The sequence below is a fragment of the Mauremys reevesii genome, linkage group 14 (genome assembly GCF_016161935.1).
Source record: "Mauremys reevesii isolate NIE-2019 linkage group 14, ASM1616193v1, whole genome shotgun sequence".
NCBI classification, from domain to species: domain Eukaryota; kingdom Metazoa; phylum Chordata; order Testudines; family Geoemydidae; genus Mauremys; species Mauremys reevesii.
In genome coordinates this window covers 29884567-30027612 of record NC_052636.1, presented here as the reverse complement: position 1 = coordinate 30027612, position 143046 = coordinate 29884567, and the positions used below count along the sequence as shown (strand labels likewise).

Sequence of the window (143046 nt, the reverse complement as noted above, 5' to 3'; positions counted from 1 at the left end):
GCCACGGGCCCCCTGGACTCCCTGCGCCCACAGCTGGTGCCACGGACCCCCTGGGCCTCCCTCCCCAAGATTCAATGAGGGGTATTTATGGTATAAGTCATGGCCGGGTCATGGGCAATGAGCTTTTGGTTTTTGCCCGTGATCTGTCCATGACATTTACTAAAAATACCTGCGATTAAATCTTTGCCTTCCTCATTATCGATCAAATAAATCGAAACGCCTCCACCTGCAAGTGGATTTAGCCCAGGACCCTCAGAGTCAGCAGCTGTTACGCCCCCACTGAGCTCTCTGGTCAGGTGTCCTAGCGCTGGAAGCCTCCTGTTTAGATCCTAAAATAGCGTTTTTGCACCAATGGGGCTGAAATTTTGGACCGGACATTGTAGCTCCACTGTTATTTTACTGAATTACTTCAAAACAGCAAGTCAAGAAAGTCTCCTAAGTGCCAGGCTCTCTGCCATGGAAACAGCTGCCCCTGCTCTGCAGGAGTCTGTGCGTTCCACCCAGCAACGTACACACCTGCTCCACACTGAAGGGGGGTCAGACAGTGACAGGGTTGGTAACACAAATACTTCATACTATTAACTACAGATACCTTCCTTTCTTTAACCCAGGATGTGCCAGTCAACTGGTAACCATGGCGTTATCTTCACCTTCAAATACCTCTCAGTACATTTTCAGCGAGCCCTCCACCCCCTGCCCTCCCTGCAGCCAGCCCCTGTCTCCAGCCAGCCCCGCACGCCCCGGCTCCAGCCAGCCCCTGTCTGCAGCCACCCTGCACCCCCTGCTCTGCCTGCAGCCAGCCCTGCACCCCCTGCCCTGCCAGCCAGCCCGTCTGCAGCCCCCCCGCACCCCATGCCCTGCCTCCAGCCCGCCCCGCACCCCATTCCCTGCCTGCAGCCCTGCACCCTCTGCCTTGCCCGCACCAGCCACGTCCTCCCTGCCCTGCCTGCAGCCAGCTCCACACCCCCTGCCCTGCCTGCAGCCAGCTCCACACCCCCTGCCCTGCATGCAGCCAGCCCCACACCCCCTGCCCACAGCCAGCCCCTGCCACACCCCCTGCCCTGTCTCCAGCCAACTCCTGCTGCACCCCCCTGCCTGAAGCCAGCCAGTCCCGCACTCCTCTGTGTCCAGCCCTGCCAACACCTGATGCACCCCCCTGCGTCCCTGCCTGCAGCCAGCCTGCCCCACACACCCCTGTCTCCAGCCAGCCCCGCACCCCTTGCCCTGCCTGCAGCCAGACCTTACCTCCAATCAGCCCCTGCCCTGCCTCCAGCCAGCCCCATGTCCACTGGTGCCCTGCAGTTCCCAAGGCAGTAACCCTGCACACCTGCTTCAATGAGGGGGGCAGGGAGCAGCTGGGACCCCACATGTGCACACCCTAGGGTGACCAGACAGAGAGTGTGGAAAATCAGGACAGAGGGTGAGGGGTAATAGGATCCTAGATAAGAAAAAGACCCCAAAATTGGGACATCTGGTCACCCTAGCACACCCCCAGGACTCCTGGGTTCCATTGCTGGGTTTCCTATTGGTTCCACTGCTGGTTGTTTTCCTTTTCCGGTGGGACTTTGGGCAAGTTGCTCCCCCCTCTAGGGCTCCGTCCCCAGCAGGCAAATGGGGATTTAATACCTTCCCGCTATTGGAAAGTGCTGGGAGAATCCCCCAGCCAAAGCTGCTCTGACAGCGCTAAGCAGCATCTGACCATTCAAGGTCAGAGCGCACTGCCCAGGAGGAGGAGAGTCTGGCTCTGGGGTTTCACTTCAGCCCAGTCTAGAGGGAGGGGCCCAGCCATGGGGTTTGGCTCAAGAAGACCAAGTCTCCAATTCGTTAAGGGCGTTTTGAATTCCAATCCTGAGCTCCAAAGTGCTTGGTGTCAGTTGCACATTTTAGAACGATACTCTCCACTCCCTTTTCCAAATCATCATTCATACTGTTTACCCACCTCCACTAGGCCTGTGACCCTGCCAAAGAAGGAAAGAGGATTGGTTTGGAATGATTTGTTTTTGACAAATCCATGCTCCCTCGTCCTAAGAATCAAATTATCCTGTAGGTGCTGCTGACAAACTGAGTGTTTAAGAATGTATTGCAGTATCTCTCCAGCTATGGAAGTGAGGCTGGCTAGTCTGTAAGGCCCAGGGGTCTCTTTGTTCCCCTTTGAAAGATAGGTCCTGTCTTGTTCATGGATGGGAAGATGTTCTTTTTCAGGGATCTCAGATGAGAACTGGGGCACAACACCTGATTTGTTAAGGCCACAAAAATGGAGGCAGGAACCTCTTCTCTCCTGCTGGCAAAGAACCCCAGGTACCTAAAAGGCAGTGACTCACACCCCTGAATGGGCTTTAGAAAAGGCAGTGGTTAAAAAGTTTGGCCCCGACCATTTCTTGTTTCCACATACTAGACATTTTAGCAAACTTTAGAATTCCTTGTTGCTAAACACCGTGAAACTCCCCTTTCTCCTTCACAGAGGGCTTTATCACCCCTTATCTCACTCAGCCTCACAACTGCCCAGAGCTCGAGAACTGTCCCTGTTCCCATTGGGCAGATGGGGAGGAGCCTGAGGTATAGAGAAGGGAAGTGACCTATCACCAGATGGATCAGACTGAACAGGTTTCAAACCTCCAGGAGGCTCTTACCTTCTAAACAGGGACGGCTGTTTTCTAGTAAAATCACTAAAAGGGAAGGAGAAAACTCGAAAGAGGTTCCTCCTGGCGCTCACGTCCGTGAACCCGAATACTCTCTCAGTCCTCAGAGAGAGACCTGGAGAAGGAGACTTGCTGAAGCAAAGCCACAGGGGTCTCTGAGGTTTCCCTGGCCCCTCGCCCCTGTCCTGCCTGGCTGATGTCAGCATCTCTCTGTGAGGTCACCACCTCCCCACCACCTTGGACCAATAGTCTGAGGTCCTGCAAAAGGCCTTTGTGATGTCACTGCCACACCCCTCCCTTGCTGGGCTAATGTCCTGCCTCTGGCCAGGCACTTTGCAGGTTTGAGCTACTCCCTGTGGATCACCCCACTCAAGGAGCGTTCGTTCTAGGCAGCAAGCCGGCTAGACAGGAAAACATCAGCCGCTGCTCCCAATGCTGCACTCAGATTTTCAGAAATTAGTCGACTTTATGCCCAGATGAGACCATTAGAGCATCTAATCTGACCCCCTGCATATCACAGGCCTCCTGTAGGACACAATAGCTACTTTGGGGGCAAACACATTCCAGAAAGGCATCTAGTCTTCATTAAATGACATCAGGAGATGGAGAATCCATCATTTTCCTTGGTAGCTTGTTCCTGTGGTGAATCATCCTCGCTGTTGAATATTTGTGCCTTAGATGTAATATGAATTTGTCTCTTTTCACTTTCCGGCCATTGGGTCTTGTTAGGCCTTTTTCTGCTCGATTAAAGAGCCCTTTAATATCCAATCCTTTCTCTCCATTAAGGCACTTCAACACTTCAATGAAGTCACCTTTCAATTTTCTATTGATCAGCTAAACAGGTTGAGCTCTTTCAATAGCTCCCTAGAAGGCATTTTTCTCCAGCCCTAAGAACATTTGGTGGCTCTTTGCTGCCCCAGCTCCAATTTCACAACATCTTTTTCAAACGAGGACACCAAAACTGGAGGCTATTCCAGTATCAGTCTCACTGATGCCGTGTCACCTCCTGTAACATTATTGACATAATCTGTAACTGTATAGATCACCGTTGCGACCGCTGTTCTATTTGCAGCCAATATTGTAGAAAGGTTGTCGCATAAAGGGTCTATGGAGAGGTTCTGATTGGCTCATTATAATTATACTATTTCTAGATGTGTATCATTTTTATAGTTGACATTATGAATTCCTGCCCATTTCCCCACTGGCTGGAGCATGGCTAGAGTGTGTCTGTGGTTAATGATGTTGCTGTAGATTGTTCGTTTCCTGCCTTGGCAATTCAGACAGTCCCTTTTCCCAACATAGCTCCAGCACATCATTAGATCCAATAACAGGGGCAGCTTTTCTCTGGGGCACTGAGATTTTTTGGGGAGTTGGTAGCTCCTTTCTTTCCTCCCCTGGAGTAAACTCAGCTATTTATTCCATGGTACATGTTTTATGGAATAACAACAGCAGCTTGAAGAAAGAGGAGAGTGAATATCTCACTGCCAGGGCTGAAGGTGGCCACGTCCCCTCTGTTTGACCGTTGCCATTGCAGGAGAGACGGTGTCAATACAATCGAATGCCCTGGCTCAGACTAGTGACACAGGGAGGTTTTGCTGTTCATGGATCCATGCAAAGGAAATTGTCTCTGTGTGAAACTGAGGAGGGACATGAAACGCCCACAGGGGGGCGCAATGCCCTAAGCTAAGGCAGGAGGGGGAAGGAATGGGGCTGAGCAATGACTGAAGTGGACTCACCTGGGATTGAAATGACATTTGTTTGTGTCGGGCAGTGAGAAATGTGACATTAATTCAGATGCGGGGTTGAGGCTTCTTTAGCTCCTTGTAGAACTTGAGCTTGATTTCCCAGAAGGGAGAAAGGGAAAGTCTGGGGCTGCCTTGAGTCCCTGGCTGGGGTCTCCTGGGCAGTGGAAAACATCCCTTGTTTGGCCCTGCCAAGGGGATCGTGGAGGCTGAGACGCCCCTCGGCTTGGATCAAAGGGGGAGTTGGATGGAATTTATCACACAACCCTCCCTGCTCCCCAGAGCCCCACGGGGAGAAGCTAGAGAAGGGGGAGTCATTCCTCCCCTGCGCTCCCAGAAGAGCTGCTAGCAGGGCCGCCCAGAGGCGGGGGCAAGTGGGGCAATTTGCCCCAAGCCCTGGGTCTTGCAGGGGCCCCCACAAGCAGGAGCGTCGCTGGGGGGAGCAGGGGGGGCTGCCGCTCCCCCACTGAGCACATTCCCCCAAAGTGGCGCCTTAGTAGGAATTTGGAATAAGGTGGAAAGATCTGGATTTCTCCCCCCCTGCAGAGTGCAGCACTGTTGATTGGCCACCGGGGCCTGATTGAGCTGCTCCCATTGGGCCTCCAGCAGCCAGACCCCCCCTTGCACACACACACACACACACACCCGCTGCCTCAGCACGCTGCGGGGGATGGGCTGTGTGCTGGCACGTGTTTAACTTTGGCTCCAGAGGCAGCCAGCAGCTCGAGCTGCCGGGTGGTAAGAGGAGTCCTGGGGGGGCAGTCAGGGAGCAAGGGGAGGGTTGGATGGTTTGGGGGGGGACACTTTCTGGGGGCTGGGGCAGTCAGGGAGCAGGGGGGGTTTAGATGGGAGGAAGTCTGGGCTTCTGTCCAACAGCAAAACACAAGCCTAGAAAAGCAGCCGTCAGCGGGAAGTGCTATCAGCTGGCCCGGGCAGCCTGCCTGGCCCCCAGCCGCTTGCCTGAGCTGTATTGTTAATGCATTTTATTTGGAAGATGCAGCCTGAGTGATTTAAAGGCCCCAAACGCGGCTGAAAGAGCTGGGACAGTTGCAAGCTTTCTCTGCTGGGCTTTTCATCGGGGTCACACAATGCAAACCTGCTTGAGGCTCCGCACAGGAGAGATTTCTTGAGGCCGTCCATGCAGCTCACAGCTTAAGCTCTTCTAAGCTTGCAGCCGTGGCACAAAAGGATTTGGGAGCAGTTAACAATTCTGTGTGGTTAAGAGATTTTCATTTCCTGGGCCCTGCTACCCAATGCCACAGGGGAGACTGAGTGAGTAGCCCGGCTTGTCCTCTGCAATCCCTTCCCTGCGTCTTTCCCTTGTGTTTGCAAGGGTCTCATTAACATGCTGCAACCGAACGCACCTTCCCTCCACAGACACAGCCTCCGGGCTTCTCCTCCTTCCTCACTTTCTCCTTCTCTCCCTCTCTGTGGTTTTTCTCCATGCCCTGTTCCTGGTCTGTGCTCCCTCTCCACCCCATGCACTGTATTGAGCACGTCTCTGCCTCTCTTGTTCATGGGCCCTGTGCTGGGATGGCAGAGGCAGGGCTATTGTTGTGTTCTCTGCTGGGTCTGTTTGGATCAGACTCTAAAATCAAATGCTCCCTTTGCTAGCAGGATCCCTCCGCCTGCTCGCAAGGGCTTCTGGCTACACACTAAAGCCAGGTGCTAGGGCAGAAGCAGCTGCCCATGTACCCTCAATGGCAGGAGCTGTGCGTGGTCCCTGCCCCGCCCCCCCCACTTTGGATTACGGGGTGTGTCTTGGTGTATATTGGGGGTCCTGTCAGGGAGCGGGGAGTGGTTGGATAGGTGTGGGAGTCCTGGCAGTCTGTCTGGGGGCAGGGGTGTGGATAAGGGTCGGGGCAGTCAGGGGACAGGTAGGGTTCTAGGGGGCAGTTAGGGACTGGGGTCCCAGGAGGGGGCAGTCAGGGGACAAGGAGTGGGGGGGTGTTGGGGATTCTGAAGGGGGCAGGAAGTGGGATGGAGCGGATGTAATTAGTAATTTGATATGTTGGGTGGTGCCTTTTTTTATGTGTTCGCTTCCCCTCATGTTAGAACCTGGCTATGCCGCTGCCCACGGGAATCCAGTATTCTGCCCTAGAACCAACCCATGCAACAAACCTCGATGCCAACTCTGCCCACATATCTACACCAGCAACACCATCACAGGACCTAACCAGATCAGCCACACCATCACTGGTTCATTCACCTGCACGTCCACCAATGTAATATATGCCATCATATGCCAGCAATGCCCCTCTGCTATGTACATCGGCCAAACTGGACAGTCTCTAAGGAAAAGGATAAATGGACACAAATCAGACATTAGGAATGGCAATATACAAAAACCTGAAGGAGAACACTTCAACCTCCCTGGACACACACTAGCAGATTTTAAGGTGGCCATCCTCCAGCAAAAAAACTTTAGGACCAGACTTCAAAGAGAAACTGCTGAGCTCCAGTTCATCTGCAAATTTAACACCATCAGTTTAGGACTAAACAAAGACTGTGAATGGCTTGCCAATTACAGAACCAGTTTCTCCTCCCTTGGTTTTCACACCTCAGCTGCTGGAACAGGGCCTCATCCTCCCTGATTGAACTAACCTCGTTATCTCTAGCTTGCTTCTTGCTTGCCTATATAAACCTGCCCCTGGAAATTTCCACTGCTTGCATCTGAAGAAGTGGGTATTCACCCACGAAAGCTCATGCTGCAAAACGTCTGTTAGTCTATAAGGTGCCACAGGATTCTTTGCAGTATTCTACAGTATTGCAACTTTTTTGTCTGGAAGGGGCCCCCAAAATTGCTTTGCCCCAGGCCCCCTGAATCCTGTGGGCGGCCCTGGAATAATGTCGAGTTTTTGCTCAGAGGGGAGGAGGGCAGAGGGGAGGGATCCTGGAAGCAGGGCATTTGGACAGTGTGGGGAGGGGAGCCCAGCAGTGGGGGTGGGGGGCAGAGGTCTGGGGGAGGTCAGGGAAGGATCCCAGCATTGTGGGAAGTGGGCAGCATGGAGAGCCCAGGCCTGGCATGGGCTCTGGGCAGAGTGACTCTGTCCTTCTACACTCCCCCCCGGCAGGCTAGGCAGGACTGGGAGAATTACGTGTTTGCTACTAAATGTCAATTTCTGTGTAAACACAGGACCCAATGGCAAAATATTTCCATTGATAATCATCAAACCTGACAGATGGGCAGAGTGAGAAAAATGCTGCTTGAGAACGTGTCCTGTTCTAATCCGATACGGGTCCCTTCCGCCTTGGGCACCCAAGGGTGGGTGTTTCATTTCCCTGCCTATTTTCACACAGAGACACAATTTCCTTTGCATGGATCCATGAACAGCAAAACCTCCCTGTGTCTCTTGTCTGAGCCAGGGCATTTGATTCCACTGACACCTTCTCTCCTGCAATGTCAATGGTTGGACAGAGTGTGGCCAGTCTCTGTGTGTCTCTGCTGTTCGTGCTGGGGAGCCCGGCCGGCCTTAGGGGTGGGGCCCCCGGCAGCCGCCCAGGGCTCCAGGGGGTCAAAGGGCACCGTGTGGCCGTGCAAAGGTGCTCACTGCTCTCCCCTGCCCCAATGCTCCTCCGTGGCCCCACAGAGGCTGGGGGGAGCGAGGAGCAACACTATGTGCTCCCTGCGTCCTGGTCACTTTCCCCACCTGAGCTGGGCTGTGAGGGGAGCATCAGAAGCTGCTGCTCTCTGCCCTCCCCTGACGCAGCCCGGCTGAGGAAAGTGACCTGGACGCAGGGAGCTCGGATGATGTCCCTTCTCGCCCCCCCCCCGCCCTACCACCCCGCAGCCCCTAGGGGTGCCCGGAGGAGTAATGTCCCAGGGAGGAGCAGGGAGCAGCAATGCCAGCTGCTCCATGCACACAGGTCAGTGTCCCCATGTGGGTGCAGGAGGGGGCGCAGGGGTTAGGGGTGAAGGGGGGGCAGGAGGGGGCAGTGGCTGGTGGCACTGGTGGGGGTGCTGGGGTTAGGGGTGAAGGGGGTGCAGGAGAGGGGCAGTGGCTGGTGGCACAGGAGGGGAGCAGTAGTTGGTGAAGGGGGTGCAGGAGAGGGGCAGTGGCTGGTGGCACAGGAGGGGCGCAGGGGTTAGGGGTGAAGGGAGTGCAGGAGAGGGCAGTGGCTGGTGGCATAGGAGGGGCGCAGGGGTTAGGGGTGAAGGGGCTGCAGGAGAGGGGCAGTGGCTGGTGGCACAGGAGGGTGCAGGGGTTAGGGTGAAGGGGTGCAGGAGAGGGGCAGTGGCTGGTGGCACAGGAGGGGCGCAGGGGTTAGGGGTGAAGGGGCTGCAGGAGAGGGGCAGTGGCTGGTGGCACAGGAGGGGCACAGGGGTTAGGGGTGAAGGGGGCAGTAGACGGGCAGTGGCTGGTGGCACAGGAAGGGGTGCAGGGGTTGGGCTGAAGGGGCTGCAGGAGAGGGGCAGTGGCTGGGGGCACAGGAGGCGCAGGGGTTAGGATGAAGGGGTGCAGGAGAGGGGCAATGGCTGGTGGCACAGGAAGGGGCACAGGGGTTGGGGTGAAGGGGGCAGGAGAGGGGCAGTGTCTGGTGGCACAGGACGGGGTGCAGGGGTTGGGCTGAAGGGGTGCAGGAGAGTGGCAGTGGCTGGTGGCACAGGAGGGGCGCAGGGTTAGGGTGAAGGGGTGCAGGAGAGGGGCAATGGCTGGTGGCACAGGAGGGAGCAGGAGTTGGGGTGAAGGGGTGCAGGAGAGGGGCAGTGGCTGGGGCGCAGGAGGGGCGCAGGGGTTAGGGGTGAAGGGGTGCAGGAGACGGGCAGTGGCTGGTGGCACAGGAAGGGGAGCAGGGGTTAGGGGTGAAGGGGTGCAGGAGAGGGGCAGTGGCTGGTGGCACAGGAGGAGCAGGAGTTGGGGTGAAGGGGTGCAGGAGAGGGGCAGTGGCTGGGGCGCAGGAGGGGCGCAGGGGTTAGGGGTGAAGGGGTGCAGGAGAGGGGCAGTGGCTGGTGGCACAGGAAGGGGTGCAGGGTTAGGGGTGAAGGGGGTGCAGGAGAGGGGCAGTGGCGGGGCACAGGAGGGTGCAGGGGTTAGGGTGAAGGGGTGCCGGAGAGGGGCAGTGGCGGGGGCACAGGAGGGTGCAGGGGTTAGGGGTGAAGGGGTGCAGGAGAGGGGCAGTGGCAGGGGGCACAGGAGGGGGTGCAGGGGTTAGGGTGAAGGGGTGCAGAAGGGGGCAGTGGCTGGGGCACAGAGGGCGCCGGGGTTAGGTGTGACGGGGGTGCAGGAGAGGGGCAGTGGCTGGTGGCACAGGAGGGGGCGCAGGGGTTGGGGGTGACGGGGTGCAGGAGAGGGCAATGGCGTGTGGCACAGGAGGGGTGCAGGGGTTAGGGGTGAAGGGGTGCAGGAGAGGGGCAGTGGCTGGTGGCACAGGAGGGTGCAGTGGTTGGGGTGAAGGGGGCTGGAGAGGGGCAGTGTCTGGTGGCACAGGACGGGGTGCAGGGGTTGGGCTGAAGGGGTGCAGGAGAGTGGCAGTGGCTGGTGGCACAGGAGGGGCGCAGGGGTTAGGGTGAAGGGGTGCAGGATAGGGGCAAGGGGTGGTGGCACAGGAGGGGAGCAGGAGTTGGGGTGAAGGGGTGCAGGAGAGGGGCAGGGGCTGGGGGCGCAGGCGGGGGCGCAGGGGTTAGGGGTGAAGGGGTGCAGGAGAGGGGCAGTGGCTGGTGGCACAGGAAGGGTGCAGGGGTTAGGGGTGAAGGGGTGCAGGAGAGGGGCAGTGGCGGGGGCACAGGAGGGGTGCAGGGGTTAGGGTGAAGGGGTGCAGGAGAGGGGCAGTGGCAGGGGCACAGGAGGTGCAGGGGTTAGGGGTGAAGGGGGTGCAGGAGAGGGGCAGTGGCTGGGGCACAGGAGGGGTGCAGGGGTTAGGGGTGAAGGGGTGCAGGAGAGGGGCAGTGGCGGGGGCACAGGAGGGGGTGCAGGGGTTAGGGTGAAGGGGTGCAGAAGGGGCAGTGGCTGGGGGCACAGCAGAGGCGCAGGGGTTAGGAGTGAAGGGGTGCAGGAGAGGGGCAGTGGCTGGTGGCACAGGAGGCGCTGGGGTTTGGGGTGAAGGGGGGCAGGAGAGGGGCAGTGGCTGGTGGCACAGGAGGGGGTGCAGCGGTTAGGGGTGCAGGGGTGCAGGAGAGGGCAGTGGCTGGTGGCACAGGACGGGGCGCAGGGGTTGGGGTGAAGGGGGCTGGAGAGGGGCAGTGTCTGGTGGCACAGGACGGGGTGCAGGGGTTGGGCTGAAGGGGGTGCAGGAGAGTGGCAGTGGCTGGTGGCACAGGAGGGGGCGCAGGGGTTAGGGGTGAAGGGGGTGCAGGAGAGGGGCAGTGGCTGGTGGCACAGGAGGGGAGCAGGAGTTGGGGTGAAGGGGTGCAGGGAGGGGCAGTGGCTGGGGCGCAGGAGGGGCGCAGGGGTTAGGGGTGAAGGGGTGCAGGAGAGGGGCAGTGGCTGGTGGCACAGGAAGGGGTGCAGGGGTTAGGAGTGAAGGGGGTGCAGGAGAGGGGCAGTGGCTGGTGGCGCAGGAGGGGGTGCAGCGGTTGGGGTGAAGTGGGCGCAGGAGAGGGGCAGTGGCTGGTGGCACAGGAGGGGGTGCAGGGTTAGGGGTGAAGGGGGTGCAGGAGAGGGGCAGTGGCTGGGGGCACAGGAGGGGGCGCAGGGGTTAGGGGTGAAGGGGGTGCAGGAGAGGGGCAGTGGCTGGTGGTACAGGAGGGGGGCCAGTGGTTGGGGGGACGGGGGTGCTGGAGAGGGGCAGTGGCTGGTGGCACAGGAGGGGCGCAGGGGTTGGGGTGAAGGGATGCAGCTGCGGGGCAGTGGCGGGGGGAACAGGAGGGGCTGCAGTGGTTAGGGGGTGCAGGAGAGAGGCAGTGGCAGGGGCACAGGAGGGGGTGCAGGGGTTAGGGGTGAAGGGCGCAGGAAGGGGTGCAGGGGTTAGGAGAGCAGGAGAGGCGCAATGGCTGGTGGCACAGGAGGCGCAGGGGTTAATGGTGAAGGGGCGCAGGAGGGGGTGCAGGGGTTAGGGGAGCAGGAGAGGGGCAGTGGCGGGGGGCAGAGGAGGGGAGTGAAGGAGTTAAGGGCAAAGGGGACACAGCATAGGGGTTAGGGCACAGGAGGGGGCAGAGTTAGGGGTGGGGGAGGTGCAAGGGTCGGGAGTGCAGGAGCTGGGGGTAAAGGGGGAGGGGGATCGTCCAGGGGCGATGGGGAAGGGCCAAAGTACAAGTTTTGCCCAGGGCACCATTTCCCCTAACGCTGCTCCTTGGTAACATGTCTTGCTGGGGGGCGGGAGGGGAGAGAAGAGGCGTTTTCTCTCTGTTTCTTTCCTCTCCGTTTTCTGCTCCTTCCTTCAATTCCAGAAACCTCCCTTGTGTGTCAGACGGTGCAGTGACGCCCTCCCCACCCCAGGCCTCTTGATCCTTTGGAGCAGGAAGATCCCTGGAGCTGAGGATGGATCCAGGGGTGAGTAGCCGGCAGGAAGGAGTCGTAGCAGCTCTTCTGGGAGCGCAGGGGAGGAACGACTCCCCCTTCTCTAGCTTCTCCCCGTGGGGCTCTGGGGAGCAGGGAGGGTTGTGTGATAAATTCCATCCAACTCCCCCTTTGATCCAAGCCGAGGGGCGTCTCAGCCTCCACGATGCCCTTGGCAGGGCCAAACAAGGGATGTTTTCCACTGCCCAGGAGACCCAGCCAGGGACTGATGTGCTGGAGATATGTTGGGAAAAGGGTCCGTCTGAATTGCCAAGGCAGGAAACGATCCATCTACTGCAACGTCATTAACCACAAACACACTCTAGCCATGCTCCAGCCAGTGGGGAAATGGGCAGGAGCTCTGGCTGCTCAGCCATGGCCACACGTACAGAGCTGCACAGCAGTGAGTGTGCTGGGGAAGCTGGTTCGAGTGAACAATTGGAAATGACCCTTCAGTGAGAACAGAACCAGAGTGTAGAAAGGCCCCTGTGTTAAGTGGTTGTGGCTGAGGCCTTAGGGAGCTGGGTTAGAAGCCACAGGGTGTTTCTGTGGAGGTTTGATTCTTGCCAGCTAGGCAAGGCTGGTGTGTGGTGTCTCCATGGCTGCACTTTCAGTGATGCAGGTTTCTCTATCCCATTGTTCCAGGGGCATCCTACTAGATTGCCAGATGCTTTTCAACTGCAGTGTGGAGACTGTGTGTGTGTGTTGGGGAAGAGTGAGTGTGTTGAGGTAGGTAGGAGCAGATCATTATTATCCCTACTTGAAAGAGGGAGAAGCTAAGGCTGAGAAAGGAGAATTGACTTGTCTTAGGTCACACAGCCAGTCAATGGCTGAGTTGGGAATAGGACCCAAGAGCCCTGATTTTCAAACTAACCATCGGATCTTGAATTTCAGACATGGAATGACCTGAATAAAGTGCTCTCAGATGAGCTCCAGACCAACAACAGTGACAGTAATTATTCAGAAAGTATTTGAGGAGAACTGCAATGTTAGAGAGAAACATGAGCTGCTCAGAGACCATTAATGTAGAGAAGCAGCAAAATTCATCAAACACAGAACTGGTTCTGACTTATTTCCTTGGTCTTAAAAGAGAACAACAAGGATCTGAGTTTCCTCCCTATCAATAACCCCCTGCTCAGCCAATCAGGGTAAAGACTGAGGGCGGGAGGCTGAGGGTTCTCACCAGAGAGCCCAAAGGATGGCCCAGGTCACTGGTGGGGATCTCTGCCCGAGCACTATTTCAGCCCCACATTTTTGGGTGGACCTCCCACAGTGGGAATTGCAGAGCACTCCCATGCAACACACACACACACACACCCTCTCCTGGTGTTGGGAGGGGAACAAGAGAAAGGACAAAAGAAGCAAGAGACGAAGAGAAAGGAGAGAGGGATGGATGGAGGAAAAGGTGAAACACAAAGGACAAACCCCAATGTCCCGTGACTCTAAGGGCCAAAATCCTAGGTGCGTAAAAAAATTCTGCCTCCTTAAGCTCGTGTTTTCCATGCCTAGAATTCAACTCTCACCAGATGGATCAGACTGAACAGGTTTCAAACCTCCAGGAGGCTCTTACCTTCTAAACAGGGACGGCTGTTTTCTAGTAAAATCACTAAAAGGGAAGGAGAAAACTCGAAAGAGGTTCCTCCTGGCGCTCACGTCCGTGAACCCGAATACTCTCTCAGTCCTCAAAGAGAGACCTGGAGAAGGAGACTTGCTGCAGCAAAGCCACAGGGGTCTCTGAGGTTTCCCTGGCCCCTCGCCCCGGTCCTGCCAGGCTGATGTCAGCATCTCTCTGTGAGGTCACCACCTCCCCACCACCTTGGACCAATAGTCTGAGGTCCTGCAAAAGGCCTTTGTGATGTCACTGCCACACCCCTCCCTTGCTGTGCCAATGTCCTGCCCCTGGCCAGGCACTTTGGAGGTTTGAGCTACTCCCTGGGGATCACCCCACTCGAGGAGCGTTCGTTCTAGGCAGCAAGCCGGCTAGACAGGGAAACATCAGACGCTGCTCCCAATGCTACACTCAGTTTTTCAGAAATTAGCTGACTTTATGGCCAGAAGAGACCATTAGAGCATCTAATCTGACCCCCTGCATATCACAGGCCTCCTGTAGGACACAAGAGCTACTTTTGGGGCAAACACATTCCAGAAAGGCATCTAGTCTTCATTAAATGACATCAGGAGATGGAGAATCCACCACTTTCCTTGGTAGCTTGTTCCTGTGATGAATCATCCTCGCTGTTGAATATTTGTGCCTTAGTTGTAATATGAATTTGTCTCTTTTCACCTTCCAGCCATTGGGTCTTGTTATGCCTTTCTCTGCTAGATTAAAGAACCCTTTAATACCCAATCTTTTCTCTCCATTAAGGCACTTCAACACTTCAATGAAGTCACCTTTCAATCTTCTTTTGATCAGCTAAACAGGTTGAGCTCTTTCAATAGCTCACTAGAAGGCATTTTTCTCCAGCTCTCAGGACATTTGGTGGGTCTTTGCTGCCCCAGCTCCAGTTTCACATCTTTTTCAATTGAGGTCACCAAAACTGGAGGCAGTATTCCACTATCAGGCTCGCTGATGCCGTGTCACCTCCTGTGACGTTATTGACATAATCTGTAACTGTACAGATCACCGTTGCGACCACTGTTCTATATTTGCAGCCAATATTGTAGAAAGATTGTCATGTAAGGGGTCTATGGAGAGGTTCTGATTGGCTGATTATAATGATGCCATCTCTAGATGTGTATCATTTTTGTAGTTGATGTTATAAGTATTGGCTCTGTTCTGTCATTATTTCAAACTTGTGCTCTGCTTCTGGGGAACACCCCAGATAAGTTGGTGTCAGTTCTGCCTAGCCTGCTTGATGGCCCATTAAGGACCATCAGCTCTACAATCGACCCACTGAGAGAAGGCAGATACGCCTTGTGACTCAGCAAGGTCTGCAGGGACCTGCCTATGGAGAGAACGCTAAGGTTTTTCTATGCCACGTTCTGGATAGAGTGTCCTTGGGACAAAGAAAGCAAAGACCACATGGCAAGAGACTATAAAAGGCTGATGCCTCATCTCCATCTTGTCTTCAATCCTGCTTCATGTCTCTGGAGGGACTTTGCTACAAACTGAAGCTCTAGACAAAGGACTGAATGACCCATCCCAGCTGTGGATTGACTCCAGAGACTTGATTTGAACCTGCAGTTTATTCCATCACTGTTAGAAGCCTGAACCAATAACTTTCCCATTACTGTATGTGAAGGGTTAAAATCCATGTGCATTTTATATAACAACCTGGTCTATGGATTGTGGCAGCTCTTTTCCAGACCCGAAGTCCAGACTATGGTCTAGCCCACTATGACTCTTTTGATGGTTTAAATTACACTCACGGGGACTGATGATAGAGTTACTGAAAGTTTGGGAGTTAGGAGCTGGTAGGTCAGTGGTCCAGTCCCCTCACAGATGACCTCCTCCCTCTGGGACAGGGGCAGGTCTGAGCTCTCATACCAAATGCTCATTGTGGCTGCCAGAGTTTGTGGGCAGCTCGTTTAGTTTATTCTGAGGGTTGAGTCCTGCTTTGTGCACCGTGTGTGAGAATGAAAATCCTAAACCGCCCTTTGAAATAACAAAAGCAGCAGGACGTGTTATTGTCCCTGCCCCAAAGCAGACAGACCGATGGAGAAATGCCATTGAGACTAGGGTAATACTCCACTGCCGTTCTGACATTTTTACTTGCTACACTCCCTTCCAGCCCTGTGGGGTCTCAGAGCCCAGTACTGAGCCTGAGCCGAGATGTCTACACTGCAAATTTACCACCCCACAGCCCAAGCCCCGGGAGCCTGAGCTGGTATGGGGCAGCCCTGGGTGTTTCATTGCAGTGTGGACATAAGCCTATTGTGTTTCATTTCTTAGGTTCTGCTGCCATCGTGTGGCCATTTCCTTCCCCTCCTTTCTGTCCAAAGCGCAAAACCCGGTTCCTCCAGAGGGAGAAGGACATCTTCCTTCTTTCCTTCCTCAACAGCCCCTTCCCTGGAGAGCCCTTTGCTGGGGTCTGGGTGGGGAACAGCCGTTTCTGAGGATTAATTTCATATTAATGGTGTTGATCTATAGATTTTACAGCCAGACTAGATCACTAGGTACCTCTGCTCTGACCTGATTCAGAACAGAGTCCAGAGAATTTTACCCAGTGACTCCTACATCCACCCCAAGATCTTCTGGCTGAACAAGGAGGGTTCATTCAGAAAGTCATCGTGTTTGGGTGTAAAAGTGTGAAATGATGGGGAAATTGGCCCCTCTTTCAAGTTTAAATGTTGTCACTTCTACACCTAGACCGGGGTGGCCAACCTGAGCCTGAGAAGGAGCCAGAATTTCCCAATGTAACTGCCAAACGTGCATCTTTGTATGCAACTACTGAGTCAATTGTGAACCTTCCCATCATTGTCCTTTGCTCTTAATCCTTAATCCATCATGGGCCCATTTCCCGCCTCTCTTTTCATACAGAAGCACAATTTTCTTTGCACAGACACAGGAACAGCAAGATCTTTCTCTGTCCCTTGTGCAAAGCAGGGGGCCAAATTCCATGGAAACAATGGACAAGCAGGGGGCTCTGGGCACATCCAGCCCTGGCCGTGAGATGTTCTCTCCTCTTTCTTTATGCTGCTGCTGCTATTTCATGGATTGTCTGGGATGGGGAAAAAGCTGAGTTCACTCCAGGTGGAGGGGAAAAGAACCCTGAAAATCTCAGGACCCAACCCTGCTACCGGGATCACTGAGGTGCTGGGAATCTGCCTGGGAAAGGGACTGTGTGAATTGTCAAGGTGGGGAACGAATAATCTACAACTAGATCCACCTCATTAACCACCGACACAGGCTAATCCTGCTGCCGATAGAAGGGAAACTGGGAGCCATTCTTTGCTGTTCAGCCATGGAAACAGTGACCCAATTGCACCGCAGTGAATGTGCTGGGGAAAGCTAGAGTTTACAGGCAGGTGGAAATAGCAGATCCTAGAAACACCTGGAGCTCCACACGCCACTTCTGCCACCAGGGTGAGGTGTTGCTCTGCTCACAGCATCCCCCACTATGACCTTGCAGCAGGGGATTGCCGCACCCCCAACCCAATGCAGGGGAGAGGGCTGAGTGTATCTCTGCACCCTGAGACCAGGGCAGCCACTCTCTCTGCCCCACACATAGAATCTGGCCCTGCTGAAAAGTGACCCCTATGAACAAGTCACCTCCAGGAGAGCAGGATTGGTCCTCAGAGAGGGGAATGGACTTCTCGTGAAGCTTATAGGTCACTGGATGCTCTGGAAACAGGAGGGCTCTGAGTGTAACCCATAGCAAACGCAACCTGCTAGGGGATGTAGCTCAGTGGTTGAGCATATGCTTTGCATGTACGAGGCCCTGGGTTCAATCCCCAGCATCTTCATGATCATTTTTTCACCCTGCTGCTTTGCTCATGCCCAGAGGGGATATGGCCCACCAGTCTCCCTGCACCAGTTTCAGTCCTGCTCAGTGAGGGGCAAGTGACAATTGCATGGAAGGTCTGGGGGTGGGTTCTGCTCCTAAGTCACCTCAGTACATTTAAGATTCCCATCCGCTGTGCTGCTTGGGACAATGGTAGATGAGAAGGGCGAATCCTCCAGCACTGGAGGGAAAGGTCCCATCTGCACAGCCTGAGAGGCAAGGAAACAGAGGGGCAGTCAGTGCTCAGGGAGGACAGGGGTCAATGATTTACTCCCAGCAGGGGACACTGTCTTTTTGAGTATCAGAGGGGTGGCCGTGTTAGTCTGGATCTGTAAAAGGCGACAGAGTCCTGTGGCACCTTCTAGACTAACAGACGTATTGGCGCATGAGCTTTCATGGGTGAATCCCCACTTCGTCAGATGAATGGAGTGGGAATTCTGTGCCTGGCTAGCCAACTACAAAAGCAGTTTCTCCTCCCTTGGTGATCACACCTCAACTGCTAGAAGAGGGTCTCATCCTCCCTGATTGAACTAACCTCCTTATCTCTAGACTGGTTCTTGCCTGCATACTTATACCTGCCCCTGCAAATTTCCACTACATTCATCTGACGAAGTGGGTATCCACCCACGGAAGCTTATGCTCCAATACGTCTGTTAGTCTGTAAGGTGCCACAGGACTCTGTCTTTTTGAGGCGAGTGCTGCTGGCTTGAGATGGTGCTGACGATGGATAGAAAAAAGGCTGGAGTCAATGGCAGATGGGACCACAGAAGGGGAAGGGGAATGGCAGCCCCACAGAAGGTCCTCGGTGCTCAGATGCCCCCAGTTATTGCACCCTGGCCTGTCCTAGAGAGAGAAAAGACACCGAGGGACCCAGACCCCCTACAGTGATCCCATGGACAAGAACCAGGTTAGGAGTGGGGTGAAGGTTCCGTCTGGGCAAAGGGGAGCTGAAATCCCTCCGTGTCCTGGAATTTAAGCAATGAAAGTTTCAAACCCTGCATGGGTGTGGGCTGAGGTGCATCAGCAGAAGATTGGGCTGGACAGGGGTGGCAGGTTTGTATAATTTTTGGTGGTGCCCAGAATGGGACCAAGTCCTGCCCCACACACCTGCCTAAGGCTCTGGGAAGGAGTTTGGTTGTGGGAGGGAGAGGGGTTGGGCTCTGGGAGATTTTGGGTGCAGGGTCTGGGCTCAGTCAGGGGGTTGGGGTGAAGGAGGCAGTGTGGGGGGCAGGCTCTTGGAGGGAGTTTGGGTGCAGGTGTGGGGTCTGGGCTGGGGCAGGGGGTTGGGGTTGCAGGAGAAGGTGAGGGGTGCAGCATTTACCTTGGGCATCTCCCGAAAGCAACCCGCAGCCCCTAAGCTGGAGGGCCGGGGGCGTCTCTGCGCACTGCTGCCCACAGACTCCACCCCCGCAGCTCCCATTGCCACAGTTGGCAGAGTTGGCAGTTGGGGCGGGGGCAGCATGTGGAGACCCCCCCACCACCACAGTTGTTCTTCTCACAGCTGGCTGATGGGGGGCAGCAGGGGATCTCCCAAATCTGGGGGAATCTCTCTGTGCCCCACTGTTAGTTCTCCATCCTGTCTCCCCCTAACCACGCACACCACTCCCCTCCTCATTATCAATGTTTTAGAGAGACCCCTCCCTCCCTTTATGGGATACAGACTCTCTGTGACAGAGAGTGACTGGGGCTCCTCTCTGCATGGCCCCAGTGGGGAAGGAAAGAGACTGGGGGAGGGGGAGAAGATGGGCAGAAGGAGTCTAATGGGGCAAAGCCAGAATAGAGGAGATTTTCTTCCTGTTAAAATGTACTGGAGGCTCATCGCTGAAAAGCCGCATCTTGAGTTAAGTTTGAACCAGCAGCCTTTCAATTGCCAGGCAAAGGTGTGAACCACAGAGACTGATAACTGCCTGCTTCCCAAATGTGTTTAAAAAACATCTTCAGGGGTGCAACTGGTTAGTGCAGAGGGGCCATCTGTTGGGGTTTCGAGTTCAAGCTTTCTCTCAAGCCCTTGTTTCTCTTACCTGTGTAGTTTGTTTTGCCTAATTCATACACAAAGTGCTATACTAGAAAAAGGAGAGTAAGTTCTAAAATGTAGAGGTGGGTGAATACTTTAGAAACATCCCCCCTGTGCTGCCATTAGTTCCAGCAGATTGTTCACTGGAAGGGCAAATTGATTTCTTTGCTGCTGAGAAAGAGGCCAGGACAGGTCTGTGGGCACCAGATCTCTCTGCTTCTTCCAGCTCCTTCCCTGCTCCAGTCACTGCTGTAGGAGGGTCCTATATGCACTGAGCCTAAACATTTTCCTGGGCCTTCTTAGCATAGTTGGCAGCATGTCAGTCTCATACTCAGTAGGTCCTGAGTTCACACCTCAGAAAAGACAATGGTTTTCTGCTCCCTGCTTCAGATTTTGCAGACTAGACTTATTTCTTGTCTGGGCCCAATCTTTGCACCTGGTATAGTCCTTGTTCCAGCTCAGGTGGTAGCTAGGGGATTTCTCATGACTGCAGCCATCTTTCTTCTGTTCCACCCCCTTAAACAGCTTTGGTACAAGGCAGGAATCTTTTGTCTCTCTCCTGGGGAAAAGCCCCAGGTTTAAGATGGATTCCTGTACCAGGTGACATGGCCACATGCCCTGTGAGACCCCAAGCCTTCATTGTTCCTGGCCTGACTCACAGATGGTGCAGGACAGAGCCATCTCCAGTCAATTGTCCTGGTTAATGGGAGCCATCAAGAGTCCAAACCACTATTAATGGCCCACACTTTGCATCATTACAACAGGACCTCAGAGTTATAGTTCATATTTCTAGCTTCAGATACAGGAATGATCGGTTCATACAAATAGGCTGAACACACACAGTAGATAATAAGCTTTGTAATGATACTGCACAAGAGACCTTTTGCATGAAGCATGTTCCAGTTACATTATATTCACACCTATTAGCATATTTTCATAAAATCATCAACATCACAGCAGGGAAAGGGTTTTACTGTGGCACCTGGGAGCAGTTGAGTTTCATGTCCAGGCTGTGCTATGAGTTCCTCCAGGTTTCCCATAAGCACACAGGGCCCTTAGCGGGTACTCTCAATACAGGAATGGCCCAGATACAATGAAGTGATGGGAATTGCATTTTCCTTTTTAATTTTTGAATTTCCAATGACATTTCTGTTTGTGATTTCGTTTTGCTTCGTATAACTGTGTTTTCTCAGGGACTTGATATTTACCAGGCTAACTAACAGCTAATAACGGGAGACTTCCAAGCAGGGCGTGGGCGAGCGGAAAAGAACTGTAAGAGATGCTGGTTTTCAACCTTGTGTTAGATAAGAATAGAATGCAGATTGTAGCAGAAATTGCTGAGAGAAGTAAGCTATCAGAAAGGAATATGTACAAACAAAATGCAGTTGTTGCTCCTCAGTGTATGTCGCAAAAGGTATAAATGCTTGCCTTAATTGCTTATCTAACCGAGACCTACCTCGGGAGGGGAAACTCTGCCTGTCTGTACTCTCCCGAATAACTGCAGTTGCTCGAAATAAACGGCATAATATAACAACATTTAACATCCCTGTGGTGGGAAGAACATCTCAACAGCCCAACGCTGTGGCATTTAATTTAAAAAAGGGGAACTATACAAAAATGAGGGGGTTAGTTAAACAGAAATTAAAAGGTACAGTGACTGAAGTGAAATTCCTGTAAGCTGCATGGACACTTTAATGACACCATAATAGAGGCCCAACTTAAATGTATACCCCAATTTAAGAAGCACAGTAAAAGAACTAAAAAAGAGCCACCGGGGCTTAACAACCATGTAAAAGAAGCAGTGAGAGACAAAAAGTCTTCCTTTAAAAAGTGGAAGTCAAATCCTAGAAAGGAGCATAAACATTGCCAAATTGTAGGTGACAAATCTGAGGAATTGTCACAGACTGAAGTGTCACTAGAGCGGGTTTTGGAATTAATTGATAAACTCAATATTAACAAGCACCGGGACCAGATGGGATTCACCCAAGAGTTCTGAAAGAACTCAAATGTGAAGTTGCGGAACTATTAACTATGGTTTGTAACCTGTCCTTTGAATCGGCTTCGGAACCCAATGACTGGAAGTTAGCTAATGTAACGCCAATATTTAAAAAGGGCTCTAGAGGTGATCCCGGCAATTACAGACCAGTAAGTCTAACATCGGTACCGGGCAAATTAGTTAAAACAATAGTAAAGAATAAAATTGTCAGACACATAGAAGAACATAAATTGTTGGGCAAAAGTCAACACGGTTTCCGTAAAGGGAAATCGTGTCTTACTAATCTATTACAGTTCTTTGAGGGGGTCAACAAACATGTGGACAAGGGGGATTCAGTGGACATAGTGTACTTAGATTTCCAGAAAGCCTCACCAAAGGCTCTTACGTAAATTAAGCTGTCATGGGATAAAAGGGAAGGTCCTTTCATGGATTGAGAACTGGTTAAAAGACAGGGAACAAAGGGTAGGAATTAATGGTAAATTCTCAGAATGGAGAGGGGTAACTAGTGGTGTTCCCCAAGGGTCAGTCCTAGGACCAATCCTATTCACCTTATTTATAAACGATCTGGAGAAAGGGGTAAAAAGTGAGGTGGCAAAGTTTGCAGATGATACTAAACTGCTCAAGATAGTTAAGACCAAAGCAGACTGTGAAGAACTTAAAAAAGAGCTCACAAAACCAAGTGATTGGGCAACAAAATGGCAAATGAAATTTAATGTGGATAAATGTAAAGTAATGCATATTGGAAGAAATAACTCCAATTATACATAAAATATGATGGGGACTAATTTAGTTACAACAACTCAGGAAAAAGATCTTGGAGTCATTGTGGATAGTTCTCTGAAGATGCTCACGCAGTGTGTAGAGGCGGTCAAAAAAGCAAACAGGATATTAGGAATCATTAAAAAGAGGATAGAGAATAAGACTATTATTACCCTTATATAACTCCATGGTATGCCCACATCTTGAATACTATGTACAGATGTGGTCGTCTCATCTCAAAAAAGATATACTGGCATTAGAAAAGGTTCAGAGAAGGGCAATTAAAATGATTAGGGGTTTGGAACGGGTCCCATATGAGGAGAGATTAAAGAGGCTAGGGCTTTTCAGCTTGGAAAAGAGGAGACTAAGAGGGAATATGATAGAGGTATATAAAATCATGAGTGATGTGGAGAAAGTAGATAAGGAAAAAGTTATTTATTTATTCCCATAATACAAGAACTAGGGGCCACCAAATGAAATTAATAGGCAGCAGGTTTAAAACAAATAAAAGGAAGTTCTTCTTCACACAGCGCACTGTTAACCTGTGGAACTCCTTACCTGAGGAGGGTGTGAAGCCTAGGACTATAACAGGGTTTAAAAGAAAACTGGATAAATTCATGCAGGTTAAGTCCATTACTGGCTATTAGCCAGGATGGGTAAGAATGGTGTCCCTAGCCTCTGTTTGTCAGAGGATGGAGATGGATGGCAGGAGAGAGATCACTTGATCATTGTCTGTTCGGTTCACTGCATGGCTGCTTCTGCTCTACAACTATCATTGTCTTTTTACACCAAAATCACTAACTTGAGCAGCCAATTCCATGTACAGTCCTAGTGGATGTAAGGCACAGGTAACCCTCTCTCCCCCACCTGGAGGTGATGAAATTCCTGGCTGGAAGGACACATGCTCCTACAAGTCAAAAGGAAAGGAGCTGATAGAAAAGATCACAGGACTGACCCCAAAGAAGGGTGAACTGCAAAAGTCAGAAGCAGGCAACTCATCTGGCAGAGCTGAGAGACCACAGTGAAGATGGTGCAAAGATCACTATATTGGAATTAGCAAATGTGATTTTTTTTAAAACAAATCTTTGGGAAGCCCTAATAAAGGCATTTCTTACAGTTCTCTCCCATTTGGATTTTCTGATATCTAATAGGGAATGACATCTGATTGAAGCTTTTCCCAAATGCAGAGCATGTGTAGGGTCTCTCTCATGTGTGGATTCTCCGATGTCTGACAAAGTCTGAGTGCTCAATGAAACTTTTCCCGCACTCAGCGCACGTGTAGGGCTTCTCCCCTGCGTGGATTCTCTGATGTGTGATAAGGTTTGAGCACTGGCTGAAGCTTTTCCCGCACTCAGAGCACGTGTACGGCGTCTCTCCTGTGTGGATTCTCTGATGTGTGATAAGGTTTGAGCGCAGCCTGAAGCTTTTCCCGCACTCAGAGCACGTATAGGGCATCTCTCCTGTGTGGATTCTCTCATGTGTGATAAGGTTTGAGCGCCGACTGAAGCTTTTCCCGCACTCAGCGCATGTGTAGCGCGTCTCCCCTGTGTGGATTCTCTGATGTGTGATAAGGTGTGCGCGCCAACTGAAGGTTTTCCCGCACTCAGCGCATGTGTAGGGCGTCTCCCCTGTGTGGATTCTCTGATGTGAGCTAAGGTGTGAGCGCCGATTAAAGCTTTTCCCACACTCAGAGCATGTGTAGGGCATCTCCTCTGTGTGGATTCTCTGATGTGTGATAAGGTGTGAGCGCTGACTGAAGCTTTCCCCGCACTCGTGGCATGTGTAGTGTGTCTCTTCCAAGTTGATTCTCTCATGTGTAATAAGGTCTGAGTGGCTACTGAAGTTCTCCTCTGGCCTCTGCTGAGTCTCAGAGGCTTTTACTGTTTCTCGGAGTGCACAACTCCTGGAAACATTCCCTTTGGGTCTTCCTGATAACGTCCCACGTGGTGCTCCTTGCTCAGCATCTTCCTGCTGGGGTTTCTGCTCCTCATTCTCACGCACCATCCTATCACCTGATGGGAGACAGAGAGAATCCAGGCATAGGTCACTCCCTGTGCCTGAGAGAAAGGAAATCTCAGAGACAGGAATTTTAAAAGGGATGAACAAACCAAAATACGTGCAGGAGAGATCAAACCTATCAGGAGCTGATTTACCCCAGAGGCGAGAGGAAGGGATCAGTTTTGGTCTGCATTTCACCAGAACATGCAGGGAAAGTGGGATCAGGTAGGGATCTGCTGACAGTTGTTAGTCAAGATAGGTGGGAAGCCATGAGTGACATCTGCCTAATTATTCCACATCTGCAGGGAACAATCCTGAACTTGGAGAGCTCACAGGGTCTTTGTAGGGCATCCCAAATGTTTCCTGTATTCATGGACAGTTTTTGACTTGCTTTAACCAAGTCCTCACCTCTGCAGGCAGCTCTCGGGAGCACTTCTTTCTCAGAACCCTGGAGGTCCGGAACCCACGGCTCTTCCCCTCGTTCCAGCTGTGAGACCACATCAGGTTTGGAATTTAGAAACCCTACGCCAGGCAAAGAAAACCAGGAAAGTCAGTGGAATTTGTGGGATACTTGTCATGGTTTTAAGCTCAGATCATTTTTAAGCAGTAACATCCCAAGACCAGCTTCCTTGGCTCCAAGTGGCAGGAGAGTTATTATTATTATTAATCATATGCATTACCTTAGTGCCTAAGGACCAACTAACAGTGTGTCTCCGTTGTGCTAGGCACAGTACAAATGCAGAATAGTAGATGGCCCATGCTCTGAAGAATTTACAGTCTAAATAGACAAGACAGACACAGCACGGGGGAAGGGGTAGAACCCTCTGTTAGAATGGCGATATTCAGGCCTGCCTGCAAAGCCTATATTTTAAGAACTTAGGTGTATTTTTATCACTTAGCTAGTTACAGGAGTATGAAAACAAAGAATCAAAATCACAGTCTGTCTGTGAATGGGCCTTCTCTCACTAGGATAGTCTGAGGCCTTGTTCTTAGGCTAAGGCCTTTGGCTAAACAGCAGGGGCAGCCATAAGCTAGGAAGTGAAGGGTTACATCCTCACATCCCAAACCAGTCACACTGAAATAAGGTGCTACTGGGCTGTTAGGAAGTCGATCCTGTCCGGATCTTAAGATGGTTAAAGAAACCTTAATTTGATAGCATTCTGTCTGGCAAGAAATCACTTATCAATGGTTGTGGTTGTGAAACTCTCATTTCTGTATTGCTTTATCTTTATGGCCACCACTTTTACATTGTTAATCAGTCTGGTTCTCTAATTGTTTCTCTCTCCTATATAATTAATGTTGCCAGGTGTAAGTTAATTAGGGTAGTAGTTTATAATTGGTTAGAGCAGGAGTAGGCAACCTATGGCGGCACACGAGTTGATTTTCAGTGGCACTCACACTGCCCAGGTCCTGGCCACCGGTCCAGAAGGCTCTGTATATTAATTTAATTTTAAATGAAGCTTCTTAAACATTTTAAAAACCTTACTGACTTTACATACAATAGTTCAATTATGTATTATAGACTTATAGAAAGAGACTTTCTAAAAACGTTAAAATGTATTATTGGCACATGAAATCTTAAATTAGAGTGAATAAATGAAGACTCAGCACACCACTTCTGAAAGGTGGCCGACGCGTGGGTTAGAGAATTATGTCACAATATGTTAGAATTGGTTAGTTAAATTTCAGCACAATGATTGGTTAAGGTATAGCTGAGAATATTACTCTATAAATGGGGTCAAACTGGAGGGGGGAAGGAAATTGGAATTATAGAATCTCAGGGTTGGAAGGGACCTCAGGAGGTATCTAGTCCCACCCCTGCTCAAAGCAGGGCCAATCCCCAACTAAATCATCCCAGCCAAGGCTTTGTCAAGCCTGATCTTAAAAACCTCTAAGGAAGGAGACTCCACCACCTCCGTGGGGAACCCATCCCAGGGCGTCACCACCCTCCTAGTGAAATAGTGTTTCCTAATATCCAACCTAAACCTCCCGCATTGCAACTTGAAATCATTACTCTTTGTTCTGTCATATGCTACCACTGAGAACAGTCTAGATCCATCCTCTTTGGAACCCCGCTTCAGGCAGTTGAAAGCAGCTTTCAAATCCCCCCTCGTTCTTCTCTTCTGCAGACTAAACAATCCCAGTCCCCTCAGCCTCTCCTCAGAAGTCATGTGCTCCAGCCCCCTAACCATTTTTGTTGCCCCCCGCTGGACGCTTTCCAATTTTTCCACATCCTTCTTAAGAGTGTTGGGCCCAAAACTGGACCCAGTGCTCCAGATGAGGCCCCATGAATGTCGAATGTTGGTGGGGGGGAAGGGGAACAGGGACACAGGCCCGGCTCTGCGGCGTCAGAGCTGGGAAGGGAACAGAGGGTATCGGCGCATAGAGATCAGCCCGACGGGTGTGAAGGACTTTGGAATGTGTCATCTTATCGGTGTAAACACTGCACAGACTGTACCAGCCTGTGACATCAACCAAGTGCCCATCTGTGCCTGGGCAGGGGCCCTGTTCTGGGCGGGAGGATGCAGCAAGGACTCAGGGTCGGTGGCCGGGGTCTCTGTGCACAGAGATGGGGAGGTTATGTGAGGAGGGGGGTAATGAGTGGGAGAGGGAGGTCAAGTGTTAAAATAATAATATTTGGGGAAAAAAATGTATAATAAAGTGAAACTGAACATAAATAAAACTGGAGTGGAGGCTCTACAGCAACAAGGCTTGGGTAGGGATTTGGGGTTAAAGGTCTGGGATCCCCCACAGCTCCAGATCCCCAAACCTCTCCTCCCTCCCACTGACCCACCCACCCCACTTCCTGGGTGCCCTTCCCCCACACTCCCCTCCCCTTCTTCCCATTACTCTCAGCCAGCACCACCTCCCGGCACCTTGAGAGCGTCTTGTATTTTCTCCTCATCTCTCACAGCCTCCTACCTCCCTGCTGCTTCTTAGCTCTAACCCTGCACACACCCGCCCATGTCCTGGCATATCTACTACCCCCGTTCTCCGCCCCTCCCACGGCTCGCTTATCCCTTCACCCATGGGATCCTGAACGGCAACATTACACGCTCTCCTAAAAGAGCTCATCTGACTGTCACACAAGCCATGCATGAGTCACACACCTATTTACTCAATTTAGAATTCTACAGGCAGCATATTTTCCTCTTAAAATGAGGAAAAGGCATGAAAGCTACAGTGATTAATGTAGTTACTAATGTAGCCAATAAGGATACATTCAATGCAATTTTAAAATGTGTGACAGCACCAAAAAGGCACATGACCAAAAATGATACTAGTGGATGGGAGATAAGGCAAAAAAAGGGGGGGCAAGGAAACTTGTCAAAACTTGTATGACGAATAAAGGTATAAAGTTATTACTACTCAGGTTCTTCAGAGACCCCACAGCTTCTAATAACCCAGGGGACAGGACTCCTTACCCAGCGAGGTCACCGTCTCATAGTTCTCCTGCATGACATCCCTGTAGAGGGCTCTCTGAGTGGGGTCCAGCAAAGCCCCCTCTCCCCTGGTGAAATACACAGCCACCTCCTCGAAGGTCACCGGCCCCTGAAAAAGCAAGAGTCCAACACTCAGTACCTGCTGCCCCACTCACAATTCCACTATTCACGGAACAGCAGCACCAGGTAAATGGAAGCTCCGGGAGGCACATGTTAACAGAGTCCCACCTCACCTAGCTTAGAGGCGGCATCAGAGGGTAGAAAGAGAGAACCTTTGTGTCTCCCAGCTGACAGACGCAGGCAGAGTCGTCACATTTATCACATACCTACTAGCCAGAATTTGATATAGGAGATGGGGCTGGCTCTGGACCCTACTAATGGCTCCCTGGTAGGAAACACTCTCCAAATAAAATATAAGGAAGAAAAGGGAAGTCAGTAGTAAAGAATATTAGTTAGAACAGGGGTAGGCAACCTATGGCAGGGGGGCTGAAGGCAGCACGCAAGCTGATTTTCAGTGGCACTCACAATGCCCGGGTCCTGGACACCAGTCCGGGGGGCTCTGCATTTTAATTTAATTTTAAATGAAGTTTCTTAAACATTTTAAAATCCTTATTTACTTTACATACAACAATAGTTTAGTTATATATTATAGATCTTCTAAAAATGTTAAAATGTATTACTGGCCCACTCAAAACCTTAAATTAGAGTGAATAAATGAAGACATCTGAAAGGTTGCTCACCCCTGAGTTAGAAGGTCAGAATTGTAGAAAATTGGTAAGGGAAGCTATCAGAAATCAATGACCAATCAATGAAAATAAGAAGGAAGTTTTGAAAAGTATATTAATCCTAACAATGGTAGCGATAAATTACTAGATGGAAATGGCAGAATTATCAAAAATCATGCAGAAGAGGTAAAAGTGTTCAATAAGTGTTCAATCTCTCCTGGATTTGGAGAAAAACAGATGCTGTACTCGTATCATAAGATGTTGACAACAACACTCCTTCCATTCCAACAAGAACTCACAAGTACATTAAACAGCAGCTATTACAGTTAGACATGTTTAAATAAGCAGGTCCAGATAACTTGTATCCAAGAGTTTTAAAGACCCGGTGGACTATTAATGTTGATTGTAATTAGGACTTGGAACACTGGGGAAATTCCAGAAGACTGGAATTAAGCTAATGCTGTGCCAATACTAAAAAGTGTAAAAGAAATGACCCAGCTAATTACAAGAGTGTCAGTCTGATATCAATACTGAGCAAAATAATGGAGCAGTCGATACTGGATTTCGTTAATACAGAATTAAAGGAAGGTAATATAATTAGTACCTATTAACAAAGATTTAGAGAAAATAGATACTATCAAACTAACTGGATATCCTTATTAGATGAGATCAAAAGTTTGGTTGCAGCTAATATTATTGATGTAATATATCTAGACTTCTGTAAGGCATATGACTTGATTCAGCACAATATTTTGACTAAAAAACTAGAATGATACAAAATAAACACGGCATACATTAAATAGATTAAAAACTGGGATTGTAAATGAGGAACCATGGTCGAGTGGATTTCTTTCTAGCGGGTTCCCACAAGGATTGCTTTTTGCCAGTGTGCTATTTAACATTCTTATCAATGACCTAGAACAGAATATAAAATCATCATGGATAAAGTTTGCAGTTACCACAAAGATTGGGGGTGGTGGTAACTAATGAAGTGCCAGTAGATTCAGGCTCCAGCACTGGGAGTCTGGGAAGTTGTCCCAGCCCTGGGTGGAGGGTTATTTCCTGTTCCACAAAGAGGGGAAGTTCCATTCCCAAATCCCGTGCCTTGAAATTAGGCCCTATCTGACACTACACCCCATATTCAGCATAGTGGTATGGTTATAATATGATTAGGACATAATTATGATGCATTTTGTGCAAGATGCGTCATGTGCTGAATATGATTATCCTATTTGTGTGCATGGATCATGTTTGTATTTGAAGTTATGGATATTGACTCTGTATCTGTATTTCAAATGTGCTTACTCTGGGTAACAACCACATCGAGCCTTTCAGGTACAACAATGAAGAAGCCAGACAGAGCTGATGGCTTATCAACAAAGACAATGGACCGCGGAAGAGCTTAGCCTTCCTGTGATTGTTTCAGCCAGCCTATGAGTCATGGCTACTATGTAAATTAAGTTGTCATGGGATAAAGGGGAAGGTCCTTTCATGGACTGAGAACTGGTTAAAAGACAGGGAACAAAGGGTAGGAATTAATGGTAAATTCTCAGAATGGAGAGGGGTAACTAGTGGTGTTCCCCAAGGGTCAGTCCTAGGACCAATCCTATTAAATTTATTCATAAATGATCTGGAGAAAGGGGTAAACAGTGAGGTGGCAAAGTTTGCAGATGATACTAAACTGCTCAAGATAGTTAAGACCAAAGCAGATTGTGAAGAACTTCAAAAAGATCTCACAAAACTAAGTGATTGGGCAACAAAATGGCAAATGAAATTTAATGTGGATAAATGTAAAGTAATGCACATTGGAAAAAATAACCCCAACTATACATACAATATGATGGGGGCTAATTTAGCTACAATAAGTCAGGAAAAAGATCTTGGAGTCATTGTGGATAGTTCTCTGAAGATGTCCACGCAGTGTGCAGAGGCGATCAAGAAAGCAAACAGGATGTTAGGAATCATTAAAAAGGGGATAGAGAACAAGACGGAGAATATAGTATTGCCCTTATATAAATCCATGGTACGCCCACATCTCGAATACTGTGTACAGATGTGGTCTCCTCACCTCAAAAAAGATATTCTAGCACTAGAAAAGGTTCAGAAAAGGGCAACTAAAATGATAAGGGGTTTGGAGAGGGTCCCATATGAGGAGAGATTAAAGAGGCTAGGACTCTTCAGCTTGGAAAAGAGGAGACTAAGGGGGGATATGATAGAGGTATATAAAATCATGAGTGATGTTGAGAAAGTGGATAAGGAGAAGTTATTTACTTATTCCCATAATACGAGAACTAGGGGTCACCAAATGAAATTAATAGGCAGCAGGTTTAAAACAAATAAAAGGAAGTTCTTCTTCACGCAGCACACAGTCAACTTGTGGAACTCCTTACCTGAGGAGGTTGTGAAGGTGAGGACTATAACAATGTTTAAAAGGGAACTGGACAAATTCATGGTGGCTAAGTCCATAAATGGCTATTAGCCAGGATGGGTAAGAATGGTGTCCCTAGCCTCTGTTCGTCAGAGGATGGAGATGGATGGCAGGAGGAAGATCACTTAATCATTGCCTGTTAGGTTCACTCCCTCTGGGGCACCTGGCATTGGCCACTGTCGGTAGACAGATACTGGGCTAGATGGACCTTTGGTCTGACCTGGTACGGCTGTTCTTATGTTCTTATGACTCAGCAGGACATGCTAGGACATGTGACCAGACCACATGACAACAAACTCCATTTTGGTACTTGTATTTTTCCACAAACTGGACTGGGAACTTAGTTTGGAACAAATGGTTCCCGCCATATGGAAAAGCTACATAAGGTGGGGTGTGACATCATCTCTTGGCCTCATTCCCCGCACGAGAACTCCTGGAAACACCTGAGGAACAAAGACTGAACTGGGGGAACTGCTGGTCCCAGGGTAAAGGGATTTCTAGCTTATGTATGGAAACTTGGGGGACTGCTTGTATCATCAGTCAGGGTGAGAAACTGCTAATTCAAATTCTATCCATCTAGTATGTTAGGCTTAGTTTGAGTTTTTGCTCATCTGCTAAGTAATCGAGTTTGATCTGTTTGCTACCACTTAGAATTGTTGGGATACGTTTGGGTTCAGTAAAACAGCTGGGAAGCTGCTAATGTGCTGACATGCATTGGGGACAAAGGCATAAGCAGGCAGTAATTCTTTGCTTAACAAATAAGTTGCCATATTTTTCCGCTCTCTGTTGCTTGTAAGAATTGACATTGATGCAGCTGCATGAGAAGTGTAGTTGCTGGAATGAATGTCCTTTGTGTGAAAGAAAGTAAAAGAAATGTTACCTCCCCCTCCCCCTTCCTTTCCCAGCTACATAAACAAGCCCTGGCTTATGGCCCTCCCTCCCTACCCGAGAACTGCTCATTGACCCTTCCTCCATACCCTGAGAACTGCTGTAAGGGGAAATTTGTGGCAACACGTTATTGCAAAGAATGGTATTTTCAAGGTAAAAACGCCTCTATGATATGTGTAATACTGTGACAGTGGATAGGGGTGGGTTTGCTAATTGTATGAGTGTCTCTACTACTTAATGAGGGGTTTTGGGGTGTTGTAACGGATGTAGGTGTTTACATACAAACTTAGATAAAAGGCGGGTGATGTAACTAATCCAGTGCTTACTCGATAGTTGGGTCAAGGGGAACAAGTAACGCAATAAAGAAGCCTGTATTCATATCCGCCTCTGGATCAACCGGCTCCTTTTTTGTTCTAACAATAATTACTTCAAATCTACCTTTCTGCCATTAATAAACTTGTTTTATGCTTTATCTTAATCAGTGCATTTTGAGTGACGTGTTTGGGGAAAAGCTGAGCTTGGTTAGCACAGGCTTGTTGTGCACATCTGTCCCATATCGAGGGGAAGGGGAACTATATTAATGAGCTTACATTATAGAGATCCCTGTGCACTATAAGATGGTATAATTCTGAATTTATACTACAGCAGGTGTGCAAGGTTGGGGAGCTGGGAAATTGGCTGTTGTCGTCTATCTGTCCTTGAGCGGCTTAGGTAAAGCACTCAGGTAGCTTAGTGCAGGGGGTCCCCAACCCCCGGACCGGTACCGGGCTGAGGCCTCTTAGGAACCGGGCCGCAGCATATCAAGCGGCGTGTCTCCGGCGGGGCCCCTGAGCCCTGCCCGGCTCAGAGCCGCGTGGTGAGGGGGCGGGGCTGCGAGCTCCGGACTGAGCTCAGCTGCCTCCGCTCGGCCTGGAGCTCCCAGCCCCACCCCCTCAGCACGCGGCTGAGCGGGGCGGGGCTCTGGCCCTGCTGGAGCTCCCAGCCCCGCCCCCTCACCACGCGGCTCTGAGCGGGACGGAGCTCAGGCCCTGCTGCAGCTCCCAGTCCCGCCCCCTCACCAAGCGGCTCTGAGCGGGGACGGAGCTCAGGCCCTGCTGAAGCTCCCAGTCCCGCCCCCTCACCACGCAGCTCTGAGCGGGACGGAGCTCAGGCCCTGCTGAAGCTCCCAGTCCCGCCCCCTCACCACGCGGCTCTGAGCGGGACGGAGCTCAGGCCCTGAAGCTCCCAGTCCCGCCTCACCACGCGGCTCTGAGCGGGACGGAGCTCAGGCCCTGCTGAAGCTCCCAGTCCCGCCCCCTCACCACGCGGCTCTGAGCGGGACGGAGCTCAGGCCCTGCTGAAGCTCCCAGTCCCGCCCCCGCACCACGCAGCTCTGAGGGACGGAGCTCAGGCCCTGCTGAAGCTCCCAGTCCCGCCCCCTCACCACGCAGCTCTGAGCGGGACGGAGCTCAGGCCCTGCTGAAGCTCCCAGTCCCGCCCCCTCACCACGCGGCTCTGAGCGGGACGGAGCTCAGGCCCTGCTGAAGCTCCCAGTCCCGCCCCCTCACCACGCAGCTCTGAGCGGGACGGAGCTCAGGCCCTGCTGAAGCTCCCAGTCCCGCCCCCTCACCACGCAGCTCTGAGCAGGACGGAGCTCAGGTCCCGCCGGCCACACGCTGCAACTGTTCTGCGAGGCGCTGAGGCTCCAGGTGAGGAGGGAGCCGGGGGTAAGAGGCTGGGGCCGGGGGGGGTTGGCTAAGGGGCAGGGAGTCCTGGGGACAGTCAGGGCACAGGGAGGGGGCAGAGGTTGGGGGGGTGGACAGGGAATGGGGGGGTGGATTGTGGGCGTTCTGGGGGTGGATAGGGGTTGGGGCAGACAGGGAGCAGGGTGGGGGCCCAGGGGGGGGGTGGTGGGGGTCTCTGGGGGATGGTGAGGGGACAAGGAGCAGGATGGGTCGGGATTCTGAGGGGCGGGCAGTCGGGGGCAGGAAGTGGGTGGGGTCAGATAGGGGGCAGGGCCAGGCTGTTTGGGAGGCACAGACTGCCCTACCCTAAAGCTCATTCAGCAGTTTGAGGCTTGCAGGAGAGCCAAGCTGTTCGCTTTTCCATTAGGGCCACCGTCCCTTTCACTTCTCAAATGCCAAATTATAGTGTATATGTAATTTCAGTGCCATAGGGAGATTCATGTCATGTAGCTTCATTTAAAATTAGCCACTGGGGGGAGGGATCACATGAGAAGAGCAATATCCTTCCCAACCCTACCAAGGGAGACCCCCCCCCCCTCCACGGCATTCCCTGAGGCTTCAGAGGGGTTAATTCAGTGGTTCTCAAACTTTTGTCCTGGTGACCCTTTCACATAGCAAACCTCTGATGCGACCCCCCCTTTTATAAATTGAAAACTCTTTTTTATATATTTAACACTATTATAAATGCTGGAGGCAAAGCGGGGTTTGAGGTGGAGGCTGACAGCTCACGACCCCCAGTAATAACCTCGTGACCCCCTGAAGGGTCCTGACCTCCAGTTTGAGAACCCCTGGATTAATTTAATTTAATTTTAGCACCCTGTGTCCATTCACATGCATGTGCTATTTTGAGCATTTCATTTTTGACAACATAGGGTTTTCTGCAGTGACAGCAACCAAAACAGAGTAGACTGGACAAAAGCAACACACTTCGGGTGTCACTGTCTCCCATCACCCCCAGATGGGACCGAATAGTTGCAGGAAAACAAGCTCAAGGCTCCCACTAATTCTGCATTATGGTCAGTTGTATAATAATTATTTCATTATATATTACAATAATAATAGAAATAAAAGTACAAAAATAAATATAATGCGCTTGAATCGTCCCAAAACCATCCCACAGGTCCGCGGAAATTTTTTTTTCTACGGAACCGGTCCCTGGTGCCAAAAAGGTTGGGGACTGCTGGCTTAGTGGGATGCATGGCGCCATCTGCTGTCGTGTTGGGTGATAACAGGGCCTGGAGAGGCTGGCTAAATGTCCAGCAAAGCGCTGTGAGAAGGGCCAGCCCGGCTTGAGGGTTAGAGGGCACAGCGGTTCCCAGAAGCCCCCCAGACTGCACCCCGGGGTGACAACCCATCACACCCTAGAGTACACAAGTCTCAGCAGGTTTGTCACATCCTGTCCCCTCCCTTTCTCCACCCGAGATATTTCCTGCCTCCCACCACCTCCAGCAGCTCCCACCCTCCTATGCACATACTGCTCCTCTCCCTCCAAGCAGAACCCACCACCAGCTCCCTGAGAATCCCTTACCTGAGCCAGCTCCATTGCAGCCATTTCCTTCCCTCTGGGAGGATGAAATGATCTGGAGCAAAACATGGACGTTAATCTGTAGCCTGCCAGGACGAGAAGGGCAATATGAGAGAATGCAGAGGGGACTTTTGTCCATTCCACATGCTGATTCCCCCCTGATTTTTCCCTGTTAATGGACACTCTAGGTTCTGCCACACTGTGAAGCACAGAGTGACCTTATCCCAGTACAGGCCTAGCCCCCTCCCACCAGGGTGTAACCCTCTAAGACACGGTGAAACCCTCCCAGTAACATCCTCTGTTATACTTACCAAGTTTGCAGACAATACCAAGCTGGGAGGGGTTGCAAGTGCTTTAGAGGCTAGGCCAGGGAGGGAGAGCTCAGTGGTTTGAGCATCAGCCTGCTAAACCCAAGGCTGTGAGTTCAATCGTTGAGGGGGCCATTTAGGGATTTGGGGCAAAAATATGTCTGGGGATTTGTCCTGCTTTGAGCAGGGGATTGGACTAGATACCTCCTGTGGTCCCTTCCAACCCTCATATTCTATGATTAAAATTCAAAATAATCTGGAGAAAAGGCCTGAAGTAAATACGATGAAATTCAATTAGGACAAATGCAAAGTGCTTCATTTAGGAAGGAACAATCAGGTGCACACGTACAAAATGGGAAATTCCTGCCCAGGAAGGAGCACTGCGGAAAGGGAGCTGGGGGCCATAGTGGATCACAAGCTAAGTATAAGTCAACAGTGCAAAAGGGCAAACATCATTCTGGGATGTATTTGAGGGAGTACTGTAAGCAAGACACAAGTAGTAATTATTCCACTCCACTCTGTGCGGATTAGGCCACAACTGGAGTACCATGTCCATTTGTGGGTGCCACATATGAGGAAAGATGTGGACAAATTGGAGAAAGTCCAGAGAAGAGCAACAGAAACGATTAAAGGTCTAGAAAACATGACCTACGAGGGAAGATTGAAAAACCCGGGTTTGTTTAGTCTGGAGTAGAGGGGACATGATAATAGTTTTCAAGTACATAAAAGGTTGTTACAGGGATGTGGAAAAAACAATTGTTCTTAACCTCTGAGGATAGGACAAGAAGTAATGGCCTTAAATTGCAGCAAGGGCAATTTAGGATGGAGATTAGGAAAAAACTTCCTAACTGTCAGAGTGGTTAAACTCCAGAACAAATAGCATAGGGAAGTTGCGGAATCTCCATCATTGGGGATATTTAAGAGCAGGCTGGACAAACACCTGTCAGGGATTCTCTAGATAATACTGAGTCCTGCCTTGAGTGCAGGGGACTGGCCTAGATGACCTCTCGAGGTCCCTTTCAGTTCTATGATTCTATGAACCAAAGGCCAGTGAAGAGCAGAATCAAAGGAGTCACTCTGGGGATTCTCCCGGTCACTGTCCCCAAGGCAGCTCTCTCAGGTTAACTAAGTTGTTTGATGCTTTAGCCTTTGTAGAGTCTCTCCTGGCAGTGCCCCCTTCATGGGCTGGGCCTAGTTTTAGCTTTTGGGAAGCGTGACCCTGGGGCCGCTGAGACTGGGCCTTCTTGCCTCAGCACATCTTGTTCCTTTCTGTGGCTCCCCAGTGAGTCCCAATGAGTAGATACTCCTCATACAGACTGTGAACATAAGAAGGGCCCACTGCATCAGAGCAATGGTCCATCTAGCTCAGTGGCCAATGCCAGGTGCTTCAGAGGGAAAGAACACAACAGGGAATCATCAAGTGATCCATCCCGTCACCCATTCCCAGCTTCTGGCAAACAGAGGCTAGAGACACCATCCCTGCCCAGCCTGCCTGTGACACTGGCAGATGAGGTGTTAGCTCTTACACAAGCCCTCATGTCTTAATTGAACATGGACAAACACACAGTGGAATCGGTCTGACTCACCTGTGTTAGTACTGTTAAAACAGGTATTAGGATTATAAGAATGTGTTTAGACTTCATTAAATGCTTGTGAGTTGCTGCCTGGGTTAATATCTGACTAGTTGCATTGTGAGCCTCTGTGGCTCTGTAAATCACCACACAGGAGAGAGACTTTACCTATGCGAAGTGCTGATTGGCAACCGAATGCATTACACCCTGCCTGGCAGGAAAGGTCCATCCACACCAGAGACACTATTATGGGACGTTAAAGACGACACAAGACTGTTGTTGTGCTCTTGATTTCCCATTAGCTGAGCTGGCAGCTCAGAGCACATGGCAGGAAGGGGATGAAAAACCCCACACAGAAGGAACTGATTATCTGTGTGCTGCTTGGACTCTGGGGGGCAAAGTTTCTAGGCATAAGCACGAGATCCCCAGCTGCTTAGCCGGGGTTAGTCCTAAAGAATATGCAGAGCTTGCTTATTATAGAAGCTTCTATTACCTTTGAAATCTAAGACTGCAACTTGTCTGCATCTATAGGATTACCTGCTTTAACTTCGTAAACAACTCTCCTTTCCTTTTAAATAAGTCTTAATACAGGTTATTACAGGACTGGCTACAACTGTTGTCTTTGTTGGGAGATCTAAGATTCAATGGACCTACGGAAGTGACTGGTCCTTTGGGACTGGCAGTAACCTGAACATTGCTGTGACTCGTGGGGTAAGGCAGTGGTTCTCAACCAGGGGTCTGGGGCCCCTGGGGGGCCACAAGAAGGTTTCAGGGGGGCCACCAAGCAAGGCTGGCGTTGGACTCGCTGAGGCCCAGGGCAGAAAGCTGAACTCCCAGCACATGGGGCTGAAGTCAGGGCCCTGAGCCCCACCACCCGGGGCTGAAGCCAAAGCCTAAGCCAGGGGTCTCAAACTCAACTGAGCACGAGGGCCACATGAGGACTAGTGCATTGAACCGAGGGCCGCATCACTGACACCCTCCCTTTGCTGCCTCTGGCCCCGCCCCCACTCCACCCCTTCCCTGCCCCAATCCAACCCCTGCCCTAAAGTCCCCACCCCAACGCTGCCCCCAGGGGGTGCAGAAACAGTGCAGGGTGTGGCGGAGGCTCAGGGCAAGGAGTTGAGGTGCAGGTGCTGTGCAGGGAGCTCAGGGCAGGGCATTGGTGGGTGGGTTGCAAGAGGGTGAGGGGTGCGGCAGGGGGCTCAGGGCAGGGAGCTGGGGTGCAGGAGGGGTGTGGGATGCGGCCGGGGGCTCCGGGCTGGGTGCGGGGGTGCCGGCGGGCTGTCGGATGCGGCAGGGGGCTCAGGGCAGGGGGTTGGGGTGCAGGAGGGGTGTGGGATGCGGCAGGGGGCTCAGGGCAGGGAGCTGGAGTGCAGAAGGGGTGTGGGATGCGGCAGGAAGCTCAGGGAAGGGAGCTGGGGTGCAGGAGGGGTGTGGGATGCGGCAGGGGGCTCAGGACAGGGACTTGGGGTGCAGGAGGGTGTGGGATGCGGCAGGGGGCTCAGGACAGGGAATTGGGGTGCAGGAGGGGTGTGGGATGCAGCAGGGGGCTCAGGGCAGGGGTTTGGGGTGCAGGAGGGGTGTGGGATGCGGCAGGGGGCTCAGGGCAGGGAGCTGGGGTGCAGGAGGGGTGTGGGATGTGGTGGGGCTCAGGAAGGAGCTGGGGTGCAGGAGGGTGTGGGATGTGGTGGGGGCTCAGGAAGGGAGCTGGGGTGCAGGAGGGTGTGGGATGCGGCAGGGGGCTCAGGGCAGGAGCTGGGGTGCAGGAGGGTGTGGGATGTGGTGGGGGCTCAGGGCAGGGTGCTGGGGTGCAGGAGGGGTGCCGGATGCGGCAGGGGGCTCAGGGCAGGGGCTGGGGTGCAGGAGGGGTGTGGGATGCGGCGGGGCTCAGGAAGGGAGCTGGGGTGCAGGATGGGTGTGGGATGCGGCAGGGGCTCAGGAAGGGAGCTGGGGTGCAGGATGGGTGTGGGATGCGGCAGGGGCTCAGGAAGGGAGCTGGGGTGCAGGAGGGGTGTGGGATGTGGCAGGGGCTCAGGAAGGAGCTGGGGTGCAGGATGGGTGTGGGATGCGGCAGGAGGCTCAGGGTAGGGAGCTGGGATGCAGGAGGGGTGTGGGATGTGGCAGGGGGCTCAGGGTAGGGAGCTGGGGTGCAGGAGGGGTGTGGGATGTGGTGGGGGCTCAGGGAAGGGAGCTGGGATGCAGGAGAATGTGTTTAGTGTTTAGACTTCATTGAATGCTTGTGAGTTGCTGCCTGGGTTAATATCTGACTAGTTGCATTGTGAGCCTCTGTGGCTCTGTAAATCATCAGACAGGAGAGAGACTTTAGCTAGCTGAAGTGCTGATTGACAACAGAATGCATTACACCCTGCCTGGCAGGAAAGGTCCATCAACATCAGAGAGACTATTATGGGACATTAACGGAGACACAAAACTGTGATGAGGATGTTAGGGAGATTCCCAAACCTGAGCTGGCTTTTGTAGGTGACAAATCTGAGGAACTGTCACAGATTGAAGTGTCACTAGAGGAGGTTTTGGAATTAATTGATAAACTCAACATTAACAAGTCACCAGGACCAGATGGCATTCACCCAAGAGTTCTGAAAGAACTCAAATGTGAAGTTATGAACTATTAACCAAGGTTTGTAACCTGTCCTTTAAATCGGCTTCGGTACCCAATGACTGGAAGTTAGCTAATGTAACGCCAATATTTAAAAAGGGCTCTAGGGGTGATCCTGGCAATTACAGACCGGTAAGTCTAACGTCGGTACCGGGCAAATTAGTTGAAACAATAGTAAAGAATAAAATTGTCAGACACATAGAAAAACATAAACTCTTGAGCAATAGTCAACATGGTTTCTGTAAAGGGAAATCGTGTCTTACTAATCTATTAGAGTTCTTTGAAGAGGTCAACAAACATGTGGACAAGGGGGATCCGGTAGACATAGTGTACTTAGATTCCAGAAAGCCTTTGACAAGGTCCCTCACCAAAGGCTCTTACGTAAATTAAGCTGTCATGGGATAAAAGGGAAGGTCCTTTCATGGATTGAGAACTGGTTAAAGGACAGGGAACAAAGGGTAGGAATTAATGGTAAATTCTCAGAATGGAGAGGGGTAACTAGTGGTGTTCCCCAAGGGTCAGTCCTAGGACCAATCCTATTCAATTTATTCATAAATGATCTGGAGAAAGGGGTAAACAGTGAGGTGGCAAAGTTTGCAGATGACACTAAACTACTCAAGATAGTTAAGACCAAAGCAGATTGTGAAGAACTTCAAAAAGATCTCACAAAACTAAGTGATTGGGCAACAAAATGGCAAATGAAATTTAATGTGGATAAATGTAAAGTAATGCACATTGGAAAAAATAACCCCAACTATACATACAACATGATGGGGGCTAATTTAGCTACAACGAGTCAGGAAAAGATCTTGGAGTTATCGTGGATAGTTCTCTGAAGATGTCCACGCAGTGTGCAGAGGCGGTCAAAAAGCAAACAGGATGTTAGGAATAATTAAAAGGGGATAGAGAATAAGACTGAGAATATATTATTGCCCTTATATAAATCCATGGTACGCCCACATCTCGAATACTGTGTACAGATGTGGTCTCCTCACCTCAAAAAGATATTCTAGCACTAGAAAAGGTTCAGAAAAGAGCAACTAAAATGATTCGGGGTTTAGAGAGGGTCCCATATGAGGAAAGATTAAAGAGGCTAGGACTCTTCAGTTAGGAAAAGAGGAGACTAAGGGGGGACTTGATAGAGGTATATAAAATCATGAGTGATGTTGAGAAAGTGGATAAGGAAAAGTTATTTACTTATTCCCATAATACAAGAACTAGGGGTCACCAAATGAAATTAATAGGCAGCAGGTTTAAAACAAATAAAAGGAAGTTCTTCTTCACGCAGCGCACAGTCAACTTGTGGAACTCCTTACCTGAGGAGGTTGTGAAGGCTAGGACTATAACAATGTTTAAAAGGGGACTGGATAAATTCATGGTGGCTAAGTCCATAAATGGCTATTAGCCAGGATGGGTAAGAATGGTGTCCCTAGCCTCTGTTCATCAGAGGATGGAGATGGATGGCAGGAGAGAGATCACTTGATCATTGCCTGTTAGGTTCACTCCCTCAGGGGCACCTGGCATTGGCCACTGTCGGTAGACAGATACTGGGCTAGATGGACCTTTGGTCTGACCCGGTACGGCCTTTCTTATGTTCTTATGTTCTTATGTTGTTGTGCTCTTGATTTCCCATTAGCTGAGTTTCCAGCTCAGAGCACATGGCAGGAAGGGGATGAAAAGCTCCACACAGAAGGAACTGATTATCTGTATGTTGCTTGGACTCTGGGGGGCAAAGTTTCTAGGCATAAGCAAGAGATCCCCAGCTGCTTAGCCGGGGTTAGTCCTAAAGAATATGCAGAGCTTGCTTATTAGAGAAGCTTCTATTACCTTTGAAATCTAAGACTGCAACTCGTCTGCATCTATAGGATTACCTGCTTTAACTTCGTAAACAACTCTCCTTTCCTTTTAAATAAGTCTTAATACAGGTTGTGACAGGACTGGCTACAAGTGTTTTCTTTGTTGGAAGATCTAAGATTCTGCTGACCTAAGGAAGTGACTGGTCCTTTGGGCCTGGCAGTAACCTGAACATTGCTGTGACTCGTGGGGTAAGGCAGGGTTCTCAACCAGGGGTCTGGGGCCCCCTGGGGGGCCGTGAGCAGCTTTCAGGGGGCTGCCAAGCAAGGCCGGCATTAGACTCGCTGAGGCCCAGGGCAGAAAGCTGAAGTCCCAGCGCATGGGGCTGAAGTCCAGGGCCCTGAGCCCCACCACCAGGGCTGAAGCTAAAGCCTGAGCAATGTAGCTTTGTGGGGGCCCCTGTGGCATGGGGCCCCAGGCAGTTGCCCTGCTTGCTGCCCCCTAACGCCAGCGCTGGCTTTTATATGCAGAAAACCAGTTATTGTGGCCTACATGGGCAGTGGAGTTTTTATAGCATATGTGTGTGTGGGGGGAGGAGGGGCCCTCAGAAAGATATATGGGGTCACCCAAGGGGACTGTCTGGGGTTCCATGTTGATGCTGTTACAGAGCCTGAAGCGTTTACACTGGATACTTGGTTGGTGAAATCTCCATACAGACCTCACACCCAGTTTGGGGTTTGTTCCCTGCTTCTTACCAGTCTGCCTGAGGCTGGTGCTCGTGCTCTCGAGTCACTGAAGACAACGTTACAGAGAGAGGGGCTGTGACTTCCCCATGATCAGTAAACAGGTCTGTGACAGAGCCAGGAACAGCCTTGTTAACCCCAGAGCCCCGTCACCCGCAACTTGGAAAGGCCCCTGAGCACACTGTATTAGGCTGCAGGAAGAGGTGTGCAGGGACTGCAGCTGAGCTGCCCTGCCAAGACGGCCTGTGCATCCGTGGACAAACCACCTCGCAGGGGGGTGTCCCCTGGGTCAGGAGAAGTCAGTGTCCAGCCCTGTGGGGCTGTGCTCCTGGCTCAGACCTCCAGCACTCACTGCTGCCCCTCCCTTCCCAGCTGCACTGTTCAGCCAGCCCCAGGCCTCTGTGAGGTCACCTTCCCCCCGCCCCCTCAAACCTTCAAACTGGGACATGGTGCACCAGTACCAATCAGAGTGCACTAGTGTAAATTTTGTCTACACTAAGGGTTTGCACCAGTGCCTAAAACACCAGGGTGGCAGAGACCTTCAGAAACAGCAGTACGGTGGCACTAGGACCTATTTCTAGCTCGGTCACAGACAGCCTGGGTGACCCTGGACACGTCAATGTTTCTCCTCCCAACTTTAGTCTCTTTACCCAGCTGCCACTCACTGGGGTCTCCTCTCTCTCCAGAGCTGCTCACCACTACAGTCTGTGTGGGTGTCCCCAGAGCTAAGGCAGGTCAGCTCGGGAATAGTCTTACAAGGGGGGCTGGGGAGTCTCTGTCCCTGGAAGTTTTTAAGGACAGGTAGGACAAAGCTCTGTCAGAGATAATCTACAGATATTTGGTCCTGTCTCGGCAGAGAGCTGGACTTGATGACATCTTGAGGTCCTATCTAGCCCTCCATGTCTAGGATGCAATGCAATATATACATATAAAAACCCAACATACAGAATAAAACCCACCACAACATAATGTCAGGCAATTCAGGGGGGAAAAAAACACAACCTACACTCCACAGCATAAAATGACAATACAAAGGAAAAGAAAGTAACACGATGCAAACGACGACATCCTAGGACAAAAGTACACAACAGAAAATAGCTCAACTCAAACCAACACAGCACAGGCACCAAACAAGCTGAGGCAAAACAATGCACCACAAAACTGCTACACAACATGGTGCGATCACAGTTCCAAATGGCACCATGCAAAACAGCTCAGCGTAGAACAGGACACAGCACAAAAGAGAATTATTTCAGTGTAGGCCTGGAAGGGATCTTGAGAGGGCGTCTACTCCAGCCCCCTGTGCTGAGGCAGGACCAAGTATCCCTAGACATTCCCAGACTGGTGCATCTCTAACCTGGCCTTAAAAACCTCCAATGAAGGAAATTCCACAGTCTCCCTTGGAAGCCAATGCAAGGCAAACAGAGACCAAAACAACGCTGCACATACACACGCTGGGCCTGGGGTTAAGGGGAGAGGCAAGAATTCAAACAATCTGTGTTCAGTTCCCAGTTTTGCCCCAAATTCCCCATGCAAACTTGAGCAAATTACTTCAGCTACACTGCAATTAAACAGCCCCTTCGCCTGAGCCCTGTGAGCTTGAGTCACCTGGCATGGGCCAGCTGGGGGTTTTTAGTGGCAGGGTAGAGATACCCTTGGTGTCTGTTCAGCACCTGTCACAATGGGGACCCTGATCTTGGTCAGTGTCTATGCAAAGCCCTGCACAACAGGGGCCTGACCTCAGTCGGGGACTCTGCAACTCCCAGCATTGCAGGATCCCGGATTTTGTTCGGGTTCCCTGCAGCATCTGGCAAATTGTGGGGGCAGGATCTCTGTCAGGGTCTGTGCAGTGCCCAGTACAGTGGTGGGGCGTGATCTGGGTCGGGGTCAGTGCAGTGCCAGATCCAACAGGGACACAGATCTCAGTCGAGGTTTCTGAAATGCCCAGCACAATGGAGGCAGCAGTTTGGGTCACAGTCATGCGCTGCCTGGCACAAGGGGGGGCCATGATCTCGGTCCAGGTCTCAGTTTTACCTGGCACAACAGTAAGGTCTGATCTCACCTGGGGTCTCTTCAGTGGCTGGCAGAACAGGGCCCAGATCTCAGTTGGGGTCTCTGCAGCACAGGCCCACGCTCAGTACGATAAGAGCCTTGATCTCAGTCACACACCTGGAGAGAAAAGTGGGAAGATTTTTGAGCATTTGATATCAGTATTTCAGAACTGAGGAGAAAATGGGGCACAAACTAAATATTTGCCAATATAAGGGACAAGCATCATGTGGGGAGATTTTATATCACCATTCAACCACTCAAGAGGAAAGAGGGGAAATTTGAGGGGATTATACAGCAATATTAAATCAACCACAGAATGGGATGGATTCTTCTTGCCTCACATTCACATGGCCGGCAGGGATCCCTGAGTGATGTGGCTTTCACAAGGAAGAGGAGTGGGGCTGGAGTGAGGTCACTGGCTATGGGGAGGGGCTGGCAGTGGGGTCTGGGAATGTGACTAGTACAGGGGTCAGCAACCTTTCAGAAGTGCTGTGCCAAGTCTTCAATTATTCACTCTAATTTAAGGTTTTGCGTGCCAGAAAAACATTTTAATGTTTTTAGACTGTCTCTTTCTGTAAGTCTATAATATGGAACTAAATTACTGTTGCATGTAAAGTAAATGAGGTTTTTTAAATGTTTAAGAAACTTCATTTAAAATTAAATTAAAATGCAGAGCCTCCCTCGGACGGGTGGCCAGGACCAGGCAGTGTGAGTGCCACTGAAAATCAGCTCGTGTGCCATAGGTTGGCTACCCCTGGACTAGCAGTTGGGGTGAGGGGGGGACTGCTGGGTTGGGCAGGTGGAGGAGGGGGAAGTAGCTGGACTGGGAAACCTGGGGCTGGGCCGTCTCCATGGGGGACACTTGCTCCTCCCTCCCCTTCCTGGCCCTTCCCAGGCCCCGTTGCCAGCAGAGAGTGGCCCCCCCAGCCCAGCCCAGAGGTGTCCCTGTCTCAGGCCCCCCCAGCCTCTGCCCATTCACCCTCTGCCCAGCTCAGGAATCACTCGGAGGAACCGGCCCCCCCCCCCGCCGCCAGGTCCGGGCTGCACCGACATTTCCCGCCCCCAGCCTGGTCTCACCCCCCCAGCCCCACGCAGGGACCCCAGGGTTAATGAAGGGCTCTCCCGCCGCGATCTGCGCATGCCCAGAGCCCCAACGGCACCAACCCTTCTCCGGCCCGGGAGAGGCTCCAACGGCCCCGCGCGAGCCAGGCAGAGCCCCAGCGGCCAACGCTCCTTTCCAGCCCGGCTCCGGCTCCTCTGCCGACGTCACTACCGCTTCCGGGAGAGTCAGGAACTACATCTCCCAGCCTGCCCCGGGGCCGTTTCCGCAGCCCAGGGAAGGGAGGGTTTCAGTAGCTGTTACTGCGCATGCTCCGTGCGAGCCCCGGTGAGGGCGGGAGAACAAAGCTGATGCTGCCGCCTCCGCTTGAGCCGGGGGGGCCGGCCGCGGGGGGTTTCTCCAGCTGGGCCCCGCCCCCCGGGCAGCCCCGGGCTCTGCCCGCCCCAGCCCCGCCCGGAGCCCCCGGGGAGTGAGAGACGCTGGGGGGGCGGGAACGTGACTCTGCCCCGGGGAACCCGGGAGAAGCCTCGGAGCCGCCTCGGCCCCAGCGGAGCCGCAGCAGGATCCGCCCCCCCCCCGCTGGGATGGGGGGGCCCTGCGGGGCGGTGCATTAAATCGCTCCCAATAGCCCTGTGCTGCTCCTGGGCACTGCGCATGCTCAGTAGCAGCTGCTGAAGCCGCTGCCCTTCCCCCGCCCGCATCAGCCGGAACGTTCCGCTTGGAGGGAGCGGAGCGGGGCTGGGGCTGAGCAGGGAATTGATGGGGTGGTCTGGCAGGTGGGGGCGGGGCTGGGGGCTAAAGGGAAGATCCGGGGGGGAAGGTCATGGGGGCGGGACATTTGAACTGTTTTGTGCAGCCAGGAAATTTCCGTTTGTGCCCCGTCCTCTCACCTACAAAGTCTCTCCAGCTTTTCCCCTTGTCTCCCATTATCACACGTGGCTATAAAATCCAGGGAGATTCCCCCCCCCCAATCAGGAGCTCCCTAACCGCCCCTGATTTCCCCCCTGGTCTCTCTCTACTTCTCAAGTGTCAATTTAAAATCTCTCCGATGTGGCAGCTTTCCCGCCCTTTATCTGCAGAGATTTGCCCTTGTTTAGGTGGGAAATTGTTGCCCTGAGTCATTCCCCAGCACATGGCTGCCCCTGGAGTGGGGATGGGAGGAGATGCCCATTCTCTGCCAAGGCGGGGATGGAAAAGCACGTGTCCCCCATGGAGACTGCCCAGACCGGAGCTTCCCAATCCCACCCACTGACCCCAAACTACCAACACAGTTTCCCCCAGCCCTCAGTTGCCAGTCACCTGCCCATCCCCCACTTCGGCCCCCTTCCTTTATCCAGGGACCTTCCAGCTCCCCCCGCCCCTTAAATCAGCTCCTCCCAGGGCTCCCTGCTGTTCATGTGAATGGTGGCAGTGGGGGGGAACCATCACTTTGTGTTTATGTATTGGATAGTCTCATAAAATGCAGTCAAACAGTCTCCCTTTTCCCTCTAGTTATTTAATACCAACATAAAATCCCCGTCAGATCTTGGTATTTTTCTCTCATGTTATCAATTGCTTAGCTTGTGGCTTGTTTTCTCTGCAAATCTCAAAGACTGATATAAAATACTTTAAACATTTGCCCCACTTTTCTTTAGTTGTCTAATTCTAAGTGAATATCCCCTGAGATTTTTTTCCTTGTCTCTCTCATGATAAAATACAAAGAAAATCTCAGATTTACACCTTTCCTCAGATTCTTGAACATGGATATAAAATGTTTGCAAATGTTGCCCGTTTCCGCTCTATTCATTTATCAAATATTGATGTGAAACACTCAGATTTTATCTCCTATCAACAACTGATATAAAATCCCTCTGATTTTCCACTTTCCTCTCTATAATTTGCAAAATGGATCCAAAATCTCTCAGAGTTCCACCCTTTCTTTTTCATTTCTGAACGTTGCTCTCAAAGCTCAGGATTTCCCTCTTTCTATATCATTATCAAATGTCAGTTAAAAATCCTCTCAGGTTTGGGGCTGTTCCCCGTGTTTCTAAATCCCAGCAACTTCTTCCTTCGAGGGAACCTGTTGCCCTGAGTTCTTCTCCATCATGGATGTTGTAGGGAGTTAAATTGCTCAGAGATCATCTTTCCCGTCTCCTTTGTGAATCATTTGTTCCCTCCTTTACCTCTGTTAAAATGTTTGCCGAAGAAAGAGACCAGCCAGATATTTAATACCCATCAAAGCCAGAGGCCTCTCCCTGTTTGGGGGGGTCAGTGGTTCCCAGCTGGTAACGGGAGAGTTGGCTGGACCCTTTTCTTGTCTCCAGCTGGCACGGGATGAGGAGGTCACTCTGAGTGCAGTGTGGGTCCAGAAGTATCATAAACCCCATGACAAATGGTCTCTGTGATGTAGCCACCTCTGGGGTGGCTCCATGGTGACCATTATTTGCTAGTGACAGGCCATGGACATGTCTTACCTCTCTGCTGAAGGGCAGGTGGGGGTCCTAGGAGGGCAGTGGGGGAATCCCAGGAAGCCAGTGAGTTCCTAATTGGGGTCCCTCGCTGGTGGGGGCTCTTGGTGGGATTCCCAGCCTGGCAGTGAAGATCTGGTGGGGGTTCTCTGGCCGGTGGGGCTCTGAGGGGTATCTGGGGTCTCTCTGGCCAGGGATTCTGGGAGTTGGGTCCCAGGAAATATCTGGTGGGACCCTGGCTGGGGGGATCTGGGTTCTGGGTACTGGGGGTGTTGGGGGCCCCTGGATGGAGGCTCTGGGGGCTGCTACTAACCATGTTCCTTCTCTCTGATCAGCTTATGCCAGAATTCTGGCTCCAAGCACTGCCTGGCACTCCCTGGCCAGGCCCAATCACCGTGATAACTTTCTATCCACTTATCAAACACTGTGAGGTGAAATCACAGATTTTGCTTTTCTCCCCTCTTGAAAACTGCAGGAACTTCCAGTTCCATTGGGAAAACTCCTGCCCGATTCCTTGTCCTAGATCTGGAGGGTGAGGGAAGTGGGAAGGAGTGCTACACTATGGCACTATCTTCCACAGCATTCTGGACTCGTGAGCTCTCTCCTGCCGTCCATCACCCCCTTCTGACAAACAGAGGCTAAGGACACCATTCCTTACCCAGCCTGGCTAATAGCTATTAATGGAGTTAACCTCCGTGGATTTATCCAGTTCTCTTTTAAACCCTGTTATATTCCTAGCCCTCACAACCTTCTCAGGCAAGGAATCCCACAGGCTGTGTGCACGTTGTGGGAAGAAATACTTCCTTTTGTTTGTTCTAAACCTGCTTCCTATTCATTTCATTTGGTGATTCCTAGTCCTTGTGTTATGAGCAGTAAATAACACTTCCTTCTTCACTTTCTCCACGCCAGTGATGATTTTATAGACCTCTCTCATATCCCCCCTTTGTCTCTTTTCCAAGCTAAAAAGTCCCTGTCTTTTTAATCTCACCTCATACAGAAGTTATTCCATACCCCTAATCAATTTTTTTTGTTCTTTTCTGAACCTTTTCCAATTCCAATATATCTTCTTTGAGATGGGGAGACCACATCTGCACGCAGTATTCAAGATGTGGGTGTACCATGGATTTATAGAGAGGCAATATGACATTTTCTGTCTTATTATCTATCCCTTTCTTAATGACTCCCAACTTCTTGTTTGCTTTTTGACAGCCACTGCAAGTTGAGTGGATGTTTTCAGAGAACTGTCCACAGTGACTCCAAAATCTCTTGAGTGGAAACATAATTTAGACCCCATAATTTTATGTATAGTTGAGATTGTTTTCCAATGAGCTGCACTATGTGTTATCCTGACATCTAGTACTGCTGAGATCCTGCAATCAGTGATATCCCTGCCCTTCCTGTTCCCTTTCTCCCCTGAACCCCACCAGCCCATAGTTACTGTTCCCAGCTTCCCCAGGACTCTCTCATTGTCTCTGGACCTGTCTGTCAGCAAGAAGCAGTGCCAGGGAGACTTGCCCTCTCTCTAGAGACTTCGATTTCTGGGACATGGATTTACTTTCTATGTGTTCTAGGAGACTCTTTGAAATTGAGTGTCTGTGACATTAACCATAGTGCAATCTGGACTGTTGAACAGCTGTGAGACTCAGTTCCCAAGCTGGGGTGCCTTTTACACTGCTTTACTGTGAGAACAGCCACTCCTGGGCAGGTAACACACAGTCTCCAGCATGTAACTCGCTCCCAGCTACACAGTACTGAGTGCTGCTAGTCAGCGACTCTCGAAATACAGTACCCCACAAGAGAACCCCAGAAAATTCTCTGCTCCCAGACTTCTCCCAGAAATGTGCATCTTGCACTGTCCAGCACACTACTGAACAATGGGAGCTCATATGAAATCTGTCATTTCATCAGTGGAAAATGACATGTGCCAACCTTGTCATTCCAAATGGAGTTTCCAACACACTTGAATCCAAACACACTGGTTAGGTAAAACAATAAAACAAAATTGTTAACTGCCGGAAAAAAATCTTTTCAGTGGCTAAGGGTAATGAGGCATAAAAGTCAGAATTGTTTACAAAAGAAATGCAAAGATAAAACACAAATTAACGTCTAAGTTAACAAGCTACAATGGATTCAAAGCAAATGTTTCTCTCTCCATGTGCTGAGACAGGCTGGCTTTCCTTTCAGCCAGGACTCCCCCGTAACCTGCCCCTGCCTCCCAAGTTCAGTTCTTCAGGATTTGTCATGGGAAGAGGGAAAGGGGCGAGAGAGAGAGTCCCAAGCATTTTCCTCACCTCTTTTTATAATTCAGTCCTTTCTATTAGAAACAACTTCAATTCTCAGCTGAGTCATGGTGACAGGCTGTCTGTTGGAGATATGAGTTTCAGGTCTCCCTCTGATAGAATGTAAATGTCTTCTTCACACCTTCCGCCTGCCAGTGAATTGCTGTTTGCCTTGCTATCTCTGAGGAACTGGTCTGTGGGTGTTCCCCAGAATTGTAACTTTTTGTAATATCCTACAGTAAAATCTCATAACTTTACATACAGTGTTGCTACACATTTTAACAGGAGGATAATATTCAGTAGATTATGTGATTTCAAGTGATACTTCACAAACCATACTGTGTACAAAATTGATCATAATTTTCCAGAAGAGTGAACATAGGATTACAGACTGACACAGGGCCTGTGTGTGTGTGTTCCCAGCAGATATGTGGGTTTTTCAATCCCTCCTAAGCAAAGTGTTCTGCATCTTCAAGGACCTGGTTTACTAAGTGTGACACTGCATGGAATTGTGAGACGCTTCCTATTATTATTACTTTGCAATTTTATCATATTGGTATTAATAATGAATTGTGCTAGATATGCCATGTTAGGTGTCAGGGAAAATGTTATAATTTTCCAAGTATGATCATTTTTTTTGTTTGTATCACCTTTGTATTGTGAGATATAGATACGTAGGGTATATCTGTATTCCAGACTGTGGACTGTGTTTCTGGGTGACACCCTCAGATCTATTGGCATCAGCACTGCCTAGCCTGTCTGATGGCCCGTCCAGGGTCATCAGCTGTACAATGAATCCATGGAAAGGATCAAGGGGATACACCGATTGAGTCAGCAAGACATGCCGGGGAATGCCTGTGTAACGAGAACGCCAAGGATTTTCCAGGCCTGTAACACTCGCTTCCTCCCCTTTGCAGAAATGGAGCCTTAGAGCAGCCCGGATCCAGCATGGGAGCTGAGACTCCACGGGGCCCTGGGAGCTGTAGTTCCTTGGCCAGCTCCCTGCCTTGGAGCAGGGAAGGAACTACATTTCCCAGCATTCCCTTGGCTGCTATCAACAGGAAAGGGAGGGGGGAAGCTGTGAGACTCCATGCGCTGCAGCTTGCTGTGGCTGGGGAGCTGGCTGCTAGAAGGGGGAGGCAGTGTGAATGGGGAACAAGTGTGCCCAAGGAGTAGACGGCTTTGGCCCAGGTAGCACCCTCAGAAGACTTCCCCAGACTGGCTTAGGGATGCTGGTGTGACCTCGCCTGGAAGCCCCCAAGGAAGGAACTGGGTGGACTAAATGGACAGTGTCCACTTCTATCTGAAGCCTGGCAAGGGAGGTATGTGGATCCCACCAGAAGTTAAAATGGTAAGTAAGGGAGGGGAGGCTTTACGAGAGGACCTGGGCTCTCAGAAACAGCACAGGAGGATTTCCACTTCTGAGCCATGAAAATATAAATTGACTTTTTCCTTTCCAGATTTAGCTAATGTTCAGAAAGGGAATCTAGCGCCTGCCTTCCAGATTTGAACACCCTCAAAATTCAGGAGTGCTCAAGCTCAATTTGGGCAGCTGTTACTTCATTTCTCCCAAATCAAATATGCTGATCCACTATCATTTGCTGTTGAAAAAGTAGGATAAAATTGAGCAACAAATGCTGGGGTCTTCCCAGTGCTCACTAGGGCTGGAATTGCTATTTTCAACAGCCATTACCATTTTTTTTAAGTTTTGCTTGTTTAAAAGGAAGACAGTGATATTGCACTGACAAATCCCCCATAGAAACAAAGAATGGAACAAAAGAATAATAAAGGCACCTCAAGTTTTCCTCATTTATGTAGGACAGTCTTATAAGATGGATCCAGACATCTTCCAATCACACAAGCTGAAAATTATTCCACTTTACTGCAGTAACCATGCGGGAACCAGTCCTGTATGTGTTCTGTGCGCATCCAAAATCCCTGCTGAACTCAGAAGTGCCTTGCTTTTGTGACTATCTCACCTGATATGTTCAGCCCTTGTAAGGGAAGCAGGTTCACATTTAGTAATTGGGTGGGAAGCGTCTCAGAAAAAGTTAGGTGCTGTAGGAGGTGTTGCTTATTCACTAGGTAATGTGAGACCTTCCTGTTACACTAGTAAACCAGTGCCGCACAGCAGGCACTTTGTTCCTGGAGTCTAGAATGGGGCCTTTGCGTCTATACACAGCCCATTAAAGACAATGAAAAGCCTCCCACTCACTTCAACAGGCTTTGGCCAGAACTGGTTATACACGGGGTAACCCCACTGTCTTCACAGGGTCCTGGTCTCACAGCGGAGGGGGGGCATGTGAGCTTGTTGCAGAGCTGCTGCTCCGGGACGGGAACCTCCTGGCACCCCAGCCTCCACAATCACTCAGGCTGCACTTTCTGCACGACTAGGTACTGGCTGGGGGGGCGTGGGAATTGGTGGCCTCTGCTGCAGGTGATGGGAATCGCAGGTATTTTAAGCCATGGCCTAGAGGAGGGATTGCCTAACTGCAGAGTCTGCAGCTGCCTAGGGCCAGGGCTGAGGATTTAGAGTCCCTAGTGCTGCCGTTGCAAGGTTCAAGCAATGCCGTGACTGGTGACATGGGGGGGTGGGTACTGGAGACATGGCTAGAGAAGGTCTGAATGAGGAAGGAGATAAATTTGTGGGGAGTTTCCTTGATCACTATGAAAGTTCTGCTCACTGTGGACACTGGTAAACCCACATGGGTGTACAGCTCAATGAGAAAACCTGGGGGCTGAGGGAGCTGTGTATGGCAATGCATATAGTCATGGAGAGGTGTGTGATCAAAATGAAAAATGTCTCTGAGGTTCAGTACTGGGTATGCTATGGCACCAATGGCACAGCCCCACCAGGCCCATACTCGGAGCCCACAGTGACTACATAGGGGCCCACAAATATGTTTGGTACCAGGACCCACAAAAGGTTAATCCGGTCCTGACTGCCTGAGCAGTACTTCAGTCCCACATTTTTGGGTGGACCAACCACAGTGGGAGCTGCAGAGCCCTCCCCCGCAAAACACACCCACCCACCCACCCCCCGGTGTTGGGAGGGGAACAGGAGAAAGGACAAAAGAAGCAAGAGATGAAGCGGAGGGAGGGAGGGATGGATGGAGGAAAAGGTGAAACAAAAAGGACAAACCCCAATGTCTCCAGTGATTCTAAGGGACAAAATCCCAGGTGTGCAATAAAATTATGCCTCCTTAAGCTCGTGTTTTCCATGCCTAGAATTCAACTCCCACCAGATGGATCAGACTGAACAGGTTTCAAACCTCCAGGAGGCTCTTACCTTCTAAACAGGGATGGCTGTTTTCCAGTAAAATCACTGAAAGGGAAGAAGAAAACTCGAAAGAGGTTCCTCCTGCGCTCACGTCCGTGAACCCGAATACTCCCTCAGTCCTAAAAGAGAGACCTGGAGAAGGAGACTTGCTGCAGCAAAGCCACAGGGGTCTCTGAGGTTTCCCTGGCCCCTGTCCTGCCTGGCTAATATCAGCATCTCTCTGTGAGGTCACCATCTCCCCACCACCTTGGACCAATAGTCTGAGATCCTGCAAAAGGCCTTTGTGATCTCACTGCCGCACCACTCCCTGGCTGTGCGGCAGTGACATCACTTTGGAGGTTTGAGCTACTCCCTGTGGATCACCCCACTCAAGGAGCTTTTCTGCAGAGCATCCTCAGATGTCTGAGCACACGAGTGCCATGGCAACGAACTGACACACGTGACACCAAAATGAGATCATTAATATACTAACCTAGAGGAGAAGGACACTGCAGCATTAGTAGGGGAGAACCCCCTACTGAACATGCATTACACCTAGCAGCGTCAGCAGAACATATCGGCTACACAACTAAAGAAAGGGATCTGCACGTGGCTGTAGACCAGTGGCTCCCAACGCGGTGGCCATGAGTGCCATGGCGCCCGCCAGGGCATTTATGTGCACCCACCTACTGCCCAGCAGGGGAGAGAGCTGTGGCCCTGCGCCTAACGGGGACAGAGAACTCAGGCTGCAGGCGCTGGTGCTCTCTGTCCCTGGCAGGCGCGGGGCTGCAGCTTCTCTCCGGCTTCTCCGGGGTTGCAGGCTGCGGGCGCCGGTGCTCTCTGTCCCTGGCAGGCGCGGGGCTGCAGCTTTTCTCCAGCTTCTCCGGGGCTGCAGGCTGCGGGCGCCGGTGCTCTCTGTCCCTGGCAGGTGCGGGGCTGCAGATTTTCTCTGGCTTCTCCGGGGCTGCAGGCTCCAGTGCTCTCTGTCCCTGGCAGGCGCGGGGCTGCAGCTTTTCTCCGGCTTCTCCGGGGCTGCAGGCTGCGGGCGCCGGTGCTCTCTGTCCCTGGCAGGCGCGGGGCTGCAGCTTTTCTCCAGCTTCTCCGGGGCTGCAGGCTGCGGGCACCGGTGCTCTCCGTCCCTGGCAGGCACAGGGCTGCAGCTTCTCTCGGGCTGCGGCCGCCGGTGCTCTCTGTCCCTGGCAGGCGTGGGGCTGCAGCTTCGAAGCTGGAGAGAAGCTGCAGCCCAGCCCCGGCCGGGAACAGAGAACTCTGGGGCTGCAGGCTTCAGTCTATGTTAAAGGAAGGATAATAAATATATTTGGACCAGCAGTTCAACAATGTTTTACTTTTTTAAAAATAAAGAAGATGAAAATTGTTTATATTTATTTTGTAAAATATTTTGTAGATAAAAAGGAGCAAATTGACATGGGAAGGTGAAAGAGTAATTGCTGAATAATTTAGTTAATACCTTTTACATGTAAAATTACTGTTTTTATCTTATGGATTCATATATTATGTAATATTAAATGACTTTTTTTGTATATTTAATGTACAAACAGAAAATAAGCCTTGAAAAATGGTTGGCGCCCGCCACACTCTTCTGAAAACCTGAATGTGCTACTGGCCACAAAAAGGTTGGGAAGCACTGCTGTAGACAGATCAATGCAAAGCTCCACTCACTGCACAGCGGCCAGCAGAAAAGCGAACGTGTTCAGATCCACAAGGAATGGGATGGAGAATAACACGGAACGTTTGTATATAAATCACGGGGGCAGCCTCGAATATCCAGGGACCACCATGGCTACTACAGCACCGCACACGGGATATTTTAAATCTATCCTTGAGAACTGGGGAAGAAATAGGTCTAAAAAGAAATATTTGATAATGAGAGAAAAGCACCCGGTTCTGAAGAGATTTTATACCAAGTAAGTGACAGTAGTTGGACAGTGTGACGGGATTGTATATGGAAGTTCCATAAACAGACAGTAATAATTCCCCCCCACACCCCCACCCTTCACATGGGTAGCAGGGAGCCCTGTGGGGAGGTGCTTTAAGAGGGTACGTGACGGGAGTATGGAGCAGGAGAACTCCCTGGCAGTGGGGAGGAGGCAGCAGCAGGGCGGGCGGGTGACTGGCAGCTGGGGTGTTGCTGGGCAGGGGGGGCACCAGCAGCAGAGGTGGGTGGGTGACTGGCAGCTGGGGCGCTGGGCAGGGGCAGCAGCAGGGCAGGCGGGTGACTGGCAGCTGGGGCGCTGGGCAGTGGGGCAGCAGCAGGGCAGGCGGGTGACTGGCAGCTGGGGGCGCTGGGCAGGGGGCAGGTGACTGGCAGCTGGGGCCTGGGCGGTGGGGCAGCAGCAGCAGGGGCAGGTGACTGGCAGCTGGGGGACGCTGGGCGGGGCAGCAGCAGGGTGGGGTGACTGGCAGCGGGGGCGCTGGGGGGCAGCAGGGCGGGGGTGACTGGCAGCGGGGGCGCTGGGCGGGGGCAGCAGCAGGGGCGCTGGGCAGGGGGCAGCAGCGGGGGCGGGTGACTGGCAGCTGGGGGCGCTGGGCGGTGGGGGCAGCAGCGGGGGCGCTGGGGGCAGCAGCGGGGCGCTGGGGGCAGCAGCGCGGGGCAGCAGCCGGAAGGTGGGGCGGTGGGCGAGGGGGCAGCGGGGGCGCTGGCGCAGCAGGAACAGGCCGGTGGAACCTGGGGCCGGACAGTCTCCGGGGCACTTTCCTCCGGTCCCTTCCCGGCCTCGCTGCGGGCAGAGCCCGGCCCCGCCTCCCCCCCACAGGCCGCTGCGTCTCGGGCCCCGCGAGCTGCTCCCGGGGTCTCGGGCTCTGGCGCGAGGGGGACGCGCCCCGGCCGCGGGCAGGGACCGGCACATGGGAGGGGGCTGGGGGCTCCGGGCGGGGCCGCTGCTCCCCAGCCGGGGCGGGTCTGAGAGGCGCCGGCTGGGGGCGGGGTCTCTGCGAGGGGCGGGCATGAGATGAGGCCTCCCTTACCTGGGCGGCGGAGGGCGGAAGCGCCCCCGGTGCAGGCTGGGAGACGTAGTTCTTGGCTCTCCTGGAAGCGGAAGTGACGTCGGCACAGGAGCCGGAGCCGGGCTGCGCTAGAGCGTTGGGCGCTGGGGCTCTGCCTGGCGCGCGCGGGGCCGTTGGAGCCTCTCCCGGGCCGGAGAAGGGTTGGTGCCGTTGGAGCTCTGGGCATGCGCAGATCGCGGCGGGAGAGCCCTTCATTAACCCCCCCGTGCCCGGCCCGGGCCCTGCCCCGCTGGAGCCGCCCTGGGGCCGCCCCGGGCTCCGCCCGCCCCGCTGCGGAGCTGCAGCCTCCAGGCCCCGGAGCGAGCCCCGGGGGCGGGGCGGGGCGGGGCGGGGCCGGGCGGTGACTCTGCCCCAGTGCCCGGGGGGGACCCGGCATCTCGCCGCGCCGGGATCGGCGCCCGGGGGGGGGGGGGCAGCGCCCGCGGGGGGCTCGGAGCTGCTGCCCCCACAGGAGCCCAGCGCCCCCCGGGCCCGGCCAGGCTCTGCCCTGGGGCCCCGCGGGGGGTGCCGGGGGGAGGGGCCCGGCCCCACTGGGGTCCCTGCGTGGGGCCGGGCGGGGCTGGGGGCGGGTGAGACCGGGCTGGGGCGGGCGGGAACTGTCGGTGCAGCCCGGACATGGCGGGGGGGGGGAGCCGGTGACCCCCGAGGAGCGGGGAGAGAAAGGGGGGGGGGCTGAGAACCCCGCGGAGTTACCGCTGGCCCCGCCCGTGGGGACCCCCCTTCCCTCCCGTCCTGCCCCCTTCCACCACATCCAGCCACGAGCAGCACCCTGGGTGACCCCCCCTCCCCAACCCCCTGAGAAGTGCCCTGTCCCCCCACCCCGATTGTGCCCCATTTTCTCTCCCCTTCGCCAGTGGCCAGTTCAGGTCTCAGGTTTGGGGGGTTTCCCACATTTCCACCTGCAGGGATTTGTCCTTGTGCGGGTGGGAAATGGTTCCCGCGAGTGATTTATGAGCTGGGCAGAGGGTGATGGGCAGAGGCTGGGGGGGCCCTGAGACAGGGACACCTCTGGGCTGGGCTGGGGGGGCCACGCTCTGCTGGCAACGGGGCCTGGGAAGGGCCCGGGAGGGAGGACCAAGGGTTCCCCCCCCCCCACTGCCCAGCCCCACGTTTCCCAGTGCCAGCTACTTCCCCTCCCCCACCCTGCCCAACCCAGCAGCCCCCCCCCCCACTTGCTAGTCACATTCCCAGACCCCACTGCCAGCCCCTCCCCACTGATAGTGACTTTCTGACTCCAGCCCCCTCCTTTCCCCTGTGAAAAGACATCACCCAGGGATCCCTGGCGGCCATGTGAGTGTGAGGCAAGAAGAATCCATCCCATTCTGTTGTTGATTGAATATCCCTGTATAATCCCCTCCAATTTCCCATCTTTTCTCTTGAACTGTTAAATGGTGACACAAAATCTCCCCACGTGATGCTTGTCCCTTATATTGGCAAATATTTAGTTTGTGCCCCATTTTCTCCTCAGTTCTAAAATACTGATATCTAATGCTCAAAAATCTTCCCGCTTTTCTCCCCAGGTGTGTGACTGAGATCAGGGCTCTTATCGTACTGAGCGTGTCCCTGTTCTGCCAGGCAGTGCAGAGACCCCAACTGAGATCTGGGCCCTGTTCTGCCAGGCGCTGAAGAGACCCCAGGTGAGATCAGACCCCACTGTTGTGCGAGGTAAAACTGAGACCTGGACCGAGATCACGGCCCCCCTTGTGCCAGGCAGCAAACGGCTGCGACCCAAACTGCTGCCTCCGTTGTGCTGGGCACTTCAGAGACCTCGACTGAGATCTGTGTCCCTGTTGGGCCTGACACTGCACTGACCCCGACCCAGATCACGCCCCACCACTGTACTGGGCACTGCACAGACCCTGGCAGATCCTGCCCCCACATTTTACCAGTTGCTGCATTCATTCATCATTCATGCCCGTCACCCCAACCGGGGTATGGGCCGCCAACAACAGATCTCCATAGTCTTCTATCCTGGGCCATTCGCTAGAGTTGCTAGCCCCACGCCCAACCCTCCTCCTTTACCCTGACTTGGGACAGGCAGATGGCCCCAAAGGACCTCTCTGGTGGAGTTACCAGTTGCTGCAGGGACCCAAAACAAAATCCAGGATCCTGTAATGCCGGGAGTTGCAGAGTCCCAGACTGAGGTCAGGCCCCTATTGTGCAGGGCTCTGCACAGACACCGAGATCAGGGTCCCCATTGTGATAGGTGCTGAACAGACACCAAGGGTATCTCTACCCTGCCACTAAAAACCCCAGCTGGCCCATGCCAGGTGACTCAGGCTCACAGGGCTCGGGCGAAGGGGCTGTTTAATTGCAGTGTAGATGTCTGGGCTCAGGCTGGGGCCAGGCTGTAGGACCCTGCGAGGTGGGAGGGTGCCAGACCTTGGGCTGCAGCCCCAGCTGGAACATGGACACCACAATTAAACAGCCCCACAGCCTGAGCCGTGTGAGCCTAAGTCAGTGGGCACGGACCAGCCGCCGGTGTCGAACAAGTTTGCATGGAGAATTTGGGGCAAAACTGGGAACTGAACCCAGATTGTTTGAATTCTTGCCTCTCCCCTTAACCCCAAGCCCAGCGTGTGTGTGTGCAGCATTGTTTTGGTCAGTGTTTGCCTTGCATTGGCTTCCAAGGGAGGCTGTGGAATTTCCTTCACTGGAGGGTTTTAAGACCAGGTTAGAGATACACCAGTCTGGGAATGTCTAGGGATAGTTGGTTCTGCCTCAGCACAGGGGGCTGGAGTAGACACCCTCTCAAGATCCCTTCCAGGCCTACACTGAAATAATTCTCTTTTGTGCTGTGTCCTGTTCTACGCTGAGCTGTTTTGCATGGGGCCATTTGGAACTGTGATCGCACCATGCTGTGTAGCAGTTTTATGGTGAATTGTTTTGCCTCAGCTTGTTTGGTGCCTGTGCTGTGTCGGTTTGAGCTATTTTCCATTGTCTGCTTTTGCCCTAGGATGTCGTCGTTTGCATCGTATTGCCTTCTTTTCCTTTGTATTGTCATTCTATGCTGTGGAGTGTAGGTTGTGGTTTTTTTTCCCCCTGAATTGCCTGACGTTATGTTGTGGTGAGTTTTATTCTGTATGTTGCGTTTTTATATGTATATATTGCATCGCATCCTAGACATGTAGGGCTAGATAGGGCCTGAAGATGTCATCAAGTCCAGCTCTCTCTGCCGAGGCAGGTCAAGTATATGTAGATTATCTCTGGCAGAGCGTTGTCCTACCTGTCCTTAAAAACTTCCAGGGACAGAGACTCCCCAGCCTGCCTTGTAAGACTATTCCAGAGCTGACCTGCCTTAGCTCTGGGGACACCCATACAGAGTTTAGTGGTGAGAAGCTCTGGAGAGAGAGGAGACCCCAGTGAGTGGGCAGCTGGGTAAAGAGACTGAAGTTGGGAGGAGAAACATTGACGTGTCCAAGGTCACCCAGGCTGTCCGTGACCTAGAAATAGGTTCTAGTGCCACCGTACTGCTGTTTCTGAAGGTCTCTGCCACACTGATGTTTTAGGCACTGGTGCAAACCCTTAGTGTAGACAGAGTTTACACTAGTGCACTCTGATTGGTACTAGTGCACCATGTCCTAGTTTGAAGGTTTGAGGTGGGGGTGGGGGGGGAAGTGACCTCACAGAGGCCTGGGATTGGCTGAACAGTGCAGCTGGGAAGGGAGGGGCAGCAGTGAGTGCTGGAGGTATGAGCCAGGAGCACAGCCCCACAGGGCTGGACACTGACTTCTCCTGACCCAGGGGACACCCCCCCCAGTGAGGTGGTTTGCCCGTGGATGCACAGGCTGTCTTGGCAGGGCAGCTCAGCTGCAGTCCCTGCACACCTCTTCCTGCAGCCTAATACAGTGTGCTCTGGGGGCCTTCCCAAGCTGCGGGTGACGGGGCTCTGGAGCTAACAGGGTCTGTTCCTGGCTCTGTCACGGACCTGTTCAGTGACCATGGGGAAGTCACAGCCCCTCTCTATGTAACGCTGTCTCCAGTGACTCGAGAGCACGAGCAGCAGCCTCGGGCAGACTGGTAAGAAGCAGGGAACTAACCCCAAATTGGGTGTGAGGTCTGTATGGAGATTTCACCAACCAAGTATCCAGTGTAAACGCTTCAGGCTCTGTAACAGCATTAACATGGAATCACAGACAGTCCCCTTGGGTGATCCCATATATCTTTCTGAGCTCCCCTACACACATGCTATAAAAACTGCACTGCCCACGTGGGCCACAATAACTGGTTTTCTGCATATAAAAGCCAGGGCTGGCCTTAGGGGGCAGCAAGCAGGACAACTGCCTGCGGCCCCATGCCGCAGGGGCCCCCACAAAGCTACATTGCTTAGGCTTCGGTTTCAGCCCGGGTGGTGGGGCTCAGGGCCCTGGACTTCAGCCCCATGCGCTGGGACTTCAGCTTTCTGCCCTGGGCCTCAGCGAGTCTAATGCCGGCCTTGCTTGGCAGCCCCCTGGAAGCTGCTCACGGCCCCCCAGGGGGCCCCAGACTCATGGCTGAGAACCCCTGCCTTACCCCACGAATCACAGCAATGTTCAGGTTACTGCCAGGCCCAAAGGACCAGTGACTTCCTTAGGTCAATTGAATCTTAGATCTTCCAACAGAGACAACACTTGTAGCCAGTCCTGTCATAACCTGTATTAAGACTTATTTAAAAGGAAAGGAGAGTTGTTGATGAAGTTAAAGCAGGTAATCCTATAGATGCAGATGAGTTACAGTCTTAAATTTCAAAGGTAATAGAAGCTTCTATAATAAGCAAGCTCTGCATATTTTTTAGGGCTAACCCCGGCTAATCAGCTGGGGATCTCGTGCTTATGCCTAGAAACTCCTCCCACCCCCCCGAGTCCAAGCAGCATACAGATAATCAGTTCCTTCTGTATGGGGTTTTTTATTCTCTTCCTGCCATGTGCTCTGAGCTGCAGAGTCAGCTACTGGGAAGTCAAGAGCACAACAACGGTCTTTTGTCGTCTTTAACATCCCATAATAGTCTATCTGGTGTTGATGAACCTTTCCTGCCAGGCAGGATGTAATGCATTCGGTTGTCAACCAGCACTTCACCTAGGTAAAGTCTCTCTCCTGTCTGGTGATTTACAGAGCCACAGAGGCTCCCAATGCAACTAGTCAGATATTAACCCAGGCAGAAACTCACAAGCATTCAATAAAGTGTAAACTTATTTTTATAATCCTAATACTAACACAGGTGAGTCAGACTGATTCCAGCGATGCGTTTGTCCCTGTTCCGTGAAGACATGGGGGCTTTTGCAAGAGCTAACACCTCATCTGCCAGTGTCACAGGCAGGCTGAGCAGGGATGGTGTCTCTAGCCTCTGTTTGCCAGAAGCTGGGAATGGGTGACGGGGGGGATCATTTGATGGTTACCTGTTCTGTTCATTCCCTCTGAAGCACCTGGCATTGGCCACTGAGCTAGATGGACCATTGCTCTGATGCAGTGGGCAGCTCTTATGTTCACAGTCTGTATGAGGAGTATCTACTCATTGGGACTCACTGGGGAGCCACAGAAAGGAACAAGATGTGCTGAGGCAAGAAGGCCCAGTCTCAGAGCCCCCGGGGTCATGCTTGCCAAAGGCTAAAACTAGGCCCAGCCCATGAAAGGGGCACTGCCAGGAGAGACTCTACAAAGGCTAAAGCATCAAACAACTTAGTTAACCTGAGAGAGCTGCCTTGGGGACAGTGACAGGGAGAATCCCCCGAGTGACTCCTTTGATTCTGCTCTTCTCTGGCCTTTGGTTCATAGAATCATAGAACTGGAAGGGGCTTTGGAAGGTCATCTAGGCCAGTCCCCTGCACTCAAGGCAGGACTCATTGTTATCTAGACCATCCCTGAGGTGTTTGTCCAGCCTCCTCCTAAAAATCCCCAATGATGGAGATTCCACAACTTCCCTACGCTATTTGTTCTGGAGTTTAACCACTCTGACAGTTAGGAAGTTTTTTCCTAATCTCCATCCTAAATTGCCCTTGCTGCAATTTAAGGCCATTACTTCTTGTCCTGTCCTCAGAGGTTAAGAACAATTTTTTCTTCCACATCCCTGTAACAACCTTTTATGTACTTGAAAACTATTATCATGTCCTCTCTACTCCAGACTAAACAAACCCAATTTTTTCAATCTTCCCTCATAGGTCATGTTTTCTGGACCTTTAATCATTTTTGTTGCTCTTCTCTGGACTTTCTCCAATTTGTCCACATCTTTCCTCATATGTGGCACCCACAAATGGACACAGTACTCCAGTTGTGGCCTAATCCGCACAGAGTGGAGTGGAAGAATTACTACTTGTGTCTTGCTTACAGTACTCCCTCAAATACATCCCAGAATGATGTTTGCCTTTTGCACTGTTGACTTATACTTAGCTTGTGATCTACTATGGCCCCCAGCTCCCTTTCCGCAGTGCTCCTTCCTGGGCAGGAATTTCCCATTTTGTACGTGTGCACCTGATTGTTCCTTCCTAAATGAAGCACTTTGCATTTGTCCTAATTGAATTCCATCCTATTTACTTCAGGCCTTTTCTCCAGATCATTTTGAATTTTAATCATAGAATATCAGGGTTGGAAGGGACCATAGGAGGTATCTAGTCCAATCCCCTGCTCAAAGCAGGACAAATCCCCAGACAGATTTTTGCCCCAAATCCCTAAATGGCCCCCTCAAGGATTGAACTCTCAGCCTTGGGTTTAGCAGGCTAATGCTCAAACCACTGAGCTCTCCCTCCCTGGCCTATCCTCTAAAGCACTTGCAACCCCTCCCAGCTTGGTATTGTCTGCAAACTTGGTAAGTATAACAGAGGATGTTACTGGGAGGGTTTCACCATGTCTCAGAGGGTTACACCCTGGTGGGAGGGGGCTAGGCCTGTACTGGAATAAGGTCACTCTGTGCTTCACAGTGTGGCAGAACCTAGAGTGTCCATTAACAGGGAAAAATCAGGGGGGGAATCAGCATGTGGAATGGACAAAAGCCCCCTCTGCATTCTCTCACATTGCCCTTCTCGTCATGGCAGGCTACAGATTAACGTCCACGTTTTGCTCCAGATCATTTCATCCTCCCAGAGGGAAGGAAATGGCTGCAATGGAGCTGGCTCAGGTAAGGTATCAGGGAGCTGGTGGTGGGTTCTGCTTGGAGGGAGAGGAGCAGTACGTGCATAGGAGGGTAGGAGTTGCTGGAGGTGGTGGGAGGCAGGAAATATCTCGGGTGGAGAAAGGGAAGGGACAGGATGTGACAAACCTGCTGAGACTTGTGTACTCTAGGGTGTGATGGGTTGTCACCCCGGGGTGCAGTCTGGGGGGCTTCTGGGAACTGCTGTGTCCTCTAACCCTCAAGCTGGGCTGGCCCTTTTCACACTGTTTTGCTGGAGATTCAGCCAGCCTCTCCAGGCCCTGTTATCACCCAACACGACAGCAGGAGGCACCATGCAGCCAACTAAGCTACCTGAGTGCTTTACCTGAGCCACTCAAGGACAGATAGACGACGACAGCCAATTTCCCAGCTCCCCAACCTTGCACACCTGCTGTAGTATAAATTCAGAATTATACCATCTTATAGTGCACAGGGATCTGTATCATGTAAGCTCATTAATATAGTTCGCCTTCCCCTCGATCTGGGAAAGATGTGCACAACAAGCCTGTGCTAACCAAGCTCAGCTTTTCCCCAAACATTTCACTCAAAATGCACTGATTAAGATAAAGCATAAAACAAGTTTATTAATGGCAGAAAGGTAGATTTTAAGTAATTATTGTTAGAACAAAAAAGGAGCCGGTTGATCCAGAGGTGGATATGAATACAGGCTTCTTTATTGCGTTACTTGTTCCCCTTGACCCAACTATCAAGTAAGCACTGGATTAGCTACATCACATGCCTTTTATCTAAGTTTGTATGTAAACACCTACATCCGTTACAACACCCCAAAACCCCTTATTAAGTAGTAGAAACGCTCATACAATTAGTATACCCACCCCATCCACTGTCACAGTATCATTGAGGCGTTTTTACTTTGAAAATACCGTTCTTTGCAATAATGTGTTGCCACAAATTTCCCTAAACAGCAGTTCTCAGGGTATGGAGGAAGGGTCAATGAGCAGTTCTCGGGGAGGGAGGAAGGGGCCATAAGCCAGGGCTTGTTTATGTAGCTGGGAAAGGAAGGGAGGGGGAGGTAACATTTCTTTTACTTTCTTTCACACAAAGGACATTCATTCCAGCAACTACATTTCTCATGCAGCTGCATCAATGTCAATTCTTACAAGCAACAGAGAAAGGAAAAATATGGCAACTTAATTGTTAAGCAAAGAATTCCTGCCTGCTTATGCCTTTGTCCCCAATGCATGTCAGCACATTAGCAGCTTCCCAGCTGTTTTACTGAACCCTAACGTATCCCAACAATTCTAAGTGATAGCAAACAGATCAAAGGAGATTATTTAGCAGATAACCAAAAGCTCAAACTAAGCCTAACATACTATCTGGATAGAATTTGAATTAGCAATTTCTCACCCTGACTGATGATACAAGCAGTCCCCCAAGTTTCCATACACAAGCTAAAAATCCCTTTACCCTGGGAGCAGCAGTTCCCCCAGTTCAGTCTTTTTTTCCTCAGGTGTTTCCAGGAGTTCGCTTGTGTGGGGAATGAGGCCAAGAGATGATGTCACACCCCACCTTATGTAGCTTTTCCATATGGCGGGAACCATTTGTTCCAAACTAAGTTCCCAGTCCAGTTTGTGGAAAAATATAGGTACCAAAATGGAGTTTGTTGTCATGTGGTGTAGTCACATGTCCTAGCGTGTCCTGCTGAGTCATAGTAGCCATGACTCATAGGCTGGCTGAAACAATCACAGGAAGGCTAAGCTCTTCCACAGTCCATTGTCTTTGTTGATGAGCCATCAGCTCTGTCTGGCTTCTTCGTTGTTGTACCTGAAAGGCTCGTTGTGGGTGTTACCCAGAGTAAGCACATTTGAAATACAGATACAGAGTCAATATCCATAACTTCAAATACAAACATGATCCATGCACACAAATAGGATAATCATATTCAGCACATGACGCATCTTGCACAAAATGCATCATAATTATGTCCTAATCATATTATAACCATACCACTATGCTGAATATGGGGGTGTAGTGTCAGATAAGGCCTAATTTCAAGGCACGGGATTTGGGAATGGAACTTCCCCTCTTTGTGGAACAGGAAATAACCCTCCAGCCAGGGCTGGGACAACTTCCCAGACTCCCAGTGCTGGAGCCTGAATCTACTGGCACTTCATTAGTTACCACCACCCCCCAATCTTTGTGGTAACTGCAAACTTTATCCGTGATGATTTTATATTCTGTTCTAGGTCATTGATAAGAATGTTAAATAGCACACGGGGAAAAAGCAATCCTTGTGGGAACCCGCTAGAAATAAATCCACTCGACCATGGTTCCCCATTTACAATCCCAGTTTTTAATCTGTTTAATGTATGCTGTGTTTATTTTGTATCATTCTAGTTTTTTAGTCAAAATATTGTGCTGAATCAAGTCATATGCCTTACAGAAGTCTAGATATATTACATCAATAATATTAGCTGCAACCAAACTTTTGATCTCATCTAGTAAGGATATCCAGTTAGTTTGATAGGATCTATTTTCTCTAAACCTTTGTTAATAGGTACTAATTATATTACCTTCCTTTAATTCTTTATTAACGAAATCCAGTATCGACTGCTCCGTTATTTTGCTCAGTATTGATATCAGACTGACACTCTTGTAATTAGCTGGATCATCTCTTTTACACTTTTTAGTATTGGCACAGCATTAGCTTAATTCCAGTCTTCTGGAATTTCCCCAGTGTTCCAAGTCCTAATTACAATCAACATTAATAGTCCACCATGCTCCTCCACCAGGTCTTTAAAAACTCTTGGATACAAGTTATCCGGACCTGCTGATTTAAACATGTCTAACTGTAATAGCTGCTGTTTAATGTCCTTGTGAGTTCTTGTTGGAATGGAAAGAGCGTCATCGTCAACATCTTATGATACGAGTACAGCATCTGTTTTTCTCCAAATCCAGGAGAGAACACTTATTGAACACTTTTACCTCTTCTGCATTATTTTTGATAATTCTGCCATTTCCATCTAGTAATTTATCACTACCATTGTTAGGATTAATATACTTTTCAAACCTTCCTTCTTATTTTAATTGATTGGTCATTGATTTCCCTTACCAATTTTCTACAATTCTGACCTTCTAACTCAGGGGTGAGCAACCTTTCAGAAGTCTTCATTTATTCACTCTAATTTAAGGTTTTGAGTGCGCCAGTAATACATTTTAACATTTTTAGAAGATCTTTCCCTGTCTATAATATATAACTAAACTATTGTTGTATGTAAAGTAAATAAGGCTTTTAAAATGTTTAAGAAACTTCATTTAAAATGAAATTAAAATGCAGAGCCCCCCGGACTGGTGGCCAGGACCCGGGCATTGTGAGTGCCACTGAAAATCAGCTTGCGTGCTGCCTTCAGCACCCGTGCCATAGGTTGCCTACCCCTGTGTGACGTTATTGATATAAACTGGGACCATATAGAACATGGTTTGCAACCAAGGTCCTGTAGTGGCACCAAATCTTAGGTAAAGGGGGCCATCTAAGGTGTCCAAGACCAGGTTATGGGTTGCTGGTTATGATTATGCTGTCTATATGTATGTATCATTTTGTAGTTGAAGTTATAAGTATTGGCTTTATACTGTCTGTATTTTGTATTTGTGCTCTGCTTCTGGGTGACATCCCAGACAAGTTGGTGTTAGCTCTGCCTAGCCTGCTTGATGGCCCATTAAGGACCATCAGCTACACAATGGACCCATGGAGAGAAGGCAGACACGCCTTGTAACTCAGCAAAGTGCAGGGACTTGTCCATATGACTCCAGACTCCATTTTGCTGTAATTTTCCACAGTAAGGACAAAGAGGTTCTTACACCTGGAAAAGCCTATATAAGGCTGATGCCTCATGTCCATCTGGTCTTCAATCCTGCTTCTTACCTCTGGAGGGACTTTGCTACAAGCTGAAGCTCTGCACAAAGAACTAATGACCCATCCCAGCTGGGGATGTACTCCAGAGAATTGATTTGAACCTGCAGTTTATGCCATCACTGCTACAAGCCTGAACTAAGAACTTTGCCATTACTGTATGTAATTGATTCCATCTAACCAATTCTAGCTCTCATCTCTACCTTTTTCCCTTTATGAATAAACCTTTAGATTTTAGATTCTAAAGGATTGGCAACAGCATGATTTGTGAGTAAGATCTGATGTGTATATTGACCTGGGTCTGGGGCTTGATTTTTTGGGATCGAGAGAACCTTTTTATTTTACTGGGGTGTTGGTTTTTATAACCATTCATCCCCAGGACGAGAGGCACTGGTGGCGATACTGGGAGACTGGAGTGTCTAAGGAAATTGCTTGTGTTACTTGTGGTTAGCCAGTGGGGTGAAACCGAAGTCCTTCTTGTCTGTCTGGTTTGGTTTGCCTTAGAGGTGGAAAAACCCCAGGCTTGAGCTGTGACTGCCCTGTTTGAGCAATTGGTCCTGAATTGGCACTCTCAGTTGGGTCCCACCAGAACCGCCTCGTCACAGTGGTGTAGTCGTGCTTGGATCCACAGAACCAGGTCAATTAAGCTTTGGGCCAGAACCCCACGCTATCCAAATTCAAAATTTGGGATTGAGAGTTTGGTTGGTTAAAGATCAGTGACCATGAGAGAGAAAGCATCAGCAAAAGCAATGAAACTGCAAGGCCTGATGGACAGCCTGCAGTTTGAACATGAGCAAAAACTGGCAGAAATTCGAATGGAAGAGAAGCGAGCCTTGGCCCAGCTGGAGAAAGAGGCTGCTGAGAGAAAGCAAGAGGCTGCTGAGAGAGAGAAAGAAGCTGCTGAGAGAGAAGAGAAAGCACGTAAGGAGCTGCTGGCTGCTGAGGAGAAAACTCGACAGATGCAACAAGAAACTGCTGGACCCCAGCTTCAAGTCAAAAAAGCAAGGGAAGAACAGCAGAAATTGTATCCTCTTGAAAGTCCAGTTTGTAACAATGTTGGTATGTTGTATAACTCTGAGCAGTTGTCTGGGCGTAACCAAATGTACCCCAACAATGCCACCTCTTATGTCAATGCTGTTACTGTGTGTTCATTAGAGGGTGGCCCCATAAATTGTGCCAGTGCTATGTATGGGAGTGGTAATGGAAAATTCATAGAGAGTGTAAAAGTCAATGGTAAAAGCTGTTAGAGCAAATTATGGCTTCTAACATCACTCTTGTTAAAGCAGATCTGGTCAAAGAGGAAGATTATTTACCAAATTAGAGTGTGACTGTTGTGATCCTCTATGAGTTTACTGTGCGTGTGCCTTTAGCCAGAATCCACCTTGAGTGGAATGGGGCTCAGCATGAAGTGATAGCTGGCGTCAGGAAGTTATTGCCTAAAGATCTTTTAATTGGGGAAAATGTTAAAGCTTTGTTCAGTCCAGGTAGCCAGTCACAGGAGAGGAATGATCTTAAACCTGTGTCTATTGTGGGCAATGGTTTGCCTGAGGTGGGTTGCTCCAAAGGTTTGTCTGTGCCAGGAAGCAGTGTGTCTGTGAGTGGAGTTTCTGAATGTCTGTCTGATGTCTCAGAAGTGAATCTGAAGTTAGATCAAGAGCAGAAAGATCTCATTGGTGAGGAAAATGTTTCTCAGGAGCAGGTTAAAGTAGATGGTCAGGTTAAAGCCCTAACCAGGGCGGCTCTAGGCACCAGCAAAACAAGCTGGTGTCTAGGGCGGCAAAATATAGGGCGGCAAAAGGCTGGGGCTGGGGCCCCAGCTCATCCTGCCGCTGCGAGCGGAGGAGTGGCCTGTCCCCCGCAGCCGGCGCAGGGCCGCGCTACCGGCTCCGCTTGGGGGAGAGGGATGGCCCCTTACCGGTAGCACGGCCCCGCCTGGCTGCAGAAGACGGGCGCTCCTCCTCCGCTGCAGCTGCGTGGCTCCGGGGGAGGGGTGGGGGGGCTGAGCTCCGCCCCGCTCCGAGCCGCGTGGGGAGGGGGTGGGGCTGTGAGCTCCAGGCTCCAGCTCCCTCCGCTGGCGCGAGCTCCCAGCCCCGCCCCCTCCCCACGTGGCTCGGGGCGGGGCTCAGGCCCCGTTGGAGCTCCCAGCCTCGCCCCCTCCCCACGCGGCTTGGAGCAGGGCGGGGTTCAGGCCCTGCCGGCCACACGCTGCAGCTGCTCGGCGACGCGCTGAGGCTCTGGGTGAGGAGGGAGCTGGGGTAAGAGGCTGGGGACAGTCAGGGCACAGGAGGGGCAGAGGTGGGGGTGGGGGCAGGGAATGGGGAGTTGGATTGTGGGCGTTCGGGGTCTGTCAGGACCCCGGGTGGATAGAGGTTGGGGCAGACGGGGAGCAGGGGTGGGTCCCAGGGTGGTGGTTGGGGTCTTTGGGGACGGTGAGGGACAAGGAGCAGGATGGTCGGGGATTCTGAGGGGGGTAGTCGGGGGGCAGGAAGTGGGTGGGGGTCGGATGGGGGCAGGGCCAGGCCGTTTGGGAGGCACAGCCTTCCCTACCCTACAGCTCATCAGCAGTTTGAGGCTTGCAGAAGAGCCGAGCTGTGAGCTTTTCCATTAGGGCCACTGTCCCTGTCACTTCTCAAATGCCAAATTATAGTCTACTTGTAATTTCAGTGCCATAGGGAGATTCGTGTCAGGGGAGGGTAGCTTCATTTAAAATTAGCCACTGGGGGGAAGGGATCACATGAGAAGAGCAATATCCTTCCCAACCCTACCAACGGAGACCCCCCTCCCCCGCATTCCCTGAGGCTCCAGAGGGGTTAATTCAGTGGTTCTCAAACTTTTGTCCGGGTGACCCCTTTCACATAGCAAACCTCTGAGTGCGACCCCCCCCCTTATAAACTGAAAACACTTTTTTATATATTTAACACTATTATAAATGCTGGAGGCAAAGCGGGGTTTGAGGTGGAGGCTGACAGCTCACGATCCCCAGTAATAACCTCGTGACCCCCTGAGGGGTCCTGACCTCCAGTTTGAGAACCCCTGGATTAATTTAATTTTAGCACCCTGTGTCCATTCACATGCATGTGCTATTTCAGTTTTGACAACATAGGCTCATTCCAGATTCTGGAACAAGCTCAAATGCTCAGTTCGTGGAGTATGTACATAGTTTATACTAAAGACAAATCCACAGTAACAGTCTCCAGTTTGCGAGGGACCCCATGGAGCCAGTCTCTAGGAAACAGATAAATGCATGGAGATTAAGTCCATTAATGGCTATTAGCCAGGATGGGTAAGGAATGGTGTCCTTAGCCTCTGTTTGTCAGAGAGTGGAGATGGATGGCAGGAGCGAGATCACTTGATCATTACCTGATAGGTTCACTCCCTCTGGGGCACTTGGCATTGGCCATTGTCAGTAGTCAGGATACTGGGCAGGATGGCCTTTAGTTTGACCCAGTATGGCTGTTCTTATGTTCTAACCTAAATGAATCCAAAGTTATGGAGCCAGATATGAGTCAAGGAAGCCAGCAGAGTATCAGAAACCTGGAAAAATCTCTGCTTGGATGGGCTCAGGCGTTGGGTCACAAGCTGAGGTGGTTCCAAAGGTTTGGATTTTTTTTTAAGCAGAATTTTTTTATTGTTCCTTTAAACAATCAAACACAGCAAGCAGCAAATATTTGGCCACACACTTCTGAAACCCCAAATCATGTTCAGGTTTTGGCAGATTTATTTCAGCTTTTTCAATTAGAAAAACCACAACAAATTTTGAAAGAAAGCAGACATTGTCTGATTTGTTTCTGCTTTTTAAAAACCCCTAGTTTTCGATCCAAAAAAGTTTTGATGGAAAATATTTGTACAACCTTTTTAATGAGCTTTAGTGCCTTTTAGCACTAGCTGATGCTGAGAACCAGTGATACCTTGTAAAGGTGACTTGAAAAGAAATTCTCAAAACTGGGTTTGTGCTGAGATGCAGAAGGTTTTTAAATGTTTATTTTTCCCGGGGCAAACGAGCGGGGGCGGGAAGTGTGGCAGTTTTCCCCAGGCCCCACAGGGGCCCCCATGTGAATACAGGATTCTAGAGTATTGCAACTTTTTTTTATGGAAGGGGCCCCCAAAATTGCTTCGCCCCAGGCCCCCTGAATCCTCTGGGCGGCCCTGGTTCGTGCTGCTGCAAGCTGAGGAGCAGCCTGTCCTCTGCAGCTGGGCAGGGCCGCGCTACTGGATCCTGCCTAGGGAGTGGGGGTGGCCGCTGACCGCGGGAGAGTGGCGCAAACAAGCTGAGAAGCAGCCCGTCCTCTGCAGCCAGGGCAGGGCCACGCTACCGGCTCCGCCTTGGCAGTGGTGGCTGCCAGTAGCGCGGCCCTTCCCCGGCTGCAGAGACCGCTCCTCCTCGGCTTGTCCTCGCCGCTCTCCCCCAGGCAGCGGCCACCCCCCAGGCAGGAGCCGGTAGTGCGTCCCTGGTCCGGCTGCAGAGGATGGGAGGGACATGATGCCCGGGCGGGCCGCTCCTCCTTGGCTTGTCCCCGCCTCCTCCCCTCTGCGCCGCCTCCTGCCAGGGGACGGGAGAGGGGAGCAGAGCGGCAGCCCGGGCTGAGCTCATGCCAGGGCCAAGGCGAAGACCAAGGATGAGCGGGGCTGGGATCCAGCAGCAGCCCCAACCCCTGGCCCTGGGAGCGGTGGTGACTGGAGCTGAATCCGCCTTGGGCCAGATCTGCAGCAAGGTGAGAGTTGGGCCAGGCAGGAGGGTTTTGTTAAAATTAAATGTTAAAATTACATTAGTAGGAAATGGTTTTGTTTCACTAACTACAAATTCTCTGTTTTCATTTTTTTTTTAATTTTAAACAGTCAAAACAAAACTGCAAAGTGCAAACATATGTAAAAGCAAAAAAAATTCGGCGGGGGGGGGCAGCCAAAAATGTTTTTGCTTGGGGCAGCAAAAACCTAGAGCCGGCCCTGGCCCTAACTGAGGAAGGAGAGGGTAGATCTGTAATGGGTAATGGATTGGTGGCTAGTACAGCTTGTAAAAGTGAACCTGAAATGGGTAACTGTGATTTGCTGGAAGTAGCTCAGTGTAGTGAAAAAAGCAGCAGCTTATCTGTTGGGAGTGGCCATGTGTCTGGTAAGAAAAATCTGGATGAGCCTAGGCAGCCTTGTGAGCTGATGGCTTTGTCTAGTCAGCAGTGTGGGAAGACAGGGATAGTGGAAGATGAGTGGCCCTGTGCCTTACCTGTTTCCTGTGTGGAGAAATGTGACAGTGGAGGGAATGTGCCTGTGTCTGTCAGGGGTATTGACTTGCCTATGGAGGAAGCTGCCCCAGTCTCCAAGCAGTTGTCTGTGAACAGCCCTGTGTGCTGGGACAAGGGAAATGAGATCCCAAGCAGTGTGTCTGGGGAAGGAGAATGTTTCTCCAGCTCTTCTGTGTCTGTGGAGCAGACAGAAGGTGCCTTTCAGCCTGTGATGGTTGAGGGTGGTTCAGTTGTCTCGGAGTTGGTTGTAAATACAGCTAAAGCCCAGGAAGGGAACAGTCCTAAGTTTGTGTCTGCTGGGGAGAATGGCACTGTAACTAGGTTGCATCCAGTTAGTGTCTTAGCAAAATCCCAGAGACCAGACAATTCTGGTGCTTGTAGTTTGCCAGTTGCTAATGTGTGGTTGGAAAAGGGTGCAGCAACTCTGTCTGATCAGGGTGATACCCCAGCCAGGGCACAAGGACAGCATGAAGGTGATTTAATTGTGTTACCTACTGACAATTTGGCGACTTGTAGCAAGAAGGAAAAGATTCCTAAACTTGTTCATGGCCAAGGGAAGGAGATTGCTTCTAACCTGTTATCAAGAAAGTCTATGAGTTTGCCTGAACGGGGATTGTGTAGGAATCTGCCTGTTGGGCCAGAGGTGATTCTGAATGTAAGTAAGACCCAGCAAGACTCTGTGGTTGCTCAGGAAAGTGTTCCTTTAGAGCAAGCCCTAGGTGAAGAGGGTGAGAGCAGAATTTCTGAGAGGGTGAATTGCTGCTTAGAAAGCTCATAGGGAAGGGAATCCTCATGGTAATCTGTGCAAGCAGTTTACTGCAACTGAAGGGTGTGAAAGTGATTTAATCAAGAAGGTTTTAGTTCCTAACAGCCAGAAATGTTCTGTTGTGAATGGATCCACTGACTTTCCTTTTGAGAGATCCAGTGTGGGCAGCTTTGAAAAGGTCTGAGATGGAGGAAAAGCTGTTAAAGTTGAGCAGCCCTATAACCACGTGGCTGTGTGTGGCCAGCGTGTTGGGAAGACAATGGTGTTGGAACAGGAACGTCTCCATGCTGAATCTGTGAGTGAGCAGTCTGTGCTTCAGGGTCTGAGGACAGATTCAGTTACTGGTGTTTCAGAGCAGAACAGTTTTATGACTGAATACTTAAGGATGCAGGGGAGAGCAGCTCTCACCCTCAGACCCTTTGGATTTGTGTCGTATCTCTGTAAGACAGAGTCCAGCCTTGGAATTGGTAGCAGCTAAGAAGTGAAAAGCTGGTGTTTGTGTTGATGCAAATTACCTGGCTGGCAGGGAGAAGAAAGACTTGTTAATAGCTGCTGGCACAGAGAGCCCACCCCATCAGCCAGTGACTTCTGTTAGGAAAAAGCAGATCCAATCCACTGTTGTTCAAACCAAGTTTTACCTTGAGTTTTTAAGGAGATTCAATCATGTTATTGAACATGACTTTGATAAACCATTTCTGTTATACACTGGTACGGCCTGTAGCCCAACACTAGCTGTAGTGAGACAGACCCAAGGATGGGGGGCTCTTGGGATGCAGTCGGTGATGTTTTGTCATCCCTTCCTGCATCAATTTTGCGTTGGGGTGTGACGTTATTGATATAATCTGGGACCATATAGAACATGGTTTGCAACCAAGGTCCTGTAGTGGCACCAAATCTTATATAAAGGGGTCATCTAAGGTGTCTAAGACCAGGTTATGGGTTGCTGGTTATGATTATGCTGTCTATATGTATGTATCATTTTGTAGTTGAAGTTATAAGTATTGGCTTTATACTGTCTGTATTTTGTATTTGTGCTCTGCTTCTGGGTGACATCCCAGACAAGTTGATGTTAGCTCTGCCTAGCCTGCTTGATGGGCCATTAAGGACCATCAGCTACACAATTGACCCATGGAGAGAAGGCAGACACGCCTTGTAACTCAGCAAAGTGCAGGGACTTGTCCATATGACTCCAGACTCCATTTTGCTGTAATTTTCCACAGCAAGGACAAAGAGGTTCTTACACCTGGAAAAGCCTATATAAGGCTGATGCCTCATCTCCATCTTATCTTCAATCCTGCTTCTTACCTCTGGAGGGACTTTGCTACAAGCTGAAGCTCTGCACAAAGGACTGATGACCCATCCCAGCTGGGGATGTACTCCAGAGACTTGATTTGAACCTGCAGTTTATGCCATCACTGCTACAAGCCTGAACTAAGAACTTTGCCATTACTGTATGTAATTGATTCCATCTAACCAATTCTAGCTCTCAACTCTACCTTTTTCCCTTTATGAATAAACCTTTAGATTTTAGATTCTAAAGGATTGGCAACGGCGTGATTTGTGGGTAAGATCTGATGTGTATATTGACCTGGGTCTGGGGCTTAATTCTTTGGGATTGAGATAACCTTTTTATTTTACTGGGGTGTTGGTTTTTATAACCATTCATCCCCAGGACGAGTGCACTGGTGGAGATACTGGAAGACTGGAGTGTCTAAGGAAATTGCTTGTGTGACTTGTGGTTAGCCAGTGGGGTGAAACCGAAGTTCTTCTTGTCTGGCTGGTTTGGTTTGCCTTAGAGGTGGAAAAACCCCAGGCTTGGGCTGTGACTGCCCTGTTTGAGCAATTGGTCCTGAATTGGTACTCTCAGTTGGGTCCCGCCAGAACCGCCTCGTCACACCCTGTTCTAACTAATATTCTTTACTACTGACTTCCCTTTTCTTCCTTATATTTTATTTGGAGAGTGTTTCCTACCAGGGAGCCATTAGTAGGGTCCAGAGCCAGCCCCATCTCCTATATCAAACTCTGGCTAGTAGGTATGTGATAAATGTGACGCCCCTGCCTGCGTCTGTCAGCTGGGAGACACAAAGATTCTCTCTTTCTACCCTCTGATGCTGCCTGGCTGCTCTAAGCTAGGTGAGGTGGGACTCTCTTAACATGTGCCTCCCGGAGCTTCCATTTCCCTGGTGCTGCTGTTCCGTGAATAGTGGGGTTGTGAGTGGGGCAGCAGGTACTGAGTGTTGGACTCTTGCTCTTTCAGGGGCCGTTGACCTTCGAGGAGGTGGCTGTGTATTTCACCAGAGAAGAATGGGCTCTGCTGGACCCCGCTCAGAGAGCCCTCTACAGGGATGTCATGCAGGAGAACTATGAGACAGTGACCTCGCTGGGTAAGCAGTCCTGTCCCCTGGGTTATTAGAAGCTGTGGGGTCTCTGAAGAACCTGAGTAGTAATAACTTTATACCTTTATTCGTCATACAAGTTTTGACAAGATTCCTTCCCCCCCCCCCGCCTTTTTTTGCCTTATCTCCCACCCACTAGTATCATTTTTGGACATGTGCCTTTTGGTGCTGTCACACATTTTAAAATTGCATTGAATGTAATTGGCTACATTAGTAACTATATTAATCACTGTAGCTTTCATGCCTTTTCCTCATTTTAAGAGGAAAATATGCTCCCTGTGGAATTCTAAATTGAGTAAATAGGTGTGTGACTCATGCATGGCTTGTGTGACATTCAGATTAGCTCTTTTATGAGATCATGTTATGTTGCAGTTCAGGATCCCATGGGTGAAGGGATAAGCGAGCCGTGGGAGGGACAGAGACGGGGGATAGTAGATATGCCAGGAAATGGGGCGGGTGTGTGCAGGGTTAGAGCTAAGAAGCAGCAGGGAGGTAGGAGGCTGTGAGAGACGAGGAGAAAATACAAGAAGTTCTCAAGGTGCCGGGAGGTGGTGCTGGCTGAGAGTAATGGGAAGAAGCGGAGGCGTGGTGGGGAAGGCCACCCAGGAAGTGGGCTGGGTGGGTCAGTGGGAGGGAGGAGAGGTTTGGGGATCTAGAGCTGTTGGGGATCCCAGACCTCTAACCCCAAATCCCTACCGAAGCCTTGTTGCTGTAGAGCCTCCATTCCAGTTTTATTTCTGTTCAGTTTCACTTTATTATACATTTTTTTCCCCAATTATTATTTTAACTCTTGACCTCCCTCTCCCTCTCATTATGCCCTCCCCATATAACCTCCCCGTCTCTGTGCACAGAGACCCTGGCCACCGATCCTGAGTCCTTGCTGCATCCTCCCGCCCAGAACAGGGCCCCTACCCAGGCATAAATGGGCACTTCGTTGATGATGTCACAGGGTGGTATAGTCTGTACAATTTTTACACCTATAAGATTACATATTCCGAAGCCCTTCACACCAGTCGGGCTTATCTCTATACGCTGATATAGTCTGTTCCCTTCCCAGCTCTGATGCCGCAGAGCCTGGCCTGTGTCCCTGTTCCCATTCTCCCCCTAACCAACATTCAACATTCATGGGGCCTCATCTGGAGCACTGTGTCCAGTTTTGGGCCCAACACTATAAGAAGGATGTGGAAAAATTGGAAAGCATCCAGCAGGGGGCAACAAAAATGGTTAGGGGGCTGGAGCACATGACTTCTGAGGAGAGGGTGAGGGAAGTGGGATTGTTTAGTCTGCAGAAGAGAAGAATGAGGGGGGATTTGATAGCAGCCTTCAACTACCTGAAGGGGAGTTCCAAAGAGGATGGATCTAGACTGTTCTCAGTGGTAGCAGATGACAGAACAAAGAGTAATGATTTCAAGTTGCAATGGGGGAGTTTTAGGTTGGATATTAGGAAACACTATTTCACTAGGAGAGTGGTGAAGCCCTGGGATGGGTTCCCTAGGGAGGTGGTGGAATCTCCTTCCTTAGAGGTTTTTAAGGTCAGGCTTGACAAAGCCTTGGCTGGGATGATTTAGTTGGGGATTGGTCCTGCTTTGAGCAGGGGTGGGACTAGATGACCTCCTGAGGTCCCTTCCAACCCTGACATTCTATAATTCCAATTTCCTTCCCCCCTCCTGTTTGACCCCATTTATAGAGTAATATTCTCAGCTATACCTGAACCAATCATTGTGCTGAAATTTAACTAACCAATTCTAACATATTGTGACATAATTTTCTAACCCAGGCGTCGGCCACCTTTCAGAAGTGGTGTGCTGAGTCTTCATTTATTCACTCTAATTTAAGATTTCATGTGCCAATAATACATTTTAACATTTTTAGACAGTCTCTTTCTATAAGTCTATAATACATAATTAAACTATTGTATGTAAAGTCAGTAAGGTTTTAAAATGTTTAAGAAGCTTCATTTACAATTAAATTTAAAATGCAGAGCCTTCTGGACCGGTGGCCAGGACCTGGGCAGTGTGAGTGCCACTGAACATCAACTTGTGTGCCGCCATAGGTTGCCTACTCCTGCTCTAACCAATTATAAACCAGTACCCTAATTAACTTACACCTGGCAACATTAATTATACAGGAGAGAGAAACAATTAGAGAACCAGACTGATTAACAATGTAAAAGTGGTTGCCATAAAGATAAAGCAATACAGAAATGAGGTTTCACAACCACAACCATTGATAAGTGATTTCTTGCCAGACAAAGAAACCTTAATTTGATAGCATTCTAACCATCTTAAGCTCCGGACAGGATTGTCTTCCTAACAGCCCAATAGCACCTTAGTTCAGTGTGACTGGTTTGGGATGTGAGGATGTGACCCTTCGCTTCCCAGCTTATGGCTGCCCCTGCTGCTTAGCCAAAGGCCTTAGCCTAAGAACAAGGCCTCAGACTATCCTAGTGAGAGAAGGCCCAGACACAGGCAGACTGTGATTTTGATTCTTTGTTTTCATACTCCTGTAACTAGCTAAGTGATAAAAATACCCCTAAGTTCTTAAAATATAGGCTTTGCAGGCAGGCCTGAATATCGCCATTCTAACAGAGGGTTCTACCCCTTCCCCCATGCTGTGTCTGTCTTGTCTATTTAGACTGTAAATTCTTCAGAGCATGGGCCATCTACTATTCTGCATTTGTACTGTGCCTAGCACAATGGAGACACACTGTTAGTTGGTCCTTAGGCACTCAGGTAATGCATATGATTAATAATAATAATTCTCCTGCCACTTGGAGCCAAGGAAGCTGGTCTTGGGATGTTACTGCTTAAAAATGATCTGAGCTTAAAACCATGGACTATTCTTTGTGACAAGTATCCCACAAATTCCACTGACCTTCCTGGTTTTCTTTGCCTGGCTTAGGGTTTCTAAATTCCAAACCTGATGTGGTCTCACAGCTGGAACGAGGAAGAGCCGTGGGTCCCGGACCTCCAGGGTTCTGAGAAAGAAGTGCTCCCGAGCTGCCTGCAGAGGTGAGGACTTGGTTAAAGCAAGTCAAAAACTGTCCGTGAATACAGGAAACATTTGGGATGCCCTACAAAGACCCTGTGAGCTCTCCAAGTTCAGGATTGTTCCCTGCAGATGTGGAATAATTAGGCAGATGTCACTTATGGCTTCCCACCTATCCTGACTAACAACTGTCAGCAGATCCCTACCTGATCCCACTTTCCCCTGCATGTTCTGGTGAGATGCAGACCAAAACAGATCCCTTCCTCTCTCCTCTGGGGAGAATCAGCTCCTGATAGGTTTGATCTCTCCTGCACATATTTTGGTTTGTTCATCCCTTTTAAAATTCCTGTCTCTGACATTTCCTTTCTCTCAGGCACAGGGAGTGACCTGTGCCTGGAGTCTCTCTGTCTCCCATCAGGTGATAGGATGGTGCGTGAGAATGAGGAGCAGAAACCCCAGCAGGAAGATGCTGAGCAAGGAGAACCATATGAGACATTATCAGGAAGACCCAAAGGGAATGTTTCCAGGAGTTGTGCACTCCGAGAAAAAGTAAAAGCCTCTGAGACTCAGCAGAGGCCAGAGGAGAACTTCAGTAGCCTCTCAGACCTTATTACACATGAGAGAATCAAGTTGGAAGAGACGCACTACACATGTCATGAGTGTGGGGAAAGCTTCAGTCAGCGCTCACACCTTATCACACACCAGAGAATCCACACAGGAGAGAAGCCCTACACATGCGCTGAGTGCGGGAAAAGATTCCGTCAGCGCTCACACCTTATCACACATCAGAGAATGCACACAGGAGAGAAGCCCTACACATGCTCTGAGTGTGGGAAAAGCTTCGCTCACCGCTCTGTCCTTATCACACATCAGAGAATCCACACAGGAGAGATGCCGTACACATGCGCTGAGTGCGGGAAAAGCTTCAATCACCGCTCAAACCTGATCAGACATCAGAGAATCCACCCAGGAGAGACACACTACACATGCCAGGAGTGCGGGGAAAGCTTCAGTCAGCGCTCACACTTTATGACACATCAGAGAAGCCACAAGGGAGAGACGCCCTACACCTGCTCTGAGTGCGGGAAAAGCTTCAGTCTGCGCTCACGCCTTATCAGACATGAGAGAATCCACACAGGAGGGACGCCCTACACCTGCGCTGAGTGCGGGAAAAGCTTCTGTGATCGCTCAAACCTTATCACACATCAGAGAATCCACACAGGAGAGAAGCCCTACACGTGCGCTGAGTGCGGGAAAAGCTTCAGTGTGCGCTCACACCTTATCACACATCAGAGAATCCACACAGGAGAGAAGCCCTACACATGCGCTGAGTGCGGGAAAAGCTTCAATCGGCGCTCAAACCTTATCACACATCAGAGAATCCACACAGGAGAGACGCCCTACACGTGCTCTGAGTGCGGGAAAAGCTTCGCGCACCGCTCCGCCCTTATCACACATCAGAGAATCCACACAGGAGAGACGCCCTACACATGCGCTGAGTGCGGGAAAAGCTTCAGTCTGCGCTCACGCCTTATCAGACATGAGAGAATCCACACAGGGGAGCTGCCCTACACATGCACTGAGTGCGGGAAAAGCTTCAATCATCGCTCAAACCTTATTAAACATCAGAGAATCCACACAGGGGAGCTGCCCTACACGTGCTCTGAGTGCGGGAAAACCTTCAATCATCGCTCAAACCTTATTAAACATCAGAGAATCCACACAGGGGAGCTGCCCTACACATGCGCTGAGTGTGGGAAAAGCTTCGATCAGCGCTCACACCTGATCAGACATCAGAGAATCCACACAGGAGAGAAGCCCTACACGTGCTCTGAGTGCGGGAAAAGCTTCAGTCACTGCTCTGCCCTTATCACACATCAGAGAATCCACACAGGAGAGAAGCCCTACACGTGCACTGAGTGCGGGAAAAGCTTCAGTCAGCACTCACACCTTATCACACATCAGAGAATCCACACATGAGAGTTTCCCCTACACGTGCTCTGAGTGCGGGTAAAGTTTCACTGAGCACTCAGACTTTGTCAGACATCGTAGAATCCACAGTGGAGAGAGACCCTATACTTGCTCTACATTTGGGAAAAGCTTCAATCAGATGTCATTCCCTATTAGATATCAGAAAATCGAAATGGGAGAGAACTGTAAGAAATGCCTTTATTAGGGCTTCCGAAAGATTTGTTTAAAAAAAAAATCACATTTGCTAATTCCAATATAGTGAACTTTGCACCATCTTCACTGTGGTCTCTCAGCTCTGCCAGATGAGTTGCCTGCTTCTGCCTTTTGCAGCTCACCCTTCTTTGGGGTCAGTCCTGTGATCTTTTCTATCAGCTTCTTTCCTTTTGACTTGTAGGAGCGTGTGTCCCTCCAGCCAGGAATTTCATCAGCTCCAGGTGCGGGAGAGAGGGTTGATGCCAACAAGCTACCGTGAGGCAAAAGTTACCTGTGCCTTACATCCACTAGGACTGTACATGGAATTGGGTGCTCAAGTTAGTGATTTTGGTGTAAAAGACAATTATAGTTGTAGAGCAGAAGCAGCCCAGGAGTGAACCTAACAGACAATGATCAAGTGATCTCTCTCCTGCCATCCATCTCCACTCTCTGACAAACAGAGGCTAGGGACACCATTCCTTACCCATCCTGGCTAATAGCCATTAATGGACTTAACCACCATGCATTTATCTGTTTCCTAGAGACTGGCTCCATGGGGGTCCCTCACAAACTGGAGATTGTTACTGTGGGTTTGTCTTTAGTATAGCTTATGTGCAAAAATTGGTCCTGCTAGTGAAGGCAGGGGGCTGAACTTGATGACCTTTCAAGGTCCCTTCCAGTTCTAGGAGATTGGTATATCTCCAATTATTACCTTTATTATTACCTAACTGAGCCTCCTGGAGGTTTGAAACCTGTTCAGTCTGATCCATCTGGTGACAGTTGAATTCTAGGCATGGAAAACACGAGCTTAAAGAGGCAGAATTTTATTGCGTACCTGAGATTTTGTCCCTTAGAATCATTGGGGACGTTAGGGTTGGTCCTTTTTGTTTCACCTCTTCCTCCATCCATCCCTCCCTCTTTTCTCTTTATCTCTTGCTTCCTTTGTTCTTTCTCCTGTTCCTCCCAACATCAGGTTTCTTTCTCCTGCTGATAACAGCTCACGTTAACTGATCACTCGTTATAGTGTGTATGGCAACACCCATTTTTTTCATGTTCTCTGTGTGTATATATATCTTCCTACTGTATTTTTAACTGCATGCGTCCGATTAAGTGGGTTTTAGACCACAAAAGCTTATGCTCAAATAAATGTTTTAGTCTCTAAGGTGCTACAAGTACTCCTTGTTCTTTTGCAGATAAATTAGTGGAGGTTAAGTCCATTAATGGCTATTACCCAGGATGGGTAAGGAATGGTGTCCCTAGCCTCTGTTGGTCAGAGGGTGGAGATGGATGGCAGGAGAGAGATCACTTGATCATTACCTGTTAGGTTCAGTCCCTCTGGAGCACCTGGCATTGGCCACTGTTGGCAGTAGGATATGGGGTTGGATGGACCTTTGGTCTGACCCTGTATGGCCATTCTTATGTTCTTATGAAGGGAGGGGCAGAGCCGTGACAGAGTTTCTGTAGTGTAGTGGTTATCACATTTGCTTAATACGCAATAAGTCCTTGGTTTGAAACCAGGCAGAAAGATGATGGCTTCCTTTTCTCAGCTCCGAGTGGCCTGTCCCTGCTGTTGTAGTAGCAGCAGTGATTTCTATGCTCAAAAGGTCTGTTATACTTCCCCCTCGCTTTTGTCTCCTCTCCCCCTCTGAATGCCTGTGAAGTGGCTTTCCCCTCCCCTCCCGCTCCCTCCTGGAATGCTCCTGGGATGAATGGGCTGGTTGAAGAGCAGAAGATCTCCCAGGTAGACAAGGTGTCTGGGACTCTCATTAGGCAGCACTCACACACCCAGAGCAGGGACACTGCATTGACACTGGCTGAGGTGGAGTGTGACCCACCAGATGCAGCCAAGTCATCTCCAGTCGCAGGCCATGAGGAGCAGGACCTTAAAAGGGGAAGGGGCCCTGTGCTCAGGAGTCACTCACAAGCTTGTACCTCCAGTGAATGCCCTTCGCCCCGACCGCCTGGCCAGTGGTTCGCTGCGTTACATTCCATCGCGCCTCGGGAAGACTTACCTTCATCGCACCGTCCATCGCGGCGCTGGGGGACACTTACCTTAAAGGATCCTGACATCTCGAGTGCTGAGCCAGTCCTGGGAGCGTGAGTATGACACCCTCCCCCATCCCTTCTTTTGAGCTTAGCTGTCAGTATAATCATGGGTGCCAGGAACATTCACAGTCAGGGGCTCTGCTCCACCAATATTTGGAGCTAGGTTTCTCCCCTACTTGGAGTGCCCCCCCAGGGCTGGAGCTTCCCCACCTCCCGCCTGTTTAGAACCGCTTGTTCCTGGAGGGACAACTAGTTCCAAAAGGGCTTTTAAATTTAACAAAAGCTCTAGCAGCTCCCTGCTCTTCCCCCGGCCCCAGCTCACCTCACTCCGCCTCCTCTTCTCAACGCTCCTCCGGCTTCTCCTCCCCCTCCCCAGCTTCTCGCGAATCAGCTGTTCGCGCGGGAAGCCTGGGAGGGCTGAGAAGAAAGCAGAGGCTTCTTGCAGGTGAGTTTGAGCTGGGGCGCGGCTGGAGGGCGGGGGCGCCAGCGGGAGAGGGCTCCAGGAGTCGCGCCGCCCAGCGGGAGGTCGCAGCCGGACCCTGGGAGGGCCGGCTCGGCTCCTGACCCCTGGGTCCAGCTGCGACCTCGCCGGGCAGGGCGGTGCGGCGGGCTCCTGCCCCAGCCCCGCTGCGAGCTCGGCTGGGCGGTGCGGGTCCTGCCCGGCCCGGGTTCCTGCCCGGCAGCGCAGCTCGGGCCAGGCTTCAGCCCCGGGGTCCGGCCCGACGTTGGCCGGGTGGCTCCGGTACCAGCCCTCACCCAGCTGGCCCTCCTCCAGGTAGCACGGTAAGGGAGCAGGCAGGGGATGTTGGATACAGGGCAGGGAGTTGGTGGGTGGATTAGTGTCGGGGCAGTCAGAGGGCAGGAACAGGGGATTGAACGGGGCAAGGGTACCAGGGGCAGCCAGAAAGGAGCAGGGGTTGGATGGGGTGGGGGCAGTCAGGGCAAGGGTTCCAGGGACAGTCAGGGGACAGAGAGAAGGGGTGGTTGGATGGGGTAGGGGTCCCGGGTGCCATCAGGAAAGAGAAGGGGTTGGATGGGGTGGCAAGGGGCAGACAGGGGACAGGTAAGGGGGTGGATAGGGCACAGGTCCCGGAGGATGGGCTGTCAAGGAACATGGGGTTGGATGGGGCAGGACCCCTGGGGCACGACCCCTCCTAGGGTGAAAAGGAGGGAACCAGTTGTTAGTATTTTGGCAGCTCATCCCTGGACTACAGTATAACAGCAGTGCAAGCTGCTGGTGCTGTAGCACCTCAGGAGGGGGAGGGGAGTGGAGGAGGCCGTGCCATGCTTGGCAGCCCTCCCCTCCCCTGCCCCTACCTGGAGGAGACGCATCCCAGGATACATCCCATCTACTGTTCACCCACCTCCACTAGGTCTGGAACCCTGCCAAAGAAGGAAAGAGGATTGGTTTGGGATGATTTGTTCTTGACAAATCCATGCTCCCTTGTCCTAAGAACCAAATTCTCCTGTAGGTGCTTGTTTAAGAATGTATTGCAGTATCTCTCCAGCTGTGGAAGTGAGGCTAGCTAGTCTGCAAGTCCCAAGGGTCTCTTTGTTCCCCTTTCAAAGATAGGTCCTGTCTTGTTCATGGATGGGAAGAAGTTCTTTTTCAGGGATCTCAGACGAGAACTGGGGCACAACACCTGGTTTGTTAAGGCCACAAAAATGGAGGCAGGAACCTCTTCTCTCCTGCTGGCAAAGAACCCCAGGTACCTAAAAGACAGAGACTCACATCCCTGAATGGGCTTTAGAAAAAGCAGTGGTTAAAAAGTTTGGCCCCGACCATTTCTTATTTCCGCAGACTAGACATTTTAGCAAACTTTAGAATTCCTTGGGGCTAAACACCGTGAAACTCCCCTTTCTCCTTCACAGAGGGCTTTAACGCCCCTTATCTCACTCAGGCTCACGACTGCCCAGAGCTCGAGAACTGTCCCTGTTCCCACTGGACAGATGGGGAGGAGCCTGAGGTCCAGAGAAGGGAAATGACCTACCCAAGGGCCTACACCGCAAGGCAGTGGCAGAGCCAGAAAGAGAAGCCACCAGTTCCGACTCCTGACAGACAAAAAAACTCCAGAGGCAGGGATAGATCCCAGGAATCGAGATGGTGGGGAAATTTCATTCAAACCGTTTCTGTCAGAAAATCCCATTCAGACTAAACCAGTTTGTTTCTCGAAATCATAACAAGTGGGATGAAAGTTCTTTGCAAAAAGATTTTGTTGCAAAACAAAAGCATCTCCTGTTTGTCACAGTGTGTTAGATTGTCTCGTCACACACAAAGAGGAGACACTTAGATCTCAAAAATTAGATAAGATGCTTCAGTCTGAGCTAAGTTGTTGCTGCTCTTAACAATTAAAAAATAAAAAAATACAAATAAAATAGACTGTTTCAGCTATTCTATTATGTCATAATCTGCTCTGAGTAAACGTGATAGGACACCTCATATTATGCACTACTCCTAGTGACACTCTCCAATGGATCCCCATCCTCCACCCTCCGTGAGGTAGGTAGAAGAGGATCATTATTATCCCTACTTGAAAGAGGGAGAAGCTAAGGCTGAGAAAGGAGAATTGACTTGTCTGAGGTCACACGGCCAGTCAGTGGCAGAGTTGGGAACAGGATCCAAGAGCCCTGATTTTCAAACTAACCATCGGATCTTGAATTTCAGACATTGAATGACCTGAATAAAGTGCTCTGATGAGCTCCAGAGCAACAACAGTGCACAGGAATTATCCAGCAAGTATTTGAGGAGAACTGCAATGTTAGAAGACTAACACATTTATTTTAGCATGAGCTTTCGTGAGCTGCAGCTCACTTCTTCGGATGCATCTCACGAAAGCTCATGCTAAAATAAATTTGTTAGTCTTTAAGGTGCCACAAGTACTCCTGTTCTTTTTGCGGATACAGACTAACACGGCTGCTACTCTGAAACCTGCAATGTTAGAGAGAATCATGAACTGCTCAGAGACCATTAATGTAGAGAAGCAGCAAAATTCGTCAAACATAGAACTGGTTCTGACTTATTTCCTTGGTCTTGAAAGAGAACAACAAGGACCTGAGTCTCCTCCTGTCAATAACCCCCTGCTCAGCCAATCAGGGTAGAGACTGAGGACGGGAGGCTGAGGGTTCTCACCAGAGAGCCCAAAGGATGGCCCAGGTCACTGGTGGGGATCAAATAAAATTCAGAATAAAATTCGGCCTCCTTAAGCTCGTGTTTTCCATGCCTAGAATTCACCTGTCACCAGATGGATCAGACTGAACAGGTTTCAAACCTCCAGGAGGCTTTTACCTTCCAAACAGGGACGGCTGTTTTCTAGTAAAAACACTAAAAGGGAAGGAGAAAACTCAAAAGAGGTTCCTTGTGGCGCTCACGTCTGTGAACCCGAATACTCCCTCAGTCCTCAGAGAGAGACCTGGAAAAGGAGACTTGCTGAAGCAAAGCCACAGGGGTCTCTGAGGTTTCCCTGGCCCCTCGCACCTCTCCTGCCTGGCTGATGTCAGCATCTCTCTGTGAGGTCACCACCTCCCCACCACCTTTGACCAATAGTCTCAGGTCCTGCCAAAGGCCTTTGTGATGTCACTGCCACACCCCTCCCTTTCTGGGCTAATGTCCTGCCCCTGGCCAGGCACTTTGGAGGTTTGAGCTACTCCCTGGGGATCACCCCACTCACGGAGCGTTCGTTCTAGACAGAACTGACACCAACTTGTCTGGCTGGGGTGTTCCCTGGAGGCAGAGCACAAGTTTGAAATACGGGCAGCATAGAGCCTATAATCATAACGTCAACTACAAAAATGATACACATCTAGAGGTAGCATCATTATAATCAGCCAATCAGAACCTCTCCATAGACCCCTTACACGACAACCTTTCTACAATATTGGCTGCAAATATAGAACCGTGGTCGCAGCAGTGATCTATACAGTTACAGATTATGTCAATAACATTACAAGAGGTGACACGGCATCAGTGAGACTGATACTGGAATACTGCCTCCAGTTTTGGTGTCCTCATGTGAAAAAGATGTTATGAAATTGGAGCTGGGGCAGCAAAGAGCCACCAAATGTTCTGAGGGCCGGAGAAAAATGCCTTCTAGTGAGCTATTGAAAGAGCTCAACCTGTTTAGCTTATCAAAAGAAGATTGAAAGGTGACTTCACTGAAGTGTTGAAGTGCCTTAATGGAGAGAAAAGATTGGGTATTAAAGGGCTCTTTAATTGAGCAGAAAAGGGCCTAACAAGACCCAATGGCTGGAAGATGAAAAGAGACAAATTCATATTACAACTAAGGCACAAATATTCAACAACAAGGATGATTCACCACAGGAACAAGCTACCAAGGAAAGTGGTGGATTCGCCATCTCCTGATGTCATTTCATGAAGACTAGATGCCTTTCTGGAATGTGTTTGCCCCAAAAGTAGCTCTTGTGTCCTACAGGAGGCCTGTGATACGCAGGGGGTCAGATTAGATGCTCTAATGGTCTCTTCTGGCCATGAAGTCGACTAATTTCTGAAAAACTGAATGTAGCATTGGGAGCAGCGTCTGATGTTTTCCTGTCTAGCCGGCTTGCTGCCTAGACCGAACACTCCTTGAGTGGGGTGATCCCCAGGGAGTAGCTCAAACCTCCAAAGTGCCTGGCCAGGGGCAGGACATTGTACAGCAAGGGAGGGTGTGGCAGTGACATCACAAAGGCCTTTTGCAGGACCTCAGCCTATTGGTCAAAGGTGGTGGGAGGTGGTGACTTCACAGAGAGATGCTGACATCAGCCAGGCAGGACAGGGGCGAGGGGCCATGGAAACCTCAGAGACCCCTGTGGTTTTGCTTCAGCAAGTCTCCTTCTCCAGGTCTCTCTTTGAGGACTGAGAGTATTTGGGTTCCCGGACGTGAGCGCCAGGAGGAACCTCTTTCGAGTTTTCTCCTTCCCTTGTAGTGATTTTACTGGAAAACAGCCGTCCCGGTTTAGAAGGTAAGAGCCTCCTGGAGGTTTGAAACCTGTTCAGTCTGATCCAGCTGGTGACAGTTGAATTCTAGGCATGGAAAACACGAGCTTAAGGAGGCAGAATTTTATTCTGCACCTGGGATTTTGTCCCTTAGACTCACTGGGGACATTAGGGTTTGTTCTTTTTGTTTCCCCTTTTCCTCCCTCCCTCCCTCCTTCCTTTCTCTTCATCTCTTCCTTCTTTTGTCCTTTCTCCTGTTCACCTCCCAACACCAGGAGGGTGTGTGTGTGTGTGTGGCAGGGGAGTGCTCTGCAGCTCCCACTGTGGGAGGTCCACCCAAAACTGTGGGGCTGAAATAGAGCTCGGGCAGTGATCCCCACCAGTGAGCTGGGCCATCCTTTGGGCTCTCTGGTGAGAACCCTCCGCCTCCCGTCCTCAGTCTCTCCCCTGATTGGCTGAGCAGGGGGTTATTGACAGGGAGGAGACTCAGATCCTTGTTGTTCTCTTTCAAGACCAAGTAAATAAGTCAGAACCAGTTCTCTGTTTGATGAATTTTGCTGCTTCTCTGCATTAATTGTCTCTAAGCAGCTCACGATTCTCTCTAACATTGCAGTTTTCCTCAAATACTTGCCGAATATTTACTGTCACTGCTGTTAGTCTGGAGCTCATCAGAGCACTTTATTCAGGTCATTCAATGTCTGAAATTCAAGATCCGATGGTTAGTTTGAAAATCAGGGCTCTTGGGTCCTATTCCCAACTCTGCCACTGGATGGGTGTGTGACCTACGACAAGTCAATTCTCCTTTCTCAGCCTTAGCTTCTCCCTCTTTCGAGTAGGGATAATAATGATCCACTTCTACCTACCTCACAGTGGGTGGAGGCAGGGCTGGCTATAGATTTTTTTGCCACCCAAAGGAAAAAAAAATTTAGCTGCTCCCACCCACACCCTCCTGCTGCCCAACACCTGGGCTCCCCCGCCATTTGAACCCTCTACTACCCCAGTCCTGGGCTCTCCCCCCCCCACACACACACCCCTGTCACCCTAACTCTGGGCTCTGCCCCCCTGTCCTGCACCCTCCTGCCGGGGGCTCTCCCACCCACACCCCACGTTGCCCCAGCTCTGTGCTCCCCCCTCCCCGCCAGTGCTCCCCCACCCACACACCCTCTTCTGCCCCAGCCCTGGGCTCCCCCGCCCCCCCCTGTACCCTATGGGGGGCGCAATTTTATATTTTTGCGTTGGGTGCAAAAATAGCTAGTTACGGCTCTGGGACCCCATATTGCGCTAGGTGCTGTACAATCCCTGGCCAACACTGGGACACCCCGGGGGTTCCCCACAATTTTCCTGAGCCTCTACTGCCCAACTTCTTCTGTGTCCATCTGGATCACCCCCGCCGCAAAAACCCACCTTTCCAAACAGTCCTCCTTTCCCTGCCCCTAATTCCGCTTTCACACCTGGGCCCATCTCCTCTGTTTGTTCTCCCGGGTGATCAGAGACGGAGGCAACTTCAGCCACTGGAGCCAGCCCCAGCGAGTGCTGCAGCCCGCCCGGGGTGTTTGCAGACACAGGAAGGAGCAGCTGGTAGCAGGGGTTCTGGGAAGGAGACAGGAGAACAAATCGCAGAGACCTAACATGGGGCAGCTCTTGGGGGCAGGGCTCTGACACAGCCCGGGGGAGGGGCAGCTCCAGGGGGAGGGGCTCTGGCACAGCCCGGGGCAGGCAGCTCATGGGGCGGGAGCTTCTGGGGCAGGGCTCTAGCACAGGCCGGGGCGGGACAGCTCCTGGGGTGGGGCTCTGGCACAGCCCAGGGGCGGGGCAGCTCTTGGGGCAGGGCTCTGGCACAGGCCGGGGTGGGGCAGCTCCAGGGGTGGGGCTCTGGCACAGCCGGGGCAGGCAGCTCATGGGGCGGGGAGCTCCTGGGGCAGGGCTCTAGCACAGGCCAGGGCGAGGCAGCTCCTGGGGTGGGGCTTTGGCACAGCCCGGGGTGGGGCAGCTTCTGGGGCGGGGCTCTGGCACAGCCGGGGTGGGGCAGCTCTTGGGGTGGGGCTCTGGCACAGGCCGGGGCGGGGCAGCTCCAGGGGCGGGGCTCTGGCACAACCCGGGGTGGGGAGCTCCAGGGGCGGGGCTCTGGCACAGCCGGGGCGGGGAGCTCCTGCGGGCGGGGCTCTGGCACAGGCCGGGGGCGGAGCAGCTCCTGGGGGCGGGGCTCTGGCACAGCCCGGGGGTGGGGCAGCTCCTGGGGGCGGGGCTCTGGCACAGCCCGGGGGCGGGGCAGCTCCTGGGGGCGGGGCTCTGGCACATTGTGACGCAGGAGGCCGGGCTCAGCAGCTGCTTCCTGGTGGCCACATGCTGCCAGCAGCGCTGGAGCCGCCGGGCCGGGCGGAGCCACTGTTCTCAGCTGCCGCAGGAGCTGCCCCGGCCCGCTGGGCTCCAGGTGGGGACAGAGCCTGGGGCCCGGGGATCCCTGGGTGCGGCTGGCGGGGCGGGAGGGAAGGGAGACAGTCTGCTCAGAGAGAGGAGGCTCCCCCAGAGTCCTGACTGGCTTTGTATGGAGTTGTTCCAAAGCATCACAGCATCCCCTTCCATACCATGCACTTCCCAGAAGTCCGCACAGGCACTGACACTCCGTCCTCTGGCCTTTGTCTCTTTTCCAGGCATTAGGAGGCCACCCGATCTCTCTGTTCTCCAACACCTTCAGTTGGCACCTTGCAGGAGAGTGGCCCAGGCCATCAGTTACCAGGAGACAGGGTTGCAGCCATTCTCTGTGCAGACAGCTCACACTGTCCCTCTAGGGCTCTACAACAATCACACCCCCTTATCCCACCATCTAGATCTTTGAGAAATGCAGAGAGGAAACTGAGGCACCCACACAGTATTCAGAGAAAACATTAAGAACATTCCCACTTTGTAACACCTGTATACGACCAGTTATATACTTTAAAGGGGTGTAAAATAATCAAGTATCGTGCTAAACAAAATGATACTCCAAACTGACCACCAAATTTAAGTTGCATGTTTTCCCCTCAGGTGAGGTTCTGGGGTGGGGCTGGGGATGTGGGGTTCCCAATGCAGGAGCGTGCTCGGTGCTGGGGGTGCAGGCTTTGGGGTGGGGCAGGGCTGAGGATGAGGAACTTGGGGTGCAGACAGGCTGCCCCAGGGCTAGGGCCAGAGAGGACTCCCATCACCACCACTGGCAGCAGCCAGCTCCAGGGGAGGACCCGCTCCTCTCCTCCCCTGCCCCCCACAGCTCACTCACTCTGCACCACCGTCACTGCACATGCTCCGAGGGCCCCTCTCAGGTCCAGAAAGCTCACTCCCCTCCCCTATGATGGGTACTGGGTGTGTGGGGGGGTGGTTGCCATCACAGGTGCCTTTCATATTGCTGCCCCTCACCATAACTTCACTGTGGATGGGGGATGGGGCTGCCCTTTGCCCAGCATGGGGCAGAAGTGGGGTCTGCAGGGTGGTGGCTGGCTATGGGGCTGGGGAGCAGGGTGTCATAAAATTCACCCAAGCCCCAGCTGCTCAGGTCTAGGAAGCCTCCCTCTCCCATCCCTCCTGTGGCGGGTGGGTTGATGGGTGCTGGGGGAGGGGGCATTGCCTTCACATGTGGCTTCCTGCCTCCCCTGTGCAGCCTGCTGCGCTTCACTGGGGGTAGGAGTGGGGGCTTCCTCATCCCCAGCGTGGGGCAGGAGTGGGGGCTGGGGGGGAATCATAGGGTCAAACACTCACAGAAGCCCCAGCAGCTTCTTAGGACAAGGGAGCATGGATTTGTCAAGAACAAATCATCCCAAACCCAGCCTCTTTCCTTCTTTGGCAGGGTTACAGGCCTAGTGGAGGTGGGTAAACAGTAGATGGGATCTATCTCGGGGTTACTAAGGCTTTTGACACAGTCCCGCAGGACATTCTCACAAGCAAACGAGGGAAATGCGGTCTAGATGCAATCAGTGTCATGTGGGTGCAGAGCTGGTTGAAAGCCCAGACTCCAAGGGCCCTTCTCCATGTTTGGCTGCCCAACGGAGAGGGTGCACCTTGTGAGTGCGGCAGGGATCAGTCTGGGGTCCGGTACTATTCAATAGTTTCATGAATGATTTGGAAAATGGAGTGGAGAGCCTGCTTCTAAAATGTGCGAATGACACCAAGCACTTTGGAGCTCAGGATTGGAATCCAAAACACCCTTAACAAATTGGAGACTTGGTCTTCTTGAGCCAAACCCCATGGCTGGGCCCCTCTCTCTAGACTGGGCTGAAGTGAAACCCCAGAGCCAGACACTCCTCCTCCTGGGCAGTGCGCTCCGACCTTGAATGGTCAGATGCTGCTTAGCTCTGTCAGAGCAGCTTTGGCTGGGGGATTCTCCCAGCACGTTCCAATAGCGGGAAGGTACGAAATCCCCATTTGCCTGCTGGGGACGGAGCCCTAGAGGGGGGAGCAACTTGCCCAGAGTCCCACCGGAAAGGAAAACAACCAGCAGTGGAACCAGTAGGAAACCCAGCAATGGAACTCAGGAGTCCTGGGGGTGTGCTAGGGTGACCAGATGTCCCAATTTTGGGGTCTTTTTCTTATCTAGGATCCTATTACCCCCCACTCCCTGTCCCGATTTTTCACACTTGCTGTCTGGTCACCCTCGGGTGTGCACATGTGGGGTCCCAGCTGCTCCCTGCCCCCCTCATTGAAGCAGGTGTGCAGGGTTACTGCCCTGGGAACTGCAGGGCAGGGTCTGGCTGGAGGCAGGGCAAGGGGTGCGGGGCTGGCTGGAAACGGGGGTGTGTGGGGCAGGCTGGCTGGTTTCAGGCAGGGCAAGGGGTGCGGGGCTGGCTGGAGACAGGGGTGTGTGGGGCAGGCTGGCTGGCTTCAGGCAGGGACACGGGGGGGTGCATAAGGGGTTGGTAGGGCTGGAGACAGAGGAGTGCGGGACTGGCTGGCTTCAGGCAGGGGGGTGCGGCAGGAGTTGGCTGGAGACAGGGCAGGGGGTGTGGCAGGGGCTGGCTGTGGGCAGGGGGTGAGGGGCTGGCTGCAGGCAGAGCAGGGAGGATGCGGCTGGTGCGGGCAGGGCAGAGGGTGCAGGGCTGGCTGCAGAGAGGGGCTGGCTGCGGGCAGGGCAGGGGGTGCAGGGCTGGCTGCAGACAGGGGTTGGCTGCGGGCAGGACAGAGGTGCGGGGTTGGCTGCAGACGGGCTGGCTGCGGGCAGGGCAGGGGGTGCAGGGCTGGCTGCAGAGAGGGGCTGGCTGCAGGCAGGGCAGGGGATGCAGGGCTGGCTGGAGGCAGGGGCTGCCTGCAGGGAGGGCAGGGGGTGGAGGCCTCACTGAAAATGTACTGAGAGGTATTTTACGGTGAAGATAACACCATGGTTACCAGTTGACTGGCACATCCTGGGTTAAAGAAAGGAAGGGATCTGGAGTTAATAGTCTGAAGTATTTGTGTTACCAACCCTGTCACTGTCTGACCCCCCTTCAGTGTGGAGCAGGTGTGTGCGTTGCTGTGTGGAACGCACAGACTCCTGCAGTGCAGGGGCAGCTGTTTCCATGGCAGAGAGCCTGGCACTTAGGAGACTTTCTACACTTGCTGTTTTGAAGCAATTCAGTAAAATAACGGTGGAGCTACAATGTCCAATCCAAAATTTCAGCCCTGGTGCAAAAACGCTATTTTAGGATCTAAACAGGAGGCTTCCAGCGCTAGGACACCTGACCAGAGAGCTCAGTGGGGGCGTAACAGCTGCTGACTCTGAGGGTCCTGGGCTAAATCCACTTGCAGGTGGAGGCGTTTCGATTTATTTGATCGATAATGAGGAAGGCGAAGATTTAATCGCAGGTATTTTTAGTAAATGTCATGGACAGATCACGGGCAAAACCCAAAAGCTCATTGCCCATGACCCGGCCATGACTTATACCATAAATACCCCTCATTGAGTCTTGGGGAGGGAGGCCCAAGGGGTCCGTGGCACCAGCTGTGGGCGCAGGGAGTCCAGGGGGGCCCGTGGCACCATGTACTGGGGGAGAAGCCCCGGGGACCCACTGCCACTCCAGAGGCTGCCACATGAGGGGAGCCCCAGAGGCCAGCCCTGCTCTGGCCACCTCGGGACAGGTGCCAGGAGCCACTGAGCTGTGGCTGCTCCTGCCACCCTTGGTACCACTGCTCAAGCTGCCCCAGGCCAGCTGCTGGGGCAGCCACGGAGTCAGCCGCAGTGGCCACTGCAGAAGCCACAGAATCTATGACTTGTGCAACCTCCGTGACACAGAGGGATCCCTAATAAAGAGACACACCCCTCCCTGCTGTGACTGCAGTTCCTGGAAGGAAAGAGAAGAACAGAAAGTGAAGAGAGAAGGAGAGAGAGATTCCTGTCACCTCTCTCCCTGCTCCCTCCCCTTGTATTCTGTAACCCCATCTCACTGGGTTCCCTGTGCTGGTGCCATGGGGTGACACTAGAGTTCTGGGGCTGTGGGGGGATGGGAAGGGGGCTCTTCACTTCTCAGCATTTCACACAAATTTGTCTTTGGGCTGAAGTTTCTCCTGTGGGGCCTCTCAGTCAGAGCTGTACCCCACCCCCTTCAGTGGGGGTGTGTGTAAATTGCAGAGCAGGCAGAGAAGTCGCCCATAAAGGGTCATATTGTTCTGGTGACTGGTTCTGACGGGGTCACCCGTCCTCTGACACAGGCTCACGTGCAGAACATGGGAGCTCTGGCTCGTCCTAAATGCTGTAGACTGTGAGTTCCTGGAAAGGGCAGGGGAGAGGGAGCAAGAGGAGAAAGGCAGAGACATTGGAGATGAGGAATTGGGGGGAGAAGAAGGAGAGAACAGAGAGACAATAAATGATTGAAGCAGAACAGGTGTCCCAACTCCATCTTGCTCATCACAGGTGTTCAGAGAGACAGGTAGTTGCAGGTTTTCCAGTGTCAAGTCTGAACTTTGATTCTAACACTGTGCGTTGAAATATCAAGGGATCTCCACATACCTGATCTCTTCCTCTCCCCTTTTTGTATTAATTTTTATTTTGACGTGTTTGGCTTAACCGTGATCGTCTCTTTCCCGACCTGTATTGCAACTTGGGGTTTATGTTTATTTTGCCTCCCTTTTGTTCATGTCATTATAATTGTAACAGCAAAGGAACCTGCAGGAGCAAAAACTGACTCAAAACTTCATTTCCCCGTCATGCCGGAACATCCTACAAACAGCTCACGCAGCTGGAATCATAACACGCAAGGCCAGGGGATGGGAGATGCAGGTTTCCAAGTGTCCTGTCTTTCTCAGATGACACATTCCAGCCCCTTGTGTGCCTCCATCCTGTATGACCTGCTGGACTTCGACACATTTATTGTTTCATTCTATAGATAATGTGATTGTAACACAATGTGACTGAAATTGTACCACTTCCAGCTGAGGAAACAACAGAAGAGAAAAGCCATTATTGCATTGGCTGGGAATCAAACCCAGATGAAGTGCTTAGAAAGCACCCATGCACACCACTATACCAATGCATCTGGCAGGAGTAGCTTTCCTGCAAGCTGTGAGTGCTGGCAGAGGGAGTGACATATGACCACAGAGTTAGTGAGCAGGGTGGATGGGCTGGAAGCTGCCTGACAGCTGGTAGCAGAGTTACCATCCCAGAGTGACTGAAAGGGGGCAAAGGTGAAAACAGATCTCACTGGGAGCTGGCCCCACACCTGCCCCGCCCCTAGGAGAGGGGAACTGAAGCTCAACTTCAATCACAGAAAAATCTTCCCTGAGAAGGAAGGGGACAGCTTGTTTTAAAGACCAGGTTTGTGTTTGTTCCTGCTACATACGGAGGGGCTGGGTAGTGCTGATTCCAGCCCCCAGACTCTGGGAGGATAAGGAACAAATTCAGGCTGCCAGTGACCTGCAGGAGGGAGATGATCTTTTGACAGTGACGGACGCCTCATCCTAAAGGCCTTTGTCTGCCCCCTTCCAGTGACTGTTTGGCACAGGAATGCAGCCCCCACTCCTGGGTCTCTCCTGGGGAAATAATGTTTCTGTGCAAAACACCAAAGCTTTTAACAGAAAGGAAGAAAAGGAAATGGCCACATGATGGGACTAGGACATAAGGAATGAAACACACATGGGCGGCGAGTTATATACCCACGTGGTGCCCGGGCACCAGCAATATTCAGAGCCCTGGGGCCCAGCTCCACCAAAGTTTTGGGCCGGGTCTCCCCTCTGGCCCCACCTGCCGCCCCCCGTGCTTCCCCCGAGTGTCCCCCGGGCCCCCTTGCTGGCCCCATGCATGTCCCTGGGCCCCGGAGGGAGCAGAGCGTCCCTGCCTCTTCCATGCAGCTCCATGCTGCCTCCCTGCAGCAACTGCTGCCACAGGGTCCTAGTGCCCCCCCTTCCCAACTCACTGCCAGGGCAGACTGACTCTGAGCCTGCCCTTCCACCTCAGACCCTTCCCTTTTCCAGCGGGACCCTCCACCATCACAGCCCCCCCCCCTGCAGTCACCACTCCTGCCCCATGCTGGGCAAGGAGACAGCCCCATCCCCCACCCCCAGTGAGGCTATAGTCAGGGGCAACAGCAGGGGAGGAGGTGCATGCAGCACCCCCCGGCCCCCATAATGGGGGAGGCGAGGGAGATTCCTGGACCTGAGAAGGGCCCTAGGAGCACCTGCAGTGACAGTGGTGGGAGTGAGTGTGCTGCTGGGGGGGGGGGGGAATGAGGGGTTCCTCCCCCAGAGCTTGCTGCTGCCAGCAGGGAAAGGGCTGGGGGGAGTCCTCCTTTCTGGCCCTTGTCCCGGAGCAGCCTGCCTGCACCCCAAACTCATCCCCAGCCCTGCCCCACCCCAGAGCCCACACCCCCAGTCAGAGCTTTCACCCCCCCCCCGCACACCCCAACCCTCTGCCCGAGCCCTGAGCCCCTCCCACACCCCAAACCTCCCATCCCCAGTCCCAGCCAGAGCCTTCATTCCCCCACACCCCAACCCTCTGCCCCAACCCTGAACTCCTCCCACCCCCCAAACCTCCCATCCCCCCTTCCAGCCAGAGTCCTCATCCCCCCGCACACCCCAACCTTCTGCTCGAGCCCTGTGCCCCCTCCCACACCCCAAACCTCCCATCCCCAGTTCCAGCCAGAGTCCTCATCCCCCCGCACACCCCAACCTTCTGCCTCAGCCCTGAACCCCCTCCAACACCACAAACCCCTCATCTCCAGCCCCAGATAGAGCCCTCACACACCCCTGCACCCCAACCCTCTGCCCTAGTCCTGAGCCCTCCCACACCCCAAACACCTTATCCCCATCCCAGACACAGCCCTCATCCCCCTGCACCCTAACCCTCTGCCCCAGCCCTGAGCCTCTCCAACACCCCAAACCCCCCAGCCTCAGGGAGAGCCCTCACCCCCCACACCCCTACCCTCTGCTCTAGCACTGAGCCTCTCCCACACCCCAAACCCATCATTCCCAGCCCCAGCCAGAGCCCTCATCCCCCTGCACCCTAACCGTCTGCCCCAACCCTGAGCCCCCTCCTGCATCATGAACCCCTCATCCCCAGCCCCACCACACAGCCATCACCCCACACCCCAACCCTCTGCTATAGCCCTGAGCCCCCTCCCACACCCCAAACCTCTCATCCCCAGCCACACCCCAAACTCCCTCCCAGAACCTTGGGCAGGTGGGGGGCGGAGTTTGGGCAGGTTCTGGGCACCACCAAAATTTCTACAAACCTACCGCCCATGGAAACACAAGATGCTTCTCCCATGTGCATTGACTTTTAACCTTGTTTGTGGTGGTGTTGTATCCATGTTGGTCCCAGGGGTCCTCTGGGGCGCCGGGCATTAGCCACTTTCGGGAGAGTGGGCTAGATGAACTGGTCTGACTCAGTGTGGCTGTTCTTATGTTCTAACTGCTGGTTATGGAGGAGACGACCTTCCAGGCTACACAGAACTGAAGAAGTGTGTGGGGTTAGCTCCACAGCTTGTCTCTTTCACCAACAGAGGTTGGTCCTCTGCAAGCTCTTACCCTCACCACCTTGTCTCTCTTGGACTCTGAAAAGTGCTTTCTCTCCACTCCCCTTGGAGAGACGTTAAGTTTCCCGTTGGGCAACTATCAGGCTGAAGCAATTGTATTGACTGTGACACTAGAATTGAAGATTTAATATTATAAATAAATGAGTCTAAACCTGAGGTTCGGGTTTTCACATTGGTTTTTCTAACTCCGTTCCCAGTTCTCTTCTAGAAAGGCCTCCAGGCTGCCTGCCCAGCCCAGCAAAAGTGGCCAGGAGAAAGCCCACACTGCTGCTCTTTCAGGTAGTTGAAGGCTGCTATCAAACCCCCCTCACTCAGTCAGTCCTCAGTCTGTGGCAGTGCATAGGATTCTTCCGTCCTAAGTGCAGGACTCTGCACTTCTCCTTCTTGAACCTCCTCAGATTTCTTTGGGCCCAATCCTCCAATTTGTCTAGGTCACTCTGGACCCAAACCCTGTCCTCCAGTGCTTGGATTCTTTACCTGCTTTCACAGAGCAAAGAGCACATGTTCCATGATTTCATAGGGCAGAGTTTTGTGCTATTGGGAGCTTTCCCTGTGTGGATTTGACAGGTGGATCAACACAGAGACACACTGTGACCCTTCTCAGGGTGCTGAGGACTGTGAGTCCCCTTGTTGCCACCTGCCACAAGGAAGAGGGAGTTTTACATTTGGCAGCTGGATGTTAGTGACCAAACTCACCAGCCTGCTGGAACTCAAGGACCCTCCTCTGAGCTACAGCAGCCACATTAACCCTTGAGTTCCTTCAATGTGTCCCCCTCTGGGGTCCAGCCCGGATCACCAGATACCCGGTGAAATCCCAGATCCTCTCTTCCCCAAGTATCCCAGGTTACTAGTTTCACTGAGGACCATTGCTACTGTATCTCACACAGCACTTGAGTACAGTTATTGAACAAGCAAAAAATTTATTTCACAACGGATAGAGATTTAAACAAACAAACGTGAGTGATGGAAACCAACTGTTACCAACTAAACAAAGGCAGAAAGTGATAGAATAGAAAGGCCAGCACAAAAAACAGAGAGAGGAACAATAAGATACTAAAAGGACAATGGTTGGAACTCTCCATTTCTCTCAGTCTTTGGAGTGGTGGGTAGTAGAGCTGTAGCCACAGTTGAGGAGCCAGGGTAAATTAAATATAAGGTTTGAGCTGCTAGTGAAGCATTTTCCACACTCACGGCATTCCTAGGGGCTCTCTCCTCCGTGGATTGTTTGATGCCTAATAAGGTGCGAACTGCGATTGAAGGTTTTCCCGCACTCACTGCATTCATAGGGCCTGTCCCCTGTGTGGATTCTCTGATGTACAGAAAGGGCTGAGCTGTGAGAGAAGGTTTTTCCACGCTCACTGCATGTATTTTTTCTCTTTCGCCTGAGGATATCCTGCTGTGTTGTGGTTTCCATGAGGATCTTCTGAGTTCCCCAAGAAGAAATAAATTTATCCACTTTCTTCCCTGGCTGGTTTCCTTGATCTGTTTGTGGTCTGTGCTTTATCTCCCAGGATTTTCCCTGCTCATGACTCCTGGACACATTCCTTTTCCATCTTTGAGATAATGCTCTGTTTTTACCCACTGGCTCAACATTTTCAGGCTGAGAATTCTGCTCCTCTTTCTCACAAGCCATTGCATCACCTGCTGTGATAGAGACAGAAACCTCAGACAGGGATGGAAAGGGGAAGACCAAACAAAAACAAGTGCTGAAGACAGGTCAAATAAAAATCAGGAGCTGAACTCCCCCAAACTCTTCCCCCAAATAGGAGAGAGGAGGGGGATGAATTCAGCCTTCACATCCCATCCAAATACGCAGGGGGAAGGGAGGAAGCTACTGCCTGGTGTCTGCTAGGATCTATAGGAAGCCATGAGCTATATTTACCCTGAGGATATGACCCCTGCAAGGGACAATAATGAACTGAGGGCTTGGCTACACTTACAATTTGCAGCGCTGGGAGTTACAGCGCTGGTCATGCAGCTGTGTAAGGGCCAGCGCTGGAGTGTGGCCACACTGACAGCTACCAGCGCTGCAGTGTGGCCACACTTGCAGCACTTTCCAGCGCTGTATTGAGAGGTGCATTGTGGGCAGCTATCCCACAGAGCACCTCGTCCCATTTTGGCGCTGAGTATTGTGGGAAGGGGAAGGAAGTGTGCGGGTCATTCCGCTTCCTGTTTGCCAGCGCCCCGTGGTGCATCGCTTCACATCCCAGCATTCACTCTTTCCGGCAGCGTTTGGCGCCATTGTGAGTGTCTTTCTGTTACTCTCTGTGTGAATCGCGATTTCTGTGGCAAATGGAGCCCGATCTGCTGAGGACTCTGCTGATGAGTGTCACCAGCACAACACGTTTGGCAGTCGAGCTATTCCTTCAGCTCCAAAGTGACAGTGAGGAGTCCGACGATGATATCAATATGGATTTGCCTGCCGCGTGTGACACTACAGTGCTTGTGGCATTCACGGAAATGCTCAGCACCATTGAACGCCGCTTTTGGGCTCGGGAAACAAGCACTGAGTGGTGGGATCACATCGTCATGGAAGTCTGGGATGATGAGCAGTGGCTGCAGAACTTTCGTATGAGAAAAGCCACTTTCATGGGACTGTGTGCTGAGCTTGCCCCCACTCTGCGGCGCAAGGACACAAGATTGAGAGCTGCCCTGACGGTGGAAAAGCGGGTGGCTATTGCAATCTGGAAGATGGCAAATCCAGACAGCTACCGGTCGGTCGGGAACCAGTTTGGTGTGGGAAAGTCGACCGTGGGAATCGTTTTGATGCAAGTTTGCAAGGCAATTAATCGCATCCTGCTAAGAAAGACCGTGACTCTGGGAGCGTGCAGGACATTGTGGATGGCTTTGCACAAATGGGTTTCCCTAACTGTGGAGGGCGATAGATGGGACGCATATTTCTATTCTGCCCCCCACCTGGCATCAGAGTACGTTAATCGTAAGGGGTATTTCTCTATGGTTCTCCAGGCGCTTGTGGATCACCGCGGGCGTTTCATTGACATTTACACAGGCTGGCCTGGAAAGGTGCATGATGCACGCATCTTTCGGGACAGTGGCCTGTTCAGGATGATGCTGGCAGGTACTTTTTTCCCAGACAGGAAGATCTAAGTAGGGTTTGTCGAAATGCGCACTGTGTTCATTGGAGAACCAGCTTAAGCTTTACTGCCTTGGCTCATGAAACCCTATACAGGGAAGCTTGACAGGAGCAAGGACCGGTTCAACTACAGGCTGAGCCGGTGCAGAATGACTGTGGAGTGTGCTTTTGGGCGTTTAAAAGCTCGCTGGAGATGTTTGTATGGGAAGCTAGACTTGGGGGAAAGCAGCATCCCCATGGTTATAAGCGCTTGCTGTACCCTCCATAATATTTGTGAAGGGAAGGGTGAAACATTCAGTGAGGCATGGACCACCGAGGTTCAAGTCCTGGAGGCTGAATATGCACAGCCAGAGAGCAGGGCTAATAGAGGCCCAGCACAGGGCTACAAGGATTAGGGATGCCTTGAGGGAAGAATTTGAGGCTGAAAGCCAACAGTAATGTTTGCTGCCTTGCATGGGAGTGAATTGCACTGCTTACACTGTTATTCTATTATCCATAATAATAATATGATTTGCAGTGCCTCTTTCTTTACTGGGCTAAGGTATCTTTCACTATCTGCTATAATAAAGACTGTTTTCAAAGCCAAGAATTGTTTTATTGAAAAGAAAAAAACTTCCTTGACAGACAGACAGACACACAACATTTCATTAACACAAGAGGGCAGGGGTGTGGGTTGGTGAACTGTACAGTCACAAGTTTGCATATGCCCTGTCTGGATTGCTGTTTAATGAATCCTGCACTTCAGGGTTCATATACTGCATGGTGATGGGGGTTGAGTGCAGAGGGTAAGGGTGGTGGTAGGTATCAGGGCTGGTTGGGGAACGTACAGGTGTTGGAGGCAGCTGGTGGTGGTAAGAACCTGGATGCTGGGGAAAGGTGGTTTGAGCTGACATTGGGGCACAAGGCACAAAGGACGGGGCGGGTGGGGGAGTAGCACGGTAGTGCTCTGCTTGCATGGCAACGAGTGACTCTATAGAGTCCGCTTGGCGCTCCAGGATGCTTAGCAGCCGCTCCATGCTTTTCCTCTTGGCCACTGCATTTCTCTTGCGGGTCCTGCTTTCTTTCTCTCGCCACTCCTTCAATTCTTTTCTCTCTGTAGCAGAGTGATGAAGAACAGTTTTCAGCATGTCCTCTTTGCTCTTTCGGGGATTTTTTCTCAAATTTTGAAGCCTCTGTGATGTTGAACATCTGGGCAGTCCAGTAGTCAAGGTCACTGTAGAAACAGAAATGACAACATTTAACACGGGCAGCATTGTATCCACTATCTCCAGACATGAATTGTTACACTGAGGGAGTTCTCACTTGCAAGTTCTCACTTGCATTCTTTATCCCAAAAGGAAAACACAACAGAAGCCACGAAATGGTGAGTGAGGAGTGTTTACTTATATAGGGAGAAGAGGGGCTTGAGTGATAGAGGGGAGCTGGTTGCTTCGGGTAATCTGGAGTGCTAGAGGGGTTGAGTGAAGATGCAGATGCAGGGGTGATCTTATCTCCCTATCTCTTCACTAAAGAGTCTCCCAACATTTTTCACAGGACTTAATCCTGGAAGATGTTTCCCTACTGCGAGTCACTAGGGAACAGCGGGGGGCTCTTTTAGAGCAATGTGGATTCCGCCCGGGACCCTATGCGGCGTGCCTGTGTTCAGAAATGGTCCCCCCACCACTGGCAGAAGAGTGGCGCGGACGCGTCACCGTCACTGGGACAAGGGACACAGTGGCTCTGCCTATAAACCTGCGCAGGCATATTGCCCACGCTCTGGATGAAGCTTTTGCTGAGATAACTGAAGCAGATTACCGCGACGTGATAGACCACATCAACGGGCTATTCCACATCTAGACGCTGGCATGCATGCATCCATAACCCCCCTTCCTCTCCAGAAACATTTCACCCAGAAAATAAAAGCCGCTTACCGGTAAACCGCTCCTCTGCTTGTCCTTCTGCAACTGCTGGCTGCTGCGATTGGGTACTTTCCTCCTGGCTTGAGAAGAGCTCCTGGCTGCATGCCTCCAGGGAATCTGCGGTTTCTTCCCCCATCCCAGGAGCTTCACTCGCGGTTTCCTCTCCCCCCCCCGCCGCCTCCTCCGCCTCCTCCTCCTGTCCCCCAGCCTGCTCAGAAGTGTCCATCGTTATCCTGGGATTGGCAGTGGGGTCACCCCCAAGTATCTCGTCCATCTCCCTGTAAAAACGGCAGGTCGTGGGAGCAGCTCCGGATCGTCGATTGCCCTCTCGGGCTTTGTAATAGGCACTCCGCAGCTCTTTAACTTTCACCCTGCATTGTAGTGCGTCCCGATCATGGCCCTGATCCAGCATGGCCCTTGATATCTGCTCAAAGATATCGTAATTCCTACGGCCGGAGCGCAGCTGTGCCTGAACAGATGCCTCACCCCAAACACTGATGAGGTCCTGCACTTCACCAGTGCTCCATGCTGGGGCTCGTTTGCCGCGTGGAGGCATGGTTACCTGTAACCTGTAACTGATTAACTGATTGCACTCCACACCTGGCTGCAGCAAACAGGAAGGAGATTTTTAAATTTCCCGGGGCATTTAAAGGGCGGGTCACCTGAGGCAAGAGCAGTAGAGTGCAAACTGATGTGCAGAGTGGCTGAACAGGAATTCTGGGATAGCTCCTTATTCCCTGGAGGACAGGTAAAGCGCTGGTGAGTGTCCACACCTGCTGAGCAGCGCTGGATCACCAGCGCTGCACTCCTTATACCCCTGCCGGGATGGGTTTTCAGCCAGCGCTGCAACCAGGGAGTTGCAGCGCTGGTTGTGCCCTGCAAGTGTGGACGGGGTGTTGTTGCAGCGCTGGAAAGCCTCCACCAGCGCTGCAACTTGTAAGTGTAGCCAAGCCCTGAGAGACCTCCCCAAGGGCTTTGTTGGGCATTCCAGATGTTTCCTTCAGGCACTTACAGATTCTGAGGTGGTTTAATGTTTCCTCACCTGTGCAGGGAGATCTCAGGATCTCTCTTTCCTCTGAACCCTGGAGGTCTGGGACCCATGGCTCTTCCCCTTGTTCCAGCTGGGAGATCACATCACGCTGGAAAACTAGAAACCCTGCTCAGATGAAAGAAAACAAAGGAGTTCAGTTGATTTCATAAGACTTGGTCATAAAAAAAACATTCTATTAATTTAACTTCAGTGCTTAGTGTGACCTGGTGGGCCAGGGGCAGTTCTTACATGGCATATCTAGCACGATTCATTGCAATTTTATCAGATTATATTATTATTTTATTATTAATACCAAAGTGTCTCACAATTCCATACAGTTTCACACTTGGTAAACCCGTGAATTCCCAGGACCAGTTCCCCAGGGCTTTGAAGATGCCGAACACTATGCTTATAAGGGATTGAAATACCCACATATCTGCTGGGAACACACACAGACACTGTGTCAGGCTATACCCCTGTGTTCACTCTTCTAGAAAATTATGATCAATTTTGTACACAGTATGGCTTGTGAGGTATCATTTGAAAACGCATAACCTACTGAATATTATCCTCCTGTTAAAATGTGTAGTAACACTGTATGTAAAGTTATGAGATTTTACAGTATGAGATTACTGAAAATGTTGCAATTCTGGGGAACACCCACAGACCAGTTCCTCAGAGACAGCAAGGCAAACAGCTGGTCAAACAGCCATTCTCCTGTAGGGGGAAGGTGTGAAGAAGACATTTACATTCCATCACAGGGACCTCTTGAAGCTGTTGTGGAAAACAACCACACGATTGATTTTGAATCAGCTCAGCCTGAGGCTCTTTTCTTAGTTAAAAGTGCGCAGGGGGCGACAGCTATTGGAATACTGTCCCCCTGAGCTAAAAATCACACAAGCCTTTTAAAGCTAAAAACCCCAAACAACGACACATATGTTGCACGTTAATTACCTTATTTGGAATATATTGCAAAATATGATGCAAGCAATGTTGGAAATAATTAAGAAAGGGATAGATACGACAGAATATATCATATATCACAATTGTAAAAACAGCAAATAAATCCATGATACACCCACATCTTGAATACTGCATGCAGATGTTGTTGCCCCATCTCAAAAAAAGATATATTGGAATTGGAAAAAGTTCAGAAAAGGGCAACAAAAATTATTAGGGGTATGGAACAGTTATGCCAGACCTAACCCCCAGTTTCACTTGAGCAAACAGGAGCTATTTGACACTGTGCGATATGGCTCCTGTGCTCTGTTCCCAAAGTGTTCTGCAGCAGGGGAGGGTTTGTGGCAGTGTGTGTGTGTCACTGGCATATTGGGGTGATGCTGAAACAGGAGAGAGTAGAGGTGGCATTGTGGGGCTGGCGTGAACTTTATCTCTTCATTTCCCCTTCCAAGAACCGAGGGGACAGGAACCCTTACCCAGTGAGGTCACCGTCTCATAGTTCTCCTGCATGACATCCCAGTAGAGGGCTCTCTGAGTGGGGTCCAGCAAAGCCCACTCTTCCTTGGTGAAATGCACAGCCACCTCCTCGAAGGCCACCGGCCCCTGAAAGAGCAAGAGTCCAACACTCAGGATCTCTTTCCCCACTCACAGCCCCACTATTTCTGGCAGAGAGGAGCCAATCAAATGGAAGCTTTGGGTGGATCGCAGTCAACAAAGTCCCACCCCCACCCCGCTCAGCGTATCCAGCAAATACGAGGGTGAGGGGACGAAGAGAGAGCCCCTTGTCTCTCCCAGCAGATCCATCACACACCTACTGGCCACCGACTGATACAGGAGTTGGAGCCCCTAGTAGGGTCCAGGGAGAGCTCCCTGGTAGGAAGCCCAATAACTTCCTCCTTGTGAGGAGCGGGATATGAAGGGAGAGGCAGCTCCAATAAGCCTGACTCATGGGTGCCCCCTTCATATCTCACAGCAGCCGCTGGTTAGTGAGGTCAGGCTCCAGCACTGGGAGTCTGGTCAGTTTGACTAGCTCCATGTAGGTGGGCTATTTTCTTTCTTCACAAATTAGGGCATTTCCGCCTCCCAACCTCCTGGGTCTGTTCCTAGAATCTAGGCCACTTATTAAATAACTCCCAGCAGGTTTGCCACACCCTGGCCTCCTCCTTTCCCCACGCTGTGAATTTCCTGCCCCGCTCCAACCTCCAAACCAGACTGTGCAAACCTTCCCATCTCCGGTGTATTTGCTCTCCCTGTCCTCCAGCAGGAACCCACCAGCAACCCCCCGACAATCTCTACCTGAACTGACTCCACTGCAGCCATTTCTCTTCCTTGTCCCACGTCAGGCTGGGATGACCTGGAGCAAAACATGGACGCCATTCTGCAGCCTGTCTGGGGGAGAAGGGCAGTTGTGGGCATTTCAGAACAGGTTTTAGTTAATTTCACATCAGAATTCCCCCAGGCCCTTTCCCTGCAGACAGACACCCTAGATCCTGCCATGCTGGGAAATGCTAAATCTGTTTATTACAATGTAGATCTGGCCCCTCCTGCCAGCTAAGCCCAGACACATTTTTAACCTCCCTTCTCCCTCTCCTCACCCCCTAACAAAGTCTCTGAACACAAGGCTAGAAAAGAGCAGAACCAAAGGAGTCACTGTGGGGGATTCCCTTGGACACTGACCCCACGGCAGCTACACCCCAGCAGGGGGAATATGGAGTCAGGAACCGGCTTTTCCTCTCTCTGATCCTTTGCTTGTTCACTGGAAAGTGGTTCTGCCCAGGGATGCAGCAATACATGTGTCTGGGTGGACTAGAGAGCTAGAAATCTCTCCCCGCTCATTTCTACGACTGCTCCTTTCAGTCTCTCCTTCCCCTGTCCTCTCTCCCTGCCCCTCTGGCTGGGACAGTCCCATTCCTGGGGGCTTTGCTCTCCCAAGGCTGGATTTTTTCCTGGCAATTGCTACTGGGAGGAGAAATGAGGAGGGGCTGTTTGTGCAGAGTCACTTTCTTGCCAGACCCCAGGACTTTCCCTGAGGTCTTTCAGTTACCTGGAGACTCTGGCTCAGAATTTAGTATTAACAGGGCCCAGGGCTGCCCTAGGGGGCTAGGACCAGCTGGAGAAAGTCATCCCCTGGGCCAGGCAGAGAAGCAGCTTTAATTCAGGTCACTTCCCAGCACAGAACCCCGCTGGGGGAGCAGCAGCTGCTAAGCCTGGTCTCCCAGATCACAATGGAGGCTGCAGCCTCTGACCCAGGAAGCTGAACCCCAGTATCCTGAGCAGAGAGGGACAGAGCGTTTGAGCAGCTTCCCTCTTTTAGCTCTCTGGGGAGAGCAGCTAATGAGAACCCTCCTCACAGAGAGAATTGCTGATCTCATTTGCCCCATTGTTGATCCGGAGTCACTCCTTGTCTTTCCATACAGTGACTCTGGATTAACAATGGTCTCAATGAAACCAGAGTTCAGAAAGAATGAGTCCAGAATGCTGTGGAAGGGACCATTGTGCGGCAGTGCTGACCCCCTTCCCACCTCCCTCACCTCAGATCCAGGACAAGGACTGGACAATCTAGGAGAATGGAACTGGAACTCCCACCCCTTGCATCCGACGAAGTGGGTATTCTGACTTGCATCCGAAGAAGTGGGTATTCACCCACGAAAGCTCATGCTACAAAACGTCTGTTAGTCTATAAGGTGCCACAGGATTCTTTGCTGCTTTTACAGAACCAGACTAACACGGCTACCCCTCTGATGAGTGTTTGATAAGTGGCTAGAAAGTTATCACAGTGACTGGACCTGGCCGGGGAATGTCGGGCAGTGCTTGGAGCCAGGATTCTGGCATAAGCTAATCACGGAGAAGAAGATGGGTCAGGAGCAGCCCCCAGAGCCCCAGCCAACCCCCCCCAGATATTCCCTGGGACCCAGCCCCCAGAGTCCCTGGCCAGGGACCTCAGATACCCCTCAGACCCCCACCGGCCAGAGAACCCCCACCAGACCATCACTGCCAGGTTGGGAATCCCAAAGGGTTCCCCCCACCAAAAGACCCCAACAGCCAGAGACCCCCCAAAAGGGACCCCCACTGGGAACTCAGTCCCTCACTGCCTGCCTAGGATCCCCCCGCCCTCCAGCAGGATCTGCCCTGCCCTTTGCCTGGCACCCCCTCCTCCCCGCTGCGGGATCCCCTGGTGCTTTACAGGGGCACCCCCTGGCCTAGCGCCGGGGATTCTCCCACACACACTCTGTGCACTGGGCACGGCAGCGATCCCAGGAGTCTGCGGGGGAAGCCCAGACAGAGCCCCTGGCACAGCACCAGGCTCCCTCTAACCCCCTGTCCTGCCTCCCCAAGAGACGCCCACCCCGGCTGTTCTGCAGCCACCAGGCCCCCAGCGATACCCACCTCCAGGACCCACAGCCTCAGGGCTGGGCACATCACACCCACCCCCTGAAACCCCAAATCTCCAGAACCCACCAACCTCACTAGGGTACCCCCTGCCCAGCCACCCAGAGGCCTCCCCACCACAATCCCCTTCAGCTGCTATCTCCCCACACAGCCCCACCCCCACCCAGCAACACTGTTACCTCACAGTGCCTGAGAAGTGGATAGAAAGTGACCACCGCCCCCTGCTGGCCAGTCACACAGGCAGAGGGAGCCCTGGGGGATGTCTCTGGAACTGGAGTATGGAAGGCCTGGAGGGACAAAATAGGTAAGAAATGTCCATGCCTGTCACTAGCAAATAATGGCCAGCCTGGATCCACCCCAGAGGTGGCTACATCTTAGCACTGTGGGAAGCAACTCCTCACAGAGGCCATTTGCCATGGGGTTTAGGATACTTCTCAACTCACACTGCACTCAGAGTGACCTCCTCATCCCGTGCCAGCTGGAGAAAAGAAAAGGGTCCAGCCAACTCTCCCGTTACCTGCTGGGAACCACTGATCCCCAAACAGGGGGAGGCCTCTGGCTTTGATGGGTATTAAATATCTGGCTGGTCTCTTTCTTCAGCAAACATTTTAACAGAGATAAAGGAGAGAACAAATGATTCACAAAGGAGTCAGGAAAGATGATCTCTGGCAATTTAACCCCCTACAACATCCAGGATGGAGAAGAACTCAGGGCAACAGGTTCCCTTGAAGGAAGAAGTTGCTGGGATTTAGAAACACGGGGAACAGCCCCAAACCCCAGAGGATTTTTAACTGACATTTGATAATGACATAGAAAGAGGCAAAACCTGAGCTTTGAGAGCAACGTTCAGAAATGAAAGAGTTCCCAATCTGAGACATTTTGGATCCACTTTGCAAATTATAGAGAGGAAAGTGGAAAATCAGAGGGATTTTATATCAGTTGTTGATAGGAGGTAAAATCTGAGTGTTTCACATGAATATCTGATAAATGAATAAAGAGGAAATGGGCAACATTTGCAAACATTTTATATCCAGGTTCAAGAATCTGAGCAAAGGTGTAAACCTGAGATTTTCTTGGTATTTTATAATTAGAGAGACAGGGGAAAATCTCAGGGCATATTCAATTAGAAATAGACAACTAGAGAGCAGTGGGGCAAATGTTTAGGGTATTTTATATGAACCTTTGAGATTTGCACAGAAAATGTGTCACAAACTGCGTATTTGATAACATGAGAGAAAAACACGAAGATCTGAGGGGATTTTATATTGCTGTTAACGAACTAGTGGTAGAAGATGACAGAACAAGGAGTAATGGTCTCAAGTTGCAGAGGGGGAGGTTTAGGTTGGACATTAGGAAAAACTTTTTCACTAGTAGGGTGGTGAAGCACTGGAATGGGTTACCTAGGGAGGTGGTGGAATCTCCTTCCTTAGAGATTTTTAAGGTCAGGCTTGACAAAGCCCTGGCTGGGATGATTTAGTTGGGTTTGGTCCTGCTTTGAGCAGGGGGTTGGACTAGATGACATCCTGAGGTCCCTTCCAACCCTGAGATTTTATGATTCTATGATTTTATGAAAACGGGGACTGTTGGACTGGATTTTATACGACTGTCCAATACATAAACACAAAGTGATGGTTCCCCCACCCCCACCATTGCCATGGGCAGCAGGGAGCCCTTTGAGGAGCTGATTAAAAGGGCAAGGGAGGGGGAGCTGGAAGGTCCCTGGATAAAGGAAGGGGGCAGCAGTGGGGGACGGGCGGGTGACTGGCAACTGATGGTTGGGGGTAACTGTATTGGTAGTTAGGGGGCAGCAACTGGGATTGGGAAACGGGGGTCTGGGCAGTCCCCATGGGGGACACGTGCGCCTCCCTTCCCTGCCCTGGCAGAGAACAGGCATCTCATAGAATATCAGGGCTGGAAGGGACCTCAGGAGGTGTCTAGTCCAACCCCCTGCTCAAAGCAGGGCCAATCCCCAACGAAATCCCCAAATGGCCCCCGCAAGGAGTCAGCTCCCAGCCCTGGGTTTAGCAGGCCAGTGCTCCAACCACTGAGCCATCCCACCCCCACTCCAGGGGCAGCCATGTGCTGGGGAATGACTCAGGGCAACAATTTCCCACCTACACAAGGACAAATCGCTGCAGATCAAATGGGTGGGAAAATGCCCCTCACTAGAGATTTTAAACTGACGTTTGAGACTCATGGGGAGAACGGGGGAAATCGGGGGAGAGGGGAGAGCTGATCATTGGAGGGGATGGGGGGGAATCGCCCCAGATTTTATAGCCCCGTGTGAGACACTGAGAGAGAAAAGGGGCAGAACTAGAGAGAATTTGTATCGGGGGCGAGAGGCAAGTGGCACAAACAGGGACAGGATCCAAGTGCTCCTCCCCTTCGCCCGCCTGCCACTCCCGGGAATTTCCTGGCTGCACAGAGACAGTTCAACCCCCCCCCCCGGCGTCCCACGGACCTTCCCCAACTCCAGCTTCTCCCCTCCCTGACACCCCCCATCTCCCCCTACACCACAGGGGATCCCCCCACCAGACCCCAGTCTCTGCCCCCCAAATCCCACTGGGGCTGAGGCAGCTCTGAGGCTTCTCCCAGGTTCCCCGGGGCAGAGTCACTTTCCTGCCCAGCCCCAGTGCCCCCCCCGGGGTCTCTCACTCCCCGGGGGGCTCCGTGGGAGGCTGGACACCAGGGATGCAGGACGGCAGGAATGGGGGTGACAGGCCTCCTGTTCCTCAGTCTCACGGCGGGACCGAGGGGGCTCGTCGCTCTCCGGCTCGGGAGCGCTGGGAAGACCCGACCGTGGAGGGGCCGTCGCTGGGGGGGACGGCCCCGCGCAGGCGCTGAGCACGTCCTTATATCACTTCTGTGGCGGGAAAAGTGCTGAGGAGATGGAACGCTGAGGGCTGGTTTTGGCGGGAAAAACCGGTTTGGACTGGTTTGAGCCTGTCCCCTGATGGTAAACAAGTCCCCTCTCAGAGATGGAGTCCAGGGGTCAATAGTTCATATGCTCCAGATTGGATCTTATTTTAAAGCCAGTGATTTACTTCATAAACATCTTATTAACCTACTAATGGAACCTATTAAACAATTTATACTTCTTATACCTAACAATGAGATTAAAAAAAAAAAAACACAGACAAACCTTGTCAGTAATGGCTAATGTCCCAGCTGGGAAGCATGTGAGCTTGTTGCAGGGCTGCTGCTCAGAGACGGGAACCTCCTGGCACCCAGCCTCCAAAATCACTCAGGCTGCACTTTCTGCACGACTAGGTGCTGGCTGAGGGGGGCGGGGGAATTGGTGGCCTCTGCTGCAGGTGATGGGAATCGCAGGTATTTAAAGCCATAGCCTAGAGGAGGGAAGTTCCTAACTCCAGAGTCTGCAGCTGCCTAGGGCCAGGGCTGAGGATTTAGAGTCCCTAGTGCTGCTGTTGCAAGGTTCAAGCAGGCTCAGCCCTGGCATTGCCACCCCTCCTGCGGCTAGTAGCTGCAGCTGGCTAAGGCTGGCCTCTGGGAACTGGCCCCAGGGCTGTAGCCAGAGAAGCTGCAGGTGGCTCTGTGACTACTGGGGCCATTAAGCTAGAGCAGCTAAAGACACTGGAGTTCACCTCAAGGAACAGAGGTCACCAATAGGACAGGAATGTCAGGGGGAGGAGGGAAAGAGGGAGCAGGTCAGGCTGGCAGAGGGAGCTTCCAGCTGGGTGGGAGCATGTCCAAAGTAGAAAGGAAACAAGCATGGGGAGAGGTGGTGGTGACCAGGTAGCAGACTAGCATGTAGATGGGAGCAGAGGGAGAGAGGCTGGTGGCTTTGGATTCCCAAGGGCTAAGTCCTGACTTTGGGGAGATGGTGTTTGCAGGTGGCTGGCTCACATGGCAGGATGGGGGCTGAGGGGGGGGATCTGTCAGAACTGATCAGGTGTCTGCTGGCTTTAGAACTCTGAGCTGAGACTAGGACCACATGCCGTGACTGGTGACATGGGGGGTACTGGAGACATGGCTAGAGAAGGTCTGAATGAGGAAGGAGATAAATCTGTGGGGAGTTTCCTTGATCACTATGAAAGTTCTGCTCACTGTGGACACTGGTAAACCCACATGGGTGTACAGCTCAATGAGAAAACCCGGGGGCTGAGGGAGCTGTGTATGGCAATGCGTACAGTCATGGAGAGGTGTGTGATCAAAATGAAAAATGTCTCTGAGGTTCAGTACCGGGTATGCTATAGCACCAATAGCACTGCCCCACCAGGCCCACACTCGGAGCCCACAGTGACTATATAGGGGCCTACAAATATGTTTGGTACCAGGACCCACAGAAGGTTAATCCGGCCCTGACTGCCCCAGCACTATTTCAGCCCCACATTTTTGAGTGGACCTCCCACAGTGGGAGCTGCCGAGCACTCCCCCGCAACACGCACACACATCCCTCCCTCCTGGTGTTGGGAGGTGAACAGGAGAAAGGACAAAAGAAGCAAGAGACGAAGAGCAAGGAGGGGGGGATGCATGGAGGAAAAGGTGAAACAAAAAGGACAAACCCTAATGTCCCCAGTGATTCTGAGGGACAAAATCCAGGTGTGCAGTAAAATTCTGCCTCCTTAAGCTCGTGTTTTCCATGCCTAGAATTCAACTCTCACCAGATGGATCAGACTGAACAGGTTTCACACCTCGAGGAGGCTCTTACCCTCTAAACAGGGACGTCTGTTTTCTAGTCTAATCACTGAAAGGGAAGGAGAAAACTCGAAAGAGGTTCCACCTGGCGCTCACGTACGTGAACCCGAATACTCTCTCAGTCCTCAAAGAGAGACCTGGAGAAGGAGACTTGCGGAAGCAAAGCCACAGGGGTCTCTGAGGTTTCCCTGGCCCCTCGCCCAGGTCCTGTCTGGCTGATGTCAGCATCTCTCTGTGAAGTCACCACCTCCCCACCACCTTGGACCAATAGTCTGAGATCCTGCAAAAGGCCTTTGTGATGTCACTGCCACACCCCTCCCTTGCTGTACCAATGTCCTGCCCCTGGCCGGGCACTTTGCAGGTTTGAGCTGCTCCCTGTGGATCACCCCACTCAAGGAGTGTTCGTTCTAGGCAGCAAGCCGGCTAGACAGGGAAACATCAGATGCTGCTCCCAATGCTACACTCAGATTTTCAGAAATTAGTCGACTTTATGGACAGAAGAGACCATTAGAGCATCTAATCTGACCCCCTGCGTATCACAGGCCTCCTGTAGGACACCATAGCTACTTTTGGGGCAAACACATTCCAGAAAGGCATCTAGTCTTCCTGAAATGACATCAGGAGATGGAGAATCCATCACTTTCCTTGGTAGCTTGTTCCTGTGGTGAATCATCCTCGCTGTTGAATTTTTGTGCCTTAGTTGTAATACGAATTTGTCTCTTTTCACCTTCCAGCCATTGGGTCTTGTTATGCTTTTCTCTACTCCATTAAAGAGCCCTTTAATACCCAATCCTTTCTCTCCATTAAGGCACTTCAAGACTTCAATGAAGTTACCTTTCAATCTTCTTTTGATAAGCTAAACAGGTTGAGCTCTTTCAATAGCTCACTAGAAGGCATTTTTCTCCAGCCCTCAGAACATTTGGTGGCTCTTTGCTGCCCCAGCTCCAATTTCACAACATCTTTGTCACATGAGGACACCAAAACTGGAGGCAGTATTCCAGTATCAGTCTCACTGATGCCGTGTCACCTCTTGTAATGTTATTGACATAATCTGTAACTGTATAGATCACTGCTGCGACCACGGTTCTATATTTGCAGCCAATATTGTCGAAAGGTTGTCGTGTAAGGGGTCTATGGAGAGGTTCTGATTGGCTGATTATAATGATGCTATCTCTAGATGTGTATCATTTTTGTAGTTGACGTTATGAATATAGGCTCTATGCTGCCCGTATTTCAAACTTGTGCTCTGCTTCCAGGGAACACCCCAGACAAGTTGATGTTAGTTCTGCCTAGAACGAACGCTCCTTGAGTGGGGTGATCCACCTGGAGTAGCTCAAACCTCCAAAGTGCCTGGCCAGGGGCAGGACATTAGCCCAGTGTAGCCCTGAGGATTAATCTGTTGGTCTGTATAAAATGTCTTTTTGATAAAAGTGTGTAGGCTGCATAGATTAATAGAATTATTTGCAATAGCTGAAATGCAAGATACCTAGAAACTTCTAGGCCAGACATCCTGGCCAATTTCCTCTGTGACGCTGACAGCAACCTTTAAGACCCTTACTCAGAAAAATAATAATAGGATACAAACCTACGCAAAATGTCTACCTTTTGAATGTCTGCTAACCTTTCACCTAGATAGGGTGAAAAGTGGGGTTTTTCTGCCCACAAATTTAACACATACACCCGCAGATGCGTATATATCTGTCATCCATACGCAAATAAAAGGTCAGTCTATGAAAACAGGTATCCTCACCTTTCCATGGGGGAAAGACAAATTTGGGCATAGGAGGAAGGATTTCTCTCTATAAAAAGGGTGACAATCCACCATTAGGCAGACGATACACCTCTCTGTTTTCTTATCGTCTCAACCTACAGCGAGGCCTCTCTCTCCTATGAAAGCTGTCAATACTAAGTCGTAGTATTAATTCTTTTCAAAGTTGTAAGTATGAACAAATTCTTATTTCTGCTAAAGCATCTATGCTAAGAAGGGTTTAACTCATAACCAGTTTCTTTATAACTTCCTCTATTAGAGGTGTGAAATTCACTCTAGTGCTATTGCTGCAGAGTGCATTTAGAACTGTGTATTATCATATCATATCTCTTAAAGAACTGTGATATTTTGTAACTTTGTAATCTCAAACTGCTTTTAACATTTTACATTTACTTCGTGTTTCATTGATTTTAAATAAAAGGTCTTGATTGACTAATTTTGTCTCAGTGTAATTTCCTGTCATATACCCCCAATCTCCTTGTATAAATTCTGTGAAGCCTGATTCAAGACAAACTTTATCTTCTGATCACACATATTGGCGAGCCATACCCATATTATTAATATCTATTAATTATGATTAATATTACTAATTAATTAGAAAATTAATTATTAAATAAAACTAAATTAAGTGGATAAATTCCACTGTCCCTACTAGCCCTCCCCAAATCAGGCTACACCAGCAAGGGAGGGGTGTGGCAGTGACATCACAAAGGCCTTTTGCAGGACCTCAGACTATTGGTCAAAGACTATTGGTGGGGAGGTGGTGACCTCACAGAGAGATGCTGACATCAGCCAGGCAGGACAGGGGCGAGGGGCCAGGGAAACCTCAGAGACCCTGTGGCTTTGCTTCAGCAAGTCTCCTTCTCCAGGTCTCTCTTTGAGGACTGAGAGAGTATTCGGGTTCACGGACGTGAGTGCCAGGAGGAACCTCTTTTGAGGTTTCTCCTTCCCTTTTAGCGATTTTACTAGAAAACAGCCGTCCCTGTTTAGAAGGTAAGAGCCTCCTGGAGGTTTGAAACCTGTTCAGTCTGAGCCATCTGGTGACAGGTGAATTCTAGGCATGGAAAACACGAGCTTAAGGAGGCCGAATTTTATTCTGAATTTTATTTGATCCCCACCAGTGACCTGGGCCATCCTTTGGGCTCTCTGGTGAGAACCCTCAGCCTCCCGTCCTCAGTCTCTACCCTGATTGGCTGAGCAGGGGGTTATTGACAGGGAGGAGACTCAGGTCCTTGTTGTTCTCTCTTAAGACCAAGGAAATAAATCAGAACCAGTTCTGTGTTTGACGAATTTTGCTGCTTCTCTACATTAATGGTCTCTGAGCAGTTCATGATTCTCTCTAACATTGCAGTTCTCCTGAGATACTTGCTGAATAATTACTGTCACTGTTGTTGGTCTGGAGCTCATCTGAGAGCACTTTATTCAGGTCATTCAATGTCTGAAATTCAAGAGCCGATGGTTAGTTTGAAAATCAGGGTTCTTGGGTCCTATTCCCAACTCTGCCACTGACTGGCTGTGTGACCTAAGACAAGTCAATTCTCTTTTCTCAGCCTTAGCTTCTCCCTCTTTCCAGTAGGGATAATAATGATCCTCTCCTACCTACCTCATGGTGGGTGAAGGATGGGGATCCATTGGAGAGTGTCACTAGGAGTAGTGCATAATATGAGGTGTCCTATCACGTTTACTCAGAGCAGATTATGACAGAATAGAATAGCTGAAACAGTCTATTTTATTTGTATTTTTTTATTTTGAAATTGTTAAGAGCAGCAACGACTTAGCTCAGATTGAAGCATCTAATCTAATGTTTGAGATCGAAGTGTCTCCTCTTTGTGTGTGACGAGACAATCTAACACACTGTGACAAACAGGAGATGCTTTTGTTTTGCAACAAAATCTTTTTGCAAAGAACTTTCATCCCACTTGTTATGATTTCGAGAAACAAACTGGTTTAGTCTGAATGGGATTTTCTGACAGAAATGGTTTAAATGAAATTTCTCCACCATTTCAATTCCTGGGCTCTATCCCTGACTCTGGAGTTTTTTTTGTCTGTTAGAACAGGAGTCGGAACTGGTGGCTTCTCTTTCTGGCTCTGCCACTGCCTTGCTGTGTAGGCCCTTGGGTACTACTGCCTTGCTGTGTAGGCCCTTCCCTTCTCTGGACCTCAGGCTCCTCCCCATCTGTCCAATGGGAACAGGGACAGTTCTTGAACTCTAGGCAGTTGTGAGCCTGAGTGAGATAAGGGGCGATAAAGCCCTCTGTGAAGGAGAAAGGGGAGTTTCACGGTGTTTAGCAACAAGGAATTCTAAAGTTTGCTAAAATGTCTAGTCTACGGAAACAAGAAATGGTCGGGGCCAAGCTTTTTAACCACTGCCTTTCTTAAAGCCCATTCAGGGATGTGAGTCTCTGTCTTTTCGGTACCTGGGGTTCTTTGCCAGCAGGAGAGAAGAGGTTCCTGCCTCCATTTTTGTGGCCTTAACAAACCAGGTGTTGTGCCCCAGTTCTCGTCTGAGATCCCTGAAAAAGAACATCTTCCCATCCATGAACAAGACAGGACCTATCTTTCAAAGGGGAACAAAGAGACCCCTTGGACTTGCAGACTAGCTAGCCTCACTTCCATAGCTGGAGAGATACTGGAATACATTCTTAAACAATCAGTTTGTCAGCAGCACCTACAGGATAATTTGATTCTTAGGACGAGTGAGCATGGATTTGTCAAGAACAAATCATCCCAAACCCAGCCTCTTTCCTTCTTGGGCAGGGTTCCGGGCCTGGTGGAGGTGGGTAAACAGTAGATGGGATCTATCTCGGGGTTACTAAGACTTTTGACACAGTCCCGCAGGACATTCTCACAAGCAAACGAGGGAAATGCGGTCTCGATGCAATCAGTGTCATGTGGGTGCAGAGCTGGTTGAAAGCCCAGACTCCAAGGGCCCTTCTCCAGGTTTGGCTGCCCCACGGAGAGGTGGCAGCTAGTGGGTCCAGCAGGGATCAGTCCAGGGTCCGGTACTATTCAATAGTTTCATGAATGATTTGGAAAATGGAGTGGAGAGCCTGCTTCTAAAACATGCAACTGACACCAAGCACTTTGGAGCACAGGACTGGAATCCAAAACACCCTTAACGAATTGGAGACTTGGTCTTCTTGAGCCAAACCCCATGGCTGGGCCCCTCTCGCTAGACTGGGCTGAAGTGAAACCCCAGAGCCAGACTCTCCTCCTCCTGGGCAGTGTGCTCCGACCTTGAATGGTCAGATGCTGCTTAGCGCTGTCAGAGCAGCTTTGGCTGGGGGATTCTCCCAGCACGTTCCAATAGCGGGAAGGTACGAAATCCCCATTTGCCTGCTGGGGATGGAGCCCTAGAGGGGGGAGCAACTTGCCCAGAGTCTCCCAGGAAAAGGAAAACAACCAGCAGTGGAACCAATAGGAAACCCAGCAATGGAACCCAGGAGTCCTGGGGGTGTGCTAGGGTGACCAGATGTCCCAATTTTATAGGGACAGTCCCAATTTTGGGGTCTTTTTCTTATCTAGGATCCTATTACCCCCCACTCCCTGTCCCGATTTTCCACACTCGCTGTCTGGTCACCCTCGGGTGTGCCCATGTGTGGGTCCCAGCTGCTCCCTGCCCCCCTCATTGAAGCAGGTGTGCAGGGTTACTGCCCTGGGAACTGCAGGGCACCAGTGGCCATGGGGCTGGCTGGAGGCAGGGCAGAGGCTGATTGGAGGTAGGGTCTGGCTGCAGGCAGGGCAAGGGGTGCGGGGCTGGCTGGAGACAGGGGTGTGTGGGGCAGGCTGTCTGGCTTCAGGCAGGGACGCAGGGGGGTGCATCAGGGGTCGGCAGGGCTGGAGACAGAGGAGTGCAGGACTGGCTGGCTTCAGGCAGGCGGGTGCGGCAGGAGTTGGCTGGAGACAGGGCAGGGTGTACACGGCTGGGGGTGTGTGGGGGCTGGCTGGCTTTGGGCGGGGCCACAGGGGGGTGCAGCAGGAGTTAGCTGGAGACAGGGCAGGGGGTGTGGCAGGGGCTGGCTGCGGGCAGGGCATGGGGTGCGGGGCTGGATGGAGACAGGGGCTGGCTGCAGGCAGGGCAGGGGGTGCGGGGCTGGCTGGAGGCAGGGCAGGGGGGTGCAGCAGGGGTTGGCTGGAGCCGGGGTGTGCGGAGCTGGCTGGAGACAGGGGCTGCCTGCAGGGAGGGCAGGGGTGGAGGGCTCGCAGAAAATGTACTGAGCGGTATTTTAAGGTGAAGATAACACCATGGTTACCAGTTGACTGGCACATCCTGGGTTAAAGAAAGGAAGGGACCTGGAGTTAATAGTCTGAAGTATTTGTGTTACCAACCCTGTCGCTGTCTGACCCCCCTTCAGGGCGGAGCAGGTGTGTACGTTGCTGTGTGGAACACACAGACTCCTGCAGAGCAGGGGCAGCTGTTTCCATGGCAGAGAGCCTGGCACTTAGGAGACTTTCTTGACTTGCTGTTTTGAAGCAATTCAGTAAAATAACGGTGGAGCTACAATGTCCAGTCCAAAATTTCAGCCCCCTGGTGCAAAAACGCTATTTTAGGATCTAAACAGGAGGCTTCCAGCGCTAGGACACCTGACCAGAGAGCTCAGTGGGGGCGTAACAGCTGCTGACTCTGAGGGTCCTGGGCTAAATCCACTTGTAGGTGGAGGCGTTTCGATTTATGTGATCGATAATGAGGAAGGTGAAGATTTAATCACGGGTATTTTTAGTAAATGTCATGGACAGATCACGGGCAAAAACCAAACGCTCATTGCCCATGACCCGGCCATGACTTATACCATAAATACCCCTCACTGAATCGTGGGGAGGGAGGCCCAGGGAGTCCGTGGCACCAGCTGTGGGCGCAGGGAGTCCAGGGGGCCCGTGGCACCATGTGCTGGGGGAGAAGTCCCGGGGACCCACTGCCGCTCCAGAGGCTGCCAGATGAGGGGAGCCCCAGAGGCCAGCCCTGCTCCAGCCACCTCGGGACAGGTGCCAGGAGCTACTGAGCTGTGGCTGCTCCTGCCACCCTTGGAACCACTGCTCAGGCTGCCCCCAGGCCAGCTGCTGGGGCAGCCACGGAGTCAGCCACAGTGGCCACTGCAGAAGCCACAGAATCTATGACTTGTGCAGCCTCCGTGACATAGAGGGACCCCTAATAAAGAGACAAACCCCTCCCTGCTGTGACTGCAGCTCCTGGAAGGAAAGAGAAGAACAGAAAGTGAAGAGAGAAGGAAAGAGAGAGACTCCCTGTCACCTCTCTCCTCTGCTCCCTCCCCCTTGTATTCTGTAACCCCACCTCACTGGGTTCCCTGTGCTGGTGCCATGGGGGTGACACTAGAGTTCTGGGGCTTTGGGGGGAGGGGAAGGGGGCTCTTCACTTCTCAGCATTTCACACAAATTTGTCTTTGGGGCTGAAGTTTCTCCTGTGGGGCCTCTCAGTCAGAGCTGTACCCCACCCTGTTTGCGGGGGAGGGAGGGAAGAGGGGAGATGTAAATTGCAGAGCAGGCAGAGAAGTCGCCCATAAAGGGTCATATTGATCCGGTGACTGGTTCTGACCGGGGTCCCACGTCCTCTGACACAGGCTCATGTGCAGAACATGGGAGCTCTGGCTTGTCCTCAATGCTGTAGACTGTGAGTTCCTGGAAAGGGCAGGGGAGAGGGAGTAAGAGGAGAAAGGCAGAGACATTGGAGACGAGGAATTGGGGGGCGAAGGAGAGAACAGAGAGACAATAAATGATTGAAGCAGAACAGGTGTCCCAACTCCATCTTGCTCATCACAGGTGTTCAGAGAGACAGGTAGTTGCGGGTTTTCCAGTGTCAAGTCTGAACTTTGATTCTAACAATGTGCGTTGAAATATCAAGGGGATCTCCACATACCTGATCTCTTCCCCCCTCCCCTTTTTTAGTATTAATTTTTATTTTGAAGTGTTTGGCTTAACCGTGATCGTCTCTTTCCCCACCTGTATTGCAACTTGGGGTTTATGTTTATTTTTCCTCCCTTTTGTTCATGTCATTATAATTGTAACAGCAAAGGAATCTGCAGGAGCAAAAACTGACTCAAAACTTCATTTCCCCACCGTGCCGGAACATCCTACAAACAGCTCACGCAGCTGGAATCATAACACGCAAGGCCAGGGGAGGGGAGATGCAGGTTTCCAAGGGTTCTGTCTTTCTCAGATGACACATTCCAGCCCCTTGCGTGCCTCCATCCTGTATGACCTGCTGGACTTCGACACATTTATTGTTTCATTCTATAGATAATGTGATTGTAACACAATGTGACTGAAATTGTACCACTTCCAGATGAGGAAACAACAAAAGAGAAAAGCCATTATTGCATTGGCTGGGCATCAAACCCAGATCAAGTGCTTAGAAAGCACCTACACACACCACTATACCACCAATGCATCTGGCAGGAGTAGCTTTCCTGCAGGCTCTGTGTGCTGGCAATGGGGTGACATATGACCACAGAGTTAATGAGCAGGGTTGATGGGCTGGAAGCTGCCTGACAGCTGGGAGCAGAGTTAGGATCCCAGAGTGACTGAAAGGGGGCAAAGGTGAAAACAGATCTCATTGGGAGCTGGCCCCACACCTGCCCCGCCCCTAGGAGAGGGGAACTGAAGCTCAACTTCAATCAGAAAAATCTTCCCTGAGAAGGAAGGGGACAGCTTGTTTTAAAGACCAGGTTTGTGTTTGTTCCTGCTACATAGGGAGGGGCTGGGTAGTGCTGATTCCACCCCCCCGCCCAGACTCTGGGAGGACAAGGAACAAATTCAGGCTGCCAGTGACCTGCAGGAGGGAGATGATCTTTTGACAGTGACGGACGCCTCGTCCTAAAGGCCTTTGTCTGCCCCCTTCCAGTGACTGTTTGGTACAGGAATGCAGTCCTCACTGATGTGTCAGCACAGCCCAGGTGCGGAAGTGACCTGGATGCGGGGAGCCCTGGTGTGTGTGTGTTGAGGGGAGGATATTAAAGAGTGTGTGAATGTTGAAGGGAGTGTGTAAAGGACTGTGTGTGTGTGTGTCTGAGTGAGTGAGCGCACTGTCTCTTTAAGAAAGCTCTCAGAGTCAGGAGCCTGAACTAGGCTTGTTCAGACACAAGCAGCTGCCGGCAGCTCCAGCCCCAGAGAGGCAGCAGCACACGCAGATTCCCCCGTCCCGTCACCCCAGCTCAGTGGAAATCGGGTACCTGGGTTGGGGGGAGGGGATCACCCCGCCATCGATCAGCACCTCCCCCCTGCAGAGCAGTCAGGAGGATGCTCCCAGTCGGGGGTGGACAGGGGTGACTCCGGAGGTGAACGGGGGGTTGGGGGGACAGGAACAGCAGCAGCTGCACACGTGGAGCAGGGCGGAGAGGGGCCCCTCTGCTCCGGAGCAGTCACCTGACTCTGACGGCTGGTCATCCAATTTCCCCCTGCAGCTCAGGTCTATCCCACTCCCCCATGCAGCTGCTTATCTGCCTCCCTGTGCCGCTTTCATCAGCCTAGCTAGCCTCTCAGCAGCAGGTTAGGTGGGAATCCAAGCCCTGCGCCCGGCACCCCCTTGGGTGGGGCACCTGTACGGCCCCCCCTAAAGGCCGGTCCTGGGTGGGGAGCAGAATTGATCCCCTCCACTGTCCCCTGTGGGGAAGAGTTTTGGGGAGTTCAGTCCCTGATTTTTATTTTCTGTCTCTCCAGCACTTACTTGGGTTTGTTCTCTGCCTTTCCATCCCCAATTCTGAGATTTCTCCTCTCTTCTAGCAGGTGATGGGGTGGTGAGGGAGAGCGAGGAGCAGAATCCTCACCAGGAAGATGCTGAGCTCGCCGAAGCGCATGGGGAATTACTGCGAAGAGCCAAAGGGAGTGTGTCCAGCCCCCGTGAGCAGGGAAAAGCTGGTGAAAATTACCACAGACCAGAGAGAGAGCAGGGAAACCACTCAGAGGAGAGAGTGGATGAACCCATTAATTGTCAAGGAACTCACCGGGACCTCAAGGAAACTACGTCCCAGGAGAAAATCCTCACGGAAAAGCGAGAGACTACGTGTAGTGAGTGTGGGAAAAACTTCCATTACCGCTCAGCCCGTATTCGACATGAGATAATCCACACGAAAGAGAGACCCTACAAATGCTGTGAGTGTGGGAAAAGCTTCAATCGTACCTCAGCCCTTAGTAGGCATCAGCGAATACACAGAGGAGACAAACCCTATGAATGCCGTGAGTGCGGGAAAAGCTTCACTCAGAGATATACCCTTAACTCTCATCAGAGAATCCACACAGAAGAGCGACCCTACAAATGCTGCAAGTGCGGGAAAAGCTTCACTCAGAGATCAGCCCTTATCTCTCATCAGACAACGCACACGGGAGAGCGACCCTACGAATGCTGTGAGTGCGGGAAAAACTTCACCCGAAGCTCAAACCTTACTAGGCATCAGAGGGTCCACACAGGAGAGAGACCTTATGAATGCCGTGAGTGCGGGAAAAGTTTCAGTCACTTCTCCTCCCTTATCTCTCACCAGAGAGTCCACACAGGAGAGAGACCCCATGAATGTTGCGAGTGTGGAAAAAGCTTCTCTCGGAGCTCAAACCTTACTATGCATCAGAGGATCCACACAGGAGAGAGACTCTATGAATGCAGTGAGTGCGAGAAAAGTTTCACTCACCTCTTCTCTCTTATCTCTCACCAGAGTGTCCACACAGGAGAGAAACCCTATGAATGCAGTGAGTGCGGGAAAAGCTTCTCTCGGAGCTCAACCCTTGTCACACATTACACAGTCCACACCGGAGAGAGACCATATGAATGCAGTGAGTGCGGGAAAAGCTTCACTCATAGCTCAGGCCTTTCTAAACATCAGAGAATCCGTAGAGGAGATAAACTTCATAAAAACCTTCTCTAGAGCTGTCAGGAGATTTTTTCTTTAATTCTTTTGACAGTTCCCAGGTAGTGAGTGTTAAGGCTGTTTGCATCTTTTGCACATTGTAGTCCCTCAGCTCCCACACATGAGTTGCCCACTTTTGAAGCTCGCCCGTCTTTGGGGTGGATCCTGTGGTCCTTTGTATCAACTCCATTGTCCTGCGAGTCATGGGAGTGGGTGTCTTTTCTACCAGGAATGTCATCACCCCAGGTGGGGGAGATGGGGGGGTGTCTTCAACCAGCTATGTTGAGATAAAATCTACCTGGGTCTCCTCACTGTGGTTGCCATGGAGTTAGCTAGCTTGAGTTCACTTTCCTGATGTAATAAGACAGCTATTCTTGCAGTAAAGACATGGGCTATGGATAGTCAGTGGGGTTATCTAGCACATTTCCTCCTGATCTGACCTAATCACCATCACATTTCCTTGTCTAAACAAACCTGGAGATTCACATTTGTACTCCTCCTGCCAGTGCAAAGTTATTATTAGAGACGTCAAGTTCCTCTTTGAGGACAGATTTCCTCATTCCCAGTTGTTCTCACATTACACTGGATTGTGCAGAACAGCAGTTATTTTGTTGACTTTTTTCTCATTTAAAATATATTTAAATATGAAGAAGAGCTGGAGCAGTGTCAGGGAAATAAGGGTCATTTTAGGCTCTGTGACATTGGAAGGAGATGGGGCGACTCAGACATTCCATCCTTCCCCATCACCCCAGAACTGTTACCTTGTGCCTGAGCCATGCACAGTTCACCCCTTCGTATTCCTTCGCTTCCCAGCGTGTCTGGTGGAGTCATGTTCTTGGCTGTCCATGCTTGGGAATGGTGCTTGTACACGTCTTTGATCCTAAATCAGAGTCAGTCTGGCAGGAGATGAAAGTGTCAGACTTGGAAGGGGATTTCAAATGGATCCCAAGCACCGTTCAAATCCCCTTTTCCCTCAATGGCAAAGCTGCTTCTGGGAAGGTCGGCTGTTTTTTCTCCCGTTATGAAGGTGCTATAACTCCTGTAAATAACACTAATGAGAAAGGTATCAGAGGGGGAGCCGTGTTAGTCTGGATCTGTAAAAGCAGCAAAGAATCCTGTGGCACCTTATAGACTATCAGACTTTTGGAGCATGAGCTTTCGTGGGTGAATACCCACTTCGTCGGATGCATGAGAAAGCGCTGGGAGAAGCAGGTTTCAGTGGATCATGGGAGAATCTCTCATCCTGATTCTGAGACATCAGATGTAACCTAGTCTGGAATTTCACTTTTAAATTAAAATGAAAGTGTCTTCTACCTCTCTGTGATATGGGTTTTCTATCTTTCATGAAGGCTCCTTGGTCATATAACTGCATGTTAGTTTTGTTTGACAGAATGCAGCTCAGATTTTTTGGGACATATCAGACAAATTACCATTTTTACTTCAGGTTTGTTTTTCCCCCTATTCCTGAATGATGACATGAAGAAAATTCAAATGCAGTTCAGTCAACAGGAGAGAATACTCCAAGCTGTTGGACATATTATCAAAGAAACAGTCGTATGTTTAAATCTCCACTCTGAAAAGGTGAACAGCAGCAGACCCCAAATGGGTGCAACTAACCGAAGTAAGTGCACAGGGTAGTTCAGGTGTTTAAGTCAATATTGTCTCAGATGATCCAGGGATAGAATTCCACAGCAAGTGATTCAGAACTAGGAAAACGCCCAGGTATTTGGTTCCCAAGGTATTTGTGACCCAGTCCCTACAGGAGGTTACTCCTGAAGAGATCTCCTAGCTAATCCCAACATTTGGGAAATGCTGTCTGTGATGAGGTGCATCCACCCTGACCTGGCACTGCTAGGGTTAACTGCGCCATGTGGGCTGAAGAGGCCACACCCCCTCACCCTCTCTGGGCATGTGCCGACTGGAGACGGAGTATAAACGGGAGCAGCTCAGCCTGGGCGGACTGGGAACAAACCTATGTTGTTGGCACAGGGTGTCGGGGGGCGGGGGGAGAGCCCAGGGCTGGGGTGGCAGGGGGCTGTGGGGGTGGGGGGAAGCCCAGGGCTCAGCAGGCTCCTCTGGCGGGGGACCCCAGGGCTGAGGGTGGGGGCAGCCAACATTTTTTTTTGCTTGGAACGGCAAAAAACCTAGAGCCGACCCTGCCTCCACGCACCGTGAGGTAGGTAGGACCGGATCATTATTATCCCTACTTGAAAGAGGGAGACGCTAAGGCTGAGAAAGGAGAATTGACTTGTCTTAGGTCACACACCCAGCCAGTGGCGGAGTTGGGAATAGAACCCAAGAGCCCTGATTTTCAAACTTACCATCAGATCTTGAATTTCAGACAGTGAATGACCTGAATAAAGTGCTCTGATGAGCTCCAGACCAACAACAGTGCACAGTAATTATTCAGCAAGTATTTGAGCAGTTCACGATTCTCTCTAACGTTGCAGTTCTCCTGAGAGACCATTAATGCAGAGAAGCAGCAAAATTCATCAAACATAGAACTGGTTCTGACTTATTTCCTTGCTCTTAAAAGAGAGCACCAAGGACCTGAGTCTCGTCCCTGTCAATAACCCCCTGCTCAGCCAATCAGGGATAGAGACTGAGGATGGGAGGCTGAGGGTTCTCACCAGCGAGCCCAAAGAATGGCCCAGGTGGGGATCACTGCCCGAGCACTATTTCAGCCCCATATTTTTGGGTGGACCTCCCACAGTGGGAGCTGCAGAGCACTCCCCCGCAACACACACACACACACCCCCTCCTGGTGTTGGGAGGGGAACAGGTAAAAGGACAAAGGAAGCAAGAGAAAAAGAGGAGGGAGGAAGAGGGGAAGCAAAAAGAACAAACCCTAATGTCCCCAGTGATTCTAAGGGATAAAATCCCAGGTGCAGAATAAAGTTCTGCCTCCTTAAGCTCGTGTCTTCCATGCCTAGAATTCAACTGTCACCAGATGGATCAGACTGAACAGCTTTCAAACCTCCAGGAGGCTCTTACCTTCTAAACAGGGACGGCTGTTTTCTAGTAAAATCACTAAAAGGGAAGGAGAAAACTTGAAAGAGGTTCCTCCTGGTGCTCACATCCGTGAACCCAAATACTCTCTCAGTCCTCAGAGAGAGACCTGGAGAAGGAGACTTGCTGAAGCAAAGCCACAGGGGTCTCTGAGGTTTCCCTGCCCCTCACCCATGTCCTGCCTGGCTGATGTCAGCATCTCTCTGTGAGGTCACCACCTCCCCACCACCTCTGACCAATAGTCTGAGGTCCTGCAAAAGGCCTTTGTGATGTCACTGCCACACCCCTCCCTTGCTAGGCTAATGTCCTGCCCCTGCCTAGGCACTTTGGAGGTTTGAGCTACTGCCTGTGGATCACCCCACTCCAGGAGCGTTCGTTCTAGTCAGCAAGCTGGCTAGACAGGGAAACATCAGACACTGCTCCCAATGCTACACTCGGTTTTTCAGAAATGAGTCGACTTTATGGCCAGAAGAGACCATTAGAGCATCTAATCTGATCCTCTGCATATCACAGGCCTCCTGTAGGACACAATAGCTACTTTTAAGGCAAACACATTCCAGAAAGGCATCTAGTCTTCATTAAATTACATCAGGAGATGGAGAATCCACCACTTTCCTTGGTAGCTTGTTCTTGTGGTGAATCATCCTCACTGTTGAATTTTTGTGCCTTAGTTGTAATATGAATTTGTCTTTCTTCACCTTCCAGCCATTGCGTCTTCTTATGCCTTTCTTTGCTAGATTAAAGAGCCTTTAAATACCCAATCTTTTCTCTCCATTAAGGCATTTCAATTAAGTCACCTTTCAATCTTCTTTTGATCAGCTAAACAGGTTGAGCTCTTTCAATAGCTCACTAGAAGGCATTTTTTCCAGTCCTCAGAACATTAGGTGGCTCTTTGCTGCCCCAGCTCCAATTTCACAACATCTTTTTCAAATGAGGACACCAAAACTGGAGGCAGTATTCCAGTATCAGACTCACTGATGCTGTGTCACATCCTGTGATGTTATTGACATAATCTGTAACTGTATAGATCACCGTTGCGACCACTGTTCTATATTTGCAGCCAATATTACAGTGAAGTGGTCGTGTAAGGGGTCTATGGAGAGGTTCTGATTGGCTGAATATAATGATGCTATCTCTAGATGTGTATCTTTTTTTGTAGTTGACATTATGAATATTGGCTCTATGCTGCCTGTATTTCAAACTTGAGCTCTGCTTCAGGGAATGATACCTTTTGTTTAATTGATGAAAACATAAACTAGACACTTAGAGGATTGGAACTGATTTCAGCTGATGGACAGGTTTGCTAGGTTTTATGCATTTGGACAGCAAAATGTTGAGTGTAGAGGGCTCTCTGAGCAGGGTCCAGCAGAGCCCCCTCTCCCCTGGTGAAGTACACAGCCACCTCCTCGAAGGTCACCGGCCCCTGAAAGAGCAAGAGTCCAACACTCAGTACCTGCTGCCCCACTCACAGCCCCCCTATACATGGGGGACAGGAGCCAAACAGAAATTCTGGGTGGATTGCAGTCAGAGTCCCACCCCCACCCTGCTCAGAGCATCCAGGAAACACCAGGGGAGGGACGAAGCGAGAGCCCTCCTCTCTCCCAGCAGAGCCATCACCCCCTACTAGCCACAGACTGATTCAGGAGATGGAGCCCTAGCAGGGTCAGGAGAGCTCCTGGTAGGAAGCCCAACAACCTCCCCATTCTGAAGAGCTGGATGTGAAGGGAGGAATCTCCCTAAGCCTCACTGGTGGGTGCCTCCTTCATATCTCACAGCAGCCGCTGGTTAGTCAGGTCGGGCTCCAGCACTACGAGTCTGGTCAGTTTTCCCAGCCCCATGCAGCTGGGTTATTTTCTGCTCCACAAACTAGAGCATTTCCACCGCCGAACCTCCTGGGTCTGTTCCTAGAATCTAGGCCACCTATTAAATAACTCCCAGCAGGTTTAGCACACCCTGTCCTCCTCCCTTTCTCTACCCTGTGCATTTCCTGCAAACCAGCCTGTGCAAACCTTCCCATCTCCCACGTATTTGCTGTCCCTCTCCCCCCCCCCCGGAGGAACCCACCAGCAACCCCCCTGATAATACCTACCTGAACTGGCTCCTCTGCAGCCATTTCTCTCCCCTGTCCAACGAGAGGATGGGATGAACTGGAGTGAAACATGGATGTTATTCTGCAGCCTGGCAGGGCGAGAAGGGCAGTTGTGAAGGTTTCAGAACAGGCTTTAATTCATTTCACAGCATGATTCCCCCAGGCCCTTTCCCTGCAGACAGGCACCCTAGAGTCTGCCATGCTGAGAAAGGCTTCATCTCTTTGTAAAGTGTAGACCTGGCCTCTCCTGCCAGGCTAAGCCCACAGAGACATTTTAACCGCCCTTCTCCCTCCCCTCACCCCGTAACAGTCTCTGAACACAAGGCTAGAAAAAGCAGAACGAAAGGAGTCACTGTGGGGATCCTCAGACACTAACCCACGGCAGCCACACCCCAGCAGGAGGGATATGGAGTCAGGAACTGGATTTTCCTCTGTCTGATTCTCATCTTTTCCACAGGAAAGTGACTCTACCCAGGGTGCAGCAATACATCTGTCTGGGCAGATTAGAGATCTGGAAATCTCTCTCCAAACTCTTCTCTCCCACAGCCCCTTTCAGTCTCTTTCTCCTTCTATCTCCTTTTCCCCTCTCCCTGCCCATCTGGTAGGTAAGTCCCATTCCTGGGTAGTTTGCTCCCCCATGGCTGGATTTGCTCCTGCAATTGTTAATTGGACGAGAAATGAGGGGGGGGGTCTGTTTGTGTAGAGTCATTTTAAGGCCAGACCCCAGCATTTTCCCTTTGTTTCTTTCAGTTACTTGAAATGTCTGGATCAGAATTTAGTATTAACAGGGCCCAGGGCTGCCCTAGGGGGCTAGGACCAGCTGGAGAAAGTCATCCCCTGGGCCAGGCAGAGAAGCAGCTTTAATCCAGGTCACTTCCCAGCACAGAACCCCACTGGGGGAGCAGCAGCTGCTAAGCCTGGTCTCCCAGATCACAATGGAGGCTGCAGCCTCTGACCCAGGAAGCTGAACCCCAATATCCTGAGCAGAGAGGGACAGAGCGTTTGAGCAGCTTCCTCCTTTAGCTCTCTGGGAGAGCAGCTAACGAGCCCCTCCTCACAGGGAGAATTGCTAATCTCATTTGCCCCACTGTCCATCCGGAGTCACTCCTTGTCTTTCCATACAGTGACTCTGGATTAACAATGGTCTCAATGAAACCAGAGTTCAGAAAGAATGAGTCCAGAACGCTGTGGAAGGGACCATTGTGTGGCAGTGCTGACCCCCTTCCCACCTCCCTCACCCCCCAGATCGAGGACAAGGACTGGGGGGGCACAAATTTTCCAAACAGAACCGAAAGTTCCTGCAGTTTTCAAAAGAGGAGAAAAGCAAAATCTGTGATTTCACACTAACAGTGACTGATAAGTGGACAGAAAGTTATCACAGTGACAGGGCCTGTGACTGGGAAATGCCCGGCAGTGCTTGGAGCCAGGACTCTGGCACAAGTTGATCAGAGAGAAGGATCATAGTTAGTAGAAGTTCCCAGAGCCCACAGCCCTGAGAGTCCCCAGCCAGGGACCCCAGATACCCCTCAAAGCCCCACCGGCCAGGGAAGTCCCACCAGACCATGAGTGTCAGGTTGGGAATCCCAGAGGGTTCCCCCCACCATGAGCCCCCAGCAAGCAGGGACCCGCCCACTGGGAACTCAGTCCCTCACTGCCTGCCTAGGACTCCCCCCCAGCAGGATCTGCCATTTGTCTGGGATCCCCTCCCCCACCCAGCGGGACCCCCTGATGCTTTTCAGTGGGACCCCTCACTCTGCTTCCCTGGCATCCCCTGACCTAGTGCCAGGGACCCCCTCCCCCAGCTCTGTGCACTGGGCACGGCAGCGATGCCAGGAGCCAGCCGGGGAAGCCCAGACGGAGCCCCTGGCACAGCACCAGGCTCCCTCTAAGCCCCTGTCCCGCCTCCCCAAGAGACGCCCACCCCGGCTGTTCTGCAGGCAACAGGCCCCCAGCGATACCCACCTCCAGGACCCACAGCCTCAGGGCTGGGCACATCCACCCTTGAGATGTGCAGAGAAAACGTGTCAGGACCTGCAACTGGAGGTGGAAAATCAGACTCCTGGAGAGACCAGGGGAAATGGGGAGACGGAGAGCGGCTCATTGGCGGGAAAGGGCAATCTCCCGGATTTTACAGCCCGGGTGAGACACTGAGCGAGAAAGGGGCAGAACTGGAGAGAATTTGTATCGGGGGCGAGAGGCAAGTGGCACCAACAGGGACAGGATCCAATTAACCCCCCTACCCCCTTCGCCCGCGTCCCACTGACCTCCCCCCCCCCCCCAGCTCCAGCTTCTCCCCTCCCGACACCCCCAGGGACCCCACGCCGGCCCCCCCCCCATCCCAGCGGGGGGGGGGCGGATCCTGCTGCGGCTCCGCTGGGGCCGAGGCGGCTCCGAGGCTTCTCCCGGGTTCCCCGGGGCAGAGTCACGTGCCCGCCCCCCCAGCGCCCCCCCCCGGGGTCTCTCACTCCCCGGGGGCTCCGGGCGGGGCTGGGGCGGGCGGAGCCCGGGGCTGCCCGGGGGGCGGGGCCCAGCTGGAGAAACCCCGCAGTAACAGCGGTTAGAACCCTCCCTTCCCTGGGCTGGAGAGAGCGGAAGCGGCCCCGGGGCAGGCTGGGAGTTGTAGTTCCTGTCTCTCCCTGGACCGGAAGTGACGTCGACAGAGGAGCCGGAGCCGGGCTGGAAAGGAGCGTTGAGCGCTGCGGCTCTGCCTGGCTCGCGCGTGGCCGTTGGAGCCTCTTCCGGGCCGGAGAAGGGTTGGTGCCGGTGGGGCTCTGGGCATGCGCAGATCGCGGCGGGAGAGCCCTTCATTAACCGGGGGGGCAGAAGCAGGTGACCCCCGAGGAGCGGGGAGAGAAAGGGGGGGGCTGAGATCCCCTCGGATTTACCGCTGCCCCCTCCCGTGGGGACCCCCCTCCTCCCCCGTCCTGCCCCCTTTCTCCCTAGAGAGCCACGAGCAGCGCCCAGGGTGACCCCCCCTCCCCCAACCCCTGAGAAGTTCCCTGTCCCCCGACTGTGCCCCATTTTCTCTCCTTCGCCAGTGGCCAGTTCAGGTCTCAGGTTTGGGGTTTCCCCATTTCCACCTGCAGGGATTTGTCCTTGTGCGGGTGGGAAATGGTTCCCGAGGGAGTCCTGAGCTGGGCAGAGGGTGAATGGGCAGAGGCTGGGGGGGCCCTGAGACAGGGACACCTCTGGGCTGCGCTGGGGGGGCCACTCTCTGCTGGCAACGGGGCCTGGGAAGGGCCAGGAAGGGGAGGGAGGAGCAAGTGTCCCCCATGGAGTCGGCCCAGCCCCAGGTTTCCCCTCCCCGCTGCTTCCCCTCCCCACCCTGCCCAACCCAGCAGCCCCATTCCCAGACCCCACTGCCAGCCCCTCCCACTGATAGTGACTTTCTCACTTCAGCCCCTCCTGTCCCCTGTGAAAAGACATCACCCAGGGCTCCTGCCGGCCATGTGAGTGTGGGGCAAGAAGAATCCCTCCCATTCTGTTGTTGATTCAATATCCTTGTATAATCTCCTCCAATTTCCCATCTTTTCTCTTCAACTGTTAAATGGTGACACACAATCTCCCAGATGTTGGTGCTTCTCTCTTATATTGGCAAATATTTAGTTTGTGCCCCATTTTCTCCTCAGTTCTGAAATACTGATATTGAATTCTCAAAAATCTTCCCGCTTTTCTCCCTAGGTGTGTGACTGAGATCAGGGCTCCTATCGTACTGCCCGGTGCTGCAGAGACCCCAACTGAGATCTGGGCCCTGTTCTGCCAGGCACTGAAGAGACCCCAGGTGAGATCAGACCCCACTGTTGTGCCAGGTAAAACTGAGACCTGGACCGAGATCATGGCCCCCCCTTGTGCCAGGCAGCGCATGACTGTGACCCAAACCGCTGCCTCCATTGTGCTGGGCACTTCAGAGACCTCGACTGAGATCTGTGTCCCTGTTGGGTCTGGCACTGCACTGACCCTAATGAAGATCACACCCCACCACTGTACTGGGCACTGCACAGACCCTGACAGAGATCCTGCCCCCACATTTTGCCAGATGCTGCAGGGGCCCTAAACAAAATCCGGGATCCTGTAATGCCGGGAGTAGCAGAGTCCCTGACTGAGGTCAGGTCCCTGTTGTGCAGGGCTCTGCACAGACACCGAGATCAGGGTCCCCATTGTGACAGGTGCTGAACAGACACCAAGGGTATCTCTACCCTGCCACTAAAACCCCCCAGCTGGCCCATGCCAGGTGACTCAGGCTCACAGGGCTCAGGCGAAGGGGCTGTTTAATTGCAGTCTAGATGTTTGGGCTCGGGCTGGAGCCAGGCTGTAGGACCCTGCGAGGTGGGAGGGTGCCAGATCTTGGGCTGCAGCCCCAGCTGGAACATGGACACCACAATTAAACAGCCCCACAGCCTGAGCCGTGTGAGCCCAAGTCAGTGGGCACGGGCCAGCCGCTGGTGTCTAACAAGTTTGCATGGAGAATTTGGGGCAAAACTGGGAACTGAACCCAGATTGTTTGAATTCTTGCCTCTCCCCTTAACCCAAGCCCAGCGTGTGTGTGTGCAGCGTTGTTTTGGTCTGTGTTTGCCTTGCATTGGCTTCCAAGGGAGGCTGTGGAATTTCCTTCACTGGAGGTTTTTAAGACCAGGTTAGAGATGCACCAGTCTGGGAATGTCTAGGGATACTTGGTCCTGCCTCATCACAGGGGGCTGGAGTAGACGCCCTCTCAAGATCCCTTCCAGGCCTACACTGAAATAATTCTCTTTTGTGCTGTGTCCTGTTCTACGCTGAGCTGTTTTGCATGGGGCCATTTGGAACTGTGATCGCACCATGTTTTGTAGCAGTTTTGTGGTGCGTTGTTTTGCCTCAGCTTGTTTGGTGCCTGTGCTGTGTTGGTTTGAGTTGAGCTATTTTCCATTGTGTACTTTTGTCCTAGGATGTCGTTGTTTGCATCTGTTGCTTTCTTCTCCTTTGTATTGTCATTTTATGCTGTGGAGTGTAGGTTGTGTTTTTTTTCCCCCCTGAATTGCCTGACATTATGTTGTGGTGGGTTTTATTCTGTATGTTGGGTTTTTATACGTATATATCGCATCACATCCTAGAAATGTAGGGCGTGATAGGACCTCAAGATGTCATCAAGTCCAGCTCTCTCTGCTGAGGCAGGACCAAGTATCTGTAGATTATCTCTGACAGAGCTTTGTCCTACCTGTTCTTAAAAACTTCCATGGACAGAGACTCCCCAGCCCCCCTTGTAAGACTATTCCCGAGTTGACCTGCCTTAGCTCTGGGGACACCCACACAGATTGTAGTGGTGAGCAGCTCTGGAGAGAGAGGAGACCCCAGTGAGTGGGCAGCTGGGTAAAGAGACTGAAGTTGGGAGGAGAAACATTGACGTGTCCAAGGTCACCCAGGCTGTCTGTGACCGAGCTAGAAATAGTTTCTAGTGCCACCGTACTGCTGTTTCTGAAGGTCTCTGCCACCCTGGTGTTTTAGGCACTGGTGCAAACCCTTAGTACAGACAGAATTTACACTAGTGCACTCTGATTGGCACTGGTGCACCATGTCCCAGTTTGAAGGTTTGAGGTGGGGGTGGGGGGAAGTGACCTCACAGAGGCCTGAGGCTGGCTGAACAGTGCAGCTGGTAAGGGAGGGGCAGCAGTGAGTGCTGGAGGTATGAGCCAGGAGCACAGCCCCACTGGGCTGGACACTGACTTCTCCTGACCCAGGGGACACCCCCCCAGCGAGGTGGTTTGTCCATGGATGCACAGGCTGTCTTGGCAGGGCAGCTCATCTGCAGTCCCTGCACACCTCTTCCTCCAGCCTAATACAGTGTGCTCTGGGGGCTTTCCAAGCTGCAGGTGACGGGGCTCTGGCATTAACAGGGTCTGTTCCTGGCTCTGTCACAGACCTGTTTACTGACCATGTGGAAGTCACAGCCCCTCTCTCTGTAACGCTGTCTTCAGTGACTCGAGAGCACGAGCACCAGCCTCAGGCAGACTGGTAAGAAGCAGGGAACAAACCCCAAATTGGGTGTGAGGTCTGTATGGAGATTTCACCAACCAAGTATCCAGTGTAAACACTTCAGGCACTGTAACAGCATTAACATGGAATCACAGACAGTCTCCTTGGGTGATCCCATATATCTTGCCACGCAGGTGAGCTCACCTTCGTGACAGATGATCCCTTACTCCAGGGATTCTCAACCTTTTTCTTTCTGAATCCCCAATGACGGAGATTCCAACCTCCTAGGCAATTTATTCTAGTGCTTAACCACCCTGGCAGTTAGGAGTTTTCCTAATGTCCAACCTAAACCTTCCTTTCTGCAATTTAAGCCCATTGCTTTTTATCCTGTCTGCAGAGGTTAAGAAGAACAATTTTTCTCCTTCCTCCTTGAAATGACCTTTTATGTACTTGAAAGCTGATCATGTCCCTTCTCAGTCTTCTCTTCTCCAGACTAAACAAACGCAATTTTTTCATTCTTCCCTCATAGGTCATGTTCTCTAGACCTTTAATCATTTTTGTTGCTCTTCTCTGGACTTTCTCCAATCTTTCCACATCTTTCTTGAAATGTGGCACCCAGAACTGGACACACTATTCCAGTTGAGGCCTAATCAGCGCGGAGTAGAGTGGAAGAATTACTTCTTGTGTCTTGCTTACAATACTGCTGCTAATACATCTTAGAATTATACTTGCTTTTTTTGCAACAGTGTAACATTGTTGACTCATGTTTAGCTTGTGATCCACTGTGACTCCCAGATCCGTTTCTGCAGTGCTTCTTCCTGGGCAGTCATTTCCTATCTTGCATGTGTGTAAGTGATTGTTCCTTCCTAAGTGGAGTACTTTGCATTTGTCCTTATTGAATTTCATCCTGTTTACTTCAGACCATTTCTCCAGTTTGTCCAGATCATTTTGAATTTTAATTCTGTCCTCCAAAGCACTTGCAACCCCTCCCAGCTTGGTATCATCCACAAACTTGATAAGTGTAACAGAGAGACTCTGCTGCTGGGAGGGTTTCACCATGTGTCAGAGGGTTACACCCTGGTGGGAGGGGGCTAGGCCTGTACTGGGATAAGGTCACTCTCTGCATCACAGTGTGGCAGAACCTGGAACGTCCATTAGCAGGGAACAATGCTGGGGGGAATCGACATGTGGAAAGGACAGAAACCCTATCTGAATTCTCTCACATTGCCCTTCTCACCCTGGCAGGCTACAGAATAACGTCCACATTTCGCCCCAAATCATCCCCTCCTTCCAGCGGGAAGGGAATGGCTGCAATGGAGCTGGCTCAGGTAAGGGATTCTCAGGGAGCTGGTGGTGGGTTCTGCTTGGAGGAGAGGAGCAGTAAATGTATAGGAGGGTGGGAGGCAGGAACTATCTAGGGTGCGGAACGGGAGGGGACAGGATGTGACAAACCTGCTGAGACTTGTGTACTCTAGGGTGAGATGGGTTGTCACCCCGGTGTGCAGTCTGGGGGGCTTCTGGGAACCGCTGTGCCCTCTAACCCTCAAGCTGGGCTGGCCCTTCTGTCACGGAGTGTGGGGGAGTCTGGTCCTGCACCCCTCTGCCTGGGACTCTCAGTGACTCTCAGCCAGCCAGTAAAACAGAGCTTGGAGGCACAGCCAGGACCCCTCAATCAAGCCCCTCTGGGGTCCAGGAAGCTTTGTCCCCTAAATTCCAACCACCCAGCCCAAAACCGAAACTAAACTCCCCTCCCTCCAGCTGTCCCCTTCCTTTGTCCACCTTCCCGGGCAAAGGTGTTGACACCGCTCCCTGCTCCCTGGCTCAGGTTACAGGCTGAGCACTTGTCTCTCACCTAAAGTAATCCCCGGCTCTCCCATCTCCCACACAGACAGCCCCTACTCCATCACACCTTCTCACACTGCTTTGCTGGAGATTCAGCCAGCCTCTTCAGGCCCTGTTATCACCCTACACAACAGCAGGTGGCACCATACACCCAACTAAGCTACCTGAGTGCTTTACCTGAGCCACTCAAGGAGAGAGAGAAGACAACAGCCAATTTCCCAGCGATAAGTGTTAGCTTATCAAAAGCAGATGACTTACCAAATGACCAAAAACTCAAAGCCTAACATACTAGATGGATAGAATTTGAATTAGCAATTTCTCACCCTGACTGATGATAGAAGCAGTCCCCCAAGTTTCCATACACAAGCTAGAAATCTCTTTACCCTGGGACCAGCACTTCCCTCAGTTCAGTCTTTGTTCCTCAGGTGTTTCCAGGAGTTCTCTTGTGTGGGAATGAAGCCAAGAGATGATGTCACACCCACCTTATGTAGCTTTTCCATATGGCGGGACCCCTTTGTTCCAAACTCAGTTCCCAGTCCAGTTTGTGGAAAAATACAGGTACCAAAATGGAGTTTAGTGTCAAATGGTCTGGTCACATGCACTAGCATGTCCTGCTGAGTCATAGTAGCAGTGACTCATAGGCTGGCTGAAACATTCACAAGAAGGCTCAGCTCTTCCATGGTCCATTGTCTTTGTTGATGAGCCATCAGCTCTGTCTGGCTTCTTTGTTGTACCTGAAAGGCTCGTTGTGACTGTTACCCAGAGTAAGCACATTTGAAATACAGATACAGAGTCAATATCCATAACTTCAGATACGAACATGATACATGCACACAAATAGAACAATCATTTTCAGCAAATCATAACTTTTTCAATGACACTGAACATGATGCATCTTGCACAAAATGCATCATAATTATGTCCTAATCATTTGATAATCATACCACTAGGCTGCATGTGGGGTGTAGTGTCAGGGCCTAATTTCAAGGCAAAGGTGTTGGGAATGGAACTTCCCCTCTTTGTGGAACAGGAAATAACCCTCCAGCCAGGGCTGGGAAAACTTCCCTGACTCCCAGTGCTGAACCCTGAACCTACTGACACTTCATTAGTTACCACCAACCCCGATCTTTGTGGCAACTGCAAACTTTATCAGTGATGATTTTATATTCTCTTCCAGGTCATTGATAAGAATGTTAAATAACACAGGGCCAAGAACCAATCCTTGTGGGAACCCCCTAGAAATAAATCTACTCCACCATGGTTCCCCATTTACAATCATAGTTTTTAATCTATTTAATGTATGTTGTGTTCATTTTGTATCTTTCTAGTTTTCTAATCAAAATGTTGTGCTGAACCAAGTCATACGCCTTACAGAAGTCTAGGTATATTACATCAATACTATTAGTTGCAACCAAACTTTTTAATCTCATCCAATAAGGATATCCAGTTAGTTTGATTGGATCTGTTGTCTCTGAACCTTTGTTAATTGGTACTAATTACATTACCCTCCTTTCATTCTTTATTAATTAAATCCATATTCGCTGCTCCATTATCTTGACCAGTATCAGACTAACACTCTTGTAATTAGCTGGGTCATCTCTTTTACACTTTTAAAATATTGGCACAGCATTAGCTTTATTCCAGTCTTCTGGAATTTCCCCAGTGTTCTAAGTCCTAATTATAATCACCATTAAAAGTCCATCACACTCCTCCACCAGGGCTTTCAAAACTCTTGGATACAAGTTATCTGGACCTACTTATTTAAACATGTCTAACTGTAATAGCTGCTGTTCAACATCCTCGTGAGTTATTGTTGGAATGGAAAGACTGTCATCCTCAACGTCTTATATGACTTACATCATCCGTTTTCTCCAAATCCAGGAGAGAAATATTTATTGAACACTTTTACCTCTTCTACATTATTTTTGATAATTCTGCCATTTCCATCTAGTAATTTGCCACTTCCATTGTTAGGATTAATTTTGTACTTAATATACTTTTTAAAAACTTCCTTCTTATTTTCATAAATTGGTCATTGATCTCTGATAGCTTCCCTTGCCAACTTTCTACAGTTCTGACCTTCTGTTCTTTACTATTGACTTCCCCTTTCTTCCATATATTTTATTTTGAGAGTGTTGGGATTCCTACCAGGGAGCCACCAGCAGGGTCCAGAGACAGCCTCATCTCCTATATTAAGCTCTGGCTAGTAGGTATGTGATAAATGTGAAGACGCTGCCTCCGTCTGTCAGCTGGGAGACACAAAGGTTCTCTCTTTCCACCCTCTGATGCCGCCTGGCTGTTCTAGGCAAGGTGGGGTGGGACTCTGTTAACATGTGCCTCCCGGAGCTTCCATTTCCCTGGTGCAGCTGTTCCCTGAATAGTGGGGTTGTGGGTGGGGCAGCAGGTACTGAGTGTTGGACTCTTGCTCTTTCAGGGGCTGGTGACCTTCGAGGAGGTGGCTGTGTATTTCACCAGGGGTGAGGGGGCTCTGCTGGACCCCGCTCAGAGAGCCCTCTACAGGGGTGTCATGCAGGAGAAGTATGAGACGGTGACCTCGCTGGGTAAGGAGTCCTGTCCCCTGGGTTATTAGAAGCTGTGGGGTCTCTGAAGAACCTGAGCAGTAATAACTTTATACCTTTATTCATCATACAAGTTTTGACAAGTTTCCTTGCCCCCCCTTTATTTGCCTTATCTCCCACCCACTAGAATCATTTTTGGACATGTGCCTTTTTGGTGCCGTCAGTCATTTTAAAATTGCATTTAATGTGTCCTTATTGGCTACATGAATAACTGTAGCTTTCATGCCTTTCCCTCATTTTAAGAGGAAAATACGCCACCTGTAGAATTCTAAATTGAGTAAATAGGTGTAAGACTCATGCATGGCTTGTGTGACAGTCAGATGAGCTCCTCTTTCGATAGGAGAGCGTATAATGTTGCCATTCAGGACCCCACGGATGAAGGGAGAACAGAGCTGTGGGAGGGGAGGAGAATGGGGGAGTAGATAATTCTGGGGTGCCAGGACGTGGGGAGGGTGTGTGCAGGGTTAGAGCTAAGAAGCAGCAGGGAGGGATGAGGTGGTGAGAGACGAGGAGGGAACACAAGACTCTCCCAAGGTGCCGGCAGGTGGTGCTGGCTGAGAGTAATGGGAAGAAGTGGAGAGGAGTGTGGAGGAAGGGCACCGAGGAAGTGGCTCAGTCTCAGGTGTTGAAGCTAAGTGGCCTGTCCTTGTGGAAGAGTGGGAGCCCTTGGGGTCTAGTGCACTCAAGAGGCACCTCCCAAGGACTGTTTAAAAGCCAGGGCATTGCAGAGATCCTATGGATCCATGACAGTGCCAGAGGTTCAACCTTATGGGGAAAAGATATAAAACAAGAAAAGGATCTAAATGCGTGTTTACCATCGCTCCCTCTCAGTCCTCATGGGAATCCCTGATCCGTTCCAAAGTGTATTAAAACCTTCCTTAAAGGCTCACCTCTTGGTTATCAGGTCATGTCCATTTGTTAGAGGGTTTTCCCTTCACCCTCCCACTTCCCTGGTTCTTGTCACGCAGACAGCAAGCAGCGAAAGACCAGAAGTCTGAAGCACAGATAATGCGATGTTTATTGGGGTTATTTCCAAGCAAGCATATTCCACTGCCCTAATGAACTTACACCTAGAAAAATTAATTATGCAGCAGACAGAAACAATTAGAGAACCAGAAACAAGGTAAAAGTGGTGGCCATAAAGATAGAACAATACAGAAATGAGGTTTCACAACCACAACCATTGAGAAGGGATTTCTTGCCAGACCGGCTGCTGTCAGACTAAGTTTTCTTTAACCACCTTAAGATCTGTTTCTTTATCTGGTGCTGATGGGCACTATCGGGACAGGATCATCTTCCTAACAGCCCAATAGCACCTTATTTCAGTGTGACTGGTTTGGGATGTCAGGATGTGACCCTTCGCTTCACAGCTTATGGCTGCCCCTGGTGCTGAGCCAAAGGCCTTAGCCTAAGAACAAGGCCTCAGACTATCATAGTGAGAGAAGGCCCATTCACAGGCAGACTGTGATTTTGATTCTTAGCTAGACAAAGTGATAAAAATACCCTATGTTCTTAAAGTCTAGGCTTTACAGGCAGGCCTGAATATCTCTATTCTAACAGTGGGTTCTAGCCCTTCCCCATTCTGTGTCTGTCTTGTCTATTTAGATCAGGGTCAGCAACCTTTCAGCAGTGTTGTGCTGAGTCTTCATTTATTCACTCTAATTTAAGGTTCCGTGTGCCAGTAACACATTTTAATGTTTTTAGACTGTCTCTTTCTATAAGTCTATAATATAGAACTAAACTATTGTTGTAAGTAAAGTAAATAAGGTTTTAAAATGTTTAAGAAGCTTAATTTAAAATTAAATTAAAATGCAGAGCCCCCCCCTTGGACCAGGGGCCAGGACCCAGGCAGTGTGAGTGCCACTGAAAATCAGCTCGCTGCCGCAGGTTGCCTACCCCTGATTTAGATGGTAAATTCTTCAGAGCATGGGCCATCTACAGTTCTCTGTTTGCACTTTGCCTAGCACAATGGGGACCCACTGTTAGTTGGTCGTTAGGCACTAAGGTAGTGAATATGATTTGTTATAATAGTAACTCTCCGGCCACTTTGAGCCAAGGAAGATGGCCTTGGGATGCGTAGTCTTATTTGGGGTGTGTGAGTAATGTTGATTTGATTAATCAACTTTAATTTGTTTTGTAGTTATATTAATTAATTAATAATACTTAATCATTTATATTAATTAATATGGGTTTAGGCTCGCCAATTTGTTTGATCAGAAGATAAAAGTTCGTGTTTCAATCGGGTTCCACAGAATTGATAAAGGGACCTTTCGGGTATGACAGGAAGCTCACACGGAGACAGATATAGTCATAACGACTTTTATTAAACTCAATGAAATAGTGAGTAAATTGAATCACAGTAATACAATTGTAACTCTGTAATTCTACCTGTTTTACAAGAGATACATATGATGATACAATATTATGTGCTGCAAACTTTGGTTAATATTCACCCGTTTTGATAAATTGGTGTTGGCCTCACCTCTGGCGGTTCGGTTTCACACCCCTTGCAGAGGAAACTAATGCAAAGAGCTGTCAAAGCTACTTTAGAATTTATTTTTTAGCTCAACTAAATAATCTGATACACAAACTAAAATAACATTTAGAGAGACCAAGCTTAGCCGAGTCCCTTTTGAACTTAAAGTTTGAAAAGAAAATAAGTGCAGTCTATTACTGGTTAATAGCTGTTGTAGATGGATAGCATGAATACGTAGTTCATAGAATCATAGAATCTCAGGGTTGGAAGGGACCTCAGGAGGTCATCTAGTCCAACCCCCTGCTCAAAGCAGGACCAAACCCAACTAAATCATCCCAGCCAGGGCTTTGTCAAGCCTGACCTTAAAAACCTCTAAGAAAGGAGATTCCACTTCCTCCCTAGGTAACCCATTCCAGTTCTTCTCCACCCTACTGGTGAAAAAGTTTATCCTAATGTCCAACCTAAACCTCCCCCTCTGCAACTTGAGACCATTACTCCTTGTTCTGTCATCTTCAACCACTGAGAACAGTCTAGATCCATCCTCCTTGGAACCCCCTTTCAGGTAGTTGAAAGTAGCTATCAAATCCCCCCTCATTCTTCTCTTCTGCAGACTAAACAATCCCAGTTCCCTCAGCCTCTCCTCATAAGTCATGTGCTTCAACCCCCTAATCATTTTTGTTGCCCTCCGCTGGACTCTCTCCAATTTATCCACATCCTTCTTGTAGTGTGGGGCCCAAAACTGGACACAGTACTCCAAATGAGGCCTCACCAGTGAAGATGGTGAAGTGTAGTGAAGAAGGAGGAGGTCAAGGTGGGGGGGGATACCATAGTGAGGTAGGTTACCTCTTTTTATAGAAATAAATGCTGGAAATCCTTCCTCTTATGCCCAAATTTCAGTCTTCCCCCATAGAAATGTTAGGGTACGCTTACTCCATAGGCTACTATGTGTGTGCGTGTGGATGGCAGGTATCTGCGCACTTGTAGGGTACTTGTTAAGTCTGTGAGTACAACTTTGAAAAATCCCCTTTGCTATTCTTCATTGTCTGTTGGTCTAGGTAAAGGGTCTTAGACCTAAGCGTAGGCACTTTATTTGGGTATAGGAAAAACAGTTCCTTTTCTGGGTAAAAGGGCACAGGATATAGCTATGCTAACTTTGCTTTAGCTTAAAATGCAGGTTTTGGCCTGTAGGTTTCTTGCAGTACAGCCAAACATATTTGTAATAGGAATTAATAAACCTATCACAATACTGTACTTATAAGAAAAGAGATATTGATGCAGGCAAGCAGATGAATCCTGAGGGCTACAGATGTTAGTGCCTAAAAATGAGATGGGGGTTAAAACTATGGACTATTCTTTGTGACAAGTATCCCACCAATTCCACTGACCTCCCTTGTTTTCTTTCCCTGCAGTAGGGTATCCAATTTCCAAACCTGATGTGATGTCGCAGCTGGAACGAGGGGAAGAGCCGTGGGTCCCGGACCTCCAGGGCTCTGAGAAAGAAGTGCTCCCAAGAGCTGCCTTCGCAGGTGAGGAATCAGTTAAACAACTCAACAACTGCTTAGGAATGCAGGAAACATTTGGGATGCCCTACAAAGACCTTGTGAGCTCTCCAAGTTCAGGATTGTTCCCTGCAGATGTGGAATCATTATGGCAGATGTCACTCATGGCTTCCCTCCTACCCTGACTGACAACTGGCAGCAGGTCCCTCCCCGATCTCACTTTCCCCTGAGAGTTATGGTGCAATGAGGATCCAGAACTGATGCCTTCCTCTCTTTTCTGTGGAAGGGTTTGGGGAAAATGATCTCCTGATAGGTTTGATCTCTCCCACATATATTTTGGTTTGTTCATCCCTTTTTCCACTCCTCTCTCTGACATTCCCTTTTTCTCAGGCACAGGGAGTGACCTATGTCTGGATTCTCTCTGTCTCCCATCCGGCGAGGGGATGGTGAGTGAGAAGGAGGAGGAGAAACCCCAGCAGGAAGACACTGTGCAAGTAGATCCACATTGGATGTTATCAGGAAGATCCAAAGGGAATGTTTCCAGGAGTTGTGCACTCC

At 51.1% G+C, this 143046-nt stretch overlaps 1 long non-coding RNA gene, 1 other non-coding gene and 1 pseudogene across 2 annotated transcripts; all 3 read left to right on the top strand.

Moving 5' to 3' along the window:
* Nucleotides 1-17151: 17151 nt before the first annotated feature.
* TRNAA-UGC lies at nucleotides 17152-17223 on the top strand. The gene has a single exon. It is a non-coding gene; the product is annotated as a tRNA-Ala (tRNA).
* A 34302-nt stretch (nucleotides 17224-51525) lies between these two features.
* LOC120381580 lies at nucleotides 51526-122985 on the top strand (annotated as a pseudogene).
* A 15454-nt stretch (nucleotides 122986-138439) lies between these two features.
* On the top strand, nucleotides 138440-142460 carry LOC120381627. Its single transcript, XR_005588107.1, has 3 exons — nucleotides 138440-138495; nucleotides 141715-141823; nucleotides 142399-142460. It is a non-coding gene; the product is annotated as an uncharacterized LOC120381627 (long non-coding RNA).
* Nucleotides 142461-143046: the final 586 nt, after the last annotated feature.